Below are 144,179 nucleotides of genomic sequence, written 5' to 3'. Positions count from 1 at the left end.
AGGTGAAAGCCCGGGGGGGGGGAGGGGAATTCAGGAAGGAATTTTTTCCCATCCCTCCCCATACCCAGGCCTCCCCTCCAATTTTCCCAATGGAAAATATGGGGAAATACTGAAAAAAAGCTTCTAAGACGTCATTTTGCTCTTAGAATGAGCAAAATGCTTCTTAAGGCAAGGGTTTTTTTTTACACATTCAAAATCATTAGTATGAAAACATCAGAGGACTTTTTGAATTTTTCCAGTGTAAAAATTGGAGAATTTGAAGTGGCGCTGAAAAAAAAAACCCTGTGAAATATTGTTGTTGTTGTTTTTCAGTTAGAAAAAGTACGTCTTACAAAGCATTTAACTCATTCCAAACGAGGACTTCCTCAATTTTTCCAATGAAAACGCTAGGAAAAGCTGGGGAGCACTGAGAAAAAGCTCTTATACTATTGACTTACACAGTATTATCAAGATTTATTTTTGTTTAGATGTAAATAATTTGGGCAACAATTAATATGCTAACGTGTTTAGTGAGAATACATTATTAAAGAGTTCACTGTTTGCCATGTTATAAAGTTTAGTTTAATATCCAAATATGCTAGTTGACATACCAATTGTCACTACATGAAAGTTTCTGTCCAGGTAGCACACTTAATTTTGTTTACTACAGAACTTGCTTAAAAATTAAATATACCTGTGCGGGCATGTCCACTTTCTTGAGAAGAGGACCAAGAAATTAAACTTGCACATCAGAAAGAAATGTTCAGGCCTGGCTCTTCTCTTGATGAGCTTTAGTTTTCGTTTTCACATGTCCTTACCCGTGCGCAAAATCGCGCAGAATTCACAGAACGACGGCATCTTCATGGTGCGATACCTGATGTCACCCGGACATGATTCTGTTTTAGGGCACGATAACATCAGAAATTATGCCATGAAGATGTCATTGTTCCATGAGTTTTGTGTGATTTTGCACAAAGGTAAGGATGTGTGTAAATGACCACTTTGTATAGGGATTTTTTTTTAATGTAGTATTCAAAAAGTGTGATTTCCCACCAGAAGACCAAAGTGATTCAGTTCAGGAAGGGACTTACTGTGCAATTTCAGACTAGATGAAGCATGCATTTGTAGAGAATAACAATGTTGATATTAGAGGTAGACCTAGAAAATAGGAAGAAAGTGAAATGATCCAACTGACATTTAAATATCTCCTGTGCAGACTCAAGGACACTAAATCCTATGTTTCATTACTGCTTCACAGTGAAGTATAGATTGAGGGTATACTTTGGTCTTTCCTGCATGCTAGTCACAATTACACAAGAATACCACTAAAAACAGTAACCCCATCTCTTTTCTGTAGGAATGGGCATGAACTGAAATACGAACCAAAGTTCGTGACGAACCAGGCTGGTTCATGGTTCACAAACTGGTGGTTCATCAGCGCCCATTTCTGATGAACCACCATGAACTTTAGGGTGGTTTGTTTGGTTCATTTTTTGGTTTGTCCCTGCAGACAGCCTGACTCCAATCAGTTTCCTAGGTAACAGGGGATGAACTTCCTGCAGAACTTCTGTTGACCTGGCAGTGGCCTTCTGCTGGCCTGGCAGTGGCCTTCTGCTGGCCTGGAAGTGACAATTTGCTGACCTGGATGTGATGTTTTCACGAACCAAATGAACAAGTTTGCAAACCGGGGCAGGTTCGTGAAAGTTCATGGTTCTTGAAATGTGATGAACTACGAACCGCACAGTTCGTTTTTTTTCTGGTTCATGCCCATCTGTACTAATAATACAAAACATAGGGAGTGGTGGTATAGTAAGCTGCCTTATACTGAGCCAGACAATTGGTCCACTGAGCTCATGGGTGTCTACTCTGACTGGCACTGGCTATCCAAAGTCCCAGGTACTGAAAAGTGTTTGTTAATACATCCTACCAGAAATCTTTTATCTTAAGATGTTGAGGACTAAACCTCGGACCTTCCGCCTATCAAGCAGGTGCTTTCCCACTAAGTAATGGCTCTCTTATGTTCCTAGGTTCTCACCTCCATTCCACCTGGCAGTCTTTTATGAAGGTGGTGAAGTTTCACATCACACATTTTCCAGTATTACCAGGACAGAAAACGACAGAGATGACGCAATGCTGCTGCTTTCAGCAGCAGCTGTGTGTGTTCCACAGAATCTAGTTCCAAAGTATGTGTAATAGTAAAATAAAAATGATTATTACAGCTAGCTCCAAAGGGAGCATGTGACCTACAAAATGCCAGAGACACAAGCCAGAGCATCTCGGAACTCACTGTATGTACTAATACTTCTTGGGTTACATCTGTACTTCATTTCAGTCAAGGGCTCCATTTGTATTACAGATGTTTGCTATTACATTGTCCAAAGATTGGTTCTTTGCAACTACAGTTTTTAATTTCCTCTGTCTCACTAAATATTCGCACCATGGCAATTATGAATTAATATTTCTGAGGTCATTGCTTTTTTCATTATGTATACTATTCATTTCATTATGTATACTAAAATGTATATAAAAGACACAGAACAAGGCATACAACTATCGAAAAAAAGAGAAAAGACAGTGCCCCTACTTCTTTAAAAAGAACATAACAGAAAGAGCAACTGTCAGTCACTGGTAAGGATGAGTGAATGTCCAGCGTACTTTTTATACTTGTTTGTGCTAATTTTTTAGTGTTGATCATTTATATATGTAATACATATATGATATATATTAGTGACTTACTGACACACCAATACCATTTAAAAATATGTACATTTCACTGGGGGGGGGGGAAGTGCAGTGATTATTTTGATGAAAAGGGGCCAAAATAATCATGAGTTCAGTTCCACAAGTAATAAGCAAAACCAGAACAAGAATGATTAAAGAATGGAATTCAGATTGGGCTTATGTAGAAGAAGAAGTGAGCTTATTCAAACGAGATATTTTGGTTCTTAATGGCTCCAGGTGAATTCTAAAAGGGCAAATCAAAAATTTTCAAAAATTGGAGACCATTTTGGAGACCAGAGATGTGGGGGAGGGGGACGAGTTTCTGTAGGTAACACCCAACTTTTCTTTCCTAACCCTTTTTCAAGAAAGTACCCCAAAATATCTCAGTCCCCATTTCCTGAACTCCAGTTATACATGCACGTTTATTTAAATTCTCTAGCTATCATTTTATCTACATCTCACATAAAGATGTTAGCTAATGTCACACACACATACTGTTTCGATTCAAAAAGCCCAGTTTGCCACATGGATTCACTGTACTCAGGACAAAAGTGAAGTCATCTTTCTTCCTGACCGTACTAACAACATGAATTGGAAAACTAACAAAATGAACTGAAGCCATTTTGTATGTATATGTTGCATACACATGGAGTAAAGACGGTATAAAGAAAGACGGAACCCCAGTGGTGAAAACAGACACGGTGGAAAGTCTCAGAATGAAATATATGGGGGGGGGGAATAAGAAACAAAACAAAAAAGATTTCTACACCCCTAATCTCCCAGCCAAAGCCCGTAACAATCTCTCCATTTATCTGAACATATGACTCTGTGAACATTTTCTGTTGTCATGCTGATAGGTATGCCGTCCTGTGTCTTTAGAAGACAATGACCCTTGAAATGTTGTGTAGAACTATGGAGTGTAATGCTAGTGTTGAAAAGAAGAAAAAGGATTGGCCAAGTCCTAAGAGACTTCCCACATCCTCTTGGAGTTTGCCTGGTGTCCTTATTAGCGCGCCATCGAGTTCAAAGACAAATCAATAAAGTTTATGGGCCAAAATTACAACTCCTATACACTGGGAAGACTGATCGGAAGTCAGCTGAGTCACCTCTGCGTACACCAGGGGGACGATTTGAGCTCGGCATGATACCTTTAAGGGAGCTAAGAAAGGTTTTCTACCTCTGGTTGTCTTCCATCTGTGCTTTGTCTTAAAGCAGCTACTTTGGGGGGTTTAATTGTTGAGATGTTCAGTAAAGAAGTATGACCTTATGGGGCATTTTCAGGAAAAGAACAGTCTATATATTACAAGGTAGCAAATGATTCATAACTGCTAAGCGGTCAGGCCTGTGGGTCCATGCTTCCCATGTGAAATTTTTTTTTTTATGCATTGCAAACTCTTACATTAAATTGTGATAAATGGAGAGCGGAGGCTATTCATACAAATCAATGACTTTAGTGTATGTGTCATTAGCCTGAGAGATGCAGGCGGCGGTCAGTACTATAAATCAAGCGATGATCTGCTGTCTGCGATGCGATGCAAGCAAGCAGACACATTAGGAAGGTTAAAGAATAAAATTAATCTGCACGTTTTAGAGGGGCTGTCCTGAGCAGAGTTTACACCCTCCTCAGCCCATTAGAGTCAATGGCCTTAGAAGGTTGTCAACTCGGCTTAGGAGAGCCTGGTGGGTCACTCTTTTCAATCCTCCCTAAACACAACACTACCCATTCACCTGGTCACATGGAAAGAATTCAGATCACATGATTTGAAGGAAACTGGTTACGGAACGGCAAATTAGTTGTGGGTTCGGTTTCTCCCTCCCTCCCTTTCCCGTTCTCAACTGAAAACTTAATTATGTATTAATGGGATTAATATATTCAGCACTACAAGGAAATAAAAATAGGAGAAATACATGAAATACACCAACAACAGTGATCTTTTAAATTGCCTGTAAGGGAAGCAATGACACAGACCTACCTGTGCAACATCTGGCGAAGAAGAAAAAGGAGGACAGTGGGGGGGGGAGAGATAAGGGAAATTCTCTGTTCTTCTTTTAAGGTTGGCATATTTCTTCATTCCTGTTTTAGAAATCCAATGTTTCGTAACCCATGGCCATCGTCTTTAGCCTGCCACCTTGAGTGGGTTATGAAAATGAGTCCGCTCCAATGTATTACTGATGATAGAAGACGGCATTTTTCAGGCAACTGTGACCCAGGGTGTTAATGGTAATGCTCCAGTGAAAGTGATTGTGGCTGTAAAAAAAGGGATACGGACAATATAGTTTTAAAACAGAAATTAATGGATTTGCAGCAAGCTGGATTTCATAGAAAGTTCACGAGAAGGGTCTGCAGACTGTACTTGGGCAAACTGTTCATTTTAACAAGTGATTAAGGAAAAAGTAAAGACACCAGTTTACCCTGCCCAGGAAAACCTGATCTCGTCAGACCTTGGAAGCTAAGTAGGGTCAGCCTTGGTCAGTAATTGGATGGGAGATCTCCAACAAAGACCAGGGTTGCAGAGGCAAACCACCTGTTAATCTTTTGTCATGAAAACTCCACCAGGGGTCACCGTAAGTTAGGGATGACTTGACGGCACTCTCCACTAGAGATGGGCACGAACCAAATATGAACCAAAATTAAGCACGAACCAGGCCAGTTCATGGTTTGTGAACCATGGTTCGTCAGATCCCATTTCTGACAAACTGCCACAAACTTTTAGGCTGGTTCATTTGGTTCGTTTTTTGGCTCGTCACTGCAGACAGCCTGGTGCCAATCAATCAGTTTCCTAGGAAACAGGGAATGGACTTCCTGCAGACCTTCTGCTGACCCAGAAGTGAACTTCTGCTGGCCTGGAAGTGACAATTTTCTGACCTGGATGTGATATTTTCACAAACCAAATGAACTGGTTCACGAACCAGGGACAGGTTCGTGGAAGTTTGCAGTTCGTGAAATTTGAAAAAACATGAATCACATGGTTCGTTTTTTTTCTGGTCCGTGCCCATTTCTACTCTCCACCACCAAGGCACCAATTTAAGAATTTCCATAGCATGTAGGGATAGCTGGAACCCATGTCTGTTCTCCAGGGGCCTCCGTATATCTCCAAATCGACACAACTCCTGGGCTGACTAGTCTACCCACAGCTGAAGCTTTGATCGACAGTGTATTTAATTAGTTACTTAATGTTTTCTTATAAATACAGCTAACAGACAAAGTATGAGACCAACGCAGATGCTACAGTGGCTAATGTAAGCCAGCATGGTGCAGTGGTTATTATCAGACTAATATCTAGGGGCCAAGCTACACATGATGAAAGACACTTGCCTGGCAAGTGGATTGAGTGGAGGGCAAGTGAACAGGGAGAAATACACTTGCCATTCAAGTGTCATTCGTCATGTGTAGCTTGGCCCTAGGACTGCCAGATTTGAATACCCACTGTGCCATGGAAGATCACTGGGTAAACTTTCACACAGCATTGTTGTAAGGATAAAATGGAGGAGAGGCAGATGATGTCTGCTGCTTTGGGTGCCCACAGGAGAGAGAAGTGGAGCATACAAATTTAAATATAATAAAAATATCACAATATTATTTCAAGCTGCTGGATGCTTAGATTCAAAACCAGAAAAAATACAATTCAACATTATTTCCTTGTGTGGGGGAACAGCATGGGATGTATCCTTCAATATTTCACAGCCCCTTTTCATCTTTCTCTCACTTTTTTATTCCACACATCCTATAAGGAGTTCCTCTTTCTCCTCACCATTTTACCTCATACCAACCTTGTGAGATGCAGCAGGCAGGGAGAATAGCTGCCCAGTCACCTAGCGCATAGCATGGCTGGAGGGGAATTTATCTCAGGTCCTAGTCCAACACTAACCACTGCACATGCCTGCTCCTTCCTCTCTTAGTTTAGTTAGTTTAGTTTATTCAATATTTAGTCCACCCTCCCCACTAGCAGGCGCAGGGTGGGTTACAACATTTAAAAATACAGAATAATAAATAACATACAATAAAAACAATATAAATTCACACTAAAACTAGATCTAAAATACCTGAGTAACAATACCAACCATTTAATGGCAGCTGTGAAACACATCAAAATATCACAACCATGGCCGATTCCAGACGACTAACCTGAAGGCGCTGCATGCCGCCATGTTCCGGATTGCGACGGGGAAAACGCGAAATATCGCGTTTTCTCGCGTGAGAAAACGTGATATTTCGCGTTTTCCCCGTTGCGATCCAGAACATGGCGGCATGCAGCGCCTTCAGGTTAGTCGTCTGGAATTGGTCCATATGACAGTGCAGATATTACTCATTGCTGAGGGCTCTAATCCCCCCCATATGCCTCCTACCAATATGAAGGATGTTGTTTCCACTAGCCCTTAAATTATTTTAGTAAAATTTACCACTAAATATATAAATAAAGTCTGCACACATGTCCACACTGAAACTCTTCCCGTTCCCACTAGGGTTGCCAGTCCCCCCACCTTCCACTCTCCTACCCCTAAAGTGCTCCCGCGCTCCGCAGCAGTCCGATTTAGCCTGAAGCAGGCCTGATTCAGCCCCAAACGGGCTTAAATCGGCCCATTGTGGAGTGCAGGAACACTCCAGAGCCCATTGTGCAGCCCTACAACATTCCTGCACTCCATAGCGGGCCAATTTCAGCCCCAAAGGGGCCCAATTCAGTCCAAAATGGGGCCAATTTGACCCCCCCCCAAAAGCTGAAATTGGCCTGCTGTGGAGTGCAGGAGTGCTCTAGGGCTCATCGCCCCACCCTGCATATGCTACATTGGGCCAATTTTGACTCCAAACAGGCCGAATTCGGCACACTGCTGAGCGCAGGAGCGCTCCCAGTGGTGGCATGTGGCCTGCATGATGACATCACTTCCCGGAAGTGACATCATCACATAGCTGTGGGAGGACTTCTGTAAGGTACATGTCAGGTTTCATACCTCCTGCTGGAGGTGAAGGGGACCTGACAACCCTATTTCCCACTCTGAAGATTGTTATGGACTGTAAAGGGGGAATGTTTGCTCATGCTATGGCACTTTTAAGACTTTGCTGCCTAATCTTACCTTCTCCCTACAGCTGTCTCCTGTGTAGCTTTTGTTCATGCAGGGCTGATCCCCAACATAGGCTTGGAGCCTATCACACACTTCTTGCTGGGAGCTACAGAGGCAGTCCACCATTGCACAATTTGCTTTCTCTCATGTTAGGAACTTCCATTGTGCAACAAGAGAGGTAATGGCTTGGGTCCTCTATGCACTTCTCTCTAGGTGCTGTGAAACTTGTTTTTTTCTCATTCTAGGCAATTTGGGGCTTATTGAAACACACTGGAACTGCACAAATGGAAGTGCCTAGCCATAAGATGAAGCAAGCTCCGCAGTGCCTGGAAAAAAGTGTGCATGGAGCAAAGGTATAGGATACAAGTCATAATCAATGGGGGATTCAAAACTAGGTTTGCAAGGTTCCCCTGTCCCCTAGTAACCAAGGGAGTGGCAGAGGGAGAGGGTGGGTGGTGGTGGGGAATACCAGGTGCCAGGAAGTGCCAGGAAGTGATGTCAGGTGCCAGGAAGTGATGTCAGCATGTCACTGGCAACAAGTACTCAGTCAAGCTGGTAAGTAGGCCTTTTCCCCACTTTATTTCCCCCATTTTTCCCTGCCACCCAGGGTGGGCAGGGGATCCCCCCATCCCAGTGGAGAAAGGGCAAGCATAGCCAAAAGGGCCTCCACCACTAGAAAAGTCGGTAGGACCTGGGCCGTTTCCAGATGGCTTACCTGCCTCCGGAACATCGTGCCATGTTGCGGGGAAAACGTGAAATATCACGTTTTCTCATGCGAGTTTTGCGAGAAAATGTGACGTCGCGCAAAACTTGAGCGAGAAAATGCGATATTTCATGTTTTCCCCGCAACATGGCGCAACGTTCCGGAGGCAGGTAAGCCGTCTGGAAACAGCGCAGATCTTGTACATAACAAGCAGCTATTTACAAAATCTGCTTGGAATATCCAGTGAGTAACTCAAGATGGTATGGACACATTTCATAGCACTTACATAGTTCCAGCTTGTCTTCTTGGGCCTAGCTCCTCCTGTGTTCTTTTGAATGAAGAAGCAACTGATTATTGACTGAAAAGCAGTATGTCTCTTTGTAAGTTGCAGTGCACAAAAGGTGCCATACTATCAGGCAATGCAAGAAGATACTTCAAATACAAAATCAAGAGAATTCAAACTATGGTATTCCCTGTTACTATGTATGGATGGAAAAGCTGGACAATGAAGAAAGCCGACAGGAAGAAAAATTGATTCATTTGATATGTGGTGCTGGAGGAGAGTTTTGTGGATACCATGGATGGCCAAAAAGACAAATAAGTGGGTTATAGATCATATCAGGTCTGAATTCTCCCTAGAAACTAAAATGACAAAACTGAAGCTATCATACGCTGGTCACATCACGAGAAGACAATGCTCTTTGGAAAAGTTCATAATGCTAGGAAAAGTGGAAGGCAGTAGGAAAAGGGGGAAGACCCAAAATGAGATGGCTGGACTCAATAAAAGAAGCAGTTTGCAAGATCTGAGCAAGTCTGTTTGTGATAGGACGTTTTGGATGTCTTTCATTCATAGGGTCGCCATAGGTTGGAGGTGACTTGACGGCGTATGACACACACACTCTACAAATATGCAAACAGGCCAGTTTGGCTAGGGATCCTGGAGGTGTTTTGCCATCTTCTGGGGATGGAGCAGGGGGTCACTGGGGCAGTTGGAGGTTGGTGGTGAATTTCCTGCATTGTGCAGGGGGTTGGACTGGATGACCCTAGAGGTACCTTCCAACCCTATGATTCTATGATTCACACTTGTGTTTCTTGCTGTGCCATTTTCTGTTTCTTGTTTTTGCATTCAATGTATAAAAATTCTAACATTTTGCATCAATTGCACATAAGTGGTACATTGCATGTAAATGACAAAGCAGCGCAAAAAATGGCATTAAAAAGGGGGAAGAAATCAGAACGCCAGTAACAGAAATGGGTTAAACTTTAACAAATATCATAATGGAGCAAAAAAAAAAAAGAAACAAAAACTGGTCATATTTCCACATCCCCAGTATGGAGATGGCTACATAATAATGAAATAAACAGTGGGCAAAACCCAGCCCTTCTCCTTGCCCTGTCCCCCAAATCTTCCTTTCTTTTGCTGAGCAATCCTCCAGTTTAAAGCTTCACATCACTTCCAACCAAGCAAATGCCACAGGAAACAACATTGCCATTTACCGAATGTTAATCATTTTACACTCCAGGTTTCAAAGGTGATCCAAAAATAAAGTACCTATTTTTACTTTTTGAGCATGCTTCTCCCTATAAAAATTAGGGATTGGGTTATTTTTTAAAAAAATATTTGGGCTTCATCTTGCCATTACGTGTTGAACTGCTTGCCCATTCCTTTATTATCATCCTTAGCTGATAGCTGGGGTAGAATATGGGATGTTATAGCATATCAGGGACAGCATATTCAGAGCTGTCAACTCCCATTTGGGGAATACCTTGTGATTTGGAGGGTGGTGTCTGGGGAGAGCAAAGTCTGGGGAGGGGAGGGAGCCCACTAGCAAAGTGATGTCACTCTATGACTTCTGTGTCTCATAGACTCTATGGTATACCATAAAATTCACATTCTGAAGCTGGCATTTCCCAAGAAGTGTTGATCTCTGTTCTGTGGGGATCAGTTGTCATTCCAGGGAAACTCCAAGCTCCATCAATAATAACATTAGATTTCAATTTATATACTGCCCTTCAGGACATCTTAATGCCCACTCAGAGTGGTTTACAAAGTATGTTATTATTATCCCCACAACAAAACACCCTGTGAGGTGGGTGGGGCTGAGAGAGCTCCTAGAAGTTGTGACTGACCCAAGGTCACCCAGCTGGCTTGGAGTGGAGTGGGGAATCAAACCCGGCTCTCCAGATTAGAGTCCTGCACTCTTAAGCATTACACCAAACTGGCTCTCTCAAGGGTCTGGCAACCCTAAATATTGTACCAAACCTGGTGACATTGATTTAAAAAAGCCTGCACACCCCCATGAAAAGGCAGATTGATGAATTAGCCATCTATGTATGGACAAGTTTGTATGGAAAGCCCACTGCAGTAAGTTTAGAAACAGGTAACGTTTTCTTCCCCCAATCCGCTTTTGAGCGACCAATCCCTTTTTTTTAGCCATTTTTTTGAGAAACTATCAAACATTTCTAATTCAAGTTTGAAGGGGACAAATATCTTTAATTCCAAAGACCTAAAATAAGAGTTTACCTTAAGAAGGTATTATCTTGTACTGCCGGGGCCTAGAAATAGTAGCTGAGGGGTCATTGCACCTGGGTAAAGCAAATGTTCAGAATGTGGGAAGTCCTGGGTTTGGTCCAGCTAACAAGATGCTATGCAGAATAACCACAATAACCTCTTCCTGCCATAAGTACTAGTCTAGCAGTGCAATCCTAAACAGAGAGTGATTCCGCACACATTGGATAATGCACTTCCAATCCTCTTTATAGATCATTTGGAAGGGACTTTTTTTGTGTGCGGAACAAAAAATCCACCTCAAACAATTGATAAAGTGCATTGAAAGTGCATTATCCAACGTGTGCGGAATCAGCCAGAGTTGCACCCTTCTAAGTCCATTGAGGTCAATGAAGTCACTTGAAGTCAATGGGCTTAGAAGAGCGTAGCAGTGCTTAGGCTTGCACTATAGAGGAATTAATAGTTTGTCTCTGGGTAAGGCCACATCACATACAGCCTCTACATTGCAGAATCTACAGCTTGGTTCTGGATTCCCTGAAATCCACAGGTTGGGTCTGGATTCTCAGAACTTGTGTCCTGCATCTGATTTCTCCTCAGTTCCTACACAATTCAGATCATCTGTGGCTCACATGAGGAAGGGATTTCAGTACCCTCCCGCCAATGCCATTTTCCAGACCCAAAGCGGTGTTTGGGTTGCTTTTTGGCCCATTGAAGCAACTCACAAGCATTCATGTGGGTTTCCCCAGTGACCCAAAGTGACCCAGGACCGCTTTAGGTTGGGAAAATGGCATGGAAGGAAGACTGGAGCCCCTTTCAATGGGCACCAGAGTTGCAATCTGAATTAGGCACCGCACATGTTTGACTTGAGAATAACAACAATAACAACAGAGTGCTTATATACTGCTCTTCTATACAGATTACTGTCCACTCAGAGTGATGTACAAAGGCCGTGTTATTATTATCCCCACGATGCAGCTGGGGAACTGAGGCGGAGAGGAGTGGCTCACCCAAGGCCACCTGTTGAGCTCATGGCAATAGAGGGATTCAAACCAGCAGAGTGCTGCATCACAGCTCAGCCACTCAACCACTATGCTACAGCAGCTCAGAAGCACCTGCAACTCATATCTGATTGTCACACAGGACACAAGACGGGGAACCCGTCTTTGTCTTATGCAAAGAGGCCACATTAACAGGGGCTGCATCCAATGGCTCTTTTCTGCTTAGTAAGGATCTTTCCTCTGCTGGAGAGGGGGAAAAATCCATCAGAAGAAGAAAACTTTTCACTTCGCAGAAGGAAGTCATAGGAGTCAACCTATATTTGCATGTGCGAACATACAGCAGAAAGATTTGTCTTTCAGTTTACAGGGGAAACTTTACTTCCTGGAACCTAAATGCAGCCCCCAAACTGGGAAAGTGAAGTAAAGGTATGGTACGCATGTTTGAAGAAGAGCCGTAGGGCAAATTAATTTCACCTCTACTGTCCAGATTTAAGGCAAGCTGCCTTCACCACCCATTTCTCATTGACTTTGATAGATCCACTCTTAGAATTGTGGATGGTTTGTATCAACCAAGGTTGCAGGATCAAGCCCTCCTAGTTAACAAGAGAGCCAGTGAAATTACAAGGCCCTGTCACTTTGGGGGCACTAGAAGTTGTCGACGTGCCTACTTTATTTTTGTCTGAAGCTCCGTGATGAATGGCTTTGACACAGCTAAACAAAGGTATTATTACTAGATTACATCCAGGCCCGCCGTCTTCCGAGGGTAATGGAAACTCCCGGTCTGGCTGCACCTCCCAATTACGACTCAAAAGACTCAAACCTAGGGTCACCAATAAAAGCAAATAAATGTTTTAAAAATCCTCCTCTTAAACACACTTAAACTATTTAACCAGAGGCTTTGGGAGGAACAAAAAAAAATGATGCGTGCTAAAAAAAAATCTCAGGCTACCTGCTTCAGTCTCTTGTTCATCTTTTTTTTCCCCCTCTTTCCTTTTTTTGCTTTCATCCTTTTAGTCTTGAGGAATCCTAATTAGAAGCTTGAACAGGGTTCTCTCTCTCTCCCTGCCCTTAAATCAGTAATTGGCTTCAATGCAGAGACTGTCAGGAAATTAACACATCACAACATGACAGCTGTTAATTTTTTTTCCGTATTTGTCATATGAATCACCGCTGATTTGCTGGAGTGCATAACAAATTAGTGGGCCGTAATCAGTGGGCACTCGCCTGTATGCAGCATGTACATTGGAGGGGGGGGGGCAACGATGCCTCCTTCCATTTTTTCCTTTCCCCCCCAATCCCCCCCCCCAATTTTCTGAAGTCCATTACTTCAGCATTTCAGCTAGCTTGACTGTTGCAGGGCGTGTCAGTGTCAATAAATCAGAATAAGCAAGCGCTAAAAGCTCCAAAGCTCTTAAAACTTTGATGAAGGCTTTTAGTTACATTTTTAAACTTACACTTGGAACTGATTTAGAAGGAGGGGGAGAAAAAGAAATTGTCACTCCCTGGCTGAATCTACTGTCAGGGTTTCCAGCATATTTTCAACCATGGTAGGCCTGTAATGTTTAGGAATGGAAAGCTACTTATTGAGCACAGAGGGATTTAAGACAAGACAGAGTATTTTCCCCTAAAGATCTCTGGATTAATAAATAGCTATCAGATATAAACTGAAGAAAAGTTTTTTACGCCTGTATCTTCTTTATAAATGATTCTTTCCTCTTGTTTGATACTACTATTTATGTGTTACCTTTAGACAAGTGGCACTGGCCTGGTTCACTCAGGGCCAAGCTACAAGTGACGAATGACACTTGAACAGCAAGTGGATCGAGTGGAGGGCAAGTGAACAGGGAGAAATACACTTGCTGTTCAAGTGTCATTCGTCACTTGTAGCTTGGCCCCAATTCTCTGTATCTTTTTCTAGGGCTGGCAGCTGAACATGTGAACTGACTCCATGGAAGGGTGTGTGATTCCGGGTGATGAATTCATTCTGGGGTCTTCTTTCTGTGGTTAGTGATTCTGGCACAGTTCAAAAAGGAAGGGACTCAGGGCCAAGCTACAAGTGACGAATGATACTCGAACGACAAGTGGATTGAGTGGAGAGCAAGTGGAGGGCAAGTGAACAGGGTGGAATACACTTGCCGTTTAAGTGTCATTTGTCACTTGTAGTTTGGTCCTGAGGCCCGTCCCTGCCCCAAACCCCACCTCTCTAGGCTCCACCCCCCAAATCTCCAGGAATTTCCCAACCTGGGCCTGGCAACCCTAATTGTTATTAGCTACTCTCATTCAAAGGAAAAGTTTTCTTCAGCTGCCACAGCTCTTATTTTGGGATTGTGCCCACTCCTCCCTCGGAACATTCCAAAGGGTTTTCCAAGCTCAAAAAAGTTAGGGACCTTGTAGCCAATATACGCATCAGTTCGGTTCATAATAGTTCAGAGCACGGGTCCCCAATATGTTGCCCACTGACACCTTTCCTGGTGCCCACCAAGTGTTTTTAGAAAGTGGGTAAAGCCAGGTAAGGCTTTTGCCTGGCAAGGCTTCTGATCGGCTGTGCAGTTTGTTTGTTTTTTTAACTGCTTTGGCAGCAGCTGCCACCATAGCACTGTGTAGCTGAAGGTAAGCAGTGGCAGCCATTTTGTGGCTGGCTCCCCTTCCTGCAGCAACCATTTTGTGGCAGCCATTCTGTAGCTGCATCTACCATGCTGTGTCAGAATTCCAAAGGTGCCCACAAGCTCAAAAAACATATCACTAATTCCCTTGTGCGTAACTTTCCAAAATTCTTAAATTGCCAAGGAGGAAGGAATTGGTAGCTGAAAATCATGGTGAAAGGCAAAAGCTCATCATAAATTCACATGGTTCTCATCTTTTAACCTAGATAATTCAAATGTTATTGCTATGCATATTTATTTAGATCAGTGGTTCAAGAGCGGCTCTTTGGCATGTTATCTGTGGCTATTTTCTGCACTTTCTCCAATGTAGCACCTTCCTCATGCTTCAGGAAAGTGGGCAAGGCTCTCATCTGGTGGGGCTCATACTTGGCAGGTGGTTCACACCTTGAAACAGCTGCCACTGGAGAAAAATGGATTCACCCCGAGCCTCCCTGAGGTGCAGGCCTCACGCCAGGAATGGAAGATCTTTTGGTTAATGATTATTGTGAACGTGGCTCTTCACAAGCCATGGAGTGAGTGACAAAGATACTCCTACCATTTCTTGTTTGTTTGTTTATTTAAAGTATTTATTAGCTGCCTTTCCTCCAAAGGTTCTCAAGGCAGCTTACAATATAAACACACATATATCAAAATCAACAGTTACAGAGTTAAAAGAGTTAAAACAGACCGTTACACTTTTTCCTGCACAGTGGAGATCCAAAACCACTTACATCATTATCCTCTCCTCACAGTTTTTATCCTCACAACTCTTTAAAGTAGCTTCAGTTATCAGAGACTGACTGGCCCAAGGTGCCTGCTACCACCTTTCCTGGTGCCCACCAACAGGGCTGGCACCAGCATTTCTGACACCTGAGGTGAGATACTTGCTCTGTGCAGGTACATGAAGTGTGCGCGTGCTCTGGCCCTGTGCGATGACGTCACTTGTGATGTCATCATGCAGGGGCGTCCCCCTTGCCTGAGGTGGATGGCAGCAGCAAAGGGGTGGAGGGGAAAGCAGGGACGTGGCCCACTTCCTTGCTTGCCTTCCCACTCGCTAAAGCGCTGCCCAGCTTGCCGGGAGCCGAGCCGAGGTGGGTAGCAGCAACAAAGGGGCGGAGAGGCAAGTAGGGTGGCCCGCTTCCCCACTCGCCTCCCCGCTGGCTGCTGCACCGCTGGGGCACGTGGCTCGCTGGGAGGTGAGCTGAGGTGGGAAGCAGCGGCAAAAGAGTGGAGAGGCAAGTGGGGTGGCCCGCTTCCCCACTCAGCTCCCAGAGAGCTGGATGCCCCAGCAGCACAGCAGCAAGTGGGGAAGTGGGCCACCCCGCTTGCCTCTCTGCCCCTTCACCACTGCCGCTCAGGTCCCTTTTTTTGCCTCTCCGCTCGCTGCCGTGCTGCCGGGTCACTCGGCTATCTGGGACCCAAGCAGCAGTGGCAAAGGGGAGGAGAGGCAAGTGGGGACGGCGCCTCCTTCTAAGTTCAGCACTTGAGGCGGCTGCCCCCACTGCCTCAATGGACGCACCAGCCCTGCCCACCAGGTGAGGCCTCACCCACTTACTAATAAGCTTCTAAGGCAGATTGGGGATTTGAAATTGGACTAGATCTTTCTGATCCTAGTCTGACACTCTAACCACTGCACTGCACAGGTATTAACAAGAGAGACACAAGAGACACACACACACAAGGTGAACCCCAGTGAGAGAACTAGGTCCTGACTCCCAGCAGATCACATTACTGAATAAACCACGTGGAGCCTCCAGTTGTTGTGGCTAGTGGAGCACTTTCAACAGCTCTCTGAGACAGAGAAGAGCCAGTCGCTGTTGCCCATCTTGTAGGTCTTAGAGTAGATGCACCTGATGCCCTGGTTGAATGACGTAGTACCAGCTACCACCACTAAATGCTAGGGCATAGGGTAGGAGAACCCTCACTTGTGGGCTGTAGAAGTCAGTGATGCAGAAGTCACTGCAGTCAGGGCCAAACTACAATGACACTTGAACGGCAAGTGTATTCCTCCCTGTTCACTTGCCCTCCACTCAATCCACTTGCCGTTCAAGTGTCATTCATCACTTTTAGCTTGTCCCTCAGTGCATGGTGCAGGTTCAGGTGATGTCCTCTCTCTGGCTCTGCTGGGCATTCAGTACTCATGCACTATGCTGCAGTAGCAGACCCAGTGCCTTTGCTCTGTAATAAGGGAGCTCTGAGCCCCTTCCTCAGGCTGGGCCTCTAAGGGCCAAGCTACAAGTGACAAATGACACTTGAACAGCAAGTGGATCGAGTGGAGCACAAGTGGAGCGCAAGTGAACAGGGAGAAATACACTTGCTGTTCAAGTGTCATTTGTCACTTGTAGCTTGGCCCTAAGAGAGCTGATGATTCTTTTAACTCTTTTTTTAGCCCAACATGACATCATCTGCCTCCAAGAAACCTGGTCCAAAGACCCACTATCAATAGATGGATTTATAATAAACAACCTGTTAGCCACACCCGGGGAAAAGAAAGGAAGGGCCAAGGGGGGCTGGTTCTTCTTATAGCTACAAGACTGCATGTGAGAGTTACCCGTCGGATACCTTATGAATATTGGGCACAGGCCTGTATGGTCCAGTGCAGGAAACAAACTCTCTTGATTATAAATGTCTACCTGCCATCCTATGGCACCAGAAGATGGGCACACAAAATATGGATCAAGCTTGAGTCATATTTAGACTTGCTGCTTACGCCCTATTTAAATGCATCTGTTGTGGTCGCAGGAGATTTCAACACTAGACTTGGACATTTAGATGAATCTTTAAATACCTTCTTCAACTCAGCACCACCAGTGAAAGATTTCTTTAATACTCTCCCCCCTAGAACCTCCAAGGATGGCAAGTCGAACTGGAAAGGTTATCACCTACTACTGCTTGCATCCAGGTTAGACCTTTTCATTCTTAATGGGGCTACCCAAGGAGATATCCCCAGGGATATGGTGTGAACATGGTGCAAGTACCATAGACTTTATTCTGACATTTAGTGGTGTTCAGCTGCGGATAGTCCTCCAGGAACTTCTGCACCAGCTACTGTTCTCTTGCAGTACTGGAATTGCAGGTCCCCCAAAATCTCATATTTCTACGAACTCCTCCAGATGGACTTCGAAACACATTTGCCATCAGTCGAACAACAAGAAGAAAGCTTGGCATGTGTGCAATTCAGCACTCAGAGAGCAGGAAAGGGTCACAGTATTTCCAACACACAGTAAAAATATTACTGGTATTTAACGTCGTCGTCCCCCTTGATGGTTTATTATCATCTATGAGTTTTTACAGCTCCGTCCTGTAAATACTCCCACACTTACAAGAAAGCTTCTGATAAAAGTCGGAACGAACCCCATGCATGTAGCATAACGTCGAATCCAGTCTTAAGGGATTTTTCAAACACTCCAAATAAATATGATACAGGAAAGCAGCGCACATGATGAAGCAGTGATAAGCCAGCCCGTTGCTTACCTAAAGACTCTCCTTCACCCCCAGCTGTGCTCATACTGGTGGATGAGAAACCACCACCGTAATTCCAAACAGCCAGAGGACTCTTGAGCCAATTCACACAGTACACAAAATGCAAGAGGAGAACTCTGAGTTGCACTTGTTAGCAGGGTGGACAGTCCAGTGTCAAAATCGGGGGGGGGGGGATAAGAGAATGGGATGAATTCAGCCAGGCTCGTTTTAGCCAGTAATCCATTCACGATCTTTAGGAATATAACTGGTGCATCAGCTACTTGCTATACGTTTGAATTAGGCAGTTCACAAATCAATCAAAACCAAGATCAAATCTACAATGAATGAAATAAAAAACATTAACGAATATGGCCAGTTTTTTTTTAATTGCAGATGTTATTGCAGTTTAACTGTGAATACTTCAGTTCCGTGGTAGCAGGGCAAGCCTGTTTCCATCGCTGAGCCTTGCCAAAGCCAGAACTTTTTGTGAGACTTGGAAAGACAGCCTTTGGCTGTAAGAAGAAACAGCTGTCTCTCCAAGTGTTTGTGTCCATAGTACCTAGGACTGTCAGGCCAGGAATTCTCCCAGAATTACAAATTATCCCATAGTACAGAGATCAATTCTACCGGAGGGGACAGATTCTAGGGGAAATCCCACCCCCAAATTCTCCCCTCCACAGGCAACACCTGCAAGTTTCCAAGGATTTCCAGGCTGGAGTTGGCAAGCCTGGTGCCTTTCTCTCGGAGGGAATCCAGGGGGTGGTAGCATGAGGAGGACACTCTCAGATGATAGTATAGCAGCAGTTCCAGGGAAAACCTGAAAGAGATGTCATGCCTCTCTAAAAATCACCAGGAACTCTATGGTAAAATCATAGAGTTCGCCAGCAATTCCTAGATCAGACAGATTCCACTTCTGGATTCCCCCTACAAGAAGTGACTGCAATCACTGATGACTTTTTTTAAACATCCTGATGCCGTTGTAATTTAAAAATGCCTCCAGTATCATAACATCACTCCTTGTTTTGAAATACAAAGCAATGTTATACCAACAGGAATTTTTAAAAATCACTAAAGTTTTACCATAGACATTTTGAAATTCCCAGACTGTATGTAATCTCTTCATGTTTCAGTACAAGAATGACTTCCACAATACTCACAGCATTGGTATTCCTATGAGTGACCATGGACCTATCACATATTCTCAACCTAATCTATTTTACAGGGGCCTCTTGAGGATAAAATGGAGCAGAGGGCAATGATGTAAGACCCTTTGAGGAGAAGTAAACAAAGTATAAATGAACTGAATGAGTGAGTGAGCAAGCGAGCAAGCGAGTGACCGACCGACTGACCAAATGACTGACCTTACTTTGGGAAAATCTCACAGTGATGTATAGTGGCTAGAGTTTAAATTCCCAGTCTGGCAAGCTCCTTATCATTCTTTCTAAGACTAGTCTTCCTGGTAAGGTTGTTGTGACCGGAGCAAAGGAGGGAATAATTGGTATACTGTCTTGAACTCCGCTGGAGGAAACTCATGATAAAAAATGTAATAAACAGATGGAGAAAGGATGAACTGGTGTCATTGGCTGAAAGGAGAACAGAAAGATAGAGGAACTTTCTATGGAGGCAAAGGATGCAGCTGAAGCATTGGAAATAACCAGCCAAACATTTGGCTTCCTTCTTTCATGTTAATCACTCTATCTCCTTCCTCTAAATGGCATATTAGCAACTGCAAAGGAGTATTTGTAAGAGACAAAAGTGTTAGCAATACCTGTCAGAATAAAAATAGGTTGATTTACCCTTCAATTAAAAGAATGTCAACCACTTCCATCAATCTGTCTCAGGTTTTAAAAGGCACATGGAATGCTCCTTTGGAAAAGTTGAGCATTCAAGGAAACCTCAAGTAGATACACATTGGCCGATTCCAGACGGCCCCCTGCCTTGCGAAACGTCGTGCGTCGTTGCGCGTCGTTGCGCAGAAAATGCGAAATATCGCGTTTTCTCGCGCGAGTTTTGCGCGACGTCGCACAAAACTTGCGCGAGAAAACACGATATTTCGCGTTTTCTGCGCAACGACGCGCAACGACGCACGATGTTTCGCAAGGCAAGGGGCCGTCTGGAATCGGCCATTATTTTGAATCATAAATTAAGAAGGGATTTGAAGCATACCTGGCCCAACTCTACATTTCTGTCAAGGTTTGAGCATCTTAATATGAGCTGGAAGAAGAGGACTTCGTTATGATGAAAAGGGGTAGAGGCCACATTCAGGAAAAGCCGGTGACAGAGGGCCAAGCTACACATGACGAATGACACTTGAACAGCAAGTGGATTGAGTGGAGGGCAAGTGAACAGGGAGAAATACTGCTGTTCAAGTGTCATTCGTCATGTGTAGCTTGGCCCAGAGAGTGCTGAGGCAGGTAAGAAAGGGCTGTAACACCTCAGGCTGCATATAGGATCACATTTTGGAATTGCCCCCTTAATACTAAAAACTCCCTGCCACCAAAAAGAAAAAGTTCAACAAGCAAAGAGAAGGAGTTGATTCCCCACCCCATGTGCTAGTTTTCTGTTTGTTATGTCAAGAAACATTCAGAGCTGGAATCTACCAGCTTCCGTCCGAAGTAGTGCTGTCCATTCTAACACCTCTGGCTCTTCTGCCACATCCTCTAGGCTTGCTAGCCCCTGACTGGCCATCCTTGCAAGCATTCGGGGGCACAGGGACTGCAGAAATTTATGTCCTATAATGCTCTAGGAAATCTCCAAATCTCTATGGTTTTTTATCATAGAGATTTGGGAAATCCCTAGAGCATCACACAACACTATGTTGTCACTTCCTGGTATGAACCTGGAAGTGACATCACAACACTGCATGACTCCAGTCTCTCTCCCTCCTTCAATTTTCTCCCACTGTTCCATTGAACTGCTTCAGGAGCCCATGGGCCAGGGGTAGGAGGTTGTCCATTATAGCAGGCAACCTGGTAAGGCTATGATCAACAGATTTTTATCCTGCATTTGTCAACCTGGCCTAAACCAAACTCACAGAGCTGTTGTGGGGATATAATGGAAGAAGGAAAAATGATGATGTAACCTCCTTTGGGTTCCCATTGGGGAGGAAAGCAAAGTATAAAAATCAAAATAAATAATTTCAAGCCTAATCATTCCCCCCCCAAGTACTGAACTTGTGAGGGAAATATAGCTTGCTAAAATACTTCATTGACAAGAACTTAGGCAGTGGAAGGCAGAACTAATGAACAGGAAACAAATCTAACATGGAGGCTATCACATGACGTCTCCTCACACGGAGCTTGGCAAATGCAAAAGCACAGCCTCTTCATTAGAAAGGAAAGGAAATTATCTGCATAGTCCCAAGTACAATTTCACCTCATGTGCCCTTTTCTCTATGATAGTTTTCAAGGCGGAGTCTAGGATCTTGTCTAGGATCAGATCAAGGGATGAATCAATATCATTCCTTTAGGTTTTCAAATGTTGTCATCATCATCCGTTTTGGTTTGTCTCATTTTTGCATCAGCGCTGACAAATCCAGTGGTCAGTTTGCCTGTACCAAAGCTTTAAGCAAATAGTAAATATGTGCATTGCCTCTGTTCACACAACATGATTACCATGCATAAGAGGAAGACGTGCACCTAGTTATTTCTGGCCCAAATACAGACCCCCAAAATACCAGTAAGGTATTTTTCCTCATACCACTTCCACTTCACTCTCCCTCCCCACCAATGCCTAACACCTATTCTGGAAAAAGATTTTCACAGAAGTCGTTGAGAGGCGAGCTTGTAAGGAACAAAGGCCGCCTGATGAGTCAGATTACATTCAGAAGAACAGTAAAGAGAACAAGAAACTCTTGATGAATATGGATGTGTCACATGTACAAATCCATAGATATCTAAAAGCAAAGAATTATTCATTCCCCTCATTTGGACTTCAGTGACAAAATAATAATGATAAAAGAGCTTAATATGACAATCATCAGGTAATCGTGCAGAGCGAAGACGATAAAAGTTATTTTGGAAGTTGGAAATCGGCAAACGTACAAAATGATTTAGTGGTAATCCTAAATAGAATTACACCTTCTAAACCAATGTATCTGAAGAAGGGAGCTCTGACTCTTGAAAACTTTTACCCTGAAAATCTTGTTGGTGTCTATGGTGCCACTGGACTCAAATCCTGCTGTTCTACCGCAGACCAACACTGCTACTCAGCTAAAACTATCTTCTAAACCAATGAGTGTAATCCATGGAATTAAATGTCCCCAGCAGGGGTCGCCCTAAGTCAGCTATGACTTGATGATACTTTCCCCCCCCACACACACACCAATTCTGTCCAGGACTATGTTTAAACTGGAAAGTTATCTTTGTTGAGAGCTGGGCCATTTCCACACACATTGAATAATGCACTTTCGTAATCCTTTAGAAGTGGATTTTTTGTTCCACACATGGAAAATCAGTTTCAAATCTTTACTAAAGAGTATTGAAAGTGGATTATCCAACGTGTGTGGAAGCAGCCCTGATGTGAGGTTGTGGCAAAGAGCATGAATTGGGAGTAGGACTGCTGCAAACTGGAAAAAAAAATGTGCTCTGCTTTCAGGCTTACCACGATCAAACCAATGAGTTACACATTCATCGATCCCCTTGTTGAATTTCCTCAACGTTTGCTCAAAGCTCGACTTCCTGTTGAGCAGCTTCATGCTTGCACACTTTGTGAGCTCTTACGAGCTCTCCAAGATTTTTACACCTTTTTCTGCCCAAATTGCATTGTATGAGGGGAAGTCACTCACAAGCAGGTTGTGCTACAATGAATATTGGCCACTTACATGTCCAGTTCCGAGAGAAGAGGCTGCAAGGGCCCCATTGCTAATATTGTACAACGCAAGGTTGGTGAATCTTGGCTGTTAGATCCAAACGTTATCATATCTTGTAATCAGCTTACCGATTGCCCGTTTTTTTTCATATTATGTAATCTGTTTACGGACGGACTCAGTTTTCATTATTCTTGTAATCCTTGAGTCCCAGGGAGAAATGCAGATTATAAAGGAAAATAACAATGTCAGCATCAGTCTGTGAAGAACTTTTTGTATAATTTGTACAGCCCTATCCCGCTGTCAGACACCCCCCCCCCCCCCGTACCAGGGCTGTGGCACCTTCCAGCATCCCCTTTTCTTAGTCCAGTCATGGATGAGCTGCAGACTCTGGAGAAGAGGGTGGGTTATCACAGCATTGCAGAATCTCTCCCTCTCCTTCTCCCCCCTTCAATGGTTCTAGATAACTTTTGGCCTGAAGGTGGATCGAGCCAAATGAGTCATCTGCTTCTTGATTTGTTATGTTTTTACCCCCTCCTCTCCTCCAAAAAAAGAAGAAGAAGAAGGTCGCAAAGCAGCTGACAGTAATACGAATCTTCAAATATTGTCTCTCTAGATCTGGCCCATTGCCATAAATTTGTTGTTGGGGGGCACAAATGAACACAGTGGGAGGGCAGCCTAGCCTGTGTCTGTACAGAATTGCCATTCTTATACGTCTAAATAATTAGATAAATTAGATAAATCAAATTCAGTGTCAATTTCACCTCTCTACAGCAGGGTAGTTTGAAAAGTCAGAGGCAGCAGAGATCACTCCTCAGAAGGTTTGTTAATTTTTATCTTTGCTTCCCTGAAGGCTCTGTCAGTTTCGCCTCCCCTCTGAGGAGGTGAAGATAAAAATTAACAACCCCTCTGAGAAGAGATCTCTGCCAGCTCTGTGTGGAGAGGTGAAATTGGCAGGGCCTTTGGCTCTGTCTTTTTAAACTATGCTTCCCGGCTAATGTTGTGTCTCGCTACACTTGAGTGTCCTCATGTAAAAGGTCTCGTGTAGAGAGATTCTCAGTGAGAAAGGCAGGCTGCAAATTAAGTAGATAAATAATATCCAGTCATCTAGATTGTTCTGGATGACTCTGGTCAGACCTGATTTAGATCTAGGCATGCAATTGAGAAGCCCTGAGTGTCTAGTCAGCTTTCCTGTATCAAATCATTTAACTCTTGGCCAGAGAGGTATACCACAGATAACATCTTAGATTTGTTACCAGGTGTTGTACACAAGTAATACAATTATGGAGTCTCTGCATCCATTTTAAGCCTTTATTATTACAAAATAATTATTCAGTATTCTTGATATCAACTCAATGAATAGAAAATCATACCATCCATTAGAACTACATAGATCTTTAAAAGGAGAGCAATTACATGAGTCCCAAAAAGTATCTTACCCAAAGATACGAAGGTTACAGGCAAGGAGCTGCTTCAAAGCTCTCTTTCAGATTAGCTTGTCATATTTATAGGAGTTCAAAACCTTTTCTTAACAATAGTTGCTTCACGGACTCAAATTCTTGGCTAACTTATCTTTTTGACTTCGTACACCAAACAAGATTATTCATATTTTAAATCTCTTCTTGAAACATGTAACAGTAGTTAGCTCGTTCTTGTTACTTTCTGTGTTAACAAAGTCTGTGTAGAATTAGTGATTACATGTTTCTCATACATCTGAATATCTTTTGGCCCTTCACCAATGTAACCATCTTCAAATAATGTTGCGAGTTTCTATGAAGCTACATATTCTTGCCATTCTCAGATACTCCCTGCATCTTGGCCTTGGCACATTGTACGCATTAGTTTGAGTTAGATATCTCGTCTAATCTACACATGGTAATACAACTGTGTAATTCTATTGTTTTATGCCCCTCTCCAAGGTTGTTTTATTCTAGGTCTCTGGACTCACTTAGTGGCCTATCGAGTTATGGATCCGATCTAGCCCTGTTTCTGCGTGCATAGGTGTCTTGAATAACTTTCTTGGATATATGCAGCAATTGTCCCTCTGTAGGTAAAAGGTAAAGGTAGTAACTTGTGCAAGCACTGAGTCATTACTGACCCATAGAGGGACGTCGCATCACAACATTTTCTTGGCAGACTTTTTGTTACGGGATGGTAAACTGCAGTACTGCACACACCTTTACCTTTACCATGGGCTTGTAGCTCCAATAGTTCTCTTTGAAGATTATGGGAACATCTAGTCTGAACTACCTGCAGGACAGAATCAGAATTCTCTTTCCTGGGTATAAGGTTGTGCAAAGTGCTGGACTAAAGGGGCTTCAAGGTTTCTCTTTCTTATTCTCAAAAGGTGCTCCAGGATTCTTACCCTTAAAGTGTGTGTAGTGCTTCCAACATATATCAGTGGTCAAGAGCATTCTAAAATTTAAATTGCCCCTGATGTGTTGCATGTTGAAAAGAAGGATGTCTGTCTGTAGAGGTAACCCAGTGTGAGGGTTAATGAATGTGCTGATGCTAGCAGACAGTGCACAAACACATATTACAATGTCCACATTGCAATATGGTGCTCATCTTCCAGTGGCTCAAAAAAATCTGATCGTACTAACATGTATCGGAGGCTCCTACATCTTCTGTAAGCTGTGGTGGTGGGCATTGCTTCACAGTTCACACAGTTCACAATTTTGGTAATCCCTGGTGCCAGTGGAGTATAGTCCACTGCCTGTCTAATACCCTCAGACTCCATTCTAGATTTGGGGGTAAGGAGGGAGCTATGGGTTATTCTTCTCGCCCTACTGGTGGCTTCCCTAATCACTCTTTCTAAGTAACTAACCGGTCAATCTACCATGATATTCCTGAACTATATAGGAAAGAGTCTAATAGCACCTTTAAGACTAACCAACTTTATTGTAGCATAAGCTTTAGAGAACCATAGCTCTCTTTGTCAGATGCATGGAGGGTATGAAGAAACTGGCCAGAGATATATAGGTGGTGAGAGGAGGGGGGGAGTAGATGCAAATCAGTTGCAAAAGTCATGAAAGAGGTGGAGCGCACAATGCAGGCTGGGTGTGACCCCACTCCTCCATAGCTGAATCTGAATGGAGTGCCAGAAAGGCAGTTAATTCTGATAATGAGATAACCATCCAAAGTCTCTATTCAATCCACATCTGACTGAGTCAAATTTACATATGAATTCCAATTCAGCAGCTTCCCATTGGATTTTGCTTTTGAAATGTTTCTGTTGAACTATGGTGACCTTGATGGAGTGTCCTGGTAAACTGAAGTGTTCTCCTACTGGTTTCTGGATATTGCCATTTTTGATGTCAGATTTGTGTCCATTTATTCTTTTGTGCAGAGGTTGGCTGGTTTGTCCCATGTACAGAGCAGAGGAGCGTTGTTGGCACGTAAGGGCATATATCACATTGGAGGATGAGCAGCTGAACTATATAGTGTGTTGCCTTTGCTCCGAACATAAACTTTCCCAGATCAGATCCTGCCAAGACATGCCTCTTCAGTTCTGTTTCTTTAAATATCAACTATGTTCCAGTTAGCCCCTGCTACAAGATAAAGAACAGGTTAAAATGCTGCAGTACACATGTGCACAAGTGCACATGCACATGTGCGTGCATGCACAAGTGCGTGCACACACACATATATATGAAAAAGCACTGAAGAATTTACTTAGAGTCAAAGACTTCTTAGCTATTAGCTGAGCTATAAGCAGTTCTGTTTCAGCAACAGAAGTTTAATCTAGCATAACGCTGCTAGGAATAAAAATGTTAATAGTAGCATTCTCCAGCACTTGTGTGTTTGTCCCCATTGGACCTCTAAATAAAGTCTGTGGAAAAGCTGTAAAGGTAGTAACCCTGCAGCTACAACTATAATTATCAGGATTTAATAGTGTTTATGAATGACTTGCTATGATTCAAGGGATAATAATAGGTCTTATTAAACATTTATTCCAGCATATTTTTATAAAAGTTTGGCCTTTGAAATGTCATCAGAGATTTCTCCTCCAAATGAACTAAAGGAAAGTGAGGAACATTTCATCTTTGGAAACAGTCTCAGCAGAGGATACATCATGGTACAACCACCAAAGACTGTTGACAATACTGGACCAGATACCTGAAGCATGGAAGTGAAACCAGAGAGAGACCCTGCACCCATTTCCCAATTTTCCAGTACTGCCCCTTGAACTGCTGTCTCAGAGCCAAGCTACAAGTGACACCTGACACAGGTTGGACACTTGTCAGTGTCCCTCAAGTTTTGATGGGAAATGTAGGCATCCTGGTCTTGCAGCTTGGCTCTGCATTTAATTGAAGTTTACAAAGCGGCAGTCAAAATGTTGTAACCCACTGCTTGCGGGGATGGTGGGATATAAATCCAATATATAAATATAAATAAATATGGAGAAAAGGCAGAGGGAAGAAGAGAGGGAGTGTCCTTAGGAAGCACCACTGAGAGTTGAATGAAGTTGGCCTTGCAATTTTTTTCTGTTGGTCTGTGCATTCCTCTCCAAACGCAGGAGGCTGAGAAGGGTGGTGCTACTGGACAAGCCTGGATTTCTGTGTTCAGACATCATAACAAACCAGAGTTAATACAAATTACACTTAACAAGCCTGGCACAAACCATGGTTTAGTATGCCAATTTAGCATTCATCAGTTAATCAGAGTTTGCATTCAGACATCACAAGCTGTGTTTTCTGAATGGCAGATCAAAGTTGTGTACATCCAGTGTGAATCCGCTGACAACCAACTCTGAAAACTACATAAAGCACAAACATTGGATACCCTAGAGTCCATTCACCAAAAACATCTTACTTGTCTCAGACAAAAGATAACGGTATACAGAAGCCCATGGAAGGGATGCATCTTCTTCTTGACTCGTGATGGAGAAAATGATACCTTTCTGCTGTTTTAAAAGGAAACTCTATCCTTTTCAGGATTTCACTGAGGCCATTCATGCCTTAGGCGGTATCAGCATGAAGAATTTTGGTCTTCAGATCAAGAACAAAAATTATAGCTCCCTTCCAGGCACAGGTCTATGATGAAAGCCAGCCAACTCCGATTAATTCAAAGAGGAATTCTCAACAGCAATATTCTCACAGCATCTTCAATATTTCTCTATGATAAGATAGAGCACAAGTCTGACTCCTGAAGCTGGGGAGGTGTGGTTGTTTTTTATCCCCTTACCCTATTTAACATGAAACATGAGATGCAGAGAATGTGCAGAGAGGGAAGTTTCCCAGGAAAGTTTCAGAATCCTGGAAAAGTTACAGCATTACGAAGTCACTCTTTGCTTATGCAAAACGTTTATTTCTGTTTTGCTCTTTCTGTCAGGTTTTTATATAGTTTGGCATTGGCGTTGACAATAGTATCCTTATTAATAACAATCAATGGCTATTCCAAGCCACTGGAATATAAGTCTGTACACAAGATGCTTCGGCACATGTTCATCAAGTGTAGTCAAGTTCGTCAAGTTCGTCAAGATGCAATAAGAGCTGGGAAGCGCAGCAGAGATGGCTCCTCAGAGAGTTTGTTAATTTCATCTTTGCCTCCCAATTTCACCTCTCCAGTCTAAAACTGGGTAGCTTCACAACCAGAGGTCAGCGAAGAGTGGAAATGGGCTAGAGCTGCCTTCCAGAGCTGGGGTTGGACCTGGAGAGGTTATCATGGGCTGAAGTTTCCCTTCTGGTATTTCACAGCCCCATCACAGAGCTCCAGTGTATAGCAAAGCCTTTGCCCTGCTGCCGGCTCTGTCTTTTTAAACTACTTTTCCTGGCTAACATTGCATCTCCTGACACGTTCTTCACATGTCAGATGTTTCATGTAGAGAGAGACTGAGTGTCACTTGTAACCTGCCCTAGTGGCAACTAAGAGGAACAGGTTCTGTCATCTTGAATTTAATCAAACAAAGAGATTATGAAAGTTGTTTTGCATTTGGAACTGGCAGTTGAAATGGCTCCTAAGGTCTGGAGACTCTACACTGACAATGATTTAGGATTTGTGACACCTGTGATTTTATTTGTGCTAGGTTCTTGGTATTTAATTTCTTCCTCATGTTCAGTTAACAGAACAACAATAGAAATAGTGAGAAGGTTAAATGCCAGGTATTATTTTAAATCCAGAAGAGTCCAGTTATTGTGCTGTATGATATTAGTTTGGATTGTGACAGATTGATAGTGGAGACCTCAGCTGTTTCCACACTACTTACCTTCATCCAGAATGCTGCGGAACATCACAAAATTCGCACGAGAAGACGCTATCTTCCACATTATTTTCGCAATGTTCCACAGCGTTCTGGATGAAGGTAAGTAGTGTGGAAATGGCCCTCATCTCATTTGTGGCGGCTTGTCCCCAGAATCAACTTAGGTATCCTGCAGCCACAGTGGAGAATGGCTGGTAAAAAATAAAGGAGGGCCCAAATGGCCTCAGAATGCCTCTGTGGGGGGAGGAGGGGCTCCCTCTCCCTCTTCAAGCCATTTCTCCATGTCAAAATAGCTCAGGAGGGAAGTTTTCCTCCTACTTTTTCTGCTACACATGGGGTGTTCTATGCATGTGGAGCAGTAAAAACAGGGTGGGAAAACTCCTCCCGTGCTATTGTGACAGAGGGAAACGGCTTGAGGGAGGAGCTCTTCCTTTCCCTGTGGCGGCATCATCATCATCATCATCATCATCATCATCATCATCATCATCATCATCATCATTAAAATTTATAGTCTGCCCTCCCCACAAGTGGGTTCATGGCGGATGACAGCAAACAAATAAATACAATAAATGAAACACTAAAATCATAGAATCACAATATTCAAGATCCAAGTTCAGTGGCATAAAACGTAATGCCACAACATAAATTCCCGGTGTTCCAGGACAAGATTCCCTTCACCCTTCCCTGAAACCCATATAAGGAGAAGAGAGGGGGTGGAGACATGAGTTGATGCTCATACATGGGGGCAGTTGGTCATATTGCGCCCCCACTGGTAGGAGACTGGCAGGGAGGCTGATTTAGTGGATCTGAATGCCAGCCTCAACCAAATGCCTGGTGGAACATCTCTGTCTAGACCCACCGAAAGGACACAAGGTCTTGGTGGGCCCAAGTGTCTTCTGACAGAGAGTTCCACCAGGTTGGGGCCAGGACCAAAAATGTCCTGACCCTGGTTGAGGCCAATCGAGCCTCCCTGGGGCTGGGGACCATCAGTAGGTGTTTTCCTGCTGATCTAAGTGCTCTCCAGGGTACATGCAGGGCCATTTAGGCTCTCCTTTATTCTTTGACAACCATTCCCCAAAGCTGCTGTGTGACAGAAGAGAACCCAACTCTTTAAAAACCTGCATGTATAGCTTGACCTACAGCATGTCGAGAACAGATATTAATCCTTTCCACCCTATGGAACAACCTTGGCTACCCTGCTAAAGAGACTCCAAATGCTTTGGTGAGAAACAAACAGGCTCCATATAGAAATTAGTATGCTTTGCTCTGTACAGTTAATAGACTAACTGTGGTGTGTGAAAGCTAGATCCAGGTTTGAATCCTCATTCTGCCATGGGGACTTTGGGCCAGGCACTCTTAGATGAACCTACCTTACAAGTTTGTTCTTGTGAGGAAAAAATGGAGGGGAGGACTATGTTGTAAGGCACTTTCCCCTCCCAGCACGGTACTTAAATAAAAATTAACAACAACTCTCGAGATGGATAGGGTCGGGAAAATTATGCAAAGATTAAATCGCGTTCTCTTCTCACTGCAGCCCTGATAGGAGCCCTCACTACTGCAATAATGATGGGAGATCTTTCTGCAGATCTTCTCGTGTGACGTCACATCTCGTTCAGATTTGACTATCTTGCAGTGGCTTTTCTGTGATTTGAAAAACGGTTGCAGTAGGTGACTGGCCTCTTGTTTAGAGCTGTATTCCTTTTCCTTTGCAATTGCTTCTAATTCTTTTACTAAGCATATGTTATCTCTCAGGATAACAGGATTTTTTTTCTTTCAAGTAAGAGGGTGGGTGGGAAAAGCCCATAAACTCTTTATCAAATAACACATAGCGGAAATGATTTCAGGGGCCTCTTTAACTCTGCCTTTTACGTGTTTTGCATTAACAGGCTCTCCAGTGCATGGTTTAACAGCAATTCTCTAGTTCCAAAGCCTTTGGCACTAACCATATCCCTCTTAAAAGAGTCCCTGCTAGCCAGTAATAGCAGCTTATTTAAAAATTGGAGCATCATGTTGTTTGCAGTGTTATTATCTGTACATGGTTTGTTTTCCCAGAAGGCACCGGGAAGGTGTGTAACCTGCTTGTTCTCCCCCCCAACCCTTCGCTCTCTTAAGACTATTTTAAGATTCAGCAAGAAGAAAGATATATCTTTGGCAAAAACCTAATTGCAAGGCTGTTAGTAAAATTCCAAAGTCACTGTACCTTCAGTCATCGACACAGGATTACCTTGCCTTTTTTTCCCCTTCATCATAAACCTTTTATTGGCATAAAATACAGTAAAACAAGATTTTTTTTTAAAAAAAATGAAAGGTAGGTGCCAAGAGGGTAATACGGAATCTCAGCCGGACCAAAAACGTGGTGAGATAAAAACACAGTAAAAAGATACTAAGTATTATAAACTCCTGCCCTTAACATATAAAAGGAACTCAGCAACAAATGCAGTGATTTCGGGGGACTTATCAGATATCAAAAAATAATTTCATTATCAATCGTGGATTTTGCAGAATACAATCAGATGGTGATGCAAAGAGGAGTGCCTTTTATTGAGTTGTGAACCTGCTTTGATTGATACTTTTGAGTTGCTTTTTTGCTCACAGAAATATGAATGATTAATTTAGCAGGTGTGTTAAAAAAAATGACAGCAAGAGCATTTTGGACTCAAGTTTTCATTAGTATCAACGTTGCCTTCTTTTGCTTCCCCCAAAGGCTAGGTTTGCATTTCACGTTCCCCTTAAAAAAGCAAGCAGCATTTCTATGGAATTGCTGAACTCGTCTCCGAATCTGCTTCCTTGAACTGCCAGGAGATGTAGGTAGACTGACCTTTCTGAGAATGGATGAACGATTCGATAGGTTATACAGTACAAAAGTAATTTATGGCATGCCTGGTATTATCGTCCTCTCTAATCTGCAGATTAACATAAATAATTATTGTAATATTGTACCGCGTTGCAATAATCTTCATGCTAATTGAATAGAACTCCAGCAAACACTTGCTAAGATTTCTGCATGAATTAAGGTTAAGCCATCTGTTTTGTGACAGAAATAGAGAATTAAAGCACAAGGAGAAAAATTAATGGTATAATGAAGCGTTCCTGAACTTATATTCAGAAGCGGTGGCAAATTATTGTCAGAATATTTGCATACAAGGTGAAGAATTAAGTTGTCAGCTGAGACTCTTTTTTGGTGGCGCTGGCAGAATTGTGGCTAATGATTTTTTTTTTTAAATCCATTTACTTCTCAGAGTCTGTGAGCTAAGCAAAACTTTGCACGTTACGTCAGTCTTCCGTTTCAAAGGAAAAAATCAAGCGAAGCCTCAATTGTTAATGGAAACTACGTTGATATTTTTAGCAAAGAGCTACTCAAGGAAGCAGGTAAATGAAGATCCTTAATAAACAGCCTTCATGTGATTGTTTAACTCTTACTTTTGTAGTAAGAAAGCCTGCATTTGACTCCAACCTTAGTACAAAAAGCACATTTAAAAAAATGCTTATAATGTAAAAAGATTGGTTTGATTTCGCACAGGCTTGTAAACTGTAGAGCTTTTATGAGAAAAAATATACACTATACCACTGATTTCTATGGTCAAATGCAAACCCCGTTATAACACAGTTTTATTTCTCTTCCTACAGTGATATTATAAAAATTGAAGACTGTAAGTAAAAGCTTAACTCCTAGTTTAATTTTGTTGGCCATGATGGAAAAATGCTTCTTTGCTTTCTCTTAAATTAAACAATCAGATGGTTGGGCAAACTACCTTTAGGACTGTAGACTTTTTTTTTTTAATTAACCCATTATTTTGCTTGCTTTGATTGCCAAAACCCCCTACCGAAAACATGGGCTACCTGGACTTCTTTTGATGAATAGTTTTAATTAAAATATTCAGTACCATAAGTATTTTAATGTTACCGGCAACCCAAAAGGTATGCAGTCGTAAATTAAATTACATATTAAAATTAATCTATAAATATTCTGGGAAATTGACAGGATCTTTTTAAAACCAGGAAGATGACGTGGCTTGCTAATTATGACAATTAAATATCTGGAATTCAAAAAAACATAATGACAATCAATATTCCAGCACCATTGAGGGGGGGAGGAAATATAATATTGTTCAGACATCCATAAAAGGGAGACATTTGCAGTAGGTTGGATTTTTGATTTTTTTTATTGTAATAAAACGATAAGCGGGAGAACATTACAATTTCCATCACTTCCAGCTGAAAATAGTGCACATATATTATGCTGTACAATTTATTCCTGGATTCTTTTATTTTGGCATCTAAACTATGGAAAATAATAAACCCCATTTATTTATATATTTTTTCCTCAAGAGGGGGGAAATCACCAGGTTTTGTTTACACTGAGCTTTAATAATAATAATAATAAAAGAAACCTCTCTGAATTCAAATGGTAACATTTCCCTTGACATCAAGCCTAAACATCAAGTCAAAGAGGAGGGAAATAAATCTTTATTTTAAAAGGAGCCCAAATTGCCATTATTGAACATTCTGTTTTTAGGCAACTATTCTCATTTCCCTAGATTTGTAACAGGTGAGGGTGAGGGGCCTGCATGCATTCATTTGCTCTACATTCCCTGGAATTTGTCTCCCCAGCCCTTTCCCAAATTTTATTTCATCATTATGTTTTACAAAAATCTTCCTGCAATGTAATTGATGCTGCATAGTTTACGTAGTTTACACAAAGGTGTTAGCTTGTAGTAAATCTGGGGCAACCCATTCAAAAAGATGGCTTCAATGGTTCATTTTAACTTAATATTCTGTTGTAGCTGTGGGATTTACAATGCCTCTTTGCAATGCTACCATCACGTATATTTATTACATATTGGAGTCAAAGGCAGCTAAAGGAAGACAGAAACTCACTGTTTTCAGAACAGAACGGAATATTCGTAGCGAATGCTCATTACTGTATTCCCCCATTAAAAAAGAAGGGAATTTGGTGTCTTTCAATCAGATATTTCCCACTAATTAAGGCATATTCACTTTTTTTACTAATTAGGTAGTCTTTGTTGCACAATGTTTGCTCTAATCTTTTGGAATCTTCCTCAATACCTAGTCATTTCCTTCATTACTGGCTTCCCTAGAATCTAGCCAAAGCGTGTTAATTTTTTCCCCTCCTGCTAATTATATCCTCATTTACAGATTGTTGCCTTTTCTGATTGGCTCTTTACACTGGTTGCTATAACTTCATTAACCATGTCTTCTGACCCTGTTATTTCTCCTGACAGCAGTTGCTTCTCGGCTCATCCTGTGGCATTCCAGTTCCCGGTCACTCTTCTCTGGGGTTGGAAGAGAATCAAATGAGAAAGTCTCAGGGCAGGGGAAGAGAGATGCATCGTTGTCATTGCTAAATATTCTGTGCCCTGACAGAATGATGTTAAAGCTTTGGGGTTTTCAGCTCAAAGTTATATACATGGTACTAAGATGAGAGTTTTAGCTGATTTCTCGCATCTTTATGTATTACATTTATTCTTTCATTTCTTCAAGGTGCTCAGATAAGTGTCTTCCCTCCCCAGGGAGGGGCAGGGAGAAAGGGAGGCAATGGGCCAAAGGGAGTTTCATAACTGTGTAGAGATTTGAATCCAAGTCTCTGACATACTAATCATTATATTGCTCTGGCTCTCATTTGCATCATCATCTCTTTTACCCTAGGAGTTCAGGATGGTGAACACAAATTTCCTGCACTCACTCATCCTCACATATGTGAGGATGACTCTGTGTGTGAGTATATGCACAAACACACACATATCCACATTCTAGTTTAGGCTGAGAGAGAGCAACAGACCCAAGGTCCACCAATGAGCTTTGTGGCCAAACATGGGTATGAATGAATGTCTGTTGTGCAAAAAAAAAAAACAAAAAAAAAACACTCTCTCTCAGCCTAACCTACCTCGCAGGGTCATTGTTGTGAGGATAAAGTGGAGGGAGAAACTGTGTTATAAGCCACTTTGGGCCCCCATTGGAGGAGAAAAGTGGGGTATAAATATCTGAATGAAGCAATTAAGATAGTTATTCAGAGGTCAAACACAATGCACCTTTCCTTGGCACAATACACTGTTCTAAGAAAGAAATCCCCTGCCCCCCCACCCTGAATTTTTCTAGAAATATTCCACAACAGATTTTTGAAGCTCGTTAGTTTGCACGTCAACAGAAGGGATTTAAAAAAAACCAAGCTTAGGCTTTTCATTGACACTGTGAATAATCTCTGTTTCAAAAATACTTCGAACTGTGGTGAACTATCTCAGTATATCTGTGGGCATACATTTATGAAATGGCATCTGATAATATGTTTATACTAAGCTTGAGCTAGGCGGCATTATGGGTTACATGGAGTGCAAAAAGCCCATCACATCAAACGTACACTACTTTTGCTTCAACCAATTTCTAGAATCTTCCTTTTTTTTGGAATGAAAAATGTCCTATCCATAGTTGCAGCTTAGCCATCCAACTACAGGAATAGATTTGGGGACAGTCACCACTGATACATGGTGCAGGGAGTAGTAATTTGTTTTGCAGGTAGCGTGCAACTCATTGCACAGAATGGGGGAAAGCCCCAAGTTGTGCACTACAATGCGAGATAACCATGTGGTCACCTATATGAACAAAGATGAACAGTACTTCCAGAGCCAGTTTGGTGTAGTGGTTAAGAGTGGCAGGACACTAATGTGGAGAGCCAGGTTTGATTCCCCGCTCCTCCTCTTCAAGCCACCTGGGTGACCTTGGGTCAGTCACAGCTCTTTCAGAGCTCTCTCAGCCCCACCCACCTCACAGGGTGATTGTTGTGGGAATAAGAATAACACACTTTGTAAACCACTCTGAATGGGTATTAAGTTGTCCTGAAGAGTGGTATATACATCGAATGTTGTTGTTGTTATGCTCCATTCTGTATTTAGTTAGGATCTGAGCGAAACAATGCAAAACCAAAAACATTCAGACAATGGTTTTGCTTTTGTTTAAAAAAAAAATCATGTCTCCTTTTTTATATGTGTGTGTCCCAAACATGCAGCGTCAGTTTTTGGCGAGGCAAAAATATTTGCAGAAATAATTGGGGAGGTTTTGCCTATTTCTATCTTTTCTCTTACAGATCTGAACCATCCATTACCAGCCTCAGAGATTCATGGATGCAGCACATAGAAGGTTTTTTTTTTTTATAAAAATCAACACACACACTCACACACACAAGTTAGTTAATATGAAAAACGCTGTATCTAGTTGTTTGCAAAATTACTTTTGTTGATTAAAAGGCTCTTCAGAACTTCCGGCTTGTGAAAGGGTTTTAAATTGTCTAATTTTGATTGTGATTGCTATGCAGAAAAAAAAGAGAGCAATGCACAGGCAAACCATTATATCACTGAATCTTTGTTAAGCAGGCCTTGAAAGTGCTTGACAGCATAATTAATCTTGTGATATGAACAAAGAAACCAACTCAATAGTATTGAAGATGCTTATTAAAAATACTAAATACCTTTTTCCACTTAAAAACCTTTTGAAACAGTGCAGTTAAGTGTCATTACCTTTTTTTTTGTTTTGCTGGATTTTTTTACTGTAAAAATTGATACAAGGGATACATAGCCAGAGTATAAAAGAATAAAGTTGGTGACAATAAAAATTAATTTGCAAAAAAAAAAAGTGCTTTTTGATTTGGAAAGTCATCTAAGCTATTTCTGGCCATTAAAAAGTAATGTGTATTCCTTTTTTTCAGCAAAAAAGTATGTTTTAAATAATATTGTCTGGTCTACTGCATTACATTTTTTAAAAAAGCCCATCTAATAATCTCTTATCTCCAGAGTAAGCATTAAATACGAGCACTGTCGATTTTCTGGCACTGAAGAATCATTTTCTTTTGGACAATCATATGAACGTACCAAATTTGATCTTTATTCCGAATCAAAACCTGTTTCAGTACCGTTTACTGTTGCAGTCGTTCTCTTGGAGTTCTTGGCAGAGAAGGGTCTTTCTGACCCTCGATCACTCAAGATTTTACATATTTATTTATTCGATTTTAGCCCTCCCTCCCCGCAAGTGGGCTCAGGATAGGTTACAATAATATAATCAGTACAAATATTAAAACATTTAAATACGTTTAAAACCAAAACAACAGTCAGGGACCTTCTGCATGCAAAGCCATGAGCCACAGTCCCTCCAAGGCCAGCTATGGGGGGGGTCCCCAAATTCACTTTGGTGAGGTGGTTGAGACGGAGAGACCCAGTTTGCTGTAGTGGTTATGAGTGGCAGGACTCTAATCTGGAGAACTGGGGTTAATTCCCCATTCTTCCACTTGAAGCCAGCTGGGTGACCTTGGGTCAGTCACAGCTCCTCGGAGTTCTCTCAGCAACACCCACCTCGCAGGGTGATTGTTGCGGGGATAATAATAACATACTTTGTAAACGACTCTGAGTGGGTGTTAAGTTGTCCTGAAGGGCAGTATATAAATCAAATGTTCTTGTTGTTCTTGTTGTTACAAAGGAAATTTACTGTGCCAGAAAACTGATAGTTATGTAATGGAATCTGCCTTCTCCCATATGAACCTATCTGACCACTCCATCTTCAAGGGCCCTATTTCAGGTGCTGAAACTTTGGGCTACCCCCAAATAGGATAGAGTCTGTCTCCTTCTATCCTTTTCTTCCACCAGCGGGTGAAGACTTTTTTGATTTGGTTGGCATTGTCTCACTAACTCTTATTAGCCCTCCTCCCCTTTTGTGTGCCTTTGTGTTTATGTGCTTCTATGTTTTATTTCATTATTTTAAACTTTGGGTAGATATTTGTATTTTAAAGGATGTTTTAATGTTTTAAATGGTTGCTGCCTTGGGGACCTGAGTTGGGTGGAAAGGCAGCACAGAAATGTTGTGAATAATCATAAGTCATGTAATTCTTTCCAGGAAAATGTGCTTGTCTATTAGCAGGTTCCTAGTCCAGCCATGATTGCATGGAAATGCCATGTGCATGAACCAGCAGGTAGCTCCCTGTTTGGGCTGAACACACAGCTGCTATAATTTGTGTGATCAAGGTAGATCTAAAAAGAGTTGCTGTGTTCATGAAAACTATGGCAGCTACATGTACAGCTCCTATATGGACAGGGCAATACTAAGTCCATCAAAGTCAATGTACTTAGAAGGGTATCACTGTGAGTCTCTCTTCACAAGATATCTTACGCAGAGATGCTCAAGTGTAGGGAGGCAATGTTAGCTGGGAAGCATAGTTTTAAAAGACAGAGCCGACAGAGATCGCTCCTCAGAGGGTTTGTCAGTTTGATCTTTGCCTCCCTGAAAGGGGAGTGAAATTGACAGAGACTTCACAGAGGCAAAGATGAAATTAACAAACACTCTAAGGAGCTATCTCCACCAGCTCTATCTTTTTAAATTACCTTCCTGAAGAGAGGTGAAATTGACAGAGCCTTCATGAAGGTGAAAAGGAAATTAACAAACCCTCTGAGGAGTGATCTCTGCCAGCTCTGTCTTTTTAAACTACTCCTTCCAGCTAACTTTGTGTTTCCCTACACTTGAGCATCACCTTGTAAGATGTCTTGTGTAGATAGACACTGTGTAGAGAGACACTGTGTTCATGCAAATAGCTCCTTCAAGGGATCCTGACTAGAGGTGGGCACAAACAGCAATACGAACAAAAAAAAGCCACGAACATCCCGATAAGCTGTTCGTAAGCAAGCTGTTCGTGAGGCCCCATTCCCAATGAACATGTGTTCGTTCCAAGCCCTGTTCACGGTGTTCATCAGCCGTTCCTCAAGCCAGACAGTCTGGCACCTTTCAATCAATTCCCTTGGCAACAGTAGGCATGGACTTTCTGATCTCTGTCTGAACTCCTATTCCCTGGAAACCCCAATCTAACCCCGGGGCAATTCACCCCCGACTCAGCCGCTTGTTAGGGAAAACCCTGACAAGGGCTGATTGCAGCCTGCTGGGGTTTAAATTTTCCTCTCCCTGCTGCTGTGCAGCGCAGGGAGAGGGACATTTAAATCCCCCCCCCACTCAACTGCTTGTCAGGGAAACCCCTGACAAGAGGCTGAGGGCAGCCTGCTGGAGTGAAATGCCCTTCTCCCTGCTGCTGCACAGCAGCAGGGAGAGGGGCACTTCACCCCCAACTCAGCCGCTTGTCAGGGGGTTCCTGACAACATCTCCCCCCCTCCCTCCAGCCAGCTGGAAGGAGGGAGACTTTGAAGGGAAAGAGGTTCCCCATACCATTTGCAAACGGCGCAGGCAACTTTCTTCCCTTCCAAGTCTCCCCCCTCCCTCCCACGAACAGCCAACCACAAACATGTTCGTGAACAAGGTCATGTTCGTGGTTGTTTGTGATTCCCTGGTCATGGATGGCAACGAACAACGAACACCATGTTCATTTTTTTCCTGTTCGTGCCCACCTCTAATCCTGACGAGATTACCAAGGCCACCAGTGGACCACATCCTCCCAGAGGCAAATTGTATAGGAGGGAGGGGCATCAAACCAGATTCACAATCCAGGTCTTACATTGCAATCTTAAACAGCGATACTCCAGTCTAGGCTCACTGAAATCAATGAACTTAGACTGGAGAAATTCTGCTTAGCATTGCACTGTTCACATTCTATAACACTAAAGGAAATTCCTGGTTATTTAGGTGTTTCATCCAAACAATGCCTTTAGGTATTGGCATCTAATTTGTAAGAATTTGTACTCTGTATTGCCGGAGTCTGGTTTAAACAATATTGCAGCCAGTGCATGCTCTCAACCTTCTAATGGATTCGACTCTGCTTCATTAGCATGAATTCAGAATTTCAGGTTCATTCAGGGCACAATCATAAGGCATGCATTTTCAAGGAATACATGCACTCCTGCAAGGCCTTTGACTTTCATCCTGCCATGGGCATCCCATGTCACACCATGGGCAAATGTTGCTGCCCCTGACAGATGACTGGAAGAATTATTACTGGATCTCTGTAGGCTGCTTTATATGCTAAAAATGGGTTTGTATGCTGCAAGATGGGTAAGTACGATATGGCTATCAGTGTTCTGAATTTCCCTTGAGCAATGGCTGCATGCACACTTAGTTGGATATTGTGGGTTTTTTTTTTTAACGTTATAATATTCATTAGCAACTGGATTGGTTTGTCCACCCAGGATAATCCACTTGCATATGATTGCTATTGCGCCACAATTGCACAAAATCCAGTGGTGCATGGGTGCAAACTTTGTGTACATGCAGTTGGGGCCAGAAATAATCACCATTCCATCCCTGCAGCAAGCTCACACATTTATCATTTCATTGATTTGCCAATCTTTCCTCCAAGGAGCCCCATTTTATCCTCATCACAAACCTGTGAGGTCAGATAGGCTGAAACACTTCTGGTTACTTCATGACTATTGGAACCCAAGTCTCCCCAGTTCATTCCATCACTACCACTTCAATACCATTAAAAGAGGACCATGTTGTCATCTCACAAATTCCAGGAGGTACACTCAGGTTTGGGCAGGCCATGGGCAGAGGGCCTGGGGGGCCCTCCCCTCCTCTGCTTCCCAATGTGCCTCCCTGCTCACACCTCTCTACCCACTTGCTAATATTGTCCTCCCTCACTGCCTAGCCAGCCACTGTTCTCCCACCAACATGCTCATTTTCCAACCATCCCAGTGTGTCCCCTGACTGTGCTGAGCAGTCCTTGCAAATGGGAGTGTGGGTGGTGAGAGGGATCACAAAAAAAGAGATGGGCAGTAGTGAGCCCCATCAGAAAACCTGGGCCTTGGCATCTGTACCACCTAAGGTTACCAAGTCCCCCTACACCCTGGGTGGGAGGTTGGAGGCCTGGCGCTTACATTTCAATGTTCCTTTTGTGCATGCGCAGAGCATGCATGTGCTCCCTGCCTGTGCGATGATGTCACTTCTGGGAAGTGAAGTCATCATACAGGCAATGTGTCACCCTGGGAGCACTCTGCCGCTCCACAGGGGGCTGAACTGGGCCTAAATCAGCCTGAAGCAGGTTGCTGTGAAACGCAGGAGTGCTGCTGCATTCTGCAGTGGCCCAATTCAGCCTGAATGGGGCCCAATTTGGCCAGAATCTGGCCTGATTTGGCCTGAATCGGGCTGAATTGGGCCCAAATCGGGCTTCTGCAGAGCGTGGAAGCACATCACACCACCCGGAAACTCGACCCAGGAGGTGCATCCCCCCCCCCCCCGCCAGCCAGTTAAGCAAGGGTGAGGGTGGAGGGTAAGAGTGGGGGATCCTCCGCCCCCAGCAGGGGACCGTCAACCCTAGTTCCTCCTCTGATATGTTGATGCTGTATCAATTTGAGTACCACAGACATTGAAAAAAGGACATCAAAATCTTGCAAATAAAAGCCTTCACATTGATGTCCAGATAGATCAAGATGTTAGTCTGTCTGTAATGCTAGAAAAGAGCAAGAGCCCAGTAGCACTTATAAGACTAACAATATTTGTGGTAGGGTATGAGCTGTCGTGAGTCGCAACTCACTTCTTCAGTATCTGAAGTATCTGAAGGATCGCTGAATATATATTATTACAGAACTGGAAAATAAGTATTTCTGAATAAGAGCAACATCCTGCTAAATTCAATGAAGTTAATCGGCTTAGAAGATTGTAACTCTACTTAGAATTGCACTGTATATCACCATATGTGCACAATGCAGACATCAACATTTTAATCCTACAAGGGTTGTAGGATTAAACAATACAATCCAAACAATACAAAGAGGCACTAGGTGTTAAACTACCAAGGCCTCAATTTATATTGATCCCCTCCATCGCTACCTTTCAGGGCCAAATAATATTGTCACACTCCCTAGCGCCCCCTTGAGACGGTGACGGGTCCAACTCCAGGAGAGACGCTTTGAGCGGGTCCGTCCTGCACAACTGGCGATGGCCACCTGATTGGCCGGAATCGAAGGTGTATCCTGCGCCCCCGTAGGGCTCCCCCAGAGGCCTCAGAAAGGGTGGGCATGTGTCTGAGCTGGCTTGGCTCCTTTTGCTTGGCACCACCAGGTGGGCTGCCCCTTAGCATCAGGGACAGGCCTCACCTCAGCTCTCCTCCCAGGCCTGGGTCTGGAGCCCTCTTTATATATCTTCCCCCCTTAGAGCCAACTCTGCCCTCCTTCCCATGAGCCTGCCCCTAGGGCCAGTCCCATCCCCTGAGCCAGATGTGGCCACACCCATTTTCCCCACCCAACCCCTGGCCATTGGTCGCCCTTCCTTCATCCCTCCCTCTTCTTCACCCTGCGGCCCTCCTTCCACCTAATGGGCAGGAGGGCTAGCCCATCCTCACCTGGGCTGAGCTGCAGCACCTCTGGCTCCTCCAGGGGGAAGGCCTCCTTGCCCCCACCCCGCTGGCTGGATGCCAGGTGTTTGGGGCCTGATGGACTGCCCTGCACTTGCGCCAGCGTCCTACCATGGGCCGGCATGCTCTGCGGCCCCTTTTTGCCTCCCTTCTGGCCTCTGCCCTTCAGCTGGTGGCTGGGTCGCCGGCGGGGCTGGGTGTCGCGCTGCTGCGGCAGCTCCTGCCCTGCCACGTCATTGGGTGTCCCAGCCTCTAAAGCTTGTTTGGGGGCCTTGGCAGTGGCACCAGTGAGCCCCAGCAGCGTTGCCACATGTGCCAAAGCCCCTCTGGTGGAGACGATCGCCACTGCTTGTTCCCCGGTGTCTAGAGCCTTGGCCGGGTGAGTGCTGCTCAGCTTCGTTTCTGGGCTGGTCGCTGGGTTTGGGGCCAGTCCAAGGGCCGCCACGGGCCATCCCTCAGACAAATATGTTTGGAGTACCACAGATGGAACTTCAGTGACACATTGTGCACGAACTCTAACCATTTTGGTTAATTCTGACGTCTGAGTGATGTACTTTAGCAATCCTCCCTATCATGGTTGGAGTTTCATTGTAAGGCCAAGTAGAATTATAGCTGCAATTAAGAGCTGAAAATGGGGAGAAAATAATACATGCTCAGTTCGGAAAAGAAGAACCATCAGTGGATCTCATAGAGATTTCTTTTCTCTTGATATCTTAATTCAGTAGCATTAGATTTCCACACTAAATCATGAAGAAATCAGAAGAAGATTGAGACGTGGAAGAGCAGCTGTGAGGGAGCTAGATAAGATCCTTAAAGATAAAGATGTCTCTCTGGGAACCAAGATCAAGATAATCCAAACAATGGTATTCCCCATTGCCATGTATGGATGTGAAAGTTGGATGGTAAAGAAAGCTGACAGGAAGAAAATTGATTTATTTGAAATGTGGTGCTGGAGGAGAGTTTTGTGGATACCACGGACAGCCAAAAAGACAAATACGTGGGTACTAGACCAAATCAAGCCTGAATTCTCCTTAGAAGTTAAAATGACAAGACTAAAGCTATTGTACTTTGATCACATCAGGAGAAGACAAGATTTTCCGGAAAAGTCAACAATGCTAGGAAAAGTGGAAGGCAGTAGGAAAAGAGGAAGACCTCAAACGAGATGGCTTGACACAATAAAAGAAGCCACATCCTCCAGGTTGCAGGATCTGAGCAACTCTGTTAAAGATAGAATGTTTTGGAGGTATTTCATTCATAGGGTCAACATAGGTTGTATATGACTTGATGGCACATAACACACAAACACACAGATTTCCACACAGGAGACCACTATATATGCAGAATACAACTCTGCTTTTTCAGCTTGAAGAAACTTGCCTCAAGAATTGAAGGGGCAGCTGTCCATCAGAAGGGGAAGAAATTGGGAAGATCCTGCTAGCTTCCTAGTTGACGTGGAGTTCCATCTGGGCTGAAGGCCAAGCTACAAGTGACGAATGACACTTGAACAGCAAGTGGATTGAGTGGAGGGCAAGTGAACAGGGAGAAATACACTTACCGTTCAAGTGTCATTCGTCACTTGTAGCTTGGCCCTGAGTTTGCCTTAATATTGTAAAGCAGTAACAGTCAATTAGTTCTCTGAAGTATATTTTTCCGCTGCTTGCAGGTACTTAAGTGCAGGGATTGGCCGAGGATAGGCGCTGCAAGCAAAGGGCACGTGGCTCTCAGTTCTTAGCCTGCTGGAGCATTTAATTGCCATCAAGTGAACCAGGGACTACTCAGGGTATGTTTGTTTTGTTGTCTGTTTGAATTATACAGTGTTGATATTAGTTGATCTGGAAGTTTCTAAATAGTAAAGAGTCCAGTAGCACCTTTACAGTAGCAACTTTACTGTAGCATAAGCTTTCGAGAACCACAGCTCTCTCCATCAAATGCAGAAGTTTTCAAGAGCTGTGGCTCTCGAAAGTTTATGGTACAATTAAGTTGGTTAGTCTTAAAGGTGCTACTGGACTCTTTACTATTTTGCGACTACAGACTAACGCGGCTAACTCCTCTGGATCTTTGGAAGTTTCTGTAAGTCTCCTTGGATCCTTTTTGGGGAGAGAAAAAGCAATGCTGTAATAAAATAATAAGAGCTGGTGCTACCATTTTAACCAATCTGGCCCCGTAAGTTGTGTTGGGGAGTCAAGAAAAATACAGGGTGGGGAATAACAGTGTATTCCAAAGTGGAGATAATACCTTTCTAAGTTCATTGAAATAAATGAGTTTAAAAGGGTCTAATTCTAGAATTACTCTGTAATAGTGTCCCACAAACCACTAATTGATTGCTCCTACATTACAATATTAGGGGCGTTGGGGAATCCCAATACGTTAACAGTGAAATCCTAAGCACTGGTTTCAATGGGCTTAGACTGGAGTAACTCTGTTTAGGATTTCACTGTAATCTTTTTTAAATGAAAAGACTGTTTATATTTAAAATCCCAGAAGCAAACATAACAATTTTTGTGGGTTGATTAATTCTCACTTCTTAGGTTGTCAACACTGTTGTGTTTTGCACAGCACATGTATTATAGTACTATTCTTTTCATCTTAACGCAAGGTTATTCATGCCAATTGATCTTTTGATGTAATCAAGAGGAAAATTTAAAGAAAGCTGGCATTTTTCTGATGTGCAATATGCAGCCTTGCCGCTTTCTATGCACGACCAAAACGGTTTACAATATAATAGTTGTAGAAGTGCTTTTAAAGCAAAGCTTTCAGGTCAATTAATGCCTTTGTGTACAAGTTGAAAAATAGAACCTGGGTGAACATATTCTTCTATGTTCTTAAGTATTTATTCCTAGCACAATAAACAAAGCCTCATTTCTAACAATGATTCAGAAAATAATCTTCTATACAATCTGCTTATGGAAGCACTCATGTAAAAATAAGCACGGATAGTTCTTTTTCTTTTTTCTTTTTTTTTAAAAGTCACTATTAATGTTACACACATTTGCAAACACAAAGAGCATAATTTTCCTTCTGAAAAGATACTCTCTACTTTTGTCAGTGACATTGCACAGAGGTCTATTGAAGTGAGTGTGTCAAGAAACGATTGCTTATTCTTTTCCACACATCGCGTTGAGGTGGTTTTTTTTTCTTTTATGAAATAAAATCAGACGCTTAAAAATATTTGGCCTTCACCAGCAATTACCAACCACAAGTCTCACTGGCAGTCTGCAAAGGGAGAAGGAGACGCTCCAACCGCATGAAAGCACCAACCCATCAGAGCCTCTTTACCAGAATTAATGAATGACACTTCACAAATAGAGAGGTGAAACTTGCTGTCAATAAGAACCTAAGATGCTAAAGCGTGGAAAGTCTCCATCTCCAGAAAGCTAAGTGAGATGGTGGCCCTAAGGCCACGGGTTTTGGAGGATGGTGGTGTCCACCAGTACTGTCCTTTCTGAGGCATTGGTTGTTTCCACACAACCTAATGTTGCGCAACACTCACGGAACAAGAGCATCTTCCTGGCACGATTTCTGATGTCATCACTCCACAAAAACGGGATCGTGGCTGATGATGTCAGACATCGTGCCAGGAAGACGTCCTCGTTCCGTGAGTGTTGCGCGATGTTAAGACATGTAGAAACAACCATTATTTCCACTTTCTTCATTCTGTCACCTTGTAACCTTGAGTCTCTCACTGTCTATGACAGCAGAGGAGCTATCAGCATAGACATGGGATAGCTCTCCAGGTCAGCAACCATAGCCTCAAAGGAATGAATCTGTTCATAAGGAGCTAAGTAAAATAGCATCAAGTAAAATAGTAAAGAGTCCAGTAGCACCTTTAAGACTAACCAACTGTACTGTAGCATAAGCTTTCAAGAACCACAGCTCTCTTCATCAGCTCTCTCATCTGATGAAGAAAGCTATGGTTCTCAAAAGTTTATGCTACAATAAAGTTGGTTAGTCTTAAAGGCGCTACTGGACTCTTTACTATTTTGCAACTACAGACTAACATGGCTAACTCCTCTGGATCTATGCATCAAGCTCCCACCCACAATTTCTGTCCCATGGGCATATAATCATATACTGTTACTCTTTGCAAGCTTCCCTGCTAAACATCCGTGTTTAATTACCACTGTTAGTGCCCGTGTTCAAACAGTCCATGAGCAGCTGTCTGTTTTCATAGATCCTTAACCTCCAATTCACCTTGTTTACAGCTGGAACCTAAAGCATGAGACAATAGCAGGTTCTATCAAATGACTCCCCTCAGTCATTAGAAGCTCCTCCCACTCAGGATTGCCAGCTTCCCTCCTTTTTGCATCATATAGCTCCAGTCAAAATAAAGGCATTAACCTGCCCCCTCCTTGCCTCTTGCACCAGTTATATGTTTAACTCCCTCTGTTAGCACCTGTGCTCCACATGTACAGTGTTCATCATGAAGGACAGCATCAGTTCCTACAGCTCAATTAATAGGATTGACAGCTCCAGTTTGGGAAATTCCTGGAGGTTTGGGGGGTAAAGCCTAGAGAAGGCAGGGTTTGGGGAGAGAAAGGACCTCAGCATGGCGTAATTCCATACAGTCCATCCTCCAAAGCAGCCATTTTCTCCAAGTGAACTGATCTCTGCCACCTAGAGATCCGTTCTAATTCCAGGGGAACTCCAGCCACCACCTGGAGGCTGGTAACCCTCCAGGTGGTATTAAGCCTGTGACAGCAGTGTATATTTTGCTCTGATTTCCTTGAAAAGAAACTCTATTTTAGGTGAAAGGCAACTGTAAACAAATGCAACAATAAAAGTCCACAGACCCTAAGATTGGCAGCAGTTCCTATTAACTCCCTATGAGTTCATTGAAGCAAGAGCATGATCAAGTCGAGTCGTACTTTGGCAGTTTTTTGCCCTTGCTTCAAAGTAGGCAGGCAGGCAGTGGAACTAAACACTGTGTTTTTCTCGAGCCATCACCAAGAGCAAAGGTGATAAACAGAGTAGTAACAGTTAGGATGAGCCACCAGAAGTAATAGCAAAAACTGTCTTGTACAGCATATGTATAGTTCATGCCTCGTCTTCACACCTCCAAATGCAACAAGAATACCCATCACATTCAAGCTGTTGCTCTATCAGAGGAACAAATTTTCACTGAGTCATCGCTCAGAGTTACCTGGGGAAATTATTTTATATGAAGCTGTCTTATAATGAGTCATTCCACTAGTTTACTTGGATCAGCAGTGACTCGCTGGCCAGGAAGAGTCTTCCCTAGTTCCTGATACAGGAGTTTCTTTAAGCTGTTGTGCTTGAGATTGAACTTGGGGCCTTAGACTTAAACAGCAAGAGATTTGCCACTGAGTCACAGATTTTACCCTGAGATGTCCGGTTCCATAACAACCAGTTACAGTCGGCTTACAACTTCTGCAGATAGTTCTCTTCCTGTAGACTGATGGTATAAAGTTACTCTATCTATATTATCTAGCATTCTGTTTCTGAGAGATGATACTCAATGTCATTGGAAGTTCTCAAGATGGGAATTAAGATGGAGAACATCCCCAGCAGTTTATCGCCATCATCTAGACATTGGAAGGCCAGATCTCTTGCTTCGGTGGGACACCTCCTGCACCTCACCAGCTCTGCCCACTGACACTCATCTGGGTGGTAGTGGGGAGATCCTGGAGGAAGTGGGAGGGGTGATTGGCATTGTGTTGAGCCCATGATATCACTTCCGGTGCTACCAGAAATGGAACAACCTGGAAGTGACAATATCATGTAGGAGCAATGTTCTAGCATTCATCGCAAACTGTATGGTTTGGGGGTAATGTTAGAGCATTGCTCAGTGTGATAATGTCACTTCCAGGTCATGTTGTAAATGATTTCACTGCATCGCTAGCAGTATCACAATGTAGCCAGCAACAGCACAACATTGCCTGTGAAGGCTCCAATCCCTTGATATATCTCCCTCTGGTTTCCAGCCTGAGACATACCATAATCATACCATAGCCATACCAAATCATGCCATACCATAGTCATACCAACTCAGTACATAGCAAATAAACTGTTGATAGACTTTAACTAATGCTTTTTTAAAATTCTTGAAGCGAGTGATGGTAGCGAACTCTGCATTGTTTGAAGATTTCTGATTCTCCATAACCTAGTTTTGTAGGCTCTCCTTGGGTTCTGTTATTATGAAATAGGGAGTACAAACTTCATTGGAGCACAGTTAGTTGGGACATAAGAAAGTTCTAAAATAGGATTTAAAGGTAAAGGTAAAGGTAGTCCCCTGGGCAAGCACCGAGTCATTACTGACCCATGGGGGGACATCGCATCACAACGTTTTCTTGGCAGACTTTTTATGGGGTGGTTTGCCATTGCCTTCCCCAGTCATCTACACTTTACCCCCAGGAAACTGGGTACTCAATTTACTGTCCTCGGAAGGATGGCAGGCTGAGTCAACCTTGAGCCAGCTACCTGAACCCAGCTTCCGCCAGGATTGAACTCAGGTCGTGAGCAGAGCTTTGGCTGCAGTACTGCCGCTTACCACTCTGCGCCACAAGGCTCTTAAAATAGGACTTAGTGCTGAAGAAAAGAACTGTTGTCCAAAACTCTTCCAACTAATGTCTGGACACAATAATGTTTTCCAGTTGCAATGCTATCTTTTGATTCCGCCTTGTTCAAAGAGAAACTGAAATGAAAACTGACTGGCCGTTAAGACAGACCCTATGGGGAAATGACAGGAATATATAAAAGACCAGTGGCTAGGATTCTGAGATGTAAACCACTAGGTCCCTGGTTCAAATCTCATCTTAACCATGACCCTTTTAACTGGGGAAAGACAAATTGCTATTTCTCACTTGCTCTAACCACCTACTTTGAATCCTAAATGGTGCTACAGAAAAACTATGGATTATTATTTCAGTGATACACACGTAAGTTTCCATTTGGGGACCAGCTTCCTGAGGACATGTTTGGTATGGAGATGTCTTCAAGGGGCAGCCCAAATAATGTGATAACCAGTTCCACTGTGGGCTCAGCAGCACCCTGCTCAAGACTCTAATACAAGATGTGTTTGATTTACAAATCCCAAACCAGGAAAGCTGACAGATGAAAAAGTCCGTTGAGCTGGTGATCCCATAACCAATTTAATAACCTAAGGTCCAACCAACTGGGAAGCTTTTCTTCATGAGTATTATTGAAGTGAATGTGAGTTGCTCCAAACCATGGTTGTTCAAGGAAGCTCCTGGTGTATTGCACCTCTAAGCATCCATGGAACCAACAGAAAGTGAATGTGAAATTTATTACACTTACCAAACCAGTTGCGGGCGAGTATTTGGGATTTCCAATCATCTCTCCCCAAACTGGATAGCCATTTTAAAAACCATGTCCTTCCCCAGTATAAATAATCTCTGCAGTGATATGTTTAACTATTCCAATTTAGCTAACATCCTTCCTTTTTCTTTCTTTGCTGAAACATTAAGCTAAACAAGATCTCACCCCCAACCACAAAATCTTTTTAATGTATTCCTTGCGCTACTTCTGAATATTAATAAAAATTAATAATTAATTTTGCCTTTGGCATTGCAAGATATACTAGTTTTAATTAGTGTACTGTACTCCTATACAATTAAAAAATAATTGATGTCCACACTTGTTGGCGGTCTCTGTGATCTCTTTCTCTGTTGTTGTCAACAAAAGCCTGAAAAAACAAGTTCAAGTGTGTTTTGCTGTCCACTTGATTTACACACCAAAAGTAACAGACAAATCTTTTATGATGAAACAGAACAGTTTTCTTTTTAAATTATACACAAGTATATATTAACTAGAAAGAGAAAAATTAAAAACTGAGAGCTGCAAGAAATAATGGAAAGCCCGATAAAAATGTTATGTCTATCAATGAATTTGCCTGGAAAATATCAGCGAATTGACTGCACATCCTGATGCCAACATGGGGCAGCCATCTTGCATTTGTTATGTCAGTCCTATCAAGCATTTAATTTTGATGTCCTCCTTAATCAATTTCAGTTACTCCAATTCAGCATATCATGTTGCTCTTTTACTACATCATTTTAATTGTACCATGAACTACTTCATTATAGTTCATCTCTTCCTCTCAAAGGATGGATGTGGAAAGCTTCAAGTGTAAAACCCCATGGGGATAAAAACTAACTTCCCTTCAAAGTATTTGTATCTGGAATCTTGAATAAACAGAAGTTTTCATTGTTGAGACTACTCAAACAAAAGCTGTCAAATCCCAGAGCACAAATTCCCCAACTAGGCTTCTTCCCTCCCCTCTTAAAAAAACTGAGGAAAAACATTAATAACGAAAACATTTTCTACAATTTCCTATAACAATTTAATAATTTTATAATTAGCATCAAACATATGAAAGTGTTTTAAACGGATAATAATAATAATAACATTCAATTTATATTCTGCCCTTCAGGACAATGCCCACTCAGAGCAGTTTACAAAGTGTGTGTTATTATTATCATCACAACAATCACTTTGTGAGGTGGGTGGGGCTGAGAGAGCTCTGTAAGAGCTGTGACTGACCCAAGGTCACCCAGCTGGCTTCAAGCAGAGGAGTAGGGAATCAAACTTGGCTCTCCAGATTAGAGTCCTGCCCCTCTTAACAACTACACCAAACTGGCTCTCTGAGTTGGATTATTGGTCTATCGACATCTGTAATGTCTACTCCGACTGACAGGAGATTCAAAGGTCTTTTATATCACCTGATCCTTCTAACTGGAGATGTTAGGCAATTGACCTTTAACCTGGAGATTAACCCTGGGAGCTTTTGCATGCAAAGTTGATGCTCCAGCACTGAACCATGGACCTTTCCCTTCATAATAATCATATGAAACTTCTTTCTACTGAGTCAAATAATTAGTCTATCAAGGTTGTCACGGTATGCGGATTCGGTTTCGTTTTCTCAGCCATGCCGGACGCTCCTCTCGGCTGGTCCGGGAGGAAACGACCGGGCACCCTGACCGGGCGGCTGATCCGCAAGGATTAGCCCCCAGGACTCCCAGGGAGGGAGCCAGGGTCCGGGACGCGGCGGGAAGAACTCCCCGAAATCAATGCAGGGGGGGAATTGCCCGTTTGTCCCTATGGAGGCCGGCAGATGTGCGCGGCGCCTCGAGTGCCGCCGGGCAACGAGAAACGGCAAGTAAAAGAAACAGGCGGAAGCCTGTAAACAAGCGAATCCCTTCTGTTTTACAAGCGTTTGTGAAGGAGAGGTTGATCTGAAGAAGACTCGCTCTTCCCCTTCGTTGAGTTCCAGAATTTTGTTGGCGCCCCCCCCCCCCAAAATGGCAGCAAGGAAGCAAAGTCCCGCTCTCGGTAAGTCAATCTCGGCTACTTTGAAGGGGGAGTCGCTCGAAGAGTTGGTGCGCAGGGCGGTGGTGGAAGCCATAAAACCCTTTGTTGACAAGCTGAACGAAACTGATCAAAGGGTGGGCTTAATTGAAAGCGAGGTGAAAACCATTAAGGCAGCAGCGGGGGGGGGCAGAAAAGTCTGCTCTGGAAAGTGCGTCACTTGTGAATAGGGATGTGCGTTTCGGCATTCAGAATGCCGAAAGAATGCCGAAACAAAAGTGTTTCGGCTTCTTTCGGGGAATGCCGAAACGTTTCGGGGAATGCCGAAACGTTTCGGGTAGCCGAAAGAAAAAAGCCGAAACGTTTCGGGATTCTTTCGGCTTTCTTTCGGCTTTTCTATGGGAAAATGCCCCCGTCTTCCAGGACGTCTGGAGGAGGCATTTTCCCACCGAATAAGCCCAAAATTGGTGGGGACCTTCCTCTAACCCTTCTCTAACAACCACCCAAGTTTCAGACAGATTGGACTTTGGGGGGCCATGTTATGGCCCCCCAAAGCAGGTCCCCCCATCCTCCCATAAGAAAGCGAAGGAGCAGCATATTGTTAGCATGCTGCTGCTGATCTTTCTTCATTATTTCCTATGGGGAAAAAATGAAGAGGCAGGCTTCCTTTGCCAGGGGTGGCATTTTGCATGCAAAATGCCCCCCAGCCCTCAGGGGCCCTTCTCCCACCCCTCCTCCCACCCCCCACCAAGGCTCAGCCTGCTCCCACTTGGGGGGGCCATTTCATGGCCTCCCCAAGTAGGTGCTCTAATCTCTACCACTGACAGCTGGGGGAGGCTTGTGTTGCCAGGGGTGGCATTTTGCATGCAAAATGCCCCCCAACCCTCTGGGGCCCTTCTCCCACCCCTCCTCCCACCCCCCACCAAGGCTCAGCCTGCTCCCACTTGGGGGGGCATTTCATGGCCTCCCCAAGTAGGTGCTCTGCTCTCATCTCTACCACTGACAGCTGGGGGAGGCTTGTGTTGCCAGGGGTGGCATTTTGCATGCAAAATGCCCCCCAGCCCTCTGGGGCCCTTCTCCCACCCTTCCTCCCACCCCCCACCAAGGCTCAGACTGCTCCCACTTGGGGGGGCCATTTCATGGCCTCCCCAAGTAGGTCCTCTCAGCCCCTAAAGTCCACCCCTTACAGCCCCACACAAACCCAATTCCCCCCCCAGCTGCCACACACAGACCCAAATCCCCACATTAGCCCCTCACAGACCCAAATCCACCCCCACCTGCCCCACACCCATAACCCCAGGAACAGGCTGGCAAAGGCCAGCCCTCTCCCTTTGTTCCCTATGCTGGGAACTTCTAAACTCTCTTTCCCTAGGCAATTCTGCACAGCCCAGGGGTGCCACAATGGTGGGCACACTTCTGAGTGCCAGCTGGTCCCTGTGAAAGAGCACCTGAACCACAGACACCCTCCCTCAAATTCCCCCACCACCTACAGAGATGGCTGGCCAGCCAGCCCCATTGTTCCCTATGATGGGAACCAACTGCACAACAAAGAATAAAACAAGAACAACACAAAATAAAGTTTTAAAAAAATTATATTCTCCCTTCCAAAGTACAAGTAGGCAAAGCATTATGACACATTACACCAGCAGTCCCCCACACAGAAAAATTAAAACAAAACTCACTTAACATCAGAGAATCACAAAGCATGATTCCTGTCAAAAACACTTTATTTCTTGAACAGCTTTAGGTTACACAGCAGGGGGGAACACCAAAGGGCATGGCAGCACTATCTTACACAAAAATAACACAACTCACTTAACATCAGAGAATCACAAAAACACAATTCCTGGCAAAAACACTTTATTTCTTGAACAGCTTTAGGTTACACAGTAGGAGGGCACAACAGGGCATGATAGCAATGTACTGCAAAAAATAATACAACCCACTTCACCGTTTTTGACAGCAATTGTGTTTGTGTGATTCTCTGATGTGAAGTGAGTTGTGTTATTTTTGTGTAGTACACTGCTTTCCTGCTCTGTGGTGCCTTCCTAAAGCAGTTACAGAAATAAAGTGCTTTTGACAGCAATTTTTTGGGGTGATTCTTTAATGTGAAGCGAGTTGTGTTATTTTTGTGTAAGATAGTGCTGCCATGCCCTTTGGTGTTCCCCCCTGCTGTGTAACCTAAAGCTGTTCAAGAAATAAAGTGTTTTTGACAGGAATCATGCTTTGTGATTCTCTGATGTTAAGTGAGTTTTGTTTTAATTTTTCTGTGTGGGGGACTGCTGGTGTAATGTGTCATAATGCTTTGCCTACTTGTACTTTGGAAGGGAGAATATAATTTTTTTAAAACTTTATTTTGTGTTGTTCTTGTTTTATTCTTTGTTGTGCAGTTGGTTCCCATCATAGGGAACAATGGGGCTGGCTGGCCAGCCATCTCTGTAGGTGGTGGGGGAATTTGAGGGAAGGTGTCTGTGTTTCAGGTGCTCTTTCACAGGGACCAGCTGGCACTCAGAAGTGTGCCCACCATTGTGGCACCCCTGGGCTGTGCAGAATTGCCCAGGGAAAGAGAGTTTAGAAGTTCCCAGCATAGGGAACAAAGGGAGAGGGCTGGCCTTTGCCAGCCTGTTCCTGGGGTTATGGGTGTAGGGCAGGTGGGGGTGGATTTGGGTCTGTGAGGGGCTAATGTGGGGATTTGGGTCTGTGTGTGGCAGCTGGGGGGGGAATTGGGTTTGTGTGGGGCTGTAAGGGGTGGACTTTAGGGGCTGAGAGGACCTACTTGGGGAGGCCATGAAATGGCCCCCCCAAGTGGGAGCAGTCTGAGCCTTGGTGGGGGGTGGGAGGAAGGGTGGGAGAAGGGCCCCAGAGGGCTGGGGGGCATTTTGCATGCAAAATGCCACCCCTGGCAACACAAGCCTCCCCCAGCTGTCAGTGGTAGAGATGAGAGCAGAGCATCTACTTGGGGAGGCCATGAAATGCCCCCCCAAGTGGGAGCAGGCTGAGCCTTGGTGGGGGGTGGGAGGAGGGGTGGGAGAAGGGCCCCAGAGGGTTGGGGGGCATTTTGCATGCAAAATGCCACCCCTGGCAACACAAGCCTCCCCCAGCTGTCAGTGGTAGAGATTAGAGCACCTACTTGGGGAGGCCATGAAATGGCCCCCCCCAAGTGGGAGCAGGCTGAGCCTTGGTGGGGGGTGGGAGGAGGGGTGGGAGAAGGGCCCCTGAGGGTAGGGGGGCATTTTGCATGCAAAATGCCACCCCTGGCAAAGGAAGCCTGCCTCTTCATTTTTTCCCCATAGGAAATAATGAAGAAAGATCAGCAGCAGCATGCTAACAATATGCTGCTCCTTCGCTTTCTTATGGGAGGATGGGGGGACCTGCTTTGGGGGGCCATAACATGGCCCCCCAAAGTCCAATCTGTCTGAAACTTGGGTGGTTGTTAGAGAAGGGTTAGAGGAAGGTCCCCACCAATTTTGGGCTTATTAGGTGGGAAAATGCCTCCTCCAGGCGTCCTGAAAGACGGAGGCATTTTCCCAAAAAAAAACCCCGAAAGAATGCCGAAAGAATGCCGAAAGAATCCCGAATCCCGAATCCCGAAAGAGATTCTTGTTTCGGCTTTCGGCTTTAACGGTAGAGAATCTTGTTTCGGGTAATCCCGAAACAAGAAAGCCGAAAGTTTTTTCCTTGCACACCCCTACTTGTGAAGGCTACAAAAAAGGAGCTGAAGTTGGTGGAGAACCAGCTGATCGGGCTACAGGTGGAACGAACGCAGACAATTTTGCGTCTCCAAAACGTGAAAGAGGAGGAAAATGAGGATCTGTGGGATTTGGTCTCGGAACTACTGGCGACACCCGCGAGGACGACTAAAGAAGAGGTTAAAAGCGCCATTTTGGAGGTCCGTCGGGCTTCTTCAAAATATGCAACAAAGCGACAGTTGCCTCGTGAGATCATTATTGACTTTTCATCTAAAAAGATTCGGGACACCATCCTATATAACTCATACAATGCGGATTTGGACTTTATGGGTTTGAAAGTCAAGATCTTGAAGGACGTTCCATTTCTAGTCCGGAAACGGCGTTTTAAATATAAAAAGTTTGCAGCTCTTCTGAGGGACCATGGAATAAAGTACAAATGGTTATTCCCGGAAGGAATATGGTTCAGATATAAAGATCAGGCCTATAAGATATTATCAGAAGATCAACTAAAGGATTTTGAGAATAAAAACCCAGAACTCTGCTGCACCGAGAACAAAGAAAAGGAGGAGCCGGAGGGGGGGGGAGGAGGAGGAGGAGAGCACCGCAACAGCGGTTGCACAGAGAGAATTGCGTCCGGGACCTAGAAGGGGGAGGAAAGTTTAATCAGAATTTGAAATGTTTATTCTCTGTATGATTAACCACTCCATCATTATTCTATGGAGCTATTTTTGTATTATGACAGTATGAAGGGAAACATTGAAGTGTAGTGTTTAGTGTTTGTAGTTCATTCCCCCCCCCTTTTCTTTTTCCACCCCCATTTGTCCCTTCCCTCTCCCCTTTCCTTGTGATAGTCTGGTGTAGTGTTTTGTAGTTATGAAAATAAAAAAATTTATAAAAAAAAAAAAAAAAGGTTGTCACGGTATGCCTGGCAGGGACTCTCCAAGTTCTCAGGTAGAGATCTTTCACATCATATGCTAACTGACCCTTTTATCTGCAAGTGCCAATAGTACTGTTACTGTTACTGTTACTGTTACTGTTACTGTTACTGTTACTGTTACTGTTGTTGTTGTTGTTGTTGTTGTTGTTGTTGTTGTTGTTGTTGTTGTTGTTGTTGTTGTTGTTGTTGTTGTTAAGCAGATGCTGTACCTCTGAGCTCTGTCCTCGCCACAAAAATTATTTTGATACAGATCATTTGACTATAAAACTGACTACTGGAGATATTTGTGCTATTTTGAATCATGGGGATCTTGCTTTGGCAAATTATCGGCTAGCTGAATGAGCCAAATCCTGTAACCCCACTGAGATTTCCTAGCCCAGCAAATGGCCATGATATTTTGCCGACGCTCACTTTAAAGAAGGCATAAAGTCCCCTGAACAATTACCTTTTAATGAAGTCAAGGGATCATTGGAAGTCTCCTGTCATGTACTGGCTGAATTGAGAGGACATTGAACTTGAACTACCACTGAAGAAGGTTCAGTTGGCAACACATATGATCTTTCAGAGAGTTGGACCAAAGTAGCAGGGAGAAATGTAGCTCCGTAGGAAAACTCCAAGTGCAAGCTCTTCTGAAAGGCAGGCGTTCAATAGTAGTCTGTGTTCAGATAACAAAGCAGTATTCCTAAGCTCCTATACCCCACTTCTTAGATGAAAGGTAGGGATAATTTGAAGGAGGAGAGCTCTGCCCTGAAATTTTACTCTCCAGTGTCATTGCTAGCCACAATTCTTGATGGATGCTTACAGGAATCTTGGGTGAGATGGTGACATTAGATCTAATTCCTTGCTAATTCCTGTTCAACCTCTATGCAGAGCATATCATAAGGAAAGCTGGATTAGATTTAGAAGAAGGTGGAATGAAAACTGGTGGACGGAACATTAACAGTTTGAGATATGCAGATGACACTATATTACTGGCAGAAAATAGTGAAGACTTGAAACGACTACTGATGAAGGTTAAAGGAAAAAAGCGCCAAAGCAGGATTACAGTTGAACATCAAAAAGACAAAAGTAATGACTATTGAGGAATTACACAATTTTAAAGTTGACAATGAAGAAATGGAAATTGCTAAAGATTTTCGATTCCTTGGCTCAATCATCAACCAAAAGGGAGACTGCAATGATGCAATCAGAAGAAGATTGAGACTTAGAAGAGCAGCTGTGAGGGAGCTAGAAAAGATCCTTAAAGGAAAGATGTCTCTCCAGGAACCAAGATCAAGATAATTCAAACTATGATATTCCCTATTACTATGCATGGATGTGAAAGTTAAATAATGAAGAAAGCTGACAGGAAGAAAATGGATTCATTTGAAATATGGTGATGAAGGAGAGTTTTGTGGATACCATGGATGGCCAAAAAGACAAATAAGTGGGTACTAGAGATGGGCACAAACCGGGAAAAAAATGAACCATGTGGTTTGTGGTTCATCAAATTTCACGAACCACAAACCTTCACGAACCTGCCCCTGGTTGGCGAACCTGTTCGTTTGGTTCATGAAAATGTCACATCCAGGTCAGAAAATCATCACTTCTGGGTCAGCATAAGGTCACTTCCAGGCCAGCAGAAGTTCACTTCCAGGTCAGCAGTAGGTCTGCAGGAAGTCCATCCCCTGTTGCCTAGGAAACTGATTGATTGGCACCAGGCTATCTGCAATGACAAACCAAAAAACGAACCAAACAAACCAGCCTAAAGTCCATGGTGGTTCATCAGAAATGGGATCTGACGAGCCGCTGGTTCGCGAACCACGAGCCGGCCTGGTTCATGCTTAATTTTGGTTCGTATTTCAGTTCATGCCCATCTCTAGTGGGTACTAGATCAAATCAAGCCTGAATTCTCCCTAGAAGCTAAAATGACAAAACTAAGGCTATTGTACTTTGGTCACATCATGAGAAGACAAGATTCTCTGGAAAAGTCAATAATGCTTGGAAAAGTGGAAGGCTGTGGAAAAAGAGGAAGACCTAAACTGAGATGGCTTGACTCAATAGAAGAATGCAGGATTTGAACAAGTCTGTTAAAGATAGGATGTTTTGGAGGTCTTTCATTCATAGGGTTGCCATAGGTCAGAGGCGACTTGATGGCACATAGCACACACACCTTGCTAGAGGAGACAGAATTCCCAGCTCTGGGAGAAGAGGGTGCTAGAAAAATATATGATATATATCAATACATAATCTTGATTTACTGGTCCATCAATGACATTGCAAACATATAGAACTTATGGTCAAATTCAGAATGAAGAAACAGAAGATAGCATAAAAATAATCATGCATTTGGTTGGTGTAAGGAAGAAATGGAGATTTTCAGATCAGAACAACAGGAAAGTGAAATTGAACGTCATCCCTATGTACTTCTTAGCAAGCAGTTTTAGGCAAGAGTACTTAAAATTATTTTTGGCCGATGGAAACACACACACAGGCATAAAATGCAAACTTTTGTCTTCCAGCCTCTAATCCTCATGCTTCTAGATCGCGAACATGAAAAATCAGCAAATCAGATATTTATGCAATTAATGCTTTCATCATGATTAATGGTCTCAACGGCCATTTTAACTCAAAGGGGATAGTAATTCAAGTAACCTATTTAACTATCTGTACTAAAGAGCTTTGAGCATTACACTGAGATTTCAGAGGATTTTAAAATATAGTCCTCCAGTTTGTTAGCTACCAATGAAGACCAGGGTTGCAGAGGCAGGCAATGGCAAACCACCTCTGTTAGCCTCTTGCCATGAAAACCCCGCCAGGGGTCACCGTAAATTGGCTATGACTTGAGGGCAGGGTTTCATTTCAGGGGTGGAAAGAGCATTCATGGCATTACAGATGTGGATCTGACGCCTTCTTTCACGTTAGGCACAAGGACAGCATTGGGTGGGGGGGAGGTTGCAGCCAATGGGGAGACATAGTGATGACGCAGTCTATATAAGCAAGCTACTCCCCTTCCAGGCAGGTTGATGCCACCTGCTGCTGTCCCACCTATCCTCTCTAGGGATGTTGTGGGATTAGCCAGTTGCCGATTTCTGTGACCAAGCAGGAATTAGGGGAACTGTGATTTATTTTCCGCCTGCTTCATGATTAGGGGTATGCAGAATGGGAAATAAAGAGCTGAAAATACACGAGAAAATTGCTGCATCTGTCAGTTAAAGCAGCTTCTGGAACGGAAGAACAAAATCTGGAAGCAAGAGTGTAATGATCCCCCAGCCCCCACACACACATAAAAGTTTGAGAGTTTTATTTCAGTTCTTACCCTGCAGCAGTGGCACAGGCAGGCTAGCCAGGCAGTGTAGGCCACAGCCAGCCACATCTTGTTTTCCTTAGCACACCTGGAACAAAACAACAATGGAACGGAGTTCATCCAGTACCCCCGGAACCCAAACCTGATTTTTTCCCCAGTGCACGTACCTATTCATTCTGTCCCTAGAGTGGGGGTATTTAGATTAAATTGGCCTGGCTTTTGACTGATTAGGCGGTGGGAATAGATGTGATGGAGATATGGTTGCCAACCTCGAGGTAGGGCCTGGAGATCTCCTGGAATTACAACTCGTGCCAATTTCAGGTTGGAAAATTCCTAGAGATTTGGTGGTGGAGCTTGGAGAGGATGGGTTTGGGAGAGGCGAAGCACCTCAGCAGAGTTTAATGTCATACAATCTATCCTTCAAAGCAGCCATTTTCTCTAAGGGCACTTTCTGTAGTCTGGAAATCTGTCATTCCCAAAGATCTCCAGGCCCCACCTGGAGGCTGGTAACTCTGGGACCCACTCAGATTACTTCATTACTAGCCTTTAAATACAAAGTTAAAGCATTTTATTCACCAGAGCCTTTCAAAGGATTCTTATTTAGAGATGTTCTCAATGTCCAACTGCTTTGATTTCCTGGACAAAAAGAGACCATATAACAAATTCGGTGAAATTGTATTACTACCGAATCCAACTCATTCATTCATTCATTCATTCATTCATTCATTCATTCATAATCCACCTTTCTTACTGAGATTCAAGGCGGTTTACATAGTGTAAATCAATAGAATCAATGGCTGGGACATTCAATAAAAATACAATACGGTATACATAACAAAAAGTTTGAAAAGAAGCATATAATTCAAGCACAGGAATACAGAAATTAAACATTGCTGAAATGAAATATAAGTAATTTGATGTGACCTATTAAAACGACATGGAGTTTACAAAGAAAAATCCTTGGAAGTACAATTTGTTTAAGAACCAAAGAACGATCTCTTACCGAGTCTTCATTCTTCCCCAGTTCAATGCCCTAGAAATAGGAATTGACAGCCAGAAATGTAGGTACAACTCAAATCTCCAGCCAATGCCTTTTGTCCCTTATGGGGCGGTGGGGGGGAGGGGGAGGGTGAAGCCAATTGGGACTAAGGGTGATACTTTGCTTCCTGCCTTATTTCAAAGGTGTCAGAGGTTTCGTTCTTTACTTTCAACCTTCTTCCAACAAAACCATCTCCTCACCCTCCAGTCACCCAAGAGTGAGTGCTTTTTGACATTGCCAAAAATATTCACAGAAAGTACTGGAGTTTCCCTGATACTACGGTTTAATTGATCAAAGTACTTGCCCTGATTGATTGATTTAACTTCAAATCACCCTTAGGGCTCATTTTGAGGGGGAACGCACAGGAACGCTGTTCTGGCAGTTCCCCAAAAAGGTCACATATCAGGTGGCCCCACCCACCTGACTCTCAGCCATTTTGGGGCCCATTTCAGCCTGGAATGGGGCTGAAATGGCCCAGATCAGGCTTCTGATGGGTGGTGGATCACTCTCCCCGCTCAGCAGCGGCCTGATCCTGACCATTTTGGGCCCCTTTTCGGACATTTTCAGCTCCTTTTTGCCATTTTGGGCGCAATTTCGGGCCTGAATGGCCAGGATTGGGTCCAAAACTGTCAGGATAGGTTATGTCAGGGGGTGTGGCATATGCAAATCAGTTATGCTAATGACACACTTCCTGTGATGGCAAGGGGCGTGACATATGCTAATGAGTTATGCTAATGAGTTCCTCCAGCTCTTTTTCTACGAAATGACCCCTGATCACCCTAAAAATGACTGAAGAGAGAGCCCCCCCCTCAAAAAAAGGTTGCCTAAGAGAAAGAAGTTTTATTTCTGTGGCTCTTTGGAAACATTAGCTTAGTGCTTCAACATTTCCTAAATTCCAGATTTATTACAAAGTGCTCCCCAGCTTGCTTTAAGCCATAAAAATGACTGAGTGCTATATGGGGTAAGTAAAGCTCTGCACCTTCGTGTCGTAAGCGTAAACAAGCAAATACATTTGCTACTGCATTACCTTTACATGGAAGACCACCAAATAACAGGGTGTTTACAACCGACATCAAGCTGACAATTACGGCCAAAAAGCTGACATCATCAGAGCTGCCCTCTCTGTTCCTCAGCATCACCTTTCTGATGATGATGGGAAAATAGCATCTCACTATATGTAAAAAGCTTCACTAGTTTCAATACTATCTACATGATAGTATTTGGGGGGGGGGGGGTTCTCCCTCTAAATAGAGGTCTTCTTGTTTGTTGTAAGCCATATGGATCGCAGCTACAACTTGTTCTGATTTTAAAGCCCAGATGACATAGGAACAAGAAAGAAAAACAATTCCTGAATTTGCTATGCTGTATCAAATAGGGATGTTCGAAATTCCAGGGGCATTCCTTTGGGCTTAGCAAAACCCTTGGGCCATCCCTTAAATTTTTCCAATATTTCATCTTAACATGAAAATTCCAAAGTCAATTCTCTTCAGGCAAAATTTAATGACAAAAGCATATTAGTCTTTCCGTCGCTTGGATCCCACCGGAATTTCTGGAGATTCATGGAGGGGGAGAAGGTGATTTTTTCCAGTTCCCACCTCCTGCCCCAAAGGTATTCCAGGGGGGTTCCAGAATTGCAAGCACCAGTTTGGGCTGCTGCAGGAAGGAGAAGTTTTTGGCAGGCTCCACACCACTTCTCTCAAAATTGCTAAATTTTTTCCTGATCAGTTCTAAATTTGCTTCAAATGTCCCTTCAAGTAAAATTCCAGTGGCTATTGTAGTATACAATTATGTTCCAAAATGAATGTCTAAGGTGTCAGACTGTGGCTAAATAAGGCACTCACTACAGGGTTCCCTTTAGAAGCAAACACAAGTCCATTGTTTGGAAAAGGAAACTTTACTGCAGAAAAGGTCCATTATAGTCCACTGTCCTGAATAGGAGAATCAGGATGGTACATGATCATTGTTACCAATGAAGAGCAAGCATAAGATACAGAGTAACAATACCCATCTGGATCAGCCTCCCCCCACAGTTCTCAAAACAACATCTCTCAGTCCTGGGAAGCTGCTCTTCTTCAAGGCCAATGCTTGGTGGAACGGTGTTAGACAAAACAGTCTCCTCCGGTGGGAATGCTGCCTGGGAACTGGTGCACCTGGGAAGAAAACACTCAAACACTAGAAGCATTAGAAAATGGAGTCAGTACAGTTTAGATATACACTGGACCTGACATTCTGCCCCCCTTAAAATAGGTCCCCCCCTGGCTTATATGGGTAGCGAGTATGAAAAGCTTTGGTTAATCTAGGAGCATGAACATGTGCAGAGTTCACCCATTCATCGTAACCAGAATCAAAGTCCTTCCATCTAATGAGGTAAAAAAGCTGATTTCGTTTGAGTTTAGAGTCCAAGATTTGTTGTACCTCATAGTGTATTTGGTCGTCAATCAAAGTTGGAATGGGTGGAGCTTTGACGTGCCATTTGTTGTCGGTGGGAGCTCTCTTTAGAAGACTGACATGGAACGTATCATGCACATGGCGCAGGTTCTTGGGCAAAGTCACAGCAACAGTCACTTTATTTATTATCTTGCGGACAGGAAAAGGTCCTAGGAATTTCAGAGCGAGTTTGCGGCTGGTTTGAGCAAGTTTTAGATTTTTTGTGGAAATATACACATGATCTCCGGGTTGTAATTCCCATTCGGCCGCACGATGGCGGTCTGCATATTTTTTGTAATCCAGTTTGGCTTTGTCAAGGTGCTTCTTAATAAGAGTCCATTGCTGCGCCGCCTCCCCCCACCACGAAGACACATCTGGCAATTTAGAGGAATGGAGGGGGGGGGCATCCAACGGGAAGGGATTGAAGTGAGTCCCGTAGACAATTTTGAAGGGGGCCTCCCCCGTTGAAGCGTGTACACTGTTGTTATATGAGAACTCAGCCAGAGGGAGAAGGTCCACCCAATTATCTTGTTGAAAATTAATGTAGCAACGAAGAAACTGTTCTAATATTTGGTTTGTTTTTTCGGATTGCCCGTCGGTTTGTGGGTGGTGGCTTGAACTGATGCCTTGTTCAATATTCAACATTTTCAAAAGCTCCCGCCAGAAGTTGGCAACGAACTGTCCGCCGCGATCCGAAATCACCTTGGACGGAAAAGAATGCAATTTTACGATGTGTTTTAGAAACAAATCTGCTAGTTTTCGAGCGGAGGGTATGGCAGTACAGGGGATGAAATGAGCTTGTTTGGAGAACAGATCTACCACCACTAAAATGCAATTATGTCCTTTTGAGATAGGTAGATCAGTGATAAAGTCCATAGATATTATTTCCCAGGGTCTGTTTGGCGTTTCCAATGGTTGCAGGAGACCCGGAGGTTTCCCTTTTCTGGTTTTGGCGCTGAGGCAAATAGGACAGGAACTAACATATTGGGAAATGTCTTTGCGCATGCCCGGCCACCAGAATTGTCTTTGGATTAGGTGCAAAGTTTTCAGATACCCATAATGTCCAGCAGTGGGAGCATCATGACAGCGCTGCAAAACTTCCAGTCTGAGGCTGTCTGGCACATAAAATTTGCTCCCGGCTAACCAATCCCCTTGTGGGGTTTGGGTCAGTTTGCTTCGCGGAGCCCTATCCCCCTCCTTTTCCACCTCGGTTTGGAGTTTCGATTTCCACTCTTGGCTGGCCGGGAGGGGCTGCTTGGCATGGCTGCGAGTAGTCACCACGCCCCCAAGTTGCGTAGGCGAGAAGACAGTGTCGACAGTCTCCTCCCGTTTGCTCTTATGTTGGGGCATGCGCGATAGGGCGTCTGCCAAAAAGTTAGTTTTGCCCGGGAGATAATTTAGAGTGAAGTTGAATTTGGAAAAGAATTCCGCCCATCGCAATTGCTTGGCATTCAGTCTGCGTGGGCTTCGGAGGGCCTCCAGATTTTTATGATCCGTCCAGACCTCGAAAGGGTATCGCGCCCCCTCCAGCCAATGTCTCCAGTTAGTAAGGGCCGCTTTTACTGCAAAGGCCTCCTTCTCCCACACATTCCAATTCCTTTCCGCCTCCGAAAATTTTCTAGACAAGAAAGCACACGGCCGCAGCCTACCATCCTCCCCCTTCTGCAGTAAAACCCCCCCTATCGCCGTATCGCTGGCGTCAACTTGTACTATGAAAGGGGATTGTTCGTTGGGGTGGGAGAGGATGGGTTCTGTTACAAATTGCTTTTTTAGACAATCGAAGGCCGTTTGACAATCGGGGGTCCATTGCAGTTTGGCAGAGGGTTTTTTAGCTTGGTCCCCTTTATCTTTGGTTTTCAGCAAGTCCGTTAAAGGGAGCGTGATTTGGGCGAAATTTGCTATGAAGTCTCTATAGAAGTTGGCAAAACCCAGGAAGGATTGTAGTTCTTTACGGGTGGTGGGTTTCTGCCAGTCCTGGATCGCCTGTATTTTGGCTGGATCCATTTTCAGACCTTCTTGGGAGATACAATACCCGAGGTAAGTGAGTTCGGTTTTATGGAATTCACATTTGGACAGTTTGATGGGCAGCTTATTCTTCATCAGGGTGGCTAAAACTTTTCGTACCGTTTGAATATGTTCTTCCTCGGTGTCCGAGTAAATTAACACATCATCAAGGTACACTACCACCCCTTTGTACAGAAATTCGTGTAGAACTTCGTTTATCATGGACATGAATACGGACGGGGCTCCCGTCAAACCAAAGGGCATAACTAAGTATTCATATTGTCCGAGGGGCGTATTGAAAGCGGTTTTCCATTCATCCCCTGCCTTGATACGAACGTGGAAGTAAGCATCTTTTAGATCTAATTTCGTAAAGATCTTACCTTGGGCCACGACGTTGAGAAGGTCTCGGATGAGCGGTATAGGATAGGCGTTGTTGGTGGACACTGCATTCAAGCCTCGGAAATCTGTGCACAGTCGAAGTCCCCCATCCTTCTTTTTCACGAAGAGGACTGGAGCGGCGTGGGGGCTAGCGGCTGGGCGGATGAACCCTCGTTGGAGGTTGGTGTCGATGAATTTCCGGAGCTCTTCGCGTTCATGGAGACTCATGGGATAAAGTCGTCCTTTGGGCAGTGAGGCTCCGGGTAAAATTTCTACCGCACAGTCTGTTCGTTGGTGCGGGGGTAGAGTATCTGCTTCCTCTTCAGAGAAAGCATTTAGAAAAGGCCAGTACGGTTCGGGTATTTGGTTGACTTCTTCTTGGGTGAGAAGGGCCTTTTCTTTATGAGTTGGATCTTCGCCCCAGTTTTGATTCCAACGGTGATTTTTGCAGTTGGTATGACTGAAGGTAATACATCCTTGTGCCCAGTCTATGTAGGGATTGTGATCACATAGCCATTTGCTGCCTAGAATTAACGGGTACTTGGCAGTAGAGCTGATGACAAAGGACCTCTTTTCCCAATGTTGTCCCATGCCTGTGATCACTGGGAAGGTTTCAGTTGTTACAGGATTCATGTTGGTACCATCCATTTGCTCAAAGATCACTGGATTTTGTAGATCCCGAGTTGGTAGGACTAGTCCATTGACTAGAGCAGGGGCAATGATGTCTCTTGAGCAGCCCGAGTCAATAAGAGCTTGCACTCGAATATGCATCTTTCTCTCTGGGTTGATTAAAGTCACTGGCATGAATAAGATGGACCCAGGCGGCCGGTTCCGTGCAGGGACGGGCTTAGGGCGGATCTGTCGTTTGGGTCCTTTCACGACAGATCCATTTCGTTTCCCGACTGGGGACTTTCTGGATTAGCTTCTGCGGATGGGGAAGCGGGATCGTATTCCATGACTTCTTCCGCTTCCAGCCCTCTCTCCGAGGCCGGCCTTTGGGAAGCGCCGCGGCCTCTGTTTGTTCGTGGTGCTGGAGTCGGGCGTTGGAGCGTAGGAAACGGAGCAAGGGTTGGACGCCGTAATTGGAGCGGAGGTCTTTGCACAGGCCGGTAAGGGCATTGTGCTGCAAAGTGACCAGCCTGTCCGCATTGCAAACACAGCCCTTGTTGCCATCTAGCATCTCTCGCTCCACGGGTGGCGTAGCTAGCTCCCCGTGTCCCCCTCTGTAAGGTCAATGATCTTCTTTGTCCCGTTTGTTGTTGTTGTTCAACCAAACGGACTTCCAGAATGCGATTTTCTACTTCGCAAACAAGTTGGATCCACCCTAACAACGTGGGGGGATTGTCTTGCATGAGAGCTCTGTCCAAAAGTCTCGGGTTAAGGCCTTGTTTGAACAGAATAATCTTGGTGGACTCCTCACACCTAGGGCACTTGGCTGCTAATTGCCGGAATTTTGTGACATAGTCTCTTGCTGACATGCTGCCTTGTTTGATGGCTTGCAATTCTGTTCGGGCCCGAGTTTCTTCTAAGGGGTCTTCATATTGCGCTCGGATAGCATCCACTAACCCCTGAAGAGTATCGAGTTCTGGGGCCCCGACATTGTATAGTCCTACATACCAGTCTGCTGCTTTGCCCTGTAAACGAGATCCAAGATGTTCGATTTGACTGGCCTCACTGCCGAAGAGGTGCCCCCACCAGTTGAAAAACTGTACCACTTGGACTAAGAAAAATCCCAATTTGGATGGATCCCCATCGAAGGTGGCTTCCAGCTTCACCCAGCCCATCGGGAGTTCCTGTCTCGGAGCAGGCGCTGGGTAAAAGTCCATCGGCAGTCTTAGTTGCGCCTGAGGCACAGGAGGAGGTAACTGGAGTATCGGTCGGGGCAACGGTGCCGGCTGTACGGGTGGCGGTTGAACCGGCAGTGCCGGCTGGGGTTGGGCTGGTTGTGCGGGCGGAGGTTGCCGTGGTTGCTGTGTCGGGGTTGGTCTTGGTTGGGCCGGAGGTTGTAGGGGCAGGCGAGCAGGAGGCGGCAGTCTCGGTCTGGCCGGTAACACAGGAGGCGTTAGTGGCAGCTGTCGAGGTGGAGGAGGTTGGTGTGGTTGAGTGGAGATCGGCCGCTGAGGAGGGGGTTGAAGGTGTCGTAATGGTGCAGGCCGTCCCGGTTGGATCGGGGGTGGTAAAACGGGCTGGTCCTGGGGCTGCTGCAACAGTATGAGCTGCGGTCGAGGTGAGAGGGGCCGCAGCGGCAAGGGTTGAACAGGTGGAAGGCCGCGCGGGCTTGCCCCTCCGGGCGTTGTTAATCTGGGAAGCAGCGGCTGGCCTCTTGGCGCTGTTAGACCGTCCCCCGTAGATTGCCCGACGGGGACAATGTCTCGCGGTTGACGAGGGGCTCCCTCCTCGGATGGAGCCGCGTGTGCTCCCGCTTGGTCCGGCCGGACCGTTATAGGAGAAGTAAGAGGGGGTCTCCCCGGTGTATCACTGGGCTTTCCCTCGCCTTCCGTAGGCCTCTCAACGGGAGTCTCGTCTGGCGGCGCATCCCCTGCCTGGTTAGGAAGTTCGGTGGGGGTCTCTCCCGGTGGCTCAACCGGGTCTTCCTTGCTCGGTGGAATTTCCTGCTGTGCTGGAAGTTCCTTGGGTTGCTCTCCCGCTTCGCCCGGCTGGGTGTCCCCTTCGCCGGTCGGTAACGGCCGCTGCTGGACATCCTCCATCGGATAGGAGATAACACTTTGAAGGGTAGCTATCTGTATCGCCATCTCTTCAGGGGACAGTCTTTCCCCTGCTCCCATTGCCGAAATTAAATGGATGGCGTGAGCCAAACTTTCTTCCATATCCATCAGTTTAGCTTCTAACTGTTGCATTCGACTTGCCCCCGGTTGCTCGCTTATGGCAGCTTCATTCGTTGCACTCACCGGGGACAAGGGGCCCCAAGGAGGAGGGTCCCCTTGGACGACTCTCGATCTCGCAGCTAGGATTCCCTTGGCCATACCCGTCACGGCCGAGATGCTGGTATCCACCGCATAGGTGCGACCTTGTATCTGCTCCCAACTTTGTTCAGGGACCTCCGTTGCCTCTTTCCACGGAACAAGTTCGGAGTAATCCCAACTCAGGGCGCCGCGGCGAGACGTGTCCCCCTCCGCCTGCTCGGACGTCCTGTTCCAATATCGCCATGGTTGGCTGCTGTCTAGCTCCGGGACGGTTCCTAGGCTTCGGCGCCCTTCCATCGAAACTAGTGGATGGAGTCCACCTGCCCGACGCTCTCTGGTTTCTCGGGGTCTGGCTCCCCACTCCGACGGGGTGGGTACCGAAATCAAAGGGAGAGCGGTCGCTTTCGGCCTTGCCCCGAGGTCGGCTTCGGTCTCGTTCCGAGTACTGAGTTCGATGAGAGGCGGGGTGGAAGTGGAGGCTCCGGTTCCGTTCCCGGCTGCTCCCAGCTCCTGGGAGTCTTGGGCTTGCACGGGTTGCACAGGTTGATTGTCGGGAGACGCATACGGATCAAACAAAGGATCCCTGTCCGGGACAACCTTGGATTCCGCTGGGCCCGACTCAGACATGATTGGTAACAAAATGTCAGACTGTGGCTAAATAAGGCACTCACTACAGGGTTCCCTTTAGAAGCAAACACAAGTCCATTGTTTGGAAAAGGAAACTTTACTGCAGAAAAGGTCCATTATAGTCCACTGTCCTGAATAGGAGAATCAGGATGGTACATGATCATTGTTACCAATGAAGAGCAAGCATAAGATACAGAGTAACAATACCCATCTGGATCAGCCTCCCCCCACAGTTCTCAAAACAACATCTCTCAGTCCTGGGAAGCTGCTCTTCTTCAAGGCCAATGCTTGGTGGAACGGTGTTAGACAAAACAGTCTCCTCCGGTGGGAATGCTGCCTGGGAACTGGTGCACCTGGGAAGAAAACACTCAAACACTAGAAGCATTAGAAAATGGAGTCAGTACAGTTTAGATATACACTGGACCTGACATAAGGATCACTTTGAATACTTTCTAGGCTGACGGAAGGCTGGTTCACACATTTTCAAACAGATAACTGCAGCAACAAGAGGTACCTTGTATGTGAGATTCAACCACCACAGGTCAAACAATAAAGTCAGGGCTCTTGTGTAATACTATCAACTCATTTAAGGAAAATATGGTCAAAGGTAGAATGGAGTGCAGTACACTACATGACCCATGGGTCTCCCCCTTTAATGTCATTTTCTCTTCAAAGTGGCAAAAACTGGACTGTCTGCTGGAAGCTACTTTGAGGGGTTACAAAAGTGACCTTCCCAATGTCCAATACCCACCAAAGGCGCAGGGGACATAGTCCTCACTGTCCTCTGAAGACCCCCCCAAGTTTCAGAGAGACTGCACCCTGGGAAAGGCATAATGCATGGGTCTCCCCCTTTCATGTCACTTTCTCTTCACAGTGGCAAAAACTGGACTGTCTGCTGGAAGCTACTTTGAGGGGTTACAAGCCAGAAGGAAAGCCAGAAGGAGTTTAGACAGAGTTCAAACAGACCATGCCTATATTGCTAGGGGAATTGATTGAAAGGCACCAGACTGTCTGGCTTTATGAAGGGCTGACGAACACCACGAAGAGAGCTTGGAACAAACACATGTTCACCGGGAATGGGGCCTCACGAACAGCTTGCTCGGGAACAACTGATTGGGCTGTTCGTGGCTTTTTTTTGTTCGTCTTGCTGTTCGTGCCCACCTCTATGCCAAACTTCAACATACTTTCTCAATTAAATTATACAGGATGAGAAATAAAGTTGTTCCCACTGAGCACCAAAGTAATATTTAAATCAAAATGTTAGGGCAAAATGTCTTTATTTCTGTATACTTCTTCGGACATCTGTAACTTCGTGGGACATTTAATCTGTAATAGAATGTTTTTTTCCCACTATAATTTATGAGAGGGGGGAAAATCTCAATAATATATTGCTGTAGTCATTAAAATTGTTTAACAGTTTTAGTTGTAACCCCCTGTTTCGCACGCTCATAAATTCCAGAAACATTCATCTTTTTAAGCTAAACTGAAGGCGGGATGAGTGAAGTTCTTTTAGCTGTTTTTGAGTAATGACTGCAGAAATGTATCTATACGGGAAACTAAGCTGTTTATGGAAGAATTAGCACTACAGCCTTAAATACAGTTAAGGGGCAATTCTTAAAACACTTATTTCAGAATTAGTCTCATTAGCTTCAAATGGGATTACTCCAAAAGAGACACCTGGGAACTGTTGCTTGAGTGCTGAGAGATGAAAGATAAGGCTTCAATACCTTGTTAAGGGAAGAGCTGTGGCTCAATGGTGGAGTGCAGGTTTTGCAGGCAAAAGGTCCTGGATTCGATTCCCGGTGTTGCTGAAAAAGACCTTTCCTTGCAAGAGACCCCAGACAGCTGCTGCCAGTCAGAAAATACAGCACTACTGGTGTGAAAGATCAATGGTACAAACCTAAATAGACTTCTAAGTCAATTTAACTCAATGGTCTTATAAAAGTTTAATACTGTTTAAGATTGCATTGTGAAGGTAGCTTCTCAAGTTGGCTCCCAAGGAGAAGTGGTGTTTTCACTAATAAATGAAATCCTGCCCTCAAGTCAGATTTGACTTATGGCAAGAGACCAACAGAGGTGATTTGCCATTGCATGCTTTGGCAAGCCTGGTCTTCATTGGAGGTCTCTCCAATGAAGCCAACCCTGCTTACCAATGCTAACCAAAGTCAATCCTGCTTAGTTTCTGAGACCTGAAGAGATCAGACTCTCCTTGGGCTATCCAGGTCAAGGCTTTTCACTAATAACTAGACAGGGGCACAAATCGAAATACGAATCAAATTTCATGACAAATCAGACCGATTCGTGTTTCGCAAAATGCGTTTCATGGAGTCATGGTTTTCATGAAATTCACGACTTTGGGGGCTGATTTGTTCAATTTGTGAATGATTTGTGATGCCAGACAGGCGCCGATCCATTGATTCCATAGGCAACATAGGCCCAGAATGTCTGCAGACCTTTTGTTCCCATTGGAAACCCCAATCTTAGCCCACATAACTTTGATAGTCAGCTCTCCCTGCCAACTGGAGAGCTTCCATTCTGCCCTATACAGCAAGGAGCAGGGGGGTTAATCCCCTAGGCAACTGAGGAGATGGGCCTTCTGTAGCCATGGGAACAACAGTCTCATCCCTCCAAACCCTGATAGGCAGGTCTGTCTGCCAATCAGAGACCTCCTGTTCTGCTCTATGTGAGCGTTCCTTATATAAGGCAGAACTCTCTGCCTCATGTTTTTCAGTTCCAGTAGACAGAGGGAGAGGGAGGACCTGTTGCTGGGATCTGGAGTGATAGAGTGGAATTGGGAGCTTTGGGCTGGATTTGCTGCTGCTTTAAAAGAGACTGAAAAGCCTCTTTCTTATTTTCAGCTCTTGGCCTTGCTGGGAAGGTCATTGGGTGAGGGTGCATTCTTTCATCCACCCCACCCAACCCCAGTCTCAGGGCATTGCCTGGCTCTGGGGCTTTGCTTGACTGAGGGCCTACTTTTTTTTCTTTAATTTTCTTTGCTTATATTTTTATTTCGAGCATTTGTTCTTGCTGGCTTGTTGGGTGAGGGTGCGTGGAGTAGAGCCTGCTAAAGTCTCCCTGCGAGTTTGGCATCTCTGGGTATGAAGGGGGCCATTGAATTGCCCTGGGTTCTGATGAATCCTGAAACTAACAAATCATTTCGCAAAATGGGACAATTTCATGAAAATTCGTGATTCATGATTCATGGAATGCGACAAAACGTGAAACACTTGTTTCAGTTTTTTCCCCATTTCGTGCCCAGCTCTACTAATAACTCCTTCTATAATCACTTCCCGATTCAGACCCACGCATCATGCCCATTGCTGGTACTGAGGTCGCCCTGAACTCCAGGGGCAGAATATCAGGACAGGGAAGGCAGGAAATTTGCGCTCTGCACCTAGACCTCTGTCCACACCATGCTATAACTAATCCATCTTGAAAAATAACCATGGAACCATTAATCCTGAATATTCTGGCACCTTGCTAATGAAACAGTCCTATATCTTAGGCCATAATTATCCTCATATTGCAGAGCTGAGGCTGAGTAGCTCTCCAAAGGCCACCTAGTAAGTTTGTAACAGAGATGAGCATTGAACCCCCTCATCACAGATTATTCTCTTAGTTGCTACACTACAAGCTACTGTCAAGATGGAGAGACAACCAAAGGAAATCTCTTCTGATTTATAATCTCAAATCTTTCAAAATTTCACAATGGAAGCAAAGACAGGACCCAGGAAAGTTAACTCCTATTCTCATGCCAAAGATCAGTGTCTAAACAATCCTCCCTGCACAGTTTCATATCGTGAAATGTTTTTCTTTTCTTTGTCTTCCATATGATGTGTTTGTTCACGTTTCAATACACTGTGTAGCACTGGCTCCGCAGCAGGAGGCAGCCATAAATTAACCATCACATTTCACTTTTCTAAAAGTGAAAAGAAAGTTTCATTTCTTACCAGTGTAGAAGAACTGCAAAACAACCCCACTGAATGATGCTTTGTTTATAGGATATTTTTGTGGCGGGAGGTGTTGCGGGAGCAGGTAGGAACAGAAGGCAATGTGCTTAATTTCTGGGAAAAGAGGTGGTGGAACTCAGTGGGTTGCCCTCTGAGAAAATGGTCACATGGCTGTTGGCCCCACCCCCTGATCTCCAGACAGACGGGAGTTTAGATTGCCCTCCGTGCAATCTCAACTCCCCTCTGTCTGGAGATCAGGGGGCGGGGCCAACAGCCATGTGACCATTTTCAAGAGGTTTCGGAACTCCGTTCCACCGTGTTCCTGCTGAAAAAAAGCCCTGCGCTTAAGTACATTTTAACAAACATTTATAGAAAGGAATCACGAAAGCGATTTGAAGGCCAATATTAGGCAATGAGTTTACTGTAGATGGGTGATTTTAAAAAGACAGGGGGCTGGATTCAATGATGCATCAACAGAAGGAAGTATCCTGCTTTCCTCTTCCCCCAAGCAGTCTCTTCGGACCCCAAGAAACGCAGTAATAGCCAATAGGAGATGAAATGATCCTTTCTGCCTCTTCTAGCAGAGAGTTAGTTTGGTGTAGTAGTTAGGAGTGGCAGGACTCTATTCCTGAGAACCTGGTTTGATTCTCTCCTCAACCGCTTGAAGCCAGCTGGGTGATCTTGGGTCAGCCACAGCTCTCTCAGAGCTCTCTCAGCCCCATATACCTCACAGTGTGTCTGTTTGTGGGGATAATAATGGCATTGACTTTGCAGACCGCTCTGAATATGGCGTTAAATAGTCCTGAAGAGTGGTATATAAGGACAAGGTTGTTGGTTGTTGTTGTTGGTAGTTGTTGTTAAGAGGGAGTAATTTTACCTGTCCCCTTCTCACTCACCCATATGACTGTTACTCCACATGGATCCCACAAACCCTGGATTAAACTTTGCCAGGGTCAATAATGGTTGCTCTCAGAGGACAAGGAAGTGGGAAAGATTGACCATCCTTGTATAATACTTCCTGTGGATTCAGTTCAGGCATACTGCTTGGTATTTAAGTCCAGCTGGGAATGTATGAAAGCTCTGCCTTCTCTTGGAGATGTGTGGTCTCCTTTTGATTCACACAAACATTTGCTAGCACTGTCCATTGGATGAACAGCTCCATTTCAAGCTTCATTCTATTAATGTCAAGAGCAAAGGGAATTTGGAAAAGGGGAGGTTGAACTGGTGGGTCAGTTTCAATTCATACAAAATACCTCTTTGTAGCGTACATTTTTTTTAAAAAAAATCAGAGATATCTTATGGTCTGAATGCTAGAATAGCTCAACATATTGTGACATTCTTAAACTCATCCCAATGCAAAACTCCATTATTGTTAATGCACTGTTTTCTATAGGGAATTCTGGAGTACAGTAATTTTTCCCCTGCAATGCTAACAACAGAAGAGAGAAAAAATTTGTACTATCAGCACTGCCAGGCATAAAAATGCAACCTCATGTAATTTCTGCAGAGAATAGTTTGAGAGACAACTCTACTTCTGCATTTCCCACAGTAAATAATGCATTCTGACAAAGCCATACAGTGGGGTTTTTTTAAAAAAAAGCCAAGAGGTACAGTTTTCTGAAACAGATTTGAAGCAATTCTCTTTTTTATTTTTTGTAGGCCTGGTACAAAAATATGCATTACACCTGAGTTGCTACTCTGAGTATGATTTAGTGCATTTCACACTGGCATCTGCATCATACCTACAGACCTGAGGTTATCCAAATAAATAGAAAAATATGCTTTGTAGAATTGTGGGGCTGTAATGCATGGAAGGCTTACTTGTCCATCAGGAACACAATCTTGTCTGCAGTGAAATATCCCAAATCATTAATGCTTTCTTTATCTGTTGCCTTGAGAACTTATACCTTGTCTGTCTACAAGTTTAAAGCAAAAATTAAAAATGGGAGAGAAGCAATTTTCCACCACGTGAAGAGACTTGCACCAGGGGAATGGAACTCTCTTGCCTCTCCTTGCTGCTGTCTATTGATGTCCCCCGAATGGATAGGGGACTCTTATACAGCATGGCAGCTGAATTAGGTCCTACAATGAAAAGGGGGAAACTGAGAAAAATGCCTCCTTTCTGCTAGGGGAAAAGATCTCTCAATCCAACTCATAATATAATATTATAACAACAACAACAACAACAACAAACCAACATTCTATTTATATACCATCCTTCAAGATGACTTAATACCCACTCAGAGCGGTTTACAAAGTATGTTATTATTATCCCCACAACAAAATACCCTGTGAGGTGGGTGGGGCTGCGACAGCTCCACAGAGCCGTGTGGCCAGCCCAAGGTCACCCAGCTGGCTTCAAGTGGAGGAGTGGGGAATCAAACCCGATGCTGCAGACTAGAGTCCCGCACTCTTAACCACTACACCAAACTGACTCTCAAACATTTTTAAATATAACAAAAGAAATATAATTGGACTGCAGTAAGCCTGCACACCTTCATTCATTGGGTTATTCATTCTTTCAGGACATTTATATGCCCCCTCTCCAAAACCTTGCACAAGGCAGCTTACAAGTGAAAACAATACCATAATGTCATAAAAGCATAAACTATCAATATAAAAGCAAAAGAAGTTGTTAAAGACTAGCCAGAGATAGAAAAACAGCATAAAACCACCACAGAATACATGAAAAATATCCACAAAAGACAGCAAAGCAGACCATAAAACCACTAAATATATTGAACTTTATCACTGAAAGGGTGGGTAAAAAGAAATATTTGGCCTGCTGCCTGACAACAATAAGGTAGGTGCTAGATAAGACCCAAGTAGTAGGGAATTCCTCAGGTGAGGCACAACCACTGAAAATGCCCATTGTCTGCCACCTGCCTCATCTCTGAAGGATGTAGATCTTAACTGCAGGTTTTTCAAGACTGTAGCCTTGATGGACGACTGGTGTGAAATTCCTGGTCCAGACTGCAGATGGTCCTGTAGCAATGACTGCCTTTCTCATTAGCATACTTCAAAAATGGTCATTGGAAAGGGCACAAGCTATAACATCTGTCTGGCATTTACCCATCCCCTTGCGTCTCTTTCTGTAAAACGTTCAATGTACAAGACATCGATTTTTACCCTGATAGAGCACATTCCATTGGAAAATGGAAGATCACCCTGGAGTGTAATCTATTTTTCACTACTTACCAAATACAAATGGGGCGGGGGATACCTGTTTTATATTAGACTAGCAGCCAGGTCCAATGTAAAAACAGCGGGCTCTCGAAAATGGCCTCCAGAGGGTCAAGCCACTGCACTGGGCCTTCCCAGGCCTCTGGAGAGCTGTGTCAATGCACCAGGCCTTCCCACCACCACGCCAGGCTTTCCTGGGCTTCTGGAGGGCTGTACCACCTTGCCTGGTTTTCCTGCTGGTGTGCCAGGCCTCCTCAGGCCTCCAGAGGGCCACAGCGGCTTGCTGGGCCTCCCTGCCACCTCCATGGCTGCAGAGGTGACAAAGAGGCCTAGTGTGGTGCTGCATCCTTCCCAAGGCCTCGCACTGACAGAGAAGACTGCTGCACCAGCACAGCCGTCCAGAGGCCTCCTTTGGAGGCCCGCATCACAGAGGCCTTGGTCACTGCTTCCCCAGGTTTATCCTGGTGCAGGCACAGTGTTGCCAACGATTCACTGTGCCTGTACCAGGATAAAAAGTGAGTCATCGGTAACATGGTTTGCCTTTTATATCTGGGGATGGAATGAGCTGCCTTTTAGAAAGCACATATTGCATTGCTTATTTTTTTTACAGAGCCCCTCTGTGGGAATAGAATGGCACATGGAGTATTCTGAGCATGTGGCACACCAAATTGCTCTCCACTGGGGCCATTTCTATTCAAGAAAATGACAAGGAAGATTTGACAGGATCCCCTCCCTCGCTCATGCTGCAGTTCTGAACAGAATCGGGCTCCCGAGGACTTTAATAATGATTTTTCCTGCAGCTGCTCTGTGACTGTGGGAACAGGGATCCCTGGCCTGACTAGCCAAAAAAGTAATGTGTAGTTTGGCCGTGTCGTGCAAGCCTTTGTTTTCTTTCCCCAGCACTTCAAGACCCAGTCAGTACATTTTCTTCCCAGGCAGAAATAATAAGGAATGATGGACACATGCACACCCATACATTCACAGGAGCACCCACATCCTTTTCGTGACCCATCTATCTTTTCTTGTGGCAGTCAGATTACATTCCAGCTCATGCATTGTTCTGATGCAGAAGACAATGCATTTGGGGAAAGACATATATAGACCCAAGTCACATGTTCATGACTCCCTATGTGCAGCCTCTACAAAGCAGAAAAATGTACAGTGTGATCCTATACCCAGTTAGTCTAGTCTAAGCCCATTGCAATCGATAGGATTAGATTAAAGTAATTTTGCATAGGACTGCACTGTTAGTGAATTAACTTACTGTTACTTGACTGGAAGTATAAAAGATGAAAGACTAGGGGTGCTGTGCTAGGTAGGTCAAGTTAGAGCCAAGCTACAAGAGACAAGTTATATGAGGAGGAGCACGTGAAGGGAGTCGCAATGTTAACTGGGAAGCTGAGTTTTTAAAAAGATCAGAAGGCTTTGTTAATTTTCCCTCTCTGCAGAGCCAGGGAGATCACTGCCCAGAAGGTTTGTTTATTTCCTCTTTGCCTCTTAGAAGGGGAGGTGAAACTGACAGAGCCTTCAGGAGGCAAAGAGGAAATTCCTTCAGGGGAGGTGAAACTGACAGAGCTGTCAGGAGGCAAAGAGGAAATTCCCTCGGGGAGGTGAAACTGACAGAGCCCTCAGGAGGCAAAGAGGAAATTCCCTCGGGGAGGTGAAACTGACAGAGCCTTCCGGAGGCAAAGAGGAAATTCCCTCAGGGGAGGTGAAACTGACAGAGCCGTCAGGAGGCAAAGAGGAAACTTCCCATCCATAAAAGTTTTTTCTGCTCCACTTTTTAAATAACATGTTCCATTCAGTGGCCTAGTTGCTGAAATCAGACACATTAAAAGTAGTAAGACTTTTGCCATTGGCAAGCAGTTATAATAAATGGTCACATTCGTTGGTGGTGGCCGGAATCACACCAACTGTGGGGAAGTAGTTCCAAAACAAAGAGTTTTTAAAACTGAAGGAGGAGGAGGAACACTCCAAATGAATATGGCAGTCCTTTTAATTATTTCTGCCTCCCTTACACACACACACAGAGAGAGAGAGAGAGAGAGAGAGAGAGATGCATAATGTGAGCTTTTTGTCCACTATAAATCTTTATCTCCCCACCCATCCGTTCTTCCTGCACAGAGAGAATTTCAAGATGTGAACTAATGGACCTGGCATTGGATGGAGTTTAATATTGCATGTGCTTAACTCTCTTTTTTGTGCAACTGACCGATACGACATGCCTAACTGTATAAATGGAAGTTTTATGGCGATAAGATCAGTAGTTACTGAGATATTTATGTGACAAGCTGACAGATATAAAACTACAAAGCTTGCTTTTATGCTTTACATCCTTCCAAAGGGAAAATATATATATATATATATAAATACTAAGATGATGGGTCACTTTGAAGAGAATTTATTAGCTAAATTACCTAATACCTAGCTAAGATCTAATATGCAAGATGAGGTCTGTAAAATGCCATTAAAACTATGAACTTAATTTTGGAGGATCTTACCGTTTCTGTGCCAAATGGGACACAGTTATGCCAAGAAGCATGCACTTGTTACAGTCTCCTCTCCAGATCACAGTGCTACCAACCAAACAGAAAAGGGAATCTGAACCCTAAGACATATAGAATTTGCACGAGACCTTCTAGTTTGACACACCACACCTTTACATCCATTAGACCTCTACAGCATATTAAATGTTAGCCCCAGGAATACTTACCTTTTGGTGAACCGTCTTGTAACTTCACACACACTAGCCAGATAATTTATATGCCAGATATACCTGTTTCTGATGTCACTTCCTAGTTCTCATATTCTAGCCATATGCATCATTGTAAAACTATAAGATCGAAATCTGAGACATCTTACAACGTTTCAGAAGTCTCCTTTGTTGTCTACACAGTTAATATTTCATATTAATATTTGAACCACCTTTAACTTACTGGGAAAATCCCTGGTGGGTTGCTAACTGCTGGGGGCAAGATGAGCTGAGTCCCATTCCCATTTTGATGTCCTGGAAGAATAAAAATATATCATGAAAATATTAACCTTTTGAATATTCTGGCTCAGTGTTATTGGTTCGCATAACTGCTGCTGCTGCTTAAGATCTCGTTTTCCTTTTCGTGATTCCTTGTCTTCTTCCGAGTTTGGCTAATAGGTAATTCCAGGCAATCAGGGATCACATGATGAACTACACAAGGTCACAAGGCCCAATACCCAAGCAGGTCTGGCTAGACAAACCAAAGCCAAGAGATGCACGAGAAGGCAATATAAATGAACAGGTGAGCAGTTTTGCAAGCATTCTTGGAAGTTTGGGGGGGATCATCATTGCCAAAAATGTCCCTGAGAAACAGCCAACAGCATAACAGCAATCTCCTGAGACTTCTCAGGTGCAGTGAAGTGGGGTTATTTTTTAATCCTGGGAGATTCTTTCTCTTCATACCTTCTGATCCATTCCTGGCATGCCGCTTGTAAACCAAAAAATACCAGATCAAAATAAAACAGAATATATTATGAGCAAGCCCCAGTCGAAGATTTCTGTCGGGTGAAGAAAACACTTTGATGACAGAAAATCGAGGTTTTCTTTTTCTTTCTTTCTTTCTTTCTTTCTTTCTTTCTTTCTTTCTTTCTTTCTTTCTTTCTTTCTTTCTTTCTTTCTTTCTTTCTTTCTTTCTTTCTTCTCTTCGCTTTTAACGTTAAAAAAAATAATAAAAGGTCACTTCAGCCAAAAGCGTCCTCCACAACACTAATCTGCTTTCTGCGCCATCATTTTGATCCTGAGGAAAGCCAAGTCAGGAAACTGTGACTGAGCAAGATTACAACCCTTCTTCCTACATCTGCCAAGCCACTGGCCCCCAGCTGGGCCAAAGCTCCAGTCAAAAGCCAGCCCTGCTTCCTTCTCTGTTTGATGTGAACGCTTCCTCACATGCTGGGAAGGGAAGGCAGGCAGGCCCCAGCCGCGGGAGAAAAGCGAAAGGCCCAGTGGCAGAAGGGAAAAGAAAAATGCGAGGCTTGTGGTAAATCATGAACCTGTATGGAGGAAAGGAGGGGGAGCCACACTTTGAGAAAAGAAACCACACACTCTCTGTGAAAGACATCAAGTTGAAGTTGACAATAGATTACAGGGGACGTTCCACCCCACACCACCCCCTAGCAGGTTGGGAAAGAATGTGAGTTATTAGCTTTCTGCTGAATTTTCAAGGGGAAATACTTAGCATGACAATATAAGCCTTTACTTCAGTTTCCAAGCATCACATATACATGCACAGACTGGGCACAGTGTCTCCCCCCATCCATTGTCTTCCCCCCTTCCAATAATGCTTACTGGAGTTTTTTAACCAATTATTTTCTCGCTCTAGTAAATCTCTCCTGTTCAATTTTTTTCTCATGACCAAACCTTGCTTACATGTTACCATTTGTTGAGCTGTTTGAGGTATTTAAGACCTACTTTTCCAGAATGGCATTCAAAATAGCTCAGAAATAAAGGCAATTTTAAGCCCTGACCTGGATAGCCCAGCCTGATCTCTTCAGATCTTAGAAGCTAAGCAGGCTTGGCCTTGGTTAGTAGTTAGATGGGAGATCTCCAACAAAGGCCAGGGTTGCTGAGGCAGGCAATGGCAAATCACCTTTGTTAGTTTCTTGCCATGAAAACCTCACCAGGGGTTACCATAAGCCAGCTATGGCTTGAGGGCAGGATTTCATTTTTTAAAACCAAAATCAAAGCAAGTGATCCAAGAGCAGCAAAAATACCCAAAGAGCAGCAGAGGTACAGCAAGCTACAGCCATATCAAGCTTTTAGATACAAGTCAAACAAAAAAGGCATGAAAAAAGAAAATAGTTTCCTCCAGAATCACAGAGTGATCCAAAGTACATTCTTTTACTGAGAGGACTGTGTCTCCAGCCATCACGTACCTCACATTTGAAAAGAAAGCCTGGGGAAAACCTGTCTAATAGCATTGTTATGGGAAAGGGAGTTAATAATAATAACAATACCCTCAGGACAACTTAATGCCCACTCTGTGGTTTACAAAGTGTTATTATTATCCTCACAACAATCACCCTGTGAGGTGGGTGGGGCTGAGAGAGCTCTGAGAGAGCTGTGACTAGCCCAAGGTCACCCAGCTGGCTTCAAGTGGAGGAGTGGGGAATCACACCCTGTTTTCCATATTAAAGTCCTGCCACTACACCAAACTGGAAAGATCTAACTGGAGAGATCTAACTGGACTACAAGTGAAACTGTCAGTTTCCAATCTCTAACCTCTCAACTCCCCTAATGGATTGCAGTACATTCTCTTAGTAATTTGTTCATAAGTGCAAAGGTATTAAAATGGCACCACACAAAATTATATAGATCAGAAAATGCAGGTTGAGGTTACCAAAAAGTGATACCAATTAGCAAAAAGCTTTGAATATGGAACTGCAGCCAAGAGTGTATGAAATGGTTCTACTTTCCTATACTTGCCCTAACCGATGCAATATGTAGGTGACTATATATTGCATGTAAGTGGCTACAGAAGATCCATAGGAAAAGACAGTAATTTTGAGCTAGAAATCAAACTCCCTCCATGCAGGGTTGAGATGAGATGCCAGACGGAATCCAAAGAGGTTTGCTTCTGCTTACTTCAGACCCCTAACAAATGGCTTGTTTGTAAATCCAGCTTCCGTTAAGGGACTGAGTGCCATCCAGCTGCTCAGCTCCATTTCCACACCAATCTGCATCTCCTCTGTTAGATATATAGACTTTAAAAAAATGTTATTGTGATATAAACATTTTTTCATACTTCAAAATCCTTGTGAGTACGCACATTTCCATCCCACTTTCCCCTCAAGGTTGCATGGGTGGAACGCTCCTTCTAAACAACCCTGCCGCTGTATCCCATTTTTTTTCCAGTATGAAATAGCTCAACCTCTTCTCTCTTTGCCCTGCACTGAGCCAGTCATGGTGTTCTCAATGTTGTGTGTGGCTAGGGTTGAAGGGCGGGGTTGTTGAAGGAGCATGTGACATCCGCAACGTCACCAACATCACCTATGTCACTTCCGGGTGCCACCCAGCGGTGACAATGGTAGCTCTCAGAATCACTGCAATTCTTTGGCAAAACTCTATGGTGATTCCTAGAGCTACCGTTGTCAACTTCTAGGACAATCCAGAAGTGATGTGCCGGTGACTAGGCCGAGGCCTTTTTCCCTTTATTTTTCTCCCTCCATCAATGGGTTAAATCCCCAGGAGGGTGCCTGTCATAAGTAGGCACATCGTAAGCCTGTGTAGGACTCATAGTTGTTGTAATAGGCAACTAACATGAGGTACCAAACAAGATGTGCCTTGTCAAAGTTCCTCTAGAGTACATGGCAATCCAAGGAAGCAAGGCGAAAGAGAAAGCCAGTCTTTGAACTATTCAGTTTTCGGTCAAAATTACCCACTTTCAATTGCAATGTTATCAAGCCCTGCTTCAGTCCAATATTGATTATAGTATAAAATGGTCAATAATCAAGAGCAGCCAACAGGTCAACAAGCAAGAAAACAAAAGAAAGCCATTCAGTGCTTCTTCCTTTCCCAGAATGCCTCTGATTTTTTTTTTACCCAATATGTCTGTTTTTAAGCATGTCTGCAAAGATACAGTTCGCATACACAGTATACCAAGTACTTAACCCTGCCCGCTCCCCTTTAAGGGACGTAAAGGATACATGTGAAAAAAGAAAAGGAGAACATCAGGCATGAATTAAAATCTTTTTGCTGTATTTTAGCATTATCGATCTCTACCCTACGCTTCTTAGCATTGTCTCATTTAAATAAAACTTCAATTTGTAACAATACTATAAATAGAAAACAATATTGATCAGAGTGCCTGCAAGCCTGTTGAACTTTGGTTATCACTGAAGCTTGACCGGTTAATGTTGAACGTTACAATTTATTATGCCGCAAAGCAGAATAGAACACAATGCCATTTATGGTTTATAAACCGAGAGACGCCAAAAACTGAAAGGAAGCTTAGCAAGAGGTGGCTTGAAGGTTCAACGGGTCTCCAGTTCTATATTGTTCCAATTAACAGTGGAGTTTTAGCAAAATTTCTATTGAAAAGCACTGTTTGGTGTTGCTTGAGGCAACGCTCTCTGTCCCTGTACTGACAACAGAGATGTGAAAGACAGGTCTGCAGTTCTCAGAGTCAAAAACAAAGCCTCCATGTTTAGAGGCAATGTAGCTCTGAGTACCAGAAATTAGGACATCAACAACAGGGAGTTGCAGTCTCTATGGAATGCTGCATAGGAGCTTTTTGGAGGCATCTGGCTGGCCAGAAAAAAATAAACAACATAGAAATAATATTTGTTTAAAAAATGAACAAGCCGCCTCTTCAGAGACCTGCTTGAAGCAGCAAGCGAAGTTCTGCTTGAAGCAGCAAGTGGGATCCTGGCCCCAGCCTGGTGGAACGCTCCGTCTAATGAGACCAGGGCCTGGCAGGATTTGTTATCCTTCCACTGGGCCTGCAAGACAGAGCTGTTCCGCCAGGTGTATGGGGGGGGGGGCGGTGCTAGGTGAACCTCCCTGGCTGGTAGATTACACAATATGCCCTTCCTACTAGCAATATCTCCATCTAGCAAAGTCCCCAGTATGATGCTTTAAAATGGGTAAAGATTTATTGGTTGGCTGCTGTGCCATTATGATTATGTATGTGTGTGTGTGTGTGTATAACTGTGTAACTTTGAATGTTTTATGGTTTAAACTGATATTAATTATTTAATGTGTTGTAATTGTATATGGTTATAATCCCCCCTGAGCCTGCTGGTGTGGGGAGGGCAGAATATAAATCGAATAAATAAATAAAATACTATAAAATCACAAAAGCAACAGCAAAAGAATTATCACTACAAGTCAGAAAAACAAACCAGGGGCATAAAAACAGCATAAAACGACATACAGTAGCCTAAAATATTATTCATAAAACAGCCCTCTCCTAGAAACAGATAATAAAAACAGCCTTAAAAAGATGGATCCGTTCAGTTAAAAGCCTGAGTGAAAAGAAATGTTTTATCCTGATGGACATGATTATGAGCCTGGGAACATATCACCTCCCCCTCATTTTCATCTTTTATGAAAATGTTATGTTATGAAATTGACAGAACTCATACAAATAGAACTCGATTTCACAGAACTCAATGAAGATTACTCTCAAGTAAGTATGAAAAGGACTGCAGCTTTCAAGCAGAACTATTGGTTTGTTAGTTTATTAATTTTCTTGATCCTAAAGGATTAATCCCTTAAATAATACTACAGTATCTCACTACAGGTGCTATTTTGAGAGTATTTAACGAGCACTCTGGTATCTCTCGACTTAATTAATCAAAGATGACTTAGGGAAATTTCTTCAGCAATGAGCAACCTATTGCCCAGGTCAGTTTCTATTAAAACTTGATTTGAAATCCCCTTATTTAATATGATACAAGATTAATTAATTGTTCTGATTAACTGGTTAATGTTTCTTTTTTAATGAATGTTAAAAAAAAAAACAGAATCAGGTCCCAAAGTGGAATTTTTCAGGTCAGAGGCCAGAACTGAGGATGAAGAAATGAGAATGAAATAAATTTCAGAATGAGAATGAAATAAATTTAAATATATTATCCTCTTTCCTGAATAACTGCAATCCTTTTGACGAATGGTCAAAGGTTCTGCTTAGCCTTTCCCCCCCTAATACCACAAAAATACCAGCAGTTTGGCAGAAGATAACCTACTGTGTACTGAATGCCATTTTACGTCATTCTTCATCCTCCTGAATATGTCAGCCCCTCTGCTCTTGACAGATTCATTTATGAACTTTTCTGATCCTTTCTGGAAATCATGACCATATACCCTCTAGGTTAAGTCTACTCCAATGTGCTCAATATGTTTTTGTGCCTGAGAACAGTTTAGGGGTGCCACCCCCCAGTCAAGTCAGGGAATCCCCTGCCCTGTGATACTGTTATCAATTGCCCTTCCAAGAGGTGTGGGGGGAAAATAGGGGGGGGGGAAGCCATGTGGATATGATGATGTTACTTCCAGGGGAAACTCAGAAGTGATGGTGGGCATCTCTAGGAATCACTGGAAACTCTATGAGTTTACGATAGAGTTTTGTGCAATTTCTAGAGCTATCCACCACCACTTTTGGCTTTTCTCTGGAAGTGATGTTATAATAACCCCTGTGATGTCATGCCCCTACCACGTCCCTGTCCCCAACCCTAGCACAATTTCCAAATCTTCCACTTGTACAAAAAGTTTTCTGTTGCATGAGCAGATGGGATCATATTTCACCACCAATAAAACCACCAAGTTTCTTCTTTGCTTCTTTTTTTTATATATAATTTTTTATTTTCAATATCTAACATACAACTACTACATGCATACATACCCTACAAAACAGTAACTACAAAAGACTACAATAGCACAAGGGATAGGAAAGAGGAGAGAAAAAAGAGAGAGGGAGGGAGGGGTGGAAAAAAGGGGAAGGTACCCTACAAACACTAAACACTAAACACTACATTTCTGTTTTCCCTTCATACTGCCATTATTCAAAAGTTAAAGCTTTATATTATATTGATGGAGTGGTTGACCTTACTAAATGCAAATTACAATTTAATTTCAAGTTAAATTTTTCTTCCCCTCCTGGGTCCCGGACGGAGTTCTCTCTGCGCAACTGCAGCCGCAGTGCTCGTTTCCTCCCCCTCCCCCTCAGACTTCTCCTTTTCGTCTTGCTTGGTGCACTGGAATTCTGGGTTCCTGTCCTCAAAATCCCTTAGTTGATCTTCTGATAATATCTTAAAGGCTTGATCTTTATGGGTGAACCAGATTCCTTCCGGAAATAACCATTTGTACTTTATTCCACGTTCTCTCAGAAGAGCTGCGAACTTTTTATACTTAAAACGTCTTTTCTGGACTAGAAATGGGACGTCTTTCAATATTTTAATTTTGTTGCCCAAGAAGTCCAAATCCGCATTGTATGAATTGTATAGGATAGTGTCCCGGATCCTCTTAGATGAAAAATCGATGATGATCTCGCGCGGCAACTGACGCTTCATTGCATACTTTGAAGTAGCCCGACGGGCTTCCAAAATGGCGCTTTTAACTTCTTCTTTAGTTGCCCTCGCGGGTGTCGCCAATAGTTCCGAGACAAGACCCCGTAAGTCCTCGTTTTCCTCCTCTTTCACATTCTGGAGGCGCAAAATTGTCTGTGTTCGTTCCACTTGTAGCCCGATCAACTGATTCTCCACCAGTTTAAGCTCTTTATTCGTAGCCTTCACGAGTGACGCACTTTCCCGAGCAGACTTCTCTGCCCCCCCCCGCTGCTTCCTTGATGGTTTTCACTTCGCTCTCAATTAAGCCCACCCTTTGATCTGTTTCATTCAGCTTGTCAACAAAGGGTTTTATAGCTTCACCAACCGCCCTCCGTACAATTTCCTCCAGCGATTCTCCCTTTAAGGCAGCCGAAACTGACTTGCCAAGGGCAGGACTTTGTTTTTTTGTTGCCATTTTTGGGGGGGGGGCGCCAACCAAATTTTGAGACTCAGCAAAGGGGAAGAGTGAGCCTTCTTAGCTTCAGATCTCACCTCTCCTTCACGTACGCTTGTAATAACAGAAGGAATTCGCTTACTTGTAGGCTCTCGCCTAGTTCTGCTCTTTGCCGTTTCTCATGGCCCGGCAGCACTCGAGGCGCCGCGCACGTCCACCGGCCTCCGTAGGGACAAACGGGCAATTAACCCCCCGCATTGATTCCGGGGGGCTCTTCCCGCAGCGTCCCGGACCCAGCCTCCCTCACTGGGAGTTTTGGGGGCTAATCTTCGCAGATCAGCCGCCCGGACAGGGTGCTCGGCCGCTTCCTCTCGAGCCAGCGAAGAGGAGCGTCCGACATGGCGGAGAAAACCGAAAACGAAAACGAAGAAGTTTCTTCTTTGCTTCTTGACTAAGCTCAAGATGCTGGATTTGGATGCATAAATCTCTTTACGGATTGGGTCTGGGTATATCAGACAACAAACACACCTAGTTCAGTGATACTATCTCAGTAGTTCGGTAGCTGCCTGTGACTCTTCGACATGCCTCTTATGAGTACTTTTCCCCAATGTGGCACTTGGCACAGGTTTCAGGAAAGAGGGCCAGGCCCTTACCCAGAGGGGGCTGTGGTTGGCAAGGTGGTTCCCACTTTGAAACAGCTACCACCAGAGGAACAAGTAAGCTTTGAGCCTGAGGTGCGCACCTTGAACCAGGGATGGAAGTAACTGTGGCTCTTGTGTTTGATGGCAACTGCGAATGTGGCTTTCCATGAGCTGTGGAGTGAGTACCACTGGCCCAGATGAACCTCCCAGTAATTTGAAGTCAGCTTGTGAGATTCTGTTCCAAGTTCCATCTCAGAGAGATGCCCCATTGGCCTTGACATGAAGCAGGGTCTTTTTAGTGAATGCCCCAAAGCATTTAATTGTTTTCAGTGTTCTTGCTATATTACTTAACTGTTGACCTGCTGCGTACTCTTTTATTGCCTTTAACTATTTGGATTGTTTTATTCTGTTATAACATAATGCTGCTTTGAAATGTTGCAAATAAATAAAGATCTTCAGCCAGTAAGTCCCAACAAGGGTAACTAGGAGATCCATGGGAATGAAAGGAGGTGAAGGAGACTCAGTAAGTGCCTGATTATCCACAGGACCAGACAGGATTAAAGATGGGAGGTGTCATGCCCGGAACTGGGAATTTCCACTCTTTGACAGCTGCTAAAATATTATTTCTCCCAGAGAGAACAAGAGACAGAAAGAAAGATGTTTGCATCACACAACAATGCACTTCACTTTAATTATGACAGAATGTTGTACAAATTGTTAACTTAAAAATAAATCAATATAAACCCTATTAGGATTAAACACCATGATGGAAACAAAACAAGTATTAGTATTCCAAGGGCCCCCAGGAGAACTTCTCAGTATGTGTTTGCTTTCAGCCCAAATAACACTCACTAGACAGGAGACATGTCTCTCTCTGTCTTCTCCAGTAATCTCAAATGATTCAGCAAGTGAAAAAAAATAGAGAAAAACAGAGACATCGTTCTTTGAAATCTAATTGAAAAAAACTTCATTGCTAACGTGTAGTGGTTAGAGGAACTGGAGTGGTGGTGGAGAGTGCCCTCAAGTCATAGCTGACTTATGACGTCCCCCAGGTGGGGTTTTCACTGCAAGAGGCTAACAGAGATGGTTTTCCATTGCCTGCCTCTGCAACTCTAGTCTTCGGATCTGGAGATACAGCTTCAAATCCCCTCTCTGTCATAGAAGCTGGCTGGGAGACCTTGGACCAATCATACACTCTCAGCCTACCCTACCTTAATGGGTTGCTGTTTGGAAGATAAAATGGAGGACAGGAAAACTAGATTTTTGTATTTTTTTCATTATACATTACAATAATTACAAAATGTATTGTTTTATAATTATCGTAATTAATGAGGAAACAAAATTCTCTATCTAAGCAGTCTATAAGGGGGGAAACATGTTTTTCTTTCATTTTGTTCTGGTTTCTTTTGTTATTGCAGTCTCTGCCTCTATTGGCTTCAATTTTACAAAGCAGACAGCATTTTCCTAATAAGGCCATAGAGAGAGCATCGAGTTCCTTAGAGGGATGCAGGCTTTGGGGTTTCTTGATTGTCCACAAGCTGTAGCCACTAGGTTTGCACAGATGTGTGAAGTATTCCAGTCCTGGGACTTGCATATAGGTAATGTTGCCAAAGAGCAATGACTCGTCTAAGCTTCCTGTCAGATGTTGTATATATCTAGTAGCAAACCTGGGTTTATTTCTGGGAATTGTGCCAAGTGGTTCGTAGGTGATCTCAAACTACCCACCAGGGACAGGAAATGTGGTCATCTGACCATACAATCCTAAGCATAGTTACACCTTTGACTTCAATAGACTTAGAAAAAGTGTAATTCAGTTTAAGGTTGCACTGTGAGTAATCTTGTTTTTAGTCAGGAGCAAATGTGTGAAAACCATACAGCGGGACAATACTGGTATAGGTTCCTCTTTATATATTTGTATGGCTCACAGGCCACTAATCCTCTAACATAAAGTGTCTGTTAATCCCCCTATCTTCTCCTTAATATTGTATTTGTATTTGTTAGCTACTGCGAGCCAATCTTACCATAGTTAGCATGATGGGTGTTAAGGCCTCTTTTTATCACCTCAGCATTCGAAAGCCCAAATTCTCATAGCACTTTATCTCCAGATAGTCCACACTGTGGCTCTCATATTATTCTCCTGGGACATTCTCAGCTCAACATGGATTTCAGAGGACTTCTAAATTTATATCGTTGGGCAGCACACAGTCCTTTAGGAGAGTACAAGGAGAAAAGGCAGCGCTATCTACGACAGCCAGCATATCACCACGACATGTGCTATCCATGGTCACGTGAATCACATCCATTTAAAACCATTTCCTCTCAAACATTGTAACCAGCTCAGTTTTAAAGCTAACAAGAGTCTTCCTAAGAATAGGATTCACTTGTCACTTTAAAAATATCCATTCCTCACACATAATTTGGCATCCTTCTAATTATTTTTTTGTTGTTGCTGCTGTCATAGAGGTGATGTGCAGCTTTGCAAATTTGTCCTGCTTACAGGTGCAGCACACTGCGGATATCCAAGGACTCATGCAGATGTGCCAGCTCCCCTGCAGAGTTCCCAAAAGCAACACACTTCCCCCTTGAAAGCGGAGTCTTCAATGTGACATGACAAAGCCAAGCCACAGCTAAGATTGTTAGGCCTACTTCCTGTATTACGGAGGCAAAAGGTCTACCCCACACTGGGACAGGCTACATTCATGCTTGAAAGTTTGAATATATGGAGTCTGTAACCTTGGGAGGCTGGAGTTTGAATTTGTATATCCTGCATGGAGTCTTGGTCCCTCGTATCATCTTGGTCGTTTATGTAATGTTTTCAAGGAGCCAGGAAAAATGTATCCTATCAACAGACATCATGTCCTCTGATTTTATTTTGGTATTAACCATAGGACATAACAGAACACAATAATAATAATAATAATAATAATAATAATAATAATAATAATAATAATAATAGCAGCAGCAGCAGCAGTAACAACAACAGCACCACCACCACCACCAGCAAAAGCAGCAACAACAGCAGCAACAACAACAACACAATAATAATAGCCGACTTTGTAAACCACTCTGTGTGGACATTAAGTTGTGCTGAAGAGTGGTATATAAATTGAATGTTGTTGTTGTATTGTTGTCATTGTCAGGGCTTTTTCTCAGTGGGAACATGGTGGAACGGAGTTCCGGCACCTCTTGAAAATAGTCCTATGGCCAGTGGCCCTGCCCCCTGATCTCCGGACAGAGGAGAGTAGAGATTGCCCTCCATGTCACTGTGCAGCATGGAGGGCAATCTAAACTCCCCTGTCTGGAGATCAGGGGGCGGGGCCACCAGCCGTGGTACCATTTCCGCCGAGGGCGATTTAAACTTTAAAAAACTCCCCCCTTGTTCCAGCTGACCGAAAGTGACGTCATTGTGCAGTCCTGAGTTTCACCACTGAGTTCCACCACCTCTTTTCCCAGGAAAAAAGCCCTGGTCGTTGTCAATAGGGTAGTTGTCAGCAGGAGAGTTGGAGGGGGACCTACCTTTCCACCATCCTCCCAAGTCACAATGTGTCAGGGATTACTGTTGCAACCAAACTCCGGTGCTTTCCTGAAGTGATTGGAATGATTGCAGGCACATCAGAAGTCCTGTGGCAGTGGCCAAACATAGTGAGTCTGCACCAACACCCAGCATTGCTGTTGACATTCTGATTCCATTCTTCCTCCAAGGATTTCAGGGCGGCATACTTAATTTTTTCCCTCCTTTATTTTAATCTTCACAATGACTCCCCACCCCTTTCTAGACTGAGAGACTGTCCCAAGAGCACCCACTGAACTTTAAATGGCAACTTGAACCTGAGCTCTAATAGGGACTTGAACCGGATTTCAAATGGGGATACATTCAGAAATGTGACCTTCCATCTACAGTAGCTAGGAATGCAGTCTTTTCTCCTACTCCGGACTCTGCTGCATCTACAGTCCAGGCCTCAGCAGGCAGCTATTTTTTAAAAACACAATGTCGTTCACATCATCCATATAAAATACAAAATAATTAAATGTTGTCCATGCTCCCCAGGTGCCAAAAGACAGTGTTGTTGCCGACATGTTATTTTTATTTGTTCCAACAAAAAGAGGTGGTCCGATGACATTAACCTTGCAACGAATAGAAAACTGAATGAATTAAAAAGCACTAGCCCATAAATCCCTTTCCTTTTATTGACACAATGATAAAAAACACCTGGAGACTTGGAGAGAAAGGGTCGGCGACAGACACTGGCTTTGAGATGTGCTATATATAAAAGCATCAGTACATCACACACTGAAAAAGCAGAAAGGAGAGAGTTACTTAGATATATTAGAACATATGCCTTCATTATATCACTCCTTGCATTAGGTTATGCTATATTATTGCTTACTGAGAATCATACATTGTAACCACATGAACTCAATAGCCACACTGTTCTTTGTTTAGAGTCTTTTTCAGCTGAGTCTCATCATTGGACTGACTCTGTTATTTATTTGCTTTGGGGCGTAACAATTGAGTTTATGAACTGTTTACGTTTGATTCTGTGTGACCATTTTACCTTTGGCATTGTATAGGTGATGGCCAATTCACATATATAAAGTATGCATATATATATCAAGTGTCGTGTGAAAAGGCATTGAAATTACACCCGCAAGTATATCTAAAATTTAGACCCACTGGGGGAGTGATATACTAGATACTAGTTGCATGTAGAGATGCTCGATCACCTGCCAGCTTGGCTCATACCTTGGCTCCCTGCTCATAGTTGTGAGTAGGGAGCTGATGGTTCCATTGTTTGTGAAAAGAGACAAAAAACGCAACAAGGAAGGATGGCAACTGCCGAGCTGTCAATGCCAAAGTAAAATAAATTCAGTCACTGTAAGAGTGCATGAAGAAACTGGATGCAGCCAGGAATTTTTTAAAAACACCCTTGCCTGGCAGTGTCCTGCTAGGCTGCTGCCGTTTTCCCTGTGCCTATAGGGAACAGTGGAGAGAAGTATGCTGAGGGGCACCCCTTTATCCATTCTGCTTCAAGCTTAGCAGATGCCCCAGACCCTCAAATTGGTACCCATGTTAAAATTAATGATCTCGAAATTCTGAAATTTGGGGGGGGAAAAACAGATTTCAATTAGAGGTGGGCATGAACTGGGAAAATACCAAACTGTGTGGTTCGTGGTTTGTCATGTTCCACGAACCATGAACTACGAACTTTCACAAATTTGCCCTGGTTTGCGAACCGGTTCATTTGGTTTGTGAAAATGTCACTTCCAGGGCAGTAGAAGGTCACTTTCAGGGCTGCAGAAAGCCCATCCTCCCATTGCCTAGGAAACTGATTGATCAGCGCCAGGCTGTCTGCAGTGACGAATCGAAAAATGAACCAAACAAACCAGCCTAAAGCTCCTGGCGGTTCATCAGAAATGGGCTCTGATGATCTGCCAGTTCACGAACCACGAACCAACCCAGTTCGTGATGAATTTTGGTTCGTATTTCAGTTCATTCCCGCCTCTAATTTCAATTCTGCACAGGTACTGCCGTACCTAAATATCAGGATTAAATGGTAAAAGTGTCCTACCCAAATCCAGGATCCAAAATTATAAGGAATTTTTTCTCATGGCTCATCCCTAATCAAGGCTATCCAATCAGGAGTTAAGCACAAGTTTACCTGCTGATTCTGCTCATGCCGAACTTTGCAACATATCTAGCTGCCCACTGAGCTTACTTGCCTAAGGTTACCTACTATGCAGAGTTAAACCTGTGTCCACTGAAGTCATGAGCTTAGTAAGGTGTAACTTTACCCAGCACTGCATTACCAGAAAGTTTTATGGCTGAACAGGAATTTGAATTCCAGTCTTCCAGATCCAAGTCAGACCATTATAGCATTCTGGCATAGCACCGTACACCTGCGTAGGTTGAATTTGTGACAAATGTTGTATCTGCTATATTAAATGCAAGTAACTTGTACTTGCTTAGCTCCTGTTGCTTCCACCCACATGGGAACTGTTTTCTCACAATTTTGTGAAATTATTTTTGGTTTTAATATATTCCCATATTTGTAAACATTTGATTAGTAAAAACATAGAATGCACAAATATATCATCGTGTGTGTTTTTTTAAAAGGAGGAACAAGGATCATTACCATAGCAGTCATTATGGTAAGAATGGATTTATCTTCTTCCTTAACGTACTTCTTTTGAAAATAAGAAGTTGCCTTCTACTGAGCAGAAAATTGGCGCATCTATCTCAGTACAGTCTACCCTGACTGACAGCAGCCCTCCAAGGTCCCAGGCAGGGGTCTTTTCCAGCACCTGCTTCCCAAGATCCTTTCAATTGACATTACAGGAAATTAAACATGGGACCTGCTATAAAGTAAAGCATGTGCTCAGCCACTGATCCACAACTTCTCCCATTCTGTGTACTTCAAAAAACTGCAAGGTATAGACCATGCCTACAGCTGGTATGTGCTTAGGCTCTGATCAGAAGACATCACTGGAGAGATAGGCAGGGTATAAATTAAGTAAATCTTCTATATGTATAAAGTCAAGTATCCTGACTGACTCATCAACACTTAGCATAAACCCCTGGACCTAGAAACATGAAACTTGGGGAGAACATTCCTTTCATGATGTAAACACCCAGTAAGAGGGAATTTTAAGAAATTCACCCCCTAAGGGGGTAAAAAGTGGTCAAACGAGTTTTCCCAAAGGGATACAGCTTCCCAGTGTGGTTAGCAAGCTGCTGCCTGCTTGCGCCCCACCTACTGCCAGCTCAGCCACTCTTCCCTAATTGGGCCAGACTTTCAAAGTCATTTGCATATGCAGGCTGATTGGGGCTCACAACATGCTATACCTCATCCCCCCCAGAGATACTTGGAACACAGAGGTTATTTGCATATGTGGCCTGATTGATCCTCACCCCCCACATTCTAAACAGTATGCAGTTGCTATTGGGAGTCATTGAATGTGTCCTGAGATTCAAACTAAAACATGTTACATACCCATAAGTATTATAACTGGTTTTAAAGTAGTTAAATGCTGTAGTGAAGCATGGGTATCAAGCTAGTACATAAATAAATAAATCATCCATGTGCTCAGGTTGGGCAGAGCCAGCAGGCACAAGCTCCCTTTCTCCTTCATGCATTAGTTGTACACACATTCATTATATATACAAGACTATGGCCATTTTCACATTCCTGTAAACCTTTCGGAAAATCACGCAAAACTCATGACACGACGATGTCTTCTTAGTGCAATTTCCTGCCATGATCCGGTTTAATGGTACGATGATGTCAGAAATTGTGCCATTTAATGGGATCGTGATAGGAAATCATGCTATGAAGATGCCATCGTGACGTGAGCTTTGTGCAATTTTCTGGAGGTTACAGGTGTGAGAAAACAGCCTATGTATCTTACTAGTGATGTTCAGCAATATCAAGGTCTCCCAAGCCTGTAAACTCCCAATTCTGCCTGGCTGCAGTCATAACAGACTCTTCCTTGATCTATCTTTCATCCTGTCCCATCCCATTAAGTTCTATCCTAGCTCAATCTATCATTACTCCAGCTGGACAGTATTTTTGAAGGTGAAAGTTGACAACAATAAAGACTTAGAGACAACCTAGGTAGAATGAGCGTATAGGGAGAAGACTTGGGCCCTCCCGTCCAATGTCACCTTCCATCTCCCACATATTTTTCTAGTAAAAACACTTTGGAGACGGTGAAAAGGTGAGTGTCTAAATTATGTGCTGCTATGCTTCTTGTTTCTATATTTACATAGATGTGGTATTTTAAACTGTGATATGTAGTATTTTATGTTTTTAATGGTAATAATAGTTTGAACTGTGTAATGTGTTTTAAGCCTTGTTGTGATCCGCCCTGAGCCCACTGGTGTGGGGAGGGCGGAATATAAATTGAATAAATTAAAATTATGAATTGTCGAAGGCTTTCACGGCCGGAGAACGATGGTTGTTGTGGGTTTTCCGGGCTGTATTGCCGTGGTCTTGGCATTGTAGTTCCTGATGTTTCGCCAGCAGCTGTGTAACCCCACCCCTCCTGAGTAGATATAAATGACCTGCCAATACCTTTTCCACACTGTGACACTGAGAGATCTCTGTCTTTTGGTGCTACACCTCTGAAGATGCCAGCCACAGCTGCTGGCGAAACGTCAGGAACTACAATGCCAAGACCACGGCAATACAGCCCGGAAAACCCACAACAACCCACATTAAAATTAAATTAAAATTCCCACCAGCTCCTCCCCTGTCCTCTATGCATTCGTCTGAACTTTATCTGAACTTTTGTACAGAACCTACCCATAAGCAAATGAATCTGCCTTATATTGAATCAATGGATAGTCTATCAGGGGCAGCATTGTCTGCTCTCACTTTTTTTTTTTTAACCAAGCATTTTTTTAAAAAAAATATTTTTTATTCAAATTCAAACATTTTTACATACAAATAAGTACAATTGCTTTTAATAGACTGGAAGTAAACCTTAACCAAAACGACATACAAAAATCTGATATACGAACCATGTGTGATATATCGTGCATGGAACTGATTTTGTTAGATAGCAAATTAGCATTGTGAATTAAGATTGAAAAATAAGGTTGAAGGAGGTTTTCTTATATTTTTTATAATTGTGTGTTTTATTATTTGCTGCTAGATTTCAATATCTATGAGTAACTGATATGGTGACTTAAATACTTGTGCGTCATCGTTTAAAAGGTAGTTTAAGAATGGTTTCCACTTTTCTAAAAAATTTGACGATTTGGAATAGTTTTCTGATTGTTGTAATCTGTATGATATTTTTTCTGGGATCAGATGTTCCCGTATCTTAGTGAATCAAGTGCTTAGGGTAGGTGCTTGATGTGACTTCCACTTTGATGTTATTGTGGTTTTGGCAGCTACTAGAAGAGATGAGATCAAGTCTTATGTATTCTGCGGTATTGTGTAGTTTTGCCACTGAAAATTAGTTCTGGTTCTGGTTTGATAGGTATGGTATAGCCTGTTATTTGAGTGATATGGTACAGCATTGTCTTCTCTGACCTGCAGCAGCAGGAAAAGGTCTTTGTTATCATCTCCTACCTGGTCCTTTTAACTGGAGATTTGGGGGATCAGACTTGGGACCTTCCGCCTGCCAAACAGGTGTTCTTCTCTGAGCCATAGCCTTTCCCAAGCAGTATACAAGCCATTCTCTGAATATTTTCAAGGTGTTGTAGATTACAAAGAAAGAGCCTACACAGGCACTACATCTATGTGCATATGCTCAATGCGTAAGATTGGATGAGCACGTGGCGATCAGAGGAAGGGCCAACAAATGCAATCAAAACCCTTCTCCATAGGCTCATTTGACTTACACTGCTGCCTCGACGAGGCGTAAATTTGATGGCATCGTTCAGTAGTTATCTCTTTTCTCCACACACACACCCCGCCCCATAGATACATCCTTTTCACAAAGCATATCATAAAAGTACCAGAAGCCTGTGTTTTACAACACCACAGTAAATTTGACAGTTAACTAAAGAGGGCAGTTTCCATTGCAAATTCAGTTTAATTTCAGTTTTTTAGTGCTGCATAATTAAACTGAAAATCTTCTTTTAAGGAAAGAACGAAAGAAAGCTATCCTCGTACAACCCCTAAAATAGGAAAGAAACGGGCTTTTTTTTTTTCTTTAACCCTCTAACGGTTTAGACTTTCTTTAAACTATTTTTCCCCTGCTGTTGAGGAGACTGACTAAAAGCAACGTGTTAAAGTGAATCAGTGCAAACAAGAAAAGGAAAGCTATCTTCCTTTTTTTTTAAAAAAAGGCAACAGTTCGTTCTTGTTCAGTTCAGTTTATCCTGCCACAGCATGTTGGATACGCACAGATTCTCTTGTTTTAATGCTCCAGTGATTATCAGCTAGCAGTGCTTCGTATCACGTGAAATGCATTTCCTGGCACTTCCACTGCGTGCTAAGCGCACAAAAACAGCTAACTGCAACGTTTGTCAGATTCAGACAGCCCTCCGCAGCCGCTCACTGAAACCAAGTGCCATTGTTCTTGCTCAATTGGACTAAAAAAAGTTGACTCCGAGGGGTTTGGCGCACACTCACTCTCTCTTTGCTTTCCTTATAATTTTTCATATCGTTTGCTATTTCTTAAAGCAAGTATATTTAGAGATCATGTTCAAAAGTGAAACAGCAGTTAAAATAAGGACGTAAAAAGAGCCCTGCTGGTCTATCTAGTCAAGCATCCTGTTTCATGCAGTGGCCAATTAGTTGCCCCGGGAAGGCCAACAAATAAGTCATAAAAGTCAAAGTTTCCTAGCACTAGTACTCACAGTTCTCATAACTGTATAGGTTTAGCTTGTACAGCCATACTTCTAACATTCCTGCTGTATAGGCTATAGCCGCAAAATAGTAAAGAGTCCAGTCGCACCTTTAAGATTAACCAACTTTATTGTAGCATAAGCTTTCAAGAACCACAGTTCTCTTCATCAGATGCATGGGCTAGCTTTTAATGATCCTCCATACATCTGACGAAGAGAGCTGTGGTTCTTTTTTTTTTTTTTTGAAAAATTTTTTATTGGGTTAGAACATTTTTATTTTTACATTACAATCAATTTTCCCCTAATTTTTCGTTTCTAACCCCCTCCCTTTCCCCCCCTTTTGTTGACTTCCAACAGCTTTCCCACCCTCTGTCCCTTTTCCCTTACTTCTATTAAATTCCTCTGTCTAAAACAGATATACATTCTCCATTATATTAAGCAGTGCATCATTAACTCCTTTAATTATTATACACCCAAACTATACGTCTTTAGATAAACAATTTATCCCATTTTCCAGTTTTGAATAATTCTATATAAACCTATATATCATAAACCATAAAAATTTCCCACATTTAAATCAAACAATTTGATTTGTTCTCTATATATTACTCATTTCAACTTTTTATGGTAATTCTATATAACTCCTCAGATACTCAATCAATTTAACTCTTCTATACGTTCAGTTTGGTGCATATAAATCTTGTCAAAGAAAGAAAATATTGTTAGTTAGTCAATCCTCATGTTTAAACCTTATCATTAATTATTCTCTATCAGTTGACCTATACATATCTATATATATCTCAATCAATTAATCTAACTGCTTATAAATTCACATTTCTCTTCCTCCCCCGGTAAAGTCACCCCTCTCTTTTATACTTTTATTATATTTCAGTAGTTCTCAAACTGCCACAGTTTTCCTCCCACCTCCCATTTCTTCTCCAGGTATTGTTTCAGCTTCTCCCAGTCTGTGTTGAACTGCCCTGAGTCCAGGTCTCTCAGTTTTCTTGTCATCTTGTCCATTTCAGCCATATACAGCAATTTGTAGATCCAATCTTCAATAGTTGGTACTTCTTGTACTTTCCATTTCTGCGCATACAAAAGTCTAGCTGCTGCAGTCATATAAAAAATCAACGTCCTATGATGGGCTGGAATTCCCTCCATTCCCAAGTTTAGCAGCAGGAGTTCTGGGTTCTTATTTATTTGAAACTGTAAAATTTCACTCATTTCTCTTATTATTTCCCCCCAGAACTGCCTAGCTACCTCACACGACCACCACATATGATAGAGGGAGCCCTCATGTTTCTTACATTTCCAGCATTTATTAGAAGTATTCAAATTCCCTAGCGCAATCTTCTTTGGTGTCATGTACCAACGATAGATCATTTTGAAAATGTTCTCTTTAATATTAATACATGCCGTTGTCTTCATTGTAGTTTTCCACAAGTATTCCCATGCCTCCATTGTTATTTCTTTATTGAAATTTATAGCCCATTTCACCATCTGTGTTTTAACTATCTCATCCTCAGTATACCATTTCAGCAATACTTGGTATACCTTGGATATTCTTTTCTTGTCTTCTTTAAGAAGGGTCTGCTCTAGTTCCGAGTTCTCTGTTCGTATGCCCCCTTTTGCAAAGTCTGAGTTGTATAAGTCTCTAATCTGTCTATATTGAAACCAATCATAGTTAGGTGATAGTTCCTCTTGCGTCTTTATTCTAAGTTTAGATACTTCAATCTTAGTTATTTCTTTATACGTTAAACATTGTTGTTCATTATCCACAGCTCTCGGATCTATCACCTCATATGGAACCACCCACAAGGGGGTTCCTTCTTGTAAGTAAGCTCTATACTTCTTCCAGATTGTAAATAGACTTCTCCTTACAAAATGATGCAGGAACATCGAGTTGACCTTTACTTTGTCATACCATAGGTATGCGTGCCATCCAAAAATTTTTTTATATCCCTCTAGGGCTAATAGTTTCTTATTCTTTAATGTCATCCACTCTTTTAGCCAAACTAGGCAGATTGCATCATGGTAAAGTCTCAGATTGGGCAGTTGCATTCCGCCTCTCTCCTTTGCATCTTGTAAAACTTTTACTTTCACTCGAGGCTTCTTGCCTGCCCAAACAAAATCTGATATTTTCCTCTGCCATTTTTCAAATTGTTTAGAGTCTCTGATGATTGGTATTGTCTGTAACAAAAACATTACTCTTGGTAACACATTCATCTTAACTGCTGCAATCCTGCCCAACCATGACAAGTTCAATCTATTCCATTTGATCAAGTCTCTCTCTATCTGAGTCCATAATTTTTCATAATTATTCTTGAACAAATCTATATTTTTTGCAGTCAGCTCAACTCCCAAGTATTTCACCTTACTAGTTACTTCACAATCCGTTGTTTCCATTAACAATTGTTGTTTCTGCTTAGTCATGTTTTTGCATAATATCTTTGACTTCTTTTTGTTAATGAAGAAACCTGCCAAATCTCCAAACTCCTTGATCTTGCCTATCACTTTTGGCATGTTCTCCAATGGGTCTTCTACAATTAACATTATATCGTCTGCAAATGCTCTGACCTTATATGAGTAGTCCTTTATTTTTATTCCTCGTATTTCCTCATCTTGTCGAATTTGTATCATCAGAATCTCCAATACTAAAATGAACAACAATGGAGATAACGGGCAACCTTGTCTTGTTCCTTTACTAATCGTCAATTTTTTGGTCAATTCATCATTCACTACAATTGCTGCAGTCTGGTCTCTATAGATTTCCTTGATTGCTCTGACGAATCTTTCTCCCAGTTGTAGCTTTTCCATAGTGGCAAACATAAAATCCCAGTTTAAATTGTCAAACGCTTTTTCAGCGTCTACAAAGAAGAAACCAACCTCTTTGTCACAACGCTTGTCGTAGTATTCAATAGCATTAATCACTGTCCTTAAGTTGTCTCTTATTTGTCTGTCTGGCAAAAAGCCTGCTTGTTCCTCCTCTATAACTTCCGAGAGCCACCCCTTCAATGAGAGCTGTGGTTCTTGAAAGCTTATGCTACAATAAAGTTGGTTAGTCTTAAAGGTGCTACTGGACTCTTTGCTATTTTGCGTTAAGTCAGTTGCGACTTGACGGCACTTTACACATATACACAAGTCCATCTTAGACTGGCATAATTCTGCATAGGATTCCACAGTTACGTTGAAGACATAAAGAACGCTTTCTTGGGAGTAAGACTCATTGAATAGACACAATTAGACGTGGAGGGCATCAAAACTCCGCAAAACCTGCTTTCCAGCAGTAACTAATACATCATGTGACAGCCAAAATGACCCCCCCCACACACACACACACATACACCATAGCAGCTATGGATCTATCATATTACCTTCAAACCTATAGAAAGGAAATTGAACAATGCTGTTACATCTTCTTGCTTGGGCTAGCATTTAATGATCAGCAATAAGAAGATACGGAATGATGCAGTATTTTATATTGTAACAGGGATTTATTTTGCTTTTATCAGGCTGGTGTTGTTGTCTTCACCTGCTCTGATACCTTAGGGAGACCAGAAATATTTTAATAGATTTATTGGTTGTTTGGTTTTTATTTTAATGAGGGCAATCAAAAATAGACATCTGTTTCATTCTACCACACCTTAGCCCTCTGAAGTTCTCCTACCTTTGCCATTAAAGTCAAGTCATTAAGAGGTGGGGAATAGGGGACAAAATTATAGAGGTTGGGTTCCCATTTTGATGAACAAATAATGTTCTCATATGATATATTTTTGGATCTGCAGTTGGATTGCCAACCTCCAGTTGGGGCCTGGAGAGCTCCCGGTATTACAACTGATCTCCAAAATACAGAAGTTAGTTCCCCTAAAGAAAATGGCAGCTCCACAGGGTGGACAGTATGGAATTGCATACCAATGAGCTCCCTCCCTTCCACAAACTCTTCCCTTCCCAGGATTCACCCTCAAATCTCCAGGAATTTCCCAATGCAGAGCTTACAACCCGAGTCTGCAAGGTATAAAAGGAAAGGCAAAGAGAATCTTTTTTCTAGGGGTCCATAGTAATTCTTGGTGATCTGTCAGTTAAAAACAAAGCTTGTTCATTGGGTTTTCTCTTAGCACCTTTGCAGAAGTACAGCTCATAAAATTCTCTCTCTCTCTCTCTCTCTCTCTCTCTCTCTCTCTCTCTCTCCCTTCTGTGCTTTCTTTTGTTCCTAATGTGAAAGGCTCCAACAGACCAAGGGTAGATTTACCGAATCAGAATGCATTTTGTGGGATCTGCTTTATGAGAAAGTTGCCTTAGGGAAAGTAAGAAGTGAGGTTTCCCTTAAACGTGCCACAATACATAAAGCCGTTCACAAACACTTCCCATCCTTGATGTGAGAGGAGGCCCTGTTTTTATCATATCATCGCAACAATATCTTTTTTAAAAAGTTCCCCATGCATATGATCAGCCATTTTGGACTCTAGTGACTTCAACTCACTGACAGGCTAGAAGTAATCTCTTTTCTTTCTCATCAGCGAATGCCCCCATTTCATAAACCACTGCACTGTGTGCATTTAGGCTTGCCAACCTCCAGGTGGAGCCTGGCAGTATCCTGGAAGGTCAATTAAATACAGATATAAGTTCTCCTGGAGGAAATGTCAGCTTCATAGGGTGAATATTATCCCCTGCTGAGCTTCTGCCTCTCCCCACACCTCACCTTCCCCGGGCTCCATCTTGGACTGCCCTGTCCCTCAAAAGGGGTGGGGGATACCCTGCTCCAAGTCTCTGTCCCCTGCTCCTGGCAGGGGGGAAAGGTGCAGGAATGGGTCCAGGAAGCGAAAAACCTCCCAGGGCAGCATGCAGTAGGGTGAGCTCCCTCTAGGCTTGATGACATACAAGAGAGAGGACCTCACCAAACTACAATTCAGAGCATCCTTTGGTGAAACCCATGAAAGAAAAATAAAACTTATATGTGTTTGTAGATGCAGAGATGATCTAAAAGGGAAATTATGCAAAGATGAAGAAGCCTTAGTTAGGTTTTCAAGGGGTTGGGCCCAGGTGAACAGTTCCAGCAGCCACTATTTAGGGTCGCCAGGTCACGTTTGCACGCTCCTGGGCCCACACGATGATGTCACTTCCGGAGGGGCAAATCAGGCCAGATCAGGCCCGAATCAGGCTGCATTCGGGATGATTCGGCACGAATCAGGCTTCTGCACAGCACAGAAGCTCCCCCATTCTGCAGTGGCCTGATCTGAGCCAATCTGGGTAGATTCAGGCCCATGCCTCCCCTACCAGCCAGGTAAGCGGGGGCGGGGGGTGAAGGGTGGGAGCTGGGGATCTTCCATCCCCAACAGGGGAATGGCAACCCTAGCTGTATTTGATTTAAACCTCGTCCCTAAAACCCCAGTACTGTTAGCACTGCAGATGTGGCACTGGTGTAGGGCGTAGTTTCCATCCTATTCAAGAATGACTTGAAATTGCACTTTTAGTTGGAAAGCCGAGATCTACACTTAGTAATTAGAAGCTATTGATAGAATTGTGCTACCCAGGTGAAAAATGAATGAAATGGTGACAAAGTGAATGACAGCCACTACCATTTCCTCTGCAAAAATAAGCAACAGCAACAACAACAAAAACTGAAAGGGATACAGCTGCTTTTATATTTAATTGAAGAATCGTTTTCTTTTAGGAACTCTCAATAGTCACAGCAAATTAAAAGTAATGAAATGCATTGATAGCAATGATATTTTCCATACTTTGCCTCCCTTTGTAGATCTATTTCTTCCTGTAAATCGACAAGTCTGATTGTTACATATACTATTTTTCATTAAAAGAGTGGGGGTAAATAAGTGGCAATTAAATTTATTACTATTCATCAATTCCCTGTGTTATGTTTGCAAGAGCTAAAAGTTAATCAAGAGGAAAAAAAAACCAAGGCATCTTGCATTGTGGTCAGCCAGACAATTCCTTCCACTGTCAAAAGAAATTATATGGATCCCATTTCTATGCCCTCCTTTTCAAAATTAAGTAAAGTTGTGTTCATTCAGACCTTTTTGGAATGCAGTTTATAACATGACTGGATCTAAATCAAAAGAAGAAGAATGAACCTGACTTATTAAACTGTGCTCTTGTTTAAAAACGTTGTTGCCTCTTTACTCTGATGCCTAGCCTTGATAACACAACAACTGGGTGAAAAATGAAGACAGATAGAATTGCCCTCACTCTGATTTGGCTTTATGGTTTTCTTGCATACTCTGATCTGATTGATTATATGATTCTATGCTCTTTTGGTCAGGTGGGGGCATTGGAGGCTGGGGGGGGGATTTACCCTCCAGGATGGCCAGCTGTCAGGAGCACCTCAGAAATGTGGGAGGAGTGGGTTTACAGCATGCCTTCTCTCCCTTCTGAGTAGACTGTTACCCCTCTCTCTCACCAGTAGGCTACTCAATATTTTTCCTCCTTGGTCACCCCAGAAGGGCTGTTTTTATAGGGCTGGGGGGGGGGGGGTTCTGCCCTTCCCTCAGGCTCCATCCTGCCCCAGTCCTGGTCCCTCCTGCCCTAGGATGACTGAGGGGGCCAAAGGCCCATCTAGGGACTTATTGGGCCACTCCCCACCCCTGCCCCTTCCCTGGTACTTTAGGGCAGCCCTGCAGGGTGGGGCTGGCCATCCCTGTCCAGCCAGGATGGTCAGACTGCCACTCTGGTGGCCCCACCTCAACCACCTGTGATGACGCTGCTCCCAAGAGCATTCTGTGGGCTGGACCACATTAGTGGCCACCAGGAAGGGTGGCGCCTGGTCTGCCAGCGATGGGGAGGCACGCTGGGTGGCCACAGCATGGCTGCAGTGTGGCTACAGTGCTCAGGGCCTCACCCATTGGCCAGCACTTCCACTGCCAGCCTCCACTGTGGCCCTGGCTTGATGGCAGTGCAGCAATGGTCCTTGAAGCCTTCCCCACTGGTCAGTCCTGCCACTGCCAGCTCCAGTGGTCCTGGCTTAGTGGCATCGGCTCCTGGCCCCAGCATCCTGGTGGGTGAGTGCCTCAGCGTAGGCCAAGGTAAGTCTGGGGGGGCAGGTCCTGTGACCACAGATATCCTGATTGAGTACTCATTCTGCAGAATTTTCAGGCTCCTCAAAACTCACTTTTTGCATCAAAAATACCTGTCCATAAAAGACCTCAGTAGGATCCAGGTCACGCCCTGCCTTGGGACTTCCAATTGACATAAGAACATAAGAACATAAGCAAAGCCATGTTGGATCAGGCCAGTGGCCCATCTAGTCCAACATTCTGTCACACACAGTGGCTAGAAATCCAGTGCCATCTAAAGGACTGTCAGTGAGGCCAGGACACCAGAAGCCCTCCCACTGCCTTCCTTCCAGCACCAAGACAACAGAGCACCACCTCCCCACAAAGAGAATACCATCTATCTCCTGTGGCTAATAGCCACTGATGGACCTCTGCTCCATATATTTGTCCAGTCCCCTCTTGAAGCTGGCAATGCTTGTAGCTGCCACCACCTCCTGTGGCAACGAATTCCATGTGTTTATCACCCTTTGTGTAAAGTAGTATTTTCTTCTATCTGTTCTAACCCGACTGCTCAATAATTTCATAGAGTGCCCACGAGTTCTTGTATTGTGAGAAAGGGAGAAAAACACATCTTTCTCTACCTTCTCTAACCCGTGCATTATCTTGTAAACCTCTATCATGTCTCCCCTCAGTCGTCTTTTCTCCAGGCTAAAGAGCCCCAAGCGCCTCAATCTTTCCTCATAGGGAAAGTGTTCCAACCCTTTAATCATTTTAGTTGCCCTTCTCTGTACTTTTTCCAGTGCTATGATATCTTTTTTAAGGTGTGGCGACCAGAACTGTACACAGTACTCCAAATGAGGCCTCACCATCGATTTATACAGAGGCATTATGATACCGGCTGATTTGTTTTCAATCCCTTTCCTAATAACCCCTAGCATAGCATTAGCTTTTTTTATGGCAGTCGCACACTGTGCTGACGTTTTTAGTGAGTTATCTATCATGACTCCAAGATCTCTCTCTTGGTCAGTCTCCGCCAGTTCAGACCCCATCAACTTGTATTTATATTTTGGATTTTTGGTTCCAATGTGCATTACTTTGCACTTGGCTACATTGAACCTCATTTGCCACATGGATGCCCACTCTTCTAGCCTCGACAGATCCCTTTGGAGTGCCTCACAATCCTCTCTGGCTTTCACCACCCTGAACAATTTCGTGTCATCTGCAAATTTAGCCACTTCACTGCTTAATCCCAATTCCAAATCATTAATAAACAAGTTAAAAAGCATTGGACCCAATACCGACCCCTGTGGCACCCCACTGCTCACCACCCTCCACTGTGAGAAGTGCCCGTTTATACTCACTCTCTGTTTCCTATTAATTAGCCAGTTTTCGATCCACAAGAGGACTTGGCCCTTTATCCCATAGCTACTGAGCTTACTTAGGAGCCTTTGATGAGGAACTTTGTCAAAAGCTTTCTGGAAGTCAAGATAAACAATATCTATCGGGTCTCCCTTGTCCACTTGTTTGTTCACTCCCTCAAAGAACTCTAACAGATTGGTGAGACAAGATCTTCCCTTACAGAACCCATGCTGAGTTTTCCTCATCAGCTTTTGGTCATCAATGTGCCCACTAATTTTATTTTTGATAATAGTTTCCACCAACTTACCCGGTATTGACGTCAGGCTGACTGGCCTGTAATTTCCTGGATCTCCCCTGGAACCTTTTTTAAAGATGGGGACAACATTAGCTACCTTCCAGTCCTCAGGAACAGATGCAGAGTTTAATGACAGATTACATATTTTTGTGAGGAGATCTACAAGTTCACACTTGAGTTCTTTCAGAACTCTTGGATGTATGCCATCTGGGCCCGGTGATTTATCAGTTTTTAAATTATCTAGCAGTCGCATAACCTCCTCTCTCGTCACCTCAATGTGACTCAGGTCTTTCAAAACCCCTCCCAAAGTCAGTGCTTCCGGAGTGGGCATGCACTTCTTATCTTCCACAGTGAAGACAGAAGCAAAGAACGCATTCAGCTTCTCGGCCATTTCCCTATCACCCTTTAGTAATCCTTTTACGCCTTGGTCGTCCAAGGGCCCCACTGCCTCCCTAGCTGGTTTCCTACTTCTAATATATTTAAAGAATTGTTTATTGTTTTTCTTTATGTTCTTTGCAATATGCTCCTCATATTCCCTTTTTGCCTGTCTGATCACAGACTTGCACTTTTTTTGCCACAGCTTATGCTCCTTTTTATCAACCTCACTCCGACTAGTTTTCCACTGCCTAAAAGAATCCTTTTTACCTTTTACAGCTTCTATTACATTGCTTGTTAACCATGCTGGCCTCTTCCTAAACCTATTTGTGCCTTTCCTAACCAGCGGTATATATTTAATTTGAGCTTCCAGGATTGTAGCTTTAAATAGTCTCCAAGATTCCCCAAGTGTTTTGACCTTTTTTACTTTCCCTTTCAGTTTCTTCTTCACGTACCCCCTCATCTCAGAAAAGTTACCCCTTTTGAAGTTAAACATGGCTGTGTTGGTCTTATTTGGCAATTTCCTATTTATACATATGTTGTACTCAATAACATTATGGTCACTGTTCCCAAGTGGTGCAATCACATTTACATCTCTCACCAGGTCTTCAGCATTACTGAGGACCAAATCCAGGATCACCTCTCCCCTAGTAGGTTCTGTAACCATCTGTTCCATAGCACAGTCATTGAGACAGTCTAGAAACTCACTTTCTCTCCCCCGATTCGAACACCCATTGGCCCAGTCAATGTGTGGGTAGTTAAAATCACCCATTACAACACAGTTTTTTTGTTTAGCAGCCATCTTTAATCCTGTCATCATTTTATAATCCTCCTCTATTTTCTGATCTGGAGGGCGATAACAAACTCCCACAGTTAAGTTTCCATTTGGGCCCGTAATTTCAACCCATAGCATTTCCAGAAGCGAATCTAATTCAGTTACCTTCTCAATCTTACTGGAATGTATACCTTCTCTGACATATAGAGCCACCCCACCACCAACCCTTCCCTCCCTATCCTTCCGATATAATTTATATCCAGGAATCACCGTGTCCCACTGATTTTCCTCATCCCACCAAGTTTCTGATATGCCCACAATGTCTATGGATTCGCCCAACACTAAACATTCCAGCTCCCCAATTTTACCTCGGACACTTCTAGCATTTGTATATAAACACCTGTAACTTCCCCGGCACACTTTGCCTCGAGACGTAGTTAGGTCATCTGCACTGTTTGTCTCCATCTCAGTTGACAACTCTAATCTATCTCCCTGTAGAAGTGTTATGCCTAGCCCTTCATCTCTCTGAGATGAACCATCCTGAACCAGAGACACTTTATCTCTTGTCGGCTTTCCCCTAGCATTTAGTTTAAAAACTGCTCTGCCACCTTTTTGATTTTAAGTGCCAGCAGCCGGGTTCCTTCTCGGGACAAGTGGAGACCGTCTCTCTTGTACAGCTCCCGCTTGTCCCAAAAAGAATCCCAGTGCCTAACAAACTTGAACCCTTCCTCCCTACACCATCGTCTCATCCACGCATTGAGACTCCTGATCTGCGTTTGTCTCTCTGGCCCTGCGCGTGGAACAGGTAGCACTTCTGAGAAGGCTACCTTGGAGGTCCTGGCCTTGAGTCTCCTGCCTAACAGCCTAAATTTTTGTTCCAAGACCTCACGACTGCATTTCCCAACATCGTTGGTTCCAACATGGACCACGACCGCTGACTCTTCCCCAGCACTATCTACCAGCCTATCTATAACACGCGTAATGTCCGCTACCTTCGCACCAGGCAGGCAAGTCACCATACGGTCAGAACGCGGTTGTGCCACCCAGCTATCTACTTGTCTAAGGATCGAATCACCAACTACCAAGAGCCTCCCTCCCGCCCCACCCAGGGATGGTTCCTTGATGCGAAAGGAAACCTGCTCACCAACTGAAGAAGAGGTCCCTTCTGAGGGCATGTTCCCCTTATCCTCAGTACGGTGCCCTGATTCCACAAGATCCTCATTCTCCTTGACAACAAGAACGCTGCCATTTTTAGAGTGGGACACATCTATCCTGTCCCTGAGAATCTTGTCCTCGTGCCTATCTAACTGTCTCCGCTTCTCCAGGTCAGCCACCTTGGCCTCAAGGGTACGTACTCGTTCCCTGAGAACCAGGAGCTCCTTGCAGCGAGCACACATCCAGGACTTCTGACCAGAAGGCAGATAGTCATACATGTGACACTCAGTGCAATACACTGGAAAGCCCCCAACCCCCTGCTGGCATTCTGACTTCATTATTCTGTTTTAGGAACAACACACTAAGAGGAAAGAAAATGGCTATGATCCCCCGGCTAAGAGCCACAGGCCAAGAGCCCTTTAGCTCTCGCCCTTCGGCTCGCGCCAAAGGCTCGCGCCCCTGCCCAGCAGTTGCCTTTTCAATGCAAAAGGTCACTTCCTGCTAAGCACAGGAGGTGAGCACAAAGGGGGTGTGTGGCTTGTACTCCAGCAACCCCCAGCAGCCTTACAAACACACTCACCCTCAAACACAATCAAGTCCAAACACACTTAGCCTCAAAACTACACTCAAATCAACACAAAACTACACACAAAAAGCCCCAAAGCTAGAGAGGACCACCCTTAGCTTCTCAGCTTAACCCACCACAGCCAAGAAAGGCAAAAAGCCCTTACCTCCTCTAGCAGCTGCAGACCATGACTCTTCTGAATGAAAAATTCCATTCCTGGCTCACAAATTAATCTAAAGTGCATCCATAATAATGTGTGACAAAGTATTGGAAGCCCCCAGAATACCTGAACAATTTCACAGTGGTGATGCAGAGGTGATAACATCAGACTTGAGGGCTACCAGCTGCCAGATCTTCCCCGGAGGTTACTACCTCATGAACATATGAAGTGAAACTACTAGTATATTAAGGTCAGTATTGAATATGGGACCTTCTACATGCAAAGCAGATGTTTTACCACTAAGCCACAGTTTCTCAACCTCTCTCATTACCAGGGGTCATTTTGTAGAAAAAGAGCAGGAGGAACTCATTAGCATAACTCATTAGCATAACTCATTAGCATATGCCATGCCCCATGGCATCACCAGAAGTGTATCATTAGCATAACTGGTTTGCATATGCCACGCCCCCTGACATCACCTATCCTGGCTGTTTTGGACCCAATACTGACCTTTCAGGGCCAATATTGGGCCCAAAATGGCAAAAAGGGGCTGAAAATGCCCGGAAAGGGGCCTAAAATGGTCAGGATCGGGCCGCTGCTGAGGGGGAGAGTGATCCATCACCCGTCAGAGGCCCAATCCGGGCCGTTTTATCCCCAATCCAGGCCGAAAGGGGCCCAAAATGGCTGAGTCGGGTGGGCGGGGCCACCTGACATGTGACCTCTTTGGGAAACTGCTGGAACTGCATTCCTGTGCGTTCCCCCTCAAAATGAGCCCTGCTCATTACAGAGACTTACCTTCATCTCATGAATTATGTTACTTTTAGCTGGAAATATAAAAGAAGCAAAGCAGAAAACAGGGTACCATGTGAATTTTATATACAAGTCTGCTACAAGCTGACAGATCTCTACCTACACAAATCCCATGTTTTTGGTACAAATTTAAAGACCTGCTGACTGAAGAAATAAGAAAAAAGAAAAAAGCTGGAACTTGCATCATGCAGCAGTATCGGTAATAGAAAATAACTCAATGGCATTACGCAATTGTGACATTACTGAACAACATCCAACACACATCACATTTGCAATTTGGTATCCATTCCAGAAACAAGTAGTCACAAATTTAGCGAGAAAGCTGTCAAAATATGTTCCACAAACACCTTGGCAAGAGATATGGGCAACTGGAGAAATTCTGCAAACTGGAAAGGATGCCAAACAAATGCATTTAGACCAAAACAGGAACCCGTCCAAGAAAAAGAGACTCTGTACATATATTATCATGAAATATTAGAAATAATTAGCCAGAGATTTCAAAATATTACATACTTTTTTAATGTTATCAACCGGATGTGTTGTAAACCATGTGCAATTTGGGGGCTATTTCTTTTTTTCTGGCTAATCAACAGGATTTCTTTTTTTTTTTTTTAGACAGGATTAAAAAGATATTGTATCTTGCACTGTAAAGCTGTCTATAATCTTTGTTGAAAATGCTAAACACTTCCAAATCCTTTACAAATGATCCTAGTGCCAGATTGATGAATTCTCTTCCACCGGGGAGAATGGTATCTCTCTTTCAAAGATATAGCAAGATATCAACACAAAGCCGACCTATATATTATGTAGAATGAGGTAACAGAATTCTGAACCATACCACTTTGCAGTTGGGGGACTACTGTAATATTTTTGGATATTCTGCACAGAAAAGATTCCTGCCTATAGAACACAAAAGTATAAGAAAAGCATTTCCTGCCACAGTTCACAGATATAGTTACAACTCCTGTGCATGAGAGAGTGGCACAGTGGGTAGAGTTTGTTAGACTAGAAATGAGGTACGCCACACAATGGTGGGACCAAAAACTGTGCCACAAGCAGGAACAAAAAATTGCGCACAAACAGACAATAACGGCTTGGATTCAGCAGAGCATTTACATGAATTGAAGCACAGCATGACTTTCTGGTCTGAAATGCTCCCCAAAATGCTGCTCCTGGGGAATAAGGGAGTGAGAGCTTTTGAGCAGGAGGAAGGAGACAAGAGAGCTCAGCTTCAGCGGTGGAAATACTCCCTACTGCAGAAATGCTTGGGTGGATCCAAGCCAATGCAACCAGTGAGGCAATGTGCTTCCCCTTTGCAATCAACTGAAATTAAAAAATTAACTGACTATCTAAAGCTGGTAGCTTTAATAACAAATTTAAAAGAACCAAATCAAACTTTTAGAAAAACTGAAGTGAAAAAGCCCTTTTTGGAACACCTCCATTTGGAAGAAGGGTATCGTCCTTTGGGAAGCTGCTAGGGACACAATCAGCGCGAGGACCACTCGCTGTGTTTCCCTGTCCCTACCAGTGAATATTAGGGCCAAGCTACACATGACAAATGACACTTGAACAGCAAGTGTATTTCTCCCTGTTCACTTGCCCTCCACTCAATCCACTTGCCGTTCAAGTGTCATTCGTCATGTGTAGCTTGGCCCTTATTGACACGAGTCATCGATAGAAATGCTCAGCCGAAATTGCCTCCCAAAGTAGTTCATAGGTTTAAACAACAAATCACAAGGGACATTTGGAGGCATAAAAGGATGACCCCTTCTAAAGAGAGGTCAATAGTCACTGCTGAGATGGTAGACTGGCACTTCTGTTGCAGAATGCTATCTTCAGAGGTTGTCCCTGGTTCTTAACCTACAAAGTTTTAGGCACCAGATTAAGATACTTCCAAAACTCCCAAGGGTTCTGCTCACCCAAGCTTTTCCTCCCAGCTCTCTTCCACAAACACATTCTTACTGTTTGCTGGGCAGTTATGTATATGGTAAAGGTGTTTTCCATGGCTTTGAATGAACGGTTCGGGTTATTGTGAGCCGTTTCAGTGAACCTTCAGGCCGAGAGGCAGAATATAAATCTTTCAAACATACAAATAAAATTCCAAAACAAACGTTTTTTGCCGAGGAGATTTCAAACTGATCTGAATCCAAGTATGTTAGAGGGCCCCCTCTTGAGTGCCTCCAGCTCCTCCAACTCTACTGACACCATCCCCAAATCTCAAGGGTTTTTCCAACCCAGAGTTAGTAATCCTAGCACCCAATGGTGTTAATGGGCAATGAAGTCCAGATGGACAACAGGAAGTCCTTCAGTGAATTATCAGTGAATAATTAACCATGCACCCTGACCTGGTTAAGCCAGGTAAGCCTGCTCTCGTCAGATCTGAGGGCCAAGCTACACATGACGAATGACACTTGAACAGCAAGTGTATTTCTCCCTGTTCACTTGCCCTCCACTCAATCTACTTGCCGTTCAAGTGTCATTCGTCATGTGTAGCTTGGCCCTCAGAAGCTAATCGGGGTTGGCCTTGGTTGGTAATTGGATGGGAGACCACCAAGGAAGTCCAGGGTTGGTATGCAGAGGCAGGCAATGGCAAACCACTTCTGTTAGTTTCTTGCCATGAAACTCCTACCAGGGGTTGCCATAAGTGAGCTATGACTTGAAGGCATTCTCCCACCACCACTAAATACCAGTGCCATCTTGAGCAGAGTTACTCCAGTCTAAGCCCATTGAAATCAGCCTGGAGTAACTCTGTTTAAGATTGCACTGTAAATTAGGGTGATGAGCCTCAATGGCTTCAAGAGGGGATTGAAGGATTGCTCCATCAATAGCTACAATCCATTATTACTAAGGGGAATTTCCACGTTCAGAGGCAGCAATCCTCTTAATACCAGAGCTTGGTTCTAGCAACGTCAGGGCAGGCCTTGGACTCTATGATGTGTTGTTGGTTCTTCAGGACAACTGGTTGTGACAAAGGATTCTGGACTAGATAGACCAGTGGTTTGACCCAGCAGGCTTTTCTTAGGTCCTTACAATCCTGTGAATCAGTTCTTTGCCTAATATAATATGAAATCACAAGTGTTGTAAAAAGGGTTGCCAGGTTCAGCAGGTCCACTCTCCACCACCCCCGCCACCACTCACCTGGCTGGTAAGGGGAAGGGGAACAGGCACACTCCTGTGGCAGTGAAACAACATCACTCACAAGAGCACTCCCGCACTTCACAGTGGGCCGATATGGCCCTTGAATGGGCCAAATCGGGCCGGTGCAAAGCACATGTGCGCTCCCTTGCCTGCTCAATGACATCACTTCCTAGAAGAAGATCAACATAAAGATGAGTGCCAAGTCCCCTTCTTCCCAGCAGAGGCGCTGGCAACCCTAATTGTAAAACACGGAAAGGCTGAAATGCACAGTATTCCTGCATGGCCATTGAATCAGAAACTTGAAACAAGCACTTTTGAAAAAACCTTTCTAGTTCCCAATGGCAGGGAAAGTGCTGAAATCCTTGAAATTATGTGAACGAATTCATACTAAGGTTGTTTCTGTGGCCTGAGTCATGAAAGCGCCTATTTAACTCTTCCTAGTGGTTTGGTATTTTAGCCCAAACCTAACATCATTCTAGTGATAAATTTGCAATCATGGAGCCCTCCAAGATTTACTTAAAATGCAGAAGAAGTTACTGAAGAGACAACATTTTTTGCATTTGAGCTATTTGTATTTAATATCCCGTTAAGCAGCATTCACTTTTAACTTGCCATAAAACCCAATAATGTTATTTATCAAGTTCTTTTAATTACCAAGAGCAGATAAGCATATGTCCCAGTTAGCCAGGGAAAAAAAAAAATCCCGAGCGGACACCTGCTCCAAGAAAACGAGAAACGTGAGGGAAATATTTGAATTCTATTTCCTTTTTCCGACACACCGTTTTTAAAAAGGCTCTTCTAGTGCCGAGCCAGGCCTTTACAGTTAAGGCATTTTACAAGATGATCCTGAGCTATGTTTCCTGTCTGTAGAGAAGGCACAAGCATATAAAATGCTGGTGAATTTGCATTACCTCCAATCCATCATTCTTTGAGTGCTCAGGAAAAAACTGGGAGACCCACTGCAACAAAGCACAGCCTTGTGTTGACAGATTCTTATTTAAGTGACTGTGAATTCCACAATTCCACAAATAATTTGTCAAGTGTGTGGCTGAACTAGCTCTGAACCCTGATAAATACCAACTCTCCTCACTGCTACAAAAGGCGTGATGTTCTGTGTGCGGGCAGTGAGTAACAAGCGCTAGGATTTAACAATCAATGCGACTATATTTCTCTTTTCTTTGTGTGTTTTTTCAAAAAATAAGAGAAACCTTGAAGCCTGGCTCTTTCAGCAGTGTTAAGTACTGGTGGGGACCCTGCCTTGCATATCTCCTCAAGGTACTGCATCCTTTTGTAGAAGGAAATGGCATGCTGCCCCTGTTTTTAAGCTGCATGTAAAACATATGGTTTATGTCCGTGGCTGAGGGAAGGGGAAAAAAACAGCCTTTACTATATGGTTAGCAATCGCTTGTTTAATGTGAGCTATAATTAAATGGATCTCTTCCAAGTTATCATGATAGGACATCTATCCAATTGGATTTGTCATTTCGGGACATATATTAGCTTGGGGTGTAAATGTGAGGTAGAGCTTCCATAAACATTCCTTATTTTGATAAGCATCATCCTGTGTTTTAAAAGAGTTTTCCCATCTACTAGAGTGCCGGCAGCACAATCTGACAGAAAACTTTTACTTTCAGACGCATGAGCTGTACAGATTTTTGCCTCAGACCTGAACAACATATTGTATTAAATGTGGTACAGGGCTTTTTTTCAGCTGGAACGAGGTGCAACGGAGTTCCAGCACCTCTTGAAAATGGTCTCATGGCTGGTGGCCCCACCTCTGATCTCCCACGCCAGCGGGCGCAGAGGGCAAGCTAAACTCCCCTCTGTCTGGAGATCAGGGGGCGAGACCACCGACCATGGGACCACTTTCGCTGAGGGCGATTTAAACTTTTAAAAACTCCCCCCTTGTTCCAGCTGACCCAAAGTGACGTTGAGTTCCACCACCTCTTTTCCCAGAAAAAAAGCCCTGGTGTGGTAGAATTATGAACTGTATTACTACAGAATGCAGGCAGTGTGTGTGTGTGTGGGGGGGGGGTTAATTTCTGGATGTTTGCCACCATGTTTACAAAACCTTTCTTCCATGTCACAAGAGCATCAGAGAGAAAGATTTAGCCCAGTAACTTATATCCCAGTTTACTAAGTACAGGGAATTTTTGAAGAGGGTTATTGCCTCCTCAATCTGAAATTGTATCTCTTCACCATGAACACTGTACTGAATGGCCTAGTACTTTTATCATCCTAAAGTGATTTCCTTCCATTAATTTCAATATCAAAAGAAAAGAAATTGGGGACATTATTCCATCCCTCATCAGAAAGTGACATGAGAATCCTCTGGTGGCATAGCCTCCCTCAGGACTCTAATCTGGAGAGCCAGGTTTGATTCCCAACTCCTCCGCTTGAACCGAGCTGGGTGACCTTGGGTCAGTCACAGCTCTCTCAGAGCTCTCTCAGCCCCACCCACCTCACAGGGTGATTGTCACGTGGATAATAATAACACACTTTGTAAACAGCTCTGAGTGGGCAGTATATAAATCAAATGTTATTATTATTATTACTCCTAAAACAAGGAGGGAATTGGCACAATTGATATATCAGGAGGAGATATTACAATCAATTGGGCAAGTACTAAATGCTAAATATCATAGCCAGTTTGATGTAGTGGTTAAGAATGGCAGGACTCTAATCTGGAGAACCAGGTTTGATTCCCCACTCCTCCACTTGAAGCCAGCTGGGTAACCTTGGGTCAGTCTCTCTGCTCTTTCCAAGCTTTCTCAGCCCCACCCACTTCACAGGGTGATTGTTGTTGTGGGGATAATAATAACATACTTTGTAAACGGCTCTGAGTGGGTGTTAAGTCATCCTGAAGGGTGGTATATAAATCAAATGTTATTATTATAATAATTATTCTAAGCTGGGAAATGAGTATAAAACAGTAAACTAAACTTTTGTGAAATAGCCAAATTCAGATTTTTTTTAAAAAAAGGAATTCAGGCTGGAAGAATTTGGGCAACAATACTAAGCCAATATTATACACCGGCAATATTATACAATTTAACAGACATAACTTTGCACCAGGGAGTCAATCTGAATAAAACATTCTAAATTTCTTGGTTCCCTTGAAGTTGAATTGAAAATGAATCCCTATTTTTCTGTTTAGGGGTTTCATTTAGGTTCAAGGGCAACCAAAACATTTTAGGTTCAGGTTCCATTCTGGTTCGCATGGAAAGAAATCCCCTTTCTGAACCATTTTTGGTTCAGGATTAAGAACATAAGAACATAAGCAAAGCCATGTTGGATCAGGCCAGTGGCCCATCCAGTCCAACATTCTGTCACACACAGTGGCTAGAAATCCAGTGCCATCTAAAGGACTGTCAGTGAGGCCAGGACACCAGAAGCCCTCCCACTGCCTTCCTTCCAGCACCAAGACAACAGAGCACCACCTCCCCACAAAGAGAATACCATCTATCTCCTGTGGCTAATAGCCACTGATGGACCTCTGCTCCATATATTTGTCCAGTCCCCTCTTGAAGCTGGCAATGCTTGTAGCTGCCACCACCTCCTGTGGCAATTCACAGGATTCACATTGGGATGGAACTGCTGCTTCGCATGAATCCTTCATATATTTTTCATAAAGCTTCCCAGAAACCAAAAGGGTTCATGAAAATGTGTATCGGCAATGATGACGTGTAACTAGATTTGTCAGTAACCACCCCCTTCCTTCCCTGTAAGAGGAAACAGTGACCCCATAATCTAACAAAGCACCGTTCTTTAATGGCAACGAAATGCCAAGATCTTCTTTGAAAGACTAAACTGTTGCTTGTAAAGGCAAGACATTATGACAATCTGTATATATACGGAGAACTTAGCTTTATATCGGTTCTTGATTCCCGATTCTATATTGCCTATAGAAATCATTGCATGGGTAGCCTATTAACTACCCCCATGTAAAATGCTAATTATTTATTGTTTATAAAGCCAGTCTAAATAATTCAGAAGCTTATACGCTAAAGCCTTCGTGATTTTCCAGTCATTAACTTAACCAGAATTTGCATTTGGGACTATAGCCAGTGACTTACATCCAGTACTTAAGCCATTTTTCAAATACCCTGTCCCATCTTAATCTATTCATCATTAATCACCTTTGGTCACTTTACATACAGAACACAATTCAGATGGAAGATAAAAGAAATACATTAATAAAACTAAAGCAAGTCTAAATGCTTCAAAACAGGAAAGTAGCGAATGAATGTGGTTATCAGGACTGATTAAATGCTGTGTCTATTAACATTAATTTGTTCAAGCCACTAATACGGACAATGATTTCCCTCTTTTTGAAAATTTCAAATTGCCGAGTACTGGATTGTGTTTTATCCGATGCATAGCATGAAAAGTTATGATGGCAAGAGATTCATGGGCAGATCTCTTACTTTTTAAAGAATATTAATAGCTACCGCAAGGGGAGGGGGATTGAAATCAGAACAGTAAACTCGGCAAAGAGGAAGAGATTCTTTTATGCTTATCTATATTTTTTTCCTGCAAAACGACAAAACTTGACGAAACTTGACGAAAACTGAAGTCTGGAAAAGGACATGGGGGAAAGCCTTCACTTGGCCTCACCCTTTGTGCAAACGTGCATTGCTGCTGCAATGCTTACCAATTCCCTTGCTTAATCCATCACGAAAACTTGCCCCTCCCACTCACCCCTGTTGGTTACACCAGCATTCCCGCCACTACGGGTGCCATCTCTGATTGCCTAAGAAACCAAAGGTGAGATGTGGTGCAGCAGCTAGGCCTGGTAGAGTGACTTGTACAGCTCCCAGCAACTCAGGACTATGGTCTGCCTAGGACTTCGATTTCAGGTCAGGCTATCAATGGCCAACTTGGAATGGAGGAAGGGCACAGCTGCTTCCTACCTTCCAGTTTGGTATAGTGGTCAAGAGTGGCAGGACTCTAATCTGGAGAGCCAGGTTTGATTCTCCACTCCTCAACTTGAAGCCGGCTGGGTGACCTTGGGTCAGTCACAGCTCTCTCGGAGCTCTCTCAGCCCCACTCACCTCACAGGATGATTGTCGTGAAGATAATAACAACAACACACATTGTAAACCGCTCTGAGTGTGGCATTAAGTTGTCCTGAAGGGTGGTATATAAATTGAATGTTGTTGCTGCTGCTGCTTACCCAATGTGTACATCTGGTTGTTCCATTTTGTGTATAATACGAAATGTATTGTGGAATCATTTAGTTCCATTACTAGCTTTAGTAAAGTGTCATTTGATCTTCATACTGTGTAAATATAGTCACCTAGGTAGTGAAGAAACCTTTGTAACATTTGGTTTTTTAATGACTCAAATCAAAAGCTGGTAACAGTATAAGAGGTGGCCCAATAACACACCTTGTCCCCAAACTTAAAAAGAAAATCATAAACTACACCACTGGCTAGCCTGGCTTTTTTACCTTCTCAATGTAAGAAGTTTTCTTGGGAACAAAATTCATATTTCAGAGCAGGTATAACTAACTGCTGGTGACCTCGTTCTTTTGAACCCTCTCCTATGAGGCCTGCCTGGCACCTCCCTTACATTCTTTTAGGTGACAGACTAAAATATTCCTTCTTCCTCAGGCTTTTAACTAAAGGATTTTCTCTCTTTTCATGTTTTATAGTCTGCCTCTGGCTCAAGAATTAGCCAATTTGATGTAGTGGTTAAGAGCGGCAGGACTCTAATCTGGAGAACCGGGTTTGATTCCCCACTCCTCCACTTGAAGCCAGCTGGGTGACTGTGGGTCAGTCACAACTTATTGTAGCTCTCTCAGCCTCACCCACCTCACAGGGTGATTGTTGTGATGATAATAACAACACACTTTGTAAACTACTCTGAGAGGGCGTTAAGTTGTCCTGAAAGGCGGTACATAAATCAAATGTTATTATTTAATCTATATCGTTTTAAGTTAATTGATGTATAATTTATGCTACCACTATGCCCTGGCTTGTTAAACCGCTTGTGTTTTTTCATAGCTTGTTCTGCTTGTTTTAGTGGCTTGTTCAATGTCTTTGATTTTAATGGTTGTGTTATTATGGACTGATTCCGCACACGTTGGATAATGTACTTTCAATGCACTTTATCAATTGTTTGAGGTGGATTTTTTGTTCCGCACACAAAAAAATCCGTTCCAAATGATCTATAAAGAGGATTGGAAGTGCATTATCCAACGTGTGCGGAATCACTCATGGTCTGATTTTATTGTTGTAAGCTGCCTTCAAGCTGGTCTCTAGCAAGGCAGCATATACATTTTCTAAATAAATGAATAAATCAGTGGAATGATGAAGAGGGATATTTGTTGGACACAGACAATACAGGTTGGTAGCTGATCGCTTGTCAATACAGCAACAATCATGGACCGCAAGGACGAGGTAACACCTATGGAACTCGGCTCGCAATTATGGACTCTCTTAAAAGGTTCTTGCTTCTTCTTCCAAGTGACCTATTCCACCTTAAATAAATCAAACGCCACCAGCTTTACTTTCCTCAGTGAATGAGTCTCTCCCTCAAATGGCTGAGATTGCTTGGGAACAAATACAGGCAGCTCGTTTTCATCCACTTTGTGCCTTGCTCCCTCTGCTTTCATACAGCGACCTTTTATTCATCCACTACAAATTCATAGGTATTGCCACAGAAAAACACTAAAATGATGCCCTGGGTTGTAGAGAGTCTGGATTCTTTCAGATGTCCAAGCTTGGAGATGGTTTTATTTATGCCGTGCGTGTCCATCAAGCAGACAATTACATAACACAAAAAGAAAAAAAATGGGTGGAAAATGAGCTGGATGAAATTCACTCTGGATTTGTGTCAGGTTTGTAGTACAGAATTTGTATATAACCAACCTCTCATTGTTGGCTTGCTGTCTTGAAGAAGTAAGATGAGATGTCTAAAATCTACCTCTCACTGATCAGCTTCTGTCTGAGCTGCATTGCTTCAGACTACAAGAAAGGGGCTCAATACATCCCACCACCCCCTGCACATAGAAAGCTAGTAAGCCTGGGGCATGGCTAAAAGTAAAATAGGTTGTGCTGAGGAGGCACCTTGCCTCATCCAGTATCCAGTTATCGGGACTCACAATGATTAATCCTCTTGAGGCCTTTATCCTCAAGTGGAACGTATTTCATTAACATTTACCAACAAAAGTTTAAAACTCTTATTCCAGTAATCCTATATAGATTATTTGATTCCCCATCAAAGCACAAAATCCTTCATTAAATTCATAACTGGTGTCTGTGACGCGATCCAAACTCCCCTAATTCTGATTGCTTCGGATTTGCTAATTTCCCCTCATTAAAATTTCCCTTTTCACTCTACCTGGATCTCAGTTGTGTTTCCAAGCTTGTAGAGGCACCTCACCATTTAATCAACACATCTTTTAATATTGCTCTGGGAGGAGGGGGCACTTCTTCAATTGGAGGGTTTCTTTAAGCCAGCTATTGAGCATACACCAGCATCTCCAAGGAGCAAGGGAAGGCAGAAAGAAGATAGTTATGGTCCAGTTCTTGAAGTGTGGAAAGTAAGCCATATCCACACAGTCATGTGTCTAGTGTATAAGTGTCTTGTGACCACACAAAGGCCATTTTCACATGGCTTACCTTTCCTTGGAACGACCCGGAACATCATCCAAAAAACGAGGAAGATCACGTGCAGAAAGAAGATAGTTATGGTCCAGTTCTTGAAGCATGGAAAGTAAGCCATATTCACACAGTCATGTGTCTAGTGTATAAGTGTCTTGTGACCACACAAAGGCCATTTCCACATGGCTTACCTTTGCTCGGAACGACCCAGAACATCATGCAAAAAATGCGGAAGATTGTGCAAGAAAATGCTATCTTCCGCGTTTTTTGCGCAATGTTCCAGGTCTTTCCGAGCAAAGGTAAGCCGTATGGAAATGGCCAAAGTAATTTTTAGGATACCCCAGTCCAAGGTCAGTAGGAGTTTAAAAGTCAACACCATCCCTTTGGACTGGACCCAGAAACAAATTGGTAGCCAGTGCAATTGATACGAAGTTAGAGAAATTTGGTTCCCACAGAAACTTGACTAAAAGCCCACATCTGTAGAACTACATGCACAGTTGCCAACGTTTAAAAATCTTGTAGAATTAAATGTCTCTTCAAAGACAGAAGCAGAACCTGGGCAAATCTTGCATCATGGGCCATTTCAAGTCAGGAAAATGGCATGGGGAAGGCTGAAGGTCTTTCTCTCACTCACCACAGACCTTATCTGAATTGGAGACCCGTGTGCTGAGGAAATTAGTTCCCTTGCACCTGACATCTGACATCAGTCAAAGTCAGCTCAAGAGAATCCAGACATTCCATATGACCAGGGCTTTTTTTCTGGGAAAAGAGGTGGTGGAACTCAGTGGTGGAACTCAGGACCGCACAATGACATCACTTTGGGTCAGCTGGAACAAGGGGGAATTTTTTTAAAGTTTAAATCGCCCTTGGTGAAAATGGTCACATGGCCGGTGGCCCTGCCCCCTGATCTCCAGACAGAGGGGAGTTTAGATTGCTCTCTGCGCTGCTGTGCAGAAGGCAATCTAAACTCTCCTCTGTCTGGAGAACAGAGGGTGGGGCCACCGGCCGTGTGACCATTTTCAAGAGGTGCCAGAGCTCTGTTCCACCACGTTCCTGCTGAGAAAAAGCCCTACATGTGACAAATTGTAACATGTCGTTTCACCCTCAGAGTGACACAATTGGCCACAACTCATTCCCATGCCATCTATGTGGCTGACCCATAACTATGGGATGCGTTCTCCTTAGAGGTACAAATGATCTCCACCTTACTCGCCTTCAGGAAGACGTAAAATGACTTGATTTCCAGAGGGCATTTGTGTCAGTGCCGTTAACGCATCTGTGCTGTTTTTGTATCCAGTGAAGTTTTAAACACCAGTAGGTCCTTTTTAATTTGAGTGAGTGCTACACACCTTTAACTCATTGAAGAAAGATTGCTCCAGGTGTTTTTAAGGGAACAGACAAATAAATAAAGAGTTCTGGAAAGTATATTGATTTTTAAAAAATGGGAAGACGTGTCCTTTGGCTACCTAAAAAGGCAATGGTGGGGATCATAGGCAGGGCCGGATCTATGGTTGCCGCACCCAGGGCAACCGTAGTCAGGCTCTACACGCATGCACATAGCATATGCGCGCTCCTGGTGCTGCGTGATGATGTCACTCCCGTGATGTCATCATGCTGGGGCGCCCCCCCTGCCCCCGTGGCAAGCCGGCTGTCCTGGCGTGCTGCGGAGCTGGCGGCAGCGTGAGTGGCTGGGAGGCTGCCCGCACCGTTCACCTGCCCCACAGGACAAGGGGCGGCTGGCTTGCTGCGCACCCCTTGTCCTGGGGAAAGGCGAACGGCAGCATGGGTGGCTGGGAGGCCAGCCGCGTCATTTGCCTTTCCCCAGGCACGCTCCTGGGGCTGGCAGCGCGCTCCTGGGGCTGGCAACTGCGCCCGGCACCCCGTCTTTGGTGGTGCTGGGGGCAGACTACCCCCCTGCCCCCCCTCGATCTGGCCCTGATCATAGGATCTGCAAGTACAAAATCTACGAGGCACAGGGGCTGGAGTAAGGAGGGGACAGAGCTAGACTGAGCAAAAGAGCTAGCTGGATCCAGCCCTAGTGTTCCAAAATTCTCATTTCCTTCCAATCCCAACTCAAAATCCACCTTTTCTGTGAAGCTTTTGGCACAAATCCCTTCCCTACAAAAAGTAAATCTAAGAATGTGTAACTGGAATGAAAACTGGAACAAACACATCTCCATCTCCCATTTGTCTCTGCCTCTACTTCCCTCCTATCCTTTTGTTACCTCTCTAATGTATAACTTTTGAGGTTAAGCACCTTGGGACAGAGACCCATCCTGGTGTACTCAGTAAAGCACCATACACTGTGGCTTGTATCTAGAGATGCTCAAGCAGAAATGTCAACTGACATACTGTGGTGGTGCTTGCACAAGAGGTTGTAGTGCCCAGAAATTGCTAGCACATCTTGTACAAGTGGAAAAACAGGTTAGGATATGCTGTGGAACTCAATGTAAGGTGCCCCCCCCCACTTCCGCTTGCTCTAAGGACCCAGAACATGAGTCCCCCCCCCCACCCCCATACATAGACACCCACACAAACTGTTTGGTGTAGTGGATAAGAGCAGCAGGACAGTAATCTGGAGAGCCATGTTTGATTCCCCACTCCTCCGCTTGAAGCCAGCTGGGTGACTTTGGATCAGTTACTTAAGAGCAGCAGGACTCTAATCTGGAGGGCCAGGTTTGATTCCCCACTCCTCCGCTTGAAGCCAGCTGGGTGACTTTGGATCAGTTACTTAAGAGCAGCAGGACTCTAATCTGGAGGGCCAGGTTTGATTCCCCTCTGCTTGAAGCCAGCTGGGTGACCTTGGGTCAATCACAGCTCTTCTAGAGCTCTCTCAGACCTACCCACTTCGCAGAGTGTTTGCTGTGGGGATAATAATACTTTGTAAACCGCTCTGAGTGGGCATTAAGTTGTCCTGAAGGGCGGTATATAAATTGAATGTCATAAATCAAATGTTTTATATATATATATATATATATATATATATATATATATATATATATATATATATATATATATATATACACACGTGTGTGTTTATGTATGTATGTATGTGTGTGTTTGTGTACACACACATGTACAGGCTAAATATGAATAATGGATACTGTATGAACTGTCCAATCATACATAAATAAGTTATTTGAACAACATTTTAGATCTATCCAATAGCGTCCTTTGAAGCAGAGGACAAAGGATCAAAAGTCTACTTAAAAATTCAGTTGTATTTCATTTATAGAGTTTTCTTTTTAATTTCAGAAGGAAAAAAGCTTCTTGTCGACATAAATGACAAAAAAATCCAAAATATCCAGCCCTGTTCCAAAGCAACGTTTATCCCGTTGCTCCCCTTTTGCTTGTATGGATTTGAACTTGAGATCCAATTAATGGGGGGAAATTTCTCCAGCTCGTTTTTTAAAGCAAGATACATTGTTTGAGGCTTTCCCGGCTAACAAGAAGTGCTGCTGAAGAAAACTGCTTCTGAGGTTCCAGTCAAAAAGTAGTAATGTTCTATCCACCCATTAATGATTCCAAAATTCTCCATTATGAACAATATTTATCAAAAACAGCCCGCTATCAGATGAAAGATGTGCTCTATCTTTTCTTGTCAACTGAAGCATTATTCACTGAAAGTTTCTCTCATATCTGTTTCAGGGGTTTCAGTGTCATTTTAAATTGCAAATCAATCATAGATCATGGAAGCCCTACTTCTGGAGGAGAGATTAACGCTGTGGCTAAAATTGTTTACAAAGCCATTTGTAAACCTTTCCGCAGATGCAGATGAGGCAAGTTTACCAGTTTAACATTGTTGATCCCCGAGAAAGCCTTAAGCAATGACTTCAGAGGGCAAAAAAATTTGTTCATTTATCATTATTGCCATGGGCTTTCGCAAATGATAACAATTTGTCTTCATCCTATTTTTAGACAATGAGCCACAATAGAGTCCAGAAAGCCATTTTGCCAGATGGAAGAAGGTGCTTTCATAGCAAAATGTTGTCTTTTCTTCTCTTGCCCTATAAAATTGGCTTAAGTGAGAACCAAGGATATGTTTTAATGTCAGGTTTCCCAGTAGGCAGCGTGACATACAATACAACCAACACAAGCGCTTAGACCACAACGTTTGTTCAAATTTATTACATTAAAATACACACACACACACACAATGTTTTGTAATTGAAGCTGCATCTTTACCTTATTCAGTCTTTTTAAAAAATACAGAAACAAAGCAAAAAAAAGATTCAAACCGTTTGCTTAGAACACTTTGAAGGAAATGCTTTAGCCAAACAAACTGGACCTGAGACATTGCAACGACTGTGATGCATAATTTGGGATAATGGTTTGGAGCCCAAAGGCATGGAAATACAGATATAAAATCCACCAATTGTAGAAGTATAGAAATTGCAGATATTTTAAGCTTTTGTGGTTCTGAAAATTTATTACTATATTATTTCAATGACACTTGTGATAAAGAAAGCAGACATAAGTGGGTCTACTCAGAATTCCACTGAAGTATACACATTGAAGCTTACACCCAGGAAAGTGTTCTTAGGATGGCATTATAATTCTTAGGATGGCCTTTTAATCAGTGCTGTTTGTGATGAGTTAGTTATTGAAGAATTGGGGCTGTATGCATGTCTCTTTGAAATTTCTTAGGACCTCTGGCTTTTGTTTCGGAAGATAATAGAAAGGTTCTAGATCTCACAGTTGTGAACAGAACTTTGGAGCCATAACGGTGATATTCAACTAAAGGTATGAAACCACTGAAAAGAAGTCTGGATGGAGATATATCAAGATGCATAGCCGTGTTAGTCTGTCTGTAGCAATGGAAAAGAGCAAGAGTCCAGTAGCACCTATAAGACTAACAAAATTTGTGGTAGGGTCTGAGTTTTCGTGAGTCACAGCTCACTTCTTCAGATACCTGTGACTCAGGAAAGATCATACCCTACCACAAATCTGGTCTGGAGAACTGGGTTTGATTCCCTATGTCAGCTTGTGGCTAGATAAGGTTCTTTCTACAGGTTCCCTCTCAAAAGCAAACAAGAGTCCATTGATTGAATAAGGAAACTTTACTGCAGAAAAGGTCCATTATAGTCCACAGTCCTGAATAGGAGACTCAGGATGGTACACAGTCATTGTTACCAATGAAGGGCAAAGCATGAGATACAAAGTAACAATACCCATCTGGATTCGCCTCCCCCCACAGTTCTCAAAACAACATCTCTCAGTCCTGGGAAGCTGCTCTCCTTCAAGGCCAATGCTTGGTGGAACGGGGTTAGACAAAACAGTCGCCTCCGGCGGGGATGCTGCCTGGGAACTGGTGCACCTGGGAAGAAAGCACTTAAACACTAGAAGCATTAGAAAATGGAGTCAGTATAGTTTAGATATACACTGGACCTGACATTCTGCCCCCCTTAAAATAGATCCCCCCCTGGTTTATATGGGTAGCGAGTATGAAAAGCTTTGGTTAATCTAGGAGCATGAACATGTACAGAGTTCACCCACTCATCGTACCCAGAATCAAAGTCCTTCCATCTAATGAGGTAAAAAAGCTGATTTCGTTTGAGTTTAGAGTCCAAAATTTGTTGCACCTCATAGTGTATTTGGTCGTCAATCAGAGTTGGAATGGGTGGAGCTTTGATGTGCCACTTGTCATCGGTAGGAGCTCTTTTTAAAAGACTGACATGGAACGTATCGTGTACGTGGCGTAAGTTCTTGGGCAAAGTTACAGCAACAGTCACTTTATTTATTATTTTGCGCACGGGGAAAGGTCCCAGGAATTTCAGAGCGAGTTTGCGGCTTGTTTGAGCTAGTTTTAGGTTCTTTGTGGAAATATACACATGATCTCCAGGTTGCAAATCCCATTCGGCCACACGATGGCGATCTGCGTATTTTTTGTAATCCAGTTTGGCTTTTTCGAGATGTTTCTTAATAAGAGTCCATTGTTGCGCCGCCTCCCCCCACCACGAAGATACATCTGGCAAATTAGAGGAATGGAGAGGGGGAGCGTCCAACGGGAAGGGATTGAAGTGAGCTCCATAGACAATTTTGAAAGGGGCCTCTCCAGTTGAAGCGTGTACACTGTTGTTATATGAAAATTCGGCCAGAGGGAGAAGGTCTACCCAATTATCTTGTTGGAAATTAATGTAACAACGAAGAAACTGTTCTAGTATCTGGTTTGTTTTTTCGGATTGTCCGTCGGTTTGCGGGTGGTGGCTTGAGCTGATGCCTTGCTCAATATTCAACATTCTCAAAAGCTCCCGCCAGAAGTTGGCAACGAACTGTCCGCCGCGATCCGAAATCACCTTGGACGGAAAAGAATGTAATTTTACGATGTGTTTTAAAAATAAATCTGCTAGTTTTCGAGCGGTGGGTATAGCAGTACAGGGAATAAAATGAGCTTGTTTGGAGAACAGATCTACCACGACTAAAATGCAATGATGTCCTTTTGAAAGAGGTAGATCAGTGATAAAGTCCATAGATATTATTTCCCAAGGTCTGTTGGGTGTTTCCAATGGTTGTAGGAGACCCGGAGGTTTTCCTTTTCTGGTTTTGGCGCTGAGGCAAACGGGGCAGGAACTAACATATTGGGAAATATCTTTGCGCATGCCCGGCCACCAGAACTGCCTTTGGATTAGATGCAATGTTTTCAGATACCCATAATGACCAGCAGTGGGAGCATCATGACAGCGCTGCAAAACCTCCAGCCGGAGGCTGTCTGGGACATAAAACTTGCTCCCAGCTAGCCAATCCCCCTGTGGGGATTGGACCAGTTTGTTTCGCGGCGCCTTATCCCCCTCCTTTTCCACCTCAGTTTTAAGTTTCGATTTCCACTCCTGGTTGGCCGGGAGGGGCTGTTTGGCTCGACTGCGAGTAGTCACCACGCCCCCAAGTTGCGTAGGCGAGAAGACCGTGTCGACAGTCTCCTCCCGTTTGCTCTTGTGTTGGGGCATGCGCGATAGGGCGTCCGCCAAAAAGTTAGTCTTGCCCGGGAGAAAATTTAGAGTGAAGTTGAATTTGGAAAAGAATTCCGCCCATCGCAATTGCTTGGCATTCAGTCTGCGTGGGCTTCGGAGGGCCTCCAGATTTTTATGATCTGTCCAAACCTCGAAGGGGTATCGCGCCCCCTCCAGCCAATGTCTCCAATTAGTAAGGGCTGCTTTTACTGCAAAAGCCTCCTTCTCCCACACATTCCAATTCCTTTCCGCCTCCGAAAATTTTCTAGACAAGAACGCACAAGGCCGCAACTTTCCATCCTCCCCCTTCTGCAATAAAACTCCCCCTATTGCCGTATCGCTGGCGTCGACTTGCACTACGAAAGGGGACTGTTCGTTGGGGTGGGAGAGGATGGGCTCCGTTACAAATCGCCTTTTCAGGCATTCGAAAGCAGTTTGGCAATCAGAGGTCCATTGTAGTTTGGAGGAGGGTTTTTTAGTTTGGTCCCCTTTATCTTTTGTTTTCAACAATTCTGTTAAGGGGAGCGTGATTTGGGCGAAATTTGCTATAAAGTCTCTATAGAAGTTGGCAAAACCCAGGAAGGATTGTAGTTCTTTACGGGTGGTGGGTGTTTGCCATTCTTGAATCGCTTGTATTTTGGTTGGATCCATTTTTAAACCCTCTTGGGAGATGCAATACCCAAGGTAAGTGAGTTCGGTTTTATGGAATTCACATTTGGACAACTTGATGGGCAGTTTATTATTCATCAAGGTGGCCAGGACCTTTTGTACCATTTGGATATGTTCTTCCTCTGTGTCTGAATAAATTAGGACATCATCAAGGTACACCACCACCCCTTTGTACAGAAATTCGTGCAGAACTTCGTTTATCATGGACATAAATACAGACGGGGCTCCCGTCAATCCAAAAGGCATAACTAGGTATTCATATTGTCCGAGGGGCGTATTAAATGCGGTTTTCCACTCATCCCCTGCCTTGATACGGACGTGGAAGTAAGCATCTTTTAAGTCTAATTTTGTAAAGATCTTACCTTGGGCCACGACGTTGAGAAGGTCTCGGATGAGTGGTATAGGATAGGCGTTGTTGGTGGACACTGCATTAAGTCCTCGAAAGTCCGTGCACAGTCGTAGTCCCCCATCCTTCTTTTTCACGAAGAGAACGGGAGCAGCGTGGGGGCTGTTGGCTGGGCGGATGAACCCTCGTTGGAGGTTGGTGTCGATGAATTTCCGGAGCTCTTCTCGCTCATGGAGACTCATGGGATAGAGTCGTCCTTTGGGCAGTGAGGCTCCGGGTAAAATTTCCACCGCACAGTCCGTTCGTCGGTGCGGGGGTAGAGTATCAGCTTCCTCCTCGGAAAAGGCGTTTAGAAAAGGCCAATACGGTTCGGGTATTTGGTTGATTTCTTCTTGAGTAAGAAGGGCCTTTTCAGTATGAGTTGGATCATTGCCCCAGTTTTGGTTCCAACGGTGATTTTTGCAGTTGGTATGATTGAAGGTGATACATCCTTGTGCCCAGTCTATGTAGGGATTGTGATCACATAGCCACTTGCTGCCTAGAATTAACGGGTATTTGGCAGTGGCGCTGATGACAAAAGACCTTTTTTCCCAATGTTGTCCCATGCCTGTGATCACTGGGATGGTCTCAGTGGTAACAGGGTTCATGTTGGTGCCATCCATTTGTTCAAAGATTACTGGATTTTGTAATTCCCGAGTTGGCAAGACTAGTCCATTGACTAGAGCTGGGGCGATGATGTCTCTCGAACAGCCCGAGTCTATAAGGGCTTGCACTCGGATGTGCATTTTTCTCTCTGGGTTGATGAGAGTTACTGGCATGAATAAGATGGACCCAGGCGGCCGGTTCCGTGCAGGGACGGGCTTGGGGCGGATCTGTCGTTTGGGCCCTTTTACGACAGATCCATCTCGTTTCCCGACTGGGGGCTTTCTGGATTGACTTCTGCGTTTGGGGAAGCGGGGTCGTATTCCATAACTTCTTCCGCTTCCAGTCCTCTCTCTGAGGCGGGCCTTTGGGAAGCGCCGCGGCCTCTGTTCGCGCGTGGCGCGGGAATCGGGCATTGGAGAGTAGGAAATGGAGCAAGGGTTGGGCGCCGTAATTGAAGCGGAGGTCTTTGCACAGGCCGGTAGGGGCATTGTGCTGCAAAGTGACCGGCTTGTCCGCATTGCAAACACAGCCCTTGTTGCCATCTAGCATCTCTCGCTCCACGGGTGGCGTACCCAGCTCCCCGTCCTCCCTTCTGTAAAGTCAAGGGTCTTCTTTGTCCCGTTTGTTGTTGTTGTTCAACCAAACGGACTTCCAAAATGCGATTCTCAACTTCGCACGCAAGTTGGATCCAACCTAACAACGTAGGGGGATTGTCCTGCATGAGGGCTCTGTCCAAAAGTCTCGGGTTTAGTCCTTGCTTGAACAGAATGATTTTGGTGGACTCCTCACACCTGGGGCATTTGGCGGCCAATTGTCGGAATTTCGTAATATAGTCTCTCGCCGACATACTGCCCTGTTTAATGGCTTGCAATTCTGTTCGGGCCCTGGTTTCCTCTAAGGGGTCTTCATATTGCGCTCGGATAGCATCCACCAACCCCTGGAGAGTATCGAGTTCCGGGGCCCCGATATTGTATAGTCCTACATACCAGTCCGCTGCTTTGCCTTGTAAGCGGGAGCCGAGATGTTCAATTTGACTGGCCTCGCTGCCGAAGAGGTGTCCCCACCGGTTGAAGAATTGCACCACTTGCACTAAGAAAAATCCCAGTTTGGAGGGATCTCCATCAAAAGTAGCTTCCAGTTTCACCCAACCCATCGGGAGGTCTTGCCTCGGAGCCGGTGCTGGGTAGAAGTCCGTCGGAAGCATCAATGGCACTTGAGGTATGGGGGGACCCGGTTGTGGTAGCGGTGCTGGTTGCGCTGGCGGCGGCCTCACCGGTTGAGCCGGGGGTGGCGGTCTCGGCTGGGCTGGCGGTGGTGCTCTCGGCTGGGCCGGTGGCTGCAGTCGTGGTCGGACCGGCGGCTGCAATCTCGGTCGGGCTTGTGGTGGCAATACAGGAGGTGCTGGCAGTAGCGGTTGAGGTGGAGGTGGCCTGTGCGGCTGAGTAATGACCGGCCGCTGAGGGATGGGTTGGTGGGGTCGTAGTGGTGTAGGTCCCACCGGTTGGTTCGGAGGTGGTAACACGGGTTGATCAAGTGGCAAATGTATCGGTTGCTGCAACGGGGTTAACTGCGGTCGAAGCGGAAGGGGCCGCAGCGGCGAAGGTCTGATGGGTGGTGGGTCGTGCGGGCTTGCCCCTCCCGACGCCGTGATCCTGGGAAGCAGAGACTGATCTTGAGGTGCCGGTAGGCCGTCCCTCGGGGTTAGTTGAATGGGGACCGCTTCTCGTGGTTGTTGTGGCAATTCCTCCCCAGGAGGAGCCGGAGGCTCTTCCGTCTGAGTCGGCCGTACCGTCGTTGTAGAAGCAGGAGGGGGTATCACCGTCGTCTCGGTTGGACGGGTTGGTCCTTCTTCCCCCTCTCCAGGCCGCTCAGCTGGAGTCTCCTCGGCAGGTGTATCCCCGTCTGATTTAGGGGTTTCCGTTGGAGTCTCTCCGGGTGCCTCAGCTGGAGTATCCCCGCTAGGCGGAATTTCGTCTAATCTAGGGGGTTCCTCGGGCGTTTCCCCCGGTTCTCCAACGTCCTCCACTGGATAGGACATAACGCTTTGGAGGGTGGCTATTTGTACAGCCATTTCTTCAGGTGAAAGCCTCTCTCCTGCCCCCATCGCTGAGATTAGGTGGATGGCATGAGCCAAACTTTCCTCCATATCAATCAGTCTAGCTTCCAACTGTTGCATTCGGCTTGGACCCGGTTGCCCCGTAGCGGAATCTCCCTCGGTTGTACTCACCGGGGAAAGCGGCCCCCAAGGCGGAGGATCTCCTTGATCGACTCTCGATCTCGCTGCTAAAATTCCTTTGGCTAGACCCGTCACTGCCGAGATCCCGGAATCTACAGCATGGGTGCGACTTTGCATCTGCACCCAACTTTGTTCAGGAACTTCCGTTGGCTCTTTCCATGGAGCAAGTTCCGAATAATCCCAACTCAGGGCGCCGCGGTGGGATGTATTCCCGTCCGTACGTTCGGTCGTCCTGTTCCAAAACAGCCACGGTTGGCTGCTATCCAGCTCAGGGACAGTTCCTAGGCTTCGGCGCCCGTCCATTGAAACTCTAGGATGTAGTCCTCCGGCCCGGCGCTCTCGCGTTTCTCGGGGTCTGGCTCCCCACTCCGACGGGGTGGGTAACGAGATCAAGGGGAGAGCGGTAGCCTTCGGCCTGGTCCCCTCACCGCCGAGGTCGATGAGAGGCGGTGTGGAGGTCGAAGCTCCGGCCCCGACCGACACCGGTTCTTGAGGTTCTTGGGGTTGCGCTGTTTGACTGTCGGGGGACACATACGGATCAAACAAGGGATCCTTGTCCGGGACTCCCTTGGATTCCGCTGGGCCCGACTCAGGCATGATTGGTAACAAAATGTCAGCTTGTGGCTAGATAAGGTTCTTTCTACAGGTTCCCTCTCAAAAGCAAACAAGAGTCCATTGATTGAATAAGGAAACTTTACTGCAGAAAAGGTCCATTATAGTCCACAGTCCTGAATAGGAGACTCAGGATGGTACACAGTCATTGTTACCAATGAAGGGCAAAGCATGAGATACAAAGTAACAATACCCATCTGGATTCGCCTCCCCCCACAGTTCTCAAAACAACATCTCTCAGTCCTGGGAAGCTGCTCTCCTTCAAGGCCAATGCTTGGTGGAACGGGGTTAGACAAAACAGTCGCCTCCGGCGGGGATGCTGCCTGGGAACTGGTGCACCTGGGAAGAAAGCACTTAAACACTAGAAGCATTAGAAAATGGAGTCAGTATAGTTTAGATATACACTGGACCTGACACCCTACTCCACCGCCTGAAGCCAGCTGGGTGACCTTGGGTCAGTCACAGCCAGGGCTTTTTTTCTGGGAAAAGAGGTGGCGGAACTCAGTGGGTTTCCCTCAGAGAAAATGGTCACATGGCTGGTGCTGAGCAGCGCGGAGGTCAATCTAAACTCCCCTCTGTCTGGAGATCAGGGGGCGGGGCCACCAGCCATGTGACCATTTTCAAGAGGTTCCGGAACTCCGTTCCCCCGCGTTTCCCCGGAAAAAAAGCCCTGGTCACAGCTCTTCCAGAGTTCTCTCAGCCCCACCCACCTCACAGGGTGATTGTTGTGGGGATCATAATAACATACTTTGTAAACTGCTCTGAGTGGATGTTAAGTTGTCCTGAAGGGTAGTATATAAATCAAATGTTATTACTATAATTTTAAGTCTTATAGGTGCTGCTGGATTCTCGCTTTTTTCCAGAAGTCATGATCATGAAGTAGAAGGCACAGCTGCCAACTGCCCACACCATAAAGAGTGATTCCTTGATTTACTAAATTTCCAGATCAAAGACTTCCAGATCAAAGACTTCTCTTGCCCAAACTTGCCATTTTTAAAAAACTAAACCAAACATCTCAACAAACAGACCAAATAACGCAACCTATTTTTTAGGGAAATTATCAAATTACTATCGTTACATGACAATTGGGCTCCTGCATCTTACCTGAACATGCTTCATCCCCTTAACTCTGTCCCTTGCAAAATCATATTAGGGAAAAACTGTAATGTGTTCTGACAACCCTCAATAGATGCTCACATGTTGTGTTGGGTTTCTGGGATTAAAAAACGCAATTTCAATTTCAAAAATCCTTCCATCTGCTGAGATTTGCCTCTCCTCATAAAGAGCAGAATACACAATAATAATGTTTTCATACAAACCACGCCAGTTTTTCAACCCCTTCCTTTTCTGAGGGCATCTCTGGAACAACTCCTTTCACAAACAAAAGGATAATTTAGCATACAGAGCCTGTTAGATGAGAGATATTTATTTCTTGATTTGCAATCATGGACTCTTTTCAGCACAAGTGTCTGTTTCCAAAAGGGCACCGAAGCTAAAGCAGCAAAGAAAGCTCTCGGCCCCAACAACCCCTGCTCCTTGCCTACCGTCTGTTCCAAACATAAACTATTAGCAATTATTATTTCAAAGCTCTTTACTAGCAGTGCAGAGGAACACTTTGCATTTATTTCTACCCTTCAGAAGTGTGGGGGAGGGGACCCTGGCATAATCAAAACACACTCATATTTTCATGCTGTAAATATATTATCTAAGTGGAGTTTTAGGATGGGAAGAAGAGGAGAAACAATATGTTTAGCTCCTCTCTGTCTAGAATACTCAATCGGTTGGATATGGAATTCAGACTCTTCACCTTGGTCTCACGCCCTGTGGCGTCGAATGAGCTGGCCCGCGAGATCCAGGACTGGCTCAAGATGTTGCTCAAAATTCAGCTAATTATTTTGTTTGTTTGCTCTTCTTCAATTGCATTTTCCTCCTATTGTTGTAAACCGCTTTGGGTCCTGCTTTGGGTTTTACCATAGAGTTCCTGGCCATTCCTAGAGAGGTATAATGTCACTTCTGGGTTTTCCCTGGAAGTGACATAATGTCATTGTGTGACAGTGCCCCTCCATGTGTTCCCCTACCACCACTGGCTGGCAACCTTACCTCCAGCTAAACACCAATGATAAGTGAAGTAAAAATGTGTCTTTTCTTTTTTGGTTATGTATATTTGTAACACTCCAGTTTCCCTCGGATGCACATCATTGCTGATTAGAGTTCTTAACCACCATACCAAACTGGATCTTTCATTTGGAGATTAGGCGTAATTCCAGGAGATTGCCAGGTGCCACCTGCGGTTTGACAACCCTCCTTCTGGTATATTTTTCCTTTCCCTCATAGTTTTGTAAGAGACCCAGTTTACTGTAGTGGTTAAGAGTGGCAGCACTGTAATCTGGAGAACCAGGCTTGATTCCCCACTCTTCCACTTGAAGCCAGCTGAGTGACTTTGGGTCAGTCACAGCTCTCTCAGGGCTCTCTCAGCCCCACCCACCTCACAGGGTGATTGTCATGAGGATAATAATAGCACACTTTGTAAACCACTCTGAATGTGGCATTAAGTTGTCCTGGAGGGTGGTATTGATTGCTCTGCTCCAGTGGTACTCGCTCTGTAGCTTGCCATCAACCAAAAGGGCAATATTTTCTTCCATTCCTGGAGTGAAGCCTAAACTTTGCAGTATACTGATTCCTCCAGGAACCACCTGCCAACCACAAGGCCTTCCAGTCCTTGCCCACTTCCCCAAAACATGGGGCAGGTGCCACATAGGATAACAGTGCTCAGAAGATACACAGGTGAAGGGTTAAAGATCCACATGAGTAGGGTTGCCACTTGCCAGCTCCAGTTTGATAAATTCCTGAAAGTTTGGGAGGGTGGAGCCTAGAGGGGACATGGTTTGGGGAAAGGAGGAACTTCAGTGGGGTATAATGCCATAAACTCTGACCTCCAAAGCAGCCATTTTCTCCAGGGGAACTGAACTCTGTTGGCTGGAGCTCAGAGCCAAGCTACAAGTGACATTTTTCATGTGGACAACACTTGATTGTTTTTGCAAGTTTTCCTGGGAACTGAAGTCCCAGTGTCCTTCCCCTCTCTGTTAGAATCGCTGCCTGAAGAACCAGAGAAAGCCGGCTGCAGTAGCAGCTTTTGCAAATCATTCCTCCAGTCACAAGTCTGCTCTCAACGATCGTTTGGTGGTGGGCAGCTGCTACTTTCTCCCTGGGTGTCCTGCTCCCGGGGAGCTGGAGAAAGCCGCTGTGTCGGTGAAGCTCCAGCTGCAGTGACAGCGGAATAATCTTGTCACGCCCCCTGGCACTCTCTGGCAGCGGCGGCGGGTCCACTTTGGGGCGCGGGGTTCCCGGCGGGTCCATCCTGTGCCCCTACCGCTGGCCACCTGCCCGGCCACGTCTGTGCCCTCCCCCTTTTCCCCAGCAGGGCTCCCCCTCAAGGCCTCAGAAAGGTGGGCGTCAGCTGGGCTGGCTTGGCTCTGCCTCACACCATCAGGCGGGGCGCCTCCTTCACAATCAGGGACAGCCTCCACCTTCTTGCATTCTCCCCTGGCCTGGGTCTGGAGCCCCTCCTATATACCCTCCACTTCAACTCCAACCTTGCCCCCCTGGCCACGTACCCGCCCCAAGTACCATCCCCGCCACCTGGGCCAGCTGTGGCCACACCTGCCTGCCCCAATCTCGGCTGGGGAATTGGCCCTCCAGCCTGTCACTCCCCCTTTCCTTGCTGTCCCACCCCCCCTCCCCAGCTGACGGGCGGGTGGACCGGCCTATCCCCGCCGGTCTTGGGCTGTGGCCGGTGCATTCCCCATGGTGGGCGGGCTCTCCAGCCTCCGCCCAGCTGCTAGGCCGCCGCACCGGTGGACTCTGGGGCACGGAGCTGTGCCAGCACTGGCGTCCCTGCAGACCCAGGCATGGCTTCTGGCCGATGCGGTCTCTCCCTGATGCCTTCTCTTCCCAGCTGCTGCCTCCGTGGCTGCCGAGGCCGGCCGGCCTGCTCTCGGGCCATCCCGGGCATGGCCAGGTGCCTCGGCCCTGCGGCCGTCACCGTGGCTCCCGGCAGTGCCCGGGGCCACGTTGCGCTGTTCGTGGTGCCGTTGCTTGGCCCTGCAGCCCTCGCAGCAGATCCTGGCAGTGCCTGGGGCCATGTTGCACCATCCTTGATGCCGTTGCCCTTCAGCCCCCGACTGTCGCCTTCGGGGCAACATGGCAGTAAGTGCCCCCCCTGGGGGGGTTGTCACATTGGCGAGCGGGGGGCTGGGTGAGTCCGGGGGCCATGGAGAGCCGCTCCCCAGACAAATCTGCTGCTGCTCTAACATGCCCTCATTCCAGTTTGTCTCCAGGAGCTCAGGAGCAAGGGAAGGGCATGTTAGAGCAGCAGCAGATTCTTCCGCTGTCGCTGCGGCTGGAGCTTCACCGACACGGCAGCTTTCTCCAGAGCAGCTCCCTGGGAGCAGGACGCCCAGGGAGAAAGTAGCAGCTGCCTGCCCCCTGTTGAGAGCAGGCTTGTGACTGGAGGAACGATTTGCAAAAGCTGCTGCTGCAGCCACCTTTCTCTGGCTCTTCAGGCAGCGATTCTAACAGAGAGGGGAAGGACACTGGGACTTCAGTTCCCAGGAAAACTTGCGAAAACGATCAAGTGTTGTCCATGTGAAAAAAGTCACTTGTAGCTTGACTCTTAGTTGTCATTCTGGGAGATATTCAGCCACCACCCAGAGGCTACCAAAGTATGAGAGTATCACGAGCAGAGCCAGTAACCAAAGACCATCATGAAAACTAACTAAGAGCCACAAAGAGTAATCCCAATAATATCTCACAATCAAACAATGATAATAAAGTACAATTTATGAAGATATTTACTTATAGTTCACTATATGAACAATCACGCACAAGAGGAGACCTCGGCAACGTCAATAACAATTACAATTCATTAACATGGATTATCAAAATTCATATAAAGTGCTGAGTGCTTAAGCCTATATCCATACAGTTCAAAAGACCATTAGTAGCTGGTGCAATAAGGAATATGCACAACAGGAATACACTAAAAATGCTAGGTGCTTAAGCAGAATAACTGTTCATTCCAACATAGAGCTCTTTCATAAGGGCATATAAGTCCATGAGTGATCCATTGTCGGGTCTACACAGTGTAGCAGCGAGAAGGAGCGGTCCAGTCAAAAAGGAGCCATCTGACGTATGGACCAGTTCCTGTGCAAGAAGCCATTTCGATTCTTTCTCAAAGATGGCAAAGTATAGCAAAGGCAGATACTGACGCTGGTCCTATTCAAACATTTTCAGCATTTTAATTCCACAGTATAGCATGCACATCAAAAGTAATACAGTGCACTGTATTACTCTTTTCCTAGCATTATTGACTTTTCCAGGGAATATTGTTTTCTTATGATGTAACCAAAGTACAATAGCCTTAGATTTGTCATTTAGGCTTGATTTGATCTAGTACCCACTTATTTGTCTTTTTGGCTGTCCATGGTACCAGCACCACATTTCAGATGAATTAATTTTCTTCCTGTCAGCTTTCTTTATTGTCCGACTTTCACAACCATACATAGTAATGAGGAATACCGTAGTTTGGATCATCTCAATCTTGGTTCCCAGAGAGACATCTTTATCTTTAAGGATCTTCTCTAGCTCCCTCACAGCTGCTCTTCCAAGTCTCAATCTCTTTCTGATTTCCTCGTTTCCTGTTGGTTGATAATTGAGCCAAGGAATAGAACATCTTGTACAATTTCAATTTCCCAAAGCTTATAAAGCTAAGTTAGGCAAGGAGTGTGCGCCTGACCCAAGGTCACCCAGAGACTTTCCATGATACGGCAGGGATTCAAATGTGTGTCTCCCAGATTCTTGTCTGACACTCTAACCACTACACCAGGTTGGCTTCCCAACCAAATTTGCAAACATATATGAGATAGCAGTGTAGTCAGACATGCCTGAACAGCTCATCATATGATTGGCTCCCTGCTAGTGACCGGCAAGCAGGATGTGAGCCAAACTGGCAGGGGGTTGAGCATCTTCGATGTCTGGTGCAGATGTTCAGTGAATACCTAGAGGTTTTTTTAAAAATCTATTATTAGTCACAAGTAAAACATTCAAGGAGGATGATTTTCTTGTTGGAAAACCTGTGTCGTGCAAAGCCTTCGGGGTGGGGAGGGAGGAAAGAAATAGCTTCCCCTGGTATATTGTTTTCTGCCACAACAGCAGAATATTTAATTGCATTTGTGCCAGATGTTTAATTACTCTTGTTAGCAGATAGATACACTCTGCAGGGTTTTTTTTAAAAAAAAAAATGAGCAAAACTTGCTTGAAGTTGATTCCTCGGCTCAAAAACTGACACTGGAAACTTATAAATATACCGTAGATTGGTAGAAGGCCATCAATGGCTGTACAAAGGGAGACCAAAATCTACATGGATGGGGAAGGAGCAAGAACGCACTACGACAGCAGCTTCCACACAGAGGTTTTTCTGTGCATTAGATTTCAAAACTGAAGGGCTTTTTGGAGCTTCGACATAACATCAGGCAGTAACCATCATTTTCCATTCTCCTTCTGAAACCTGCTTTACTCTGCTCTACTTAGAAAATGCACAGTCCAAGTGCATCAGCATGCAGTTTGAAAGGAGTGTTGTGCATTTTCTTGCCCTACAAATAGATCCAGAGGAGTTAGCCATGTTAGTCTGTAGTTGCAAAATAGTAGAGTCCAATAGCACCATTCAGATTCAGCAATGGAGGGAAGAGGTCACACCCAGCCTGGATTGTGCACTCCACCTCTTTCATGACTTTTGCAACTGAGAGCCAAGCTACAAGTGACCCTCTCCCCCCTCCCCTCCCCACCTATATATCTCTGAGTTTCTTCATACTCTCCATGCATCTGGAGAAGAGAGCTGTGGTTCTCAAAAGCTTATGCAATGATAAAGTTGGTTAGTCTTAAAGACGCGACTGGACTCTACTATTATGCCCTGCAAAGACTGCATCTACATTGAGGCCATCTTTCTGCCATCAGCCTCTTGTGGCCCCATTTTCTTTGCTTTTTTTCTGTTGGGTCACAGGAGAGCTTTTGAGTACCAATTATTGATTTTTTTAAAAAAAAGAAAGCAAAAAACCCTTTGGAATTCTGGCAGGAAAAATGTGCAGGGAACATGGTGGCTACAAGGGGCTGAAAGAGGGAAGTGCACAAAAAACTCCATAGGAGGACACACTCTAACTAATGTGGAGGCCTCTGTATTCCTAGCAGCAGTGAAGACTGAAGACAGCCTCACGATTCCTTGCTGTGTGGGAGAAGTAGGGTTGTCAAGTCCTCTTCCCCTTCTGGCAAGAGGGAAAGGACCTGGTACTCGCCTTTCTTCTCTCCTCAAGCCAGTTTGGTGTAGTGGTTAAAAGCGGCAGGACTCTAATCTGGAGAGCCAGGTTTGATTCCCCACTCCTCCGCTTGAAGCCAGCTGGGTGACCTTGGGTCAGTCACAGCTCTCTCAGAGCTCTCTCAGCCCCACCCACCTCACAGGGTGATTGTTATAGGGATAATAGTAACATACTTTGTAAACCTCTCTGTGTGGGTGTTAAGTTATCCTGAAGGCCGGTATATAAATCGAATATTATTATTATTAAGCGTGTGTGAAATGCATGCATGCTCCCAATGTGGTGTGATGACATCACTTCTGGAAGTGACACCATTGCACCACACCAAAAGTTCACCTGGGAAGCCTATTCCCCCATCTTCCCCCCCCCACCACCACCAGCCAGGTGAGTGGGGTGCAGAGGGTGGGAGGAGGAGATCCCCCGCCCTCACCAGGGGACCTGGCAGCCCTAGAAAGAAGCCAATGCCACAACTTAAGCATAGGCCACTGCTTCGAAGGAGAGTGTAATAAGCCTGGCAAGTTATTACCTTCTTCATATTTGGAAAATTGTCCCTAGAGATCTCCTGTAGTCTGACTGTCATGATCTTGTGACTTCCATCTTCTTGGATGGAATGAGGGCAGGGAGGAGTCAAGTGGGGATAGTGCAGCCAGTTACGTAAGAATTCCTGGGTTGGGGGGGATGCTTATTTACCTTGTCTGTCTGTCTGTCTGTCTGTAGACCTATCTAGAAGATTTTTACCCTCCATTTGCTCCCTCATAGGGTCACCAAGGCAACTAACAAATTAAAACATGCAAATAAAAACCTTGTTTGGAAAAAAAGCATTAAAACCAGCACACAAAGACATCATTCAAAGAATTTAAAGCCAGAGCTTGAAATGAACACGACAGATAAAAACAACAGATAAAACATTGGGGAGAGGGGAGGGAACATTGAGGGAATGCCAAGCAAAACAAAGAAGTGTGCAACAGTTGTCAGAAGATGGCAACAGGAGGGGGCAGTTGTGCCTGTGTCTTTCTAGAGGTTACAAGAGAATTACGTTGGGCAATAATTTCAAAAGTGGAAAATATTTGTGCACAGTTGGGTGAACTATTTGCTCCCCCTTCGGTGCATTGTCGAAATGAAAAGGCCGTTTTGTTCTGAATCGTGGATAATGTGATTTTTAAAAGCGTCTGCGTTGTGCACGGACACCTTCCCACTCAATCCAGCTTGAAAGGGTGCATGTTGTAGCTATGGCCTTATTGCTTTTGCCTTGGATTAGGAATGATATATTTGGGATACAGCCGCTGTATTTACAGTAGCTTTAGTGATCCATAAAACATTCAATCTGAACTTTGAAATATTTACAAGAGCAGTCGTCAAGAATTCTTTGCCCACGGTACTTTTTTAACAAAGAAATGCTCCTGCTACCTTCAACTCCGTCACCATTTCCATCTTGATAGTCTTTCATTTCAGTGTGGGTCTAATTTATTTACATAATAAAAGGTTAATGAACTTAGGCATTTAAAGGTAAAGACAAGGAACCTGTGATTCTTACCTTAAAAGCGAGCACTACATACAAATATCTTTCACACCAGTATGACTATAGCATAAATGCAATAAACCCCAGCCTTGATTCTGGACTGAACACAACTGAATGCATTAGAAGAATCACTCTTCCTAATAGTAGTTTTGACAGCAGAATGCAGCAGAACAGGGAAGCCCAGAGACACGGTAGGGTTTTCTGCCTACTCAGGGGAATCCCAGATATGTAGGAAAATATTACTTTGTAAATTATATTTCTAAAGTAATAGAATCCCAAATCCACGACAACAAAAAATTATTCAAAGAGGACTAAGCATGAACAACAACCAAGGTTGTGCAAAATATGGAGAGAAGCAAAGCATCAGTTAAAGGTGAGAAGGGAATTTGGCCTTCTCAAATCCATAACAGCTTATATGATTCTGGGAGGGGAAATTTCAGAGAGGACAATGTTTCCCAGTGATTTATGCCGCTGCTTCAATAGGTCGCATGCCCTCAACTTAGTGCAGTTAAGAGAAACTCTAAATTTCTCCCTGAAATCAACCAATCTTTTTCTCTTCCTCTTTTGGGGGAAATTAGAGATTTGTTTCTAATCAATTCCTTTTTGATCAAAGAGAAATTCAAAGAGAGGAGGGGCAGGAAGGGAGGTGGCCTGTAGATCAGGCATCACCAACTTTTGTTAAACCTACTGACTCAGGGCCAAGCTACAAGTGACGAACAACACTTGAACGGCAAGTGTATTTCTCTCTGTGCACTTGCCCTCCACTCAGGGCCAAGCTACACATGACAAATGACACTTGAACGGCAAGTGGATTGAGTGGAGGGCAAGTGAACAGGGAGAAATACACTTGCCGTTCAAGTGTCATTCGTTACTTGTAGCTTGGCCCACAGACTCCTTTGGAATTCTGACACTGGGTGGTGGATGCAACTACAAGAGGCATAGCCAACCACCAAGTATCTGGGAGTGAGGTCACGCACATCTCTAATAGTGAAGCACAGGACCGCTCTTGGGGTGGCGCAATGACATCAGTGACGTTATCGCGCCACTCTGGGAGCATGCCCGGGAGGCCCGTTCCCAGGTTTTCCATCCCTCCCGCCAGCTAGGTGAGTGGTGACAGGAGTGGAGGGCAGGAGTGGGGGATCTCTTGACCCCACTGGGGAACCTGGGATCCCTAATAAGCAAGCATGTGGGTAGGTTCAAAGTGAATTAAGAAAATCTGATGAGAACTCCTGCTTCCAAGGCTAAACATTTGTTCCCCCAGTATGACAACCAAGAGCTTTCGCTGTGTGGATGAGAGCAATCACAAACAACAATGTAAAAAAAATCAACAACAGCAGCCTAGGTGCTATACCAGTCCAAGTGAAGTGTTGTAACATGGAGGGGTCAGATTTAGAGCATCCCTTTGTCTAAGATAATATGTAGCCCTGCTCTCACCAGTCTGGGGCACTGGGAAAATGTTGACAAAAATCCATTGTGCTTGACCCCAAGTGCCTGCATGATTTGTGCGCATCCCTTTTGCACACTCAAAGCGCATTGGATTGGAATTTGCACAGAAACATTTGAAAAAAATACAAGGGTGATGGAAACTCAACTCCTTTCGACATGTGAGCGAGAGTGCTGTTAAGTAAAAGCAACACTACATGGCAACACTACAGCCGTAATGTCGATCCAGGATAGGGTTACTGAGTGGCAGGTGGAGCTTGGAGTTCTCTCAGAATTGAGACCAACTTCAGTTCCCCTGGAAGAAATGGCAGCTTTAGAGGGCGGACTGTATGGCATCACATCCCTGCTGAGCTTCCTGCTCTCCCCTGGCACTGCCCTCAAATCTACATTAATTTCCAAAGACAGAGCTAGGCCATTTCCACACGGCTTAACTGAACCCGGAACGTTGCGCAACATGCTGAAAAAACCGCAGACGATCACGTTTTCTCACTTGAGTTTTGCGCAATGTTGCGCAACTTCATGCAAAACTCGCATGACAAAATGCGATCTTCCATGATTTTTTCGGCATGTTGCGCAGCGTTCCGGGTTCAGGTAAGCCATGCTGAAACGGCCCTAGAAACCCGAAGCCAAGATAGGATAGAATTACCTACAATGCCCACAGTCATTATGAGGTAAACAGCACTAGAGGACAAGTTGGAGTTGTGTAGAAAAGCGGCTTAACTGATCTCATGTCACATGTCAGGCTTCTTCATTTCAGGGAAAAACATAGACACACAGAAACATAGAGCTGGAAGGTACCCTAACAGTCATCTAGTACAGCCCCCTGCACTATGCAGGAAATTTACAACTATCCCCCACCCCCCTCAGTGCCCCCTGCTATGTTCCCAGAGGAAGGCAAAAAACCTCCCGGTTCCCTGGCCAATCTAACCTGGAGGAAAATTCCTTCCTGACCCCAAAGTGGTGATCGGCATTATCCTGGGCATATAAGAAAGGGCCACAAGAACCAAGCACCGGCTCATCCCTTCGTGGACTTCCTTTCTTGATCTGGGAGGGCATTGTCCTGATTTTGGAGCTCTTCTTGAGGCCACCCTATCCTGTGTGGTATTTTTGACACTGCTTTTCCAAGCTCCTGTGCTCAAAGTTTACAAGCTGCCTCACTTGTAATTTCCTGCAAGGTGCAGACAATTGCTTGTTTGTGCTGTGTAGCTGCTATGTGACTTCTGGTAATCTGAATCTCTCATAATCACATTGTGATTGCATGATAAAATGAATGTGTGTGGCACTGTAGCTAGTTCATTTGACTTAGGTTGCAGGACCTCAGTTCAAATCCTCACAGCCCTCGGTGACTTTGTAAAAGCCATTAACTACCTCCGCCTCAAGTCACAGAGATTTTTGTGAGGAAAAGATACAAAAGGTTAAGGCGCCTGAAAAATGTCACCATGTCCCTTCTTCGTGTCAAATGATATGAGGCTCTTTTTATAGACACAGTTAATGGCAGGGAAAGGGTCTAGGATACACAGCCCAAGGGAATACTCACTCACCTGTGGAATGTCCAAAGCTGGCACTGCTTTTCTGGTATCTTGGACAGGATCTCAATTCATGCACAGCTCCCCGTTTCTGAATTCCCCCAGTTCTATCCTGTCAG

Source organism: Eublepharis macularius, chromosome 16, assembly GCF_028583425.1.
Source record: "Eublepharis macularius isolate TG4126 chromosome 16, MPM_Emac_v1.0, whole genome shotgun sequence".
In the NCBI taxonomy this organism is placed as follows: domain Eukaryota; kingdom Metazoa; phylum Chordata; class Lepidosauria; order Squamata; family Eublepharidae; genus Eublepharis; species Eublepharis macularius.
This window is presented reverse-complemented; position numbering follows the sequence as displayed.